This window comes from Phodopus roborovskii, unplaced genomic scaffold (genome assembly GCF_943737965.1).
Source record: "Phodopus roborovskii unplaced genomic scaffold, PHOROB, whole genome shotgun sequence".
Taxonomy (NCBI): Eukaryota; Metazoa; Chordata; class Mammalia; order Rodentia; family Cricetidae; genus Phodopus; species Phodopus roborovskii.
In genome coordinates, this window is record NW_026125675.1 from 1,371,191 (window position 1) to 1,512,165 (window position 140,975).

The following is a 140,975-nucleotide window of genomic DNA, read 5'->3' on the forward strand; positions in this document are numbered from 1 at the left end:
TGGGGGAAAACACGCATGTGCACACGCTTGTATTCACAGTGGGACTGCAGAGATAGGAACACCGGGGCTTGCTGACCAGCCAGTATAGCTGCATTTGCAAGCACTGAGTTTTGTTAAGGGATCGTGTCCAAAGAAACAACAACAACAAACAAAAAAAAACAAACAAAACTAATGTGAAGAAAGAGGAAGACACTTGGTGCCAGCTGCTTGTTTCCTCATTCAGGTGCTCACAAAAAATGAACATGCACTTATGTCAAAATTAAATAAATAAGTAAAAAAATGTACAGAATATTTTAAAATGGAACCAAATTCTCCCTCTGTGTAATGAGCTGTGTCTCTGTAAAGGCCATCAACAGAGTATAACTCAATCTTTCTTACTTTTAAAAACTAAAAAAATCACTGACACCTCCCTTCTTCCTATTTTGACTCCATCTAGAGTAGTAATTAATAATTCTGGTCTGTTAATGGGTTTTCCAAGAGAAGATCATGTCTAAGGCCATTGGGTTCTACATACCCAAGCGCCATGACAGTACAATAATCAGGGGCTGCATTCTAGGCATAGTCTTACCTGCATATTCATCTTCTCCTATGACTTTAACTGCCACTGCCCCTGTATATTGTGTCCTGCCAACAACAAAACCCTTTCTCCTCACCTTCCGTTCATGGGCCTATGTGTCCCAGCAGCACTTTTTTCCCTGCCTACAGCATCCTCTTCCAAACGTAGAAGTCCAATGACGAGCATATGTCTTTCCTTGAAGTCACTGACACTTAGGGTGTAGTTATGATAGGCAGGTGTCCTATGCCTCCCTGAATCTCCTGTTTTGATCTGTATCCTTGAGTTTTCTTGGGTTCATGGAACTGCATTTTTCTTCCTATAGGCTGCGAAGTTCTGGCCTGATCAGTTCACAAGTAAACTCTCCAAATGTTTTCTTATGATTCCCTCTGTATTGCCCATTTGTCCATGCCCTGTGTTCAATTCACTACACCTCCTCCCTGTTTATTGTATTGGGGTATATTGCACAACCGTGCTTCTTGCTATTTTCTGGGGGTCCTTTTTCCTATATACTCACATCTGACACATCATGCTTTCTTGCTGCCAATTTGTTTGGAAGTCATAAGCTTAGTACAGATCCTTGAGGCTTGAGAAGCATAAGAATGTATGTGATGCCTTCTGTTATTCATTTTTTTCTGTGTGTCTATCTGCTCTTTGTCCACTCCTGTGTGTGTGTGTGTGTGTGTGTGTGTGTGTTCACGCGCGCACGCGCGCACATGCGCGTGCACAGTGTGTATTAATGTGTGGTGTATATGTAGTGGTTTGTGTGCGCGAGAGAGTATAATGCAGACAGAGCACATGAGCAACAGACAGAATAGTGGAGGTGGTTGCAGGCAACCAGAGCTAGATACAATATCATAAATAAATGAAAATGTATAAAAAGTTTGACAATGAAATATATCAGTTTATAAATAAAATAATTAATCGAAAAAAGAGGAGTAGGGAGAAATACTAGAAAAAATTTCCCTGTGGAACTGTAACTAAACACACTGCATTATATGTTTCTTCCTTCCTCTATGACTCCCTTTCTCCAACCCTGTTCTATTCGGTTATGTCAAGTTAGGAGCTTCCTTTTGTTCAGTGGGCTAAAATGGAAAAAAATGTGATTTTTTTTTGAGTTCAAAGCACTTAAAAGATGAAGAAGATAACTGGTGCACAGTGCAAGATTTTCAGGACTGGCTCCAATATAGATTAATATTATTTTATTTGGGGAGAAATCACTTACACATGATGCAGATGACTGTCACAAGTCCCTGCTCCGAGGATCCATACTGGCTGCCCTTCTTGACCTGACTGAGAAAAAGAGAGAGCAAGCCAGTCCCTGACCCTATACTAAATACCACAAGCTCACTTATACACTGTTTGGGCATGGTCAGTGCCACACATGAAAATGGGTGGATTTCTCACTACAAAGAGGAGTTATGTCTTAGATATAAGGAGTCCTATATTCCAAATAAATATAGGTACAACTTGGAGCCTCCATAAGCCTGGGAACAAAGCTGAAAATGTTGAACAGAGGTCTGGATCGACCAGGGATGAGTATACTTCTAGGGAAAAATTAATAAGTCATATGATGATAAGGTACCGAGATAAAAGGCTATACCCATACCCTGAAATATGTACTTGAGTTCTCATAATGCTTGTGGTTTCTTTTTTCACCATACCTTTGACTATCTAAGCAAACAACATTATATGTAAACAAAATTTCTCTTGAGGATAAAATATTATTGAGGCCTGCTCCATATGGCTTCAGTGGAGCTCAGTGTTGGTTTGAGCATCTAATAAAGCACCAGTATCTAATAAAGGATAGATATTTTTCTTAAGAAACCTATGAAGAAACTGAAGGTGAAAGAAATCACATGCTGGTTCTCACTTAGATTACCAAAATCACACCTGGAAAGTGCACCTGCATTAATTCCACTTACCTCCTTTCTGCTTCTATTTAGTTTTCTAAATTTAGCCCGAAGACTGAGTCAACCAGTCATAACGTACTGTTGTGCCCTCAAGGAAATGACATTAAAATAGGCAGAAGAAAAAAGTAGTCAAAGCCAGAAACCTGATGAAATCAACATCATGCTTCCTTGGAAAAGCACTAGGACACTATTAGGAGATATTGAGAAGCAGTGGTCCAAAGAACTATATGTCCTGATTGCGTTTCCATAGTTCTACATTGGCGTGGGATGCCTCAGAACAAGATAAATTATGCAGGGTCTGGTTGGAACCCAGGACTATGCACATAGCAGGGAAGTGTTCTATTGGTAGGCTGCAGCCTAGCCCCTATAACCACCATAAAGAAACACTATGCTCTGAATGGGATTAAAGAAAAGTAGAAAAGAAACCCATTTTCTACATGCTATAAGCAGCATTCAGGAAATAATTTGCCCCGAGATTCTCAGTAGTCTGCAAGGTAATGCCTAGAGCCACTGTCCCTACTTGCTTTAAAAATAATGAACATATCTATATCTTCAAGGTGTCTGAGGGTCAATCCTAGTTGCAATCAGTGTATTTCCCTCTCTCTCTCTCTCTCTCTCTCTCTCTCTCTCTCTCTCTCTCTCTCTGTGTGTGTGTGTGTGTGTGTGTGTGTTTGTGTGTAGACTAGTGGAGGACACACAGTGTCTTTCACTAATCTTAAGTTTTTACACACAGTTTCTCACTGTTCTTTCTTTTCTGCATGTCCTACTTTCCTGCTTCTTCCTAGATAGGCCCTGGTATCTCTTTTTCTTTCTTCCTTGAGCCTAAATTCTTCCTCCTACCTACTCTCCCTGCCTGGAAAATTTTACCTATACCTTCTCTCTCACTATTAGCTGTTCAACTTAGACCAATTAGGTGCCTTAAGCAGGCAAGGTATAACAGCAACACATCTTTACATAGTTAAACAAATATTCTTTAACTTAAACAAATGCAAAAACACATCATTACATAAACAAATACAATCCATTTTGCATAGTTAAAAGTTTCTTTTTGTATAAATAAAAAAATTAGATTCAACACATTAAGACTATATATAATAAGAACAATTATGAAGTAAGATTTACATTTACAATATGTAGTCCATTGGCATCTGGAAACGTCAGAGAAAATATTACATTATCTGTCCTACTTTGGTGAGTCCAAAGTCGTGTACCTAATTTACTTTCTATCTTAACTTGTATAACCAACCCAAAACTATCTTTTTATATCTCAAAACATTTTCTTAGATAAACAATTTAAGTTTTTATGTCTTTCAACCTTATAAATTTTACATCTCTTTATGAATTTCTTTTTATTCTTTTATATATTTTCTTATTTTACATATCGATCCCAGTTCTCTCTCATGCTCCCATGACCCCCACAGAACCCACATCCCATCCACCAGTCACTCCCCAGAGAGGGTGAGGACTTCCATGAGGGATCATCAAAGTCTGTCAAGTCATTTAGGGTAGGGTCTAGGCCCTTCCCCATGTCTCTAAGGGTATATCCTTCCACAGGAAATTGCCTCTGAAAGTCTGTCCCTGCACTTAGGATACATCCTGGTTCCACTGTCAGAGGTACCATATAAGTCCCAGACCTCCTAACTAAGACCCACATTCAGGGGGTCTGGGTTGGTCCTATGCTGGTTTCACAGCTATCAATCTGGTATCCATGAGCTTCAACTTGTTCAGGTCAGCTGTCTCTGTGGGTTTCTCCAGCCTGGTATTAACCCCTTTGCTCATCACTCCTCCCTCTCTGCAACTGGATTCCAGGAGTTTGGCTCAGTGTTTAGCTGTGGGTGTCTGCTTCTGCTTCCATCAGCTACTGGATGAAGGCTCTAGGATGGCATATAAGGTAGTCATCAATCTCATTATAGGGGAAGAGCCTTTAAGGTAGCCTCTCCACTACTGCTTAGATTGTTAATTGGGGTCATCCTTGTAGGTCTCTGGACATTTCCCTAGTGCAAGATTTCTCTTTGAACCTATTATAATGGCTCCCTCTAATACGATATCTCTTTTCTTGTTCTCCTCTATTCCTTTCCCAATTAAACCTTCCTGCTCCCTCATGTTCTCCTCTCCCCTCCTCTTCTCCCCTTCTCTTACTCCTACCTCCCTCTCCCCGCCCTCCCTCCTCCACTCCCAATTTGCTCAGGAAATTTTGTTCCTTGTGTAATGGGCCATATATATTTCTCCTAGAGTCATCCTTGTTTCCTAGCTTCTCTGGCTGTGTGGATTGTAGGCTGGTGATCTTTTGCTCTATGGTATAGATATGGATATTTTGCTTTGGAATGGATTTTATTTATTGATACAATTTAAGGTAAATTTTGTGATGTGTACATTTCTCCTCTTGTTTAGGTATTGTGTTTATATAGATCATTTAGAAATATAATGTATAATTTAGTACAGATTACAGATAGTTACCTATGATAGCCAAAACTTAGAGTTAAGTTAGTTATATTTTCAAGTATACAAGCACATACAACAGAAAATGCCTACATTGATTGTGTGGTCCCAGCAGAGGAAGTGGCATCATCATCTGCTGCTTCAAAGGCACCAGAGTTCAAAATGAGAGAAAAGAATCATCAGTGCATGGATAAATGTAAGCCAAAATCAAAGGAGTAAATGAGAGGAAAGGCAAGGCAAGGTTTCCACCTGGTCCAAGGTTACATATGAACTACTCCATACCCAGATGTGCATGTGGAAGTGCTCCACACAACACTGTGGAGTTATGCAGTACAATAAGGCTACCACATGACTCTAAGGTACTGAACACTTGGCAAGTCTGTGTTGTTGGCATGTGCTATTCAGGCCATATACATACCAACTTCAAAGAGTTGATGCAAAAACTTAAACAACAAAAAAAGTATTTTTAGTAACATTTTGTGTTGATCATATATTGAAATAATACATTTGGATTTGTTGGGTAAAATAAAAAAAATTAAATTCGTTTTCTTAGTTTGTTTTGACTCAATAGAAAATCTAGTACATTTCAAAAGCACATATATGGCCTGCATTATGCTACTATTACACAACACAAACCCTACACCCTCACCCATGGTTGGTGGTCTCAGACACCACTGAGAGCATTAACAGAACCAGGCAGAATTAGACACTTTTTACTTTAAAAGAAAAATCCACTGGGGTGCCAAATCCAGTGTACCTACTATTGGGCTTTCCTTCCTCAAGTCTGAGAAAGGAGCTACTTCCCTCCTGGTCCACCCCAGCTTGAGAGTTGATTAGTTTTTGCGTGTTCTCTTAAGGTTTCCCTAAGTTCCCATCTGAGGAGTGGCCTTGCATCAAACCCTTGGACCAGTAATGTTCCTGCAGAGAGCTCTTTAGGGCTCAAGGATTGGAAATAGGGCTGGGGATTTAGCTCATTGGAAAAATGATTGCCAAGCAACTTTGAGGACCTCAGTTCAAATCCCTGAAACTCACAAAAAGCCAGAGGCAGGGCGAACAATGAATAGCTTCTGTCTCAGACAAGGTGAAAGGTGACCTCCACAGGAACTCCATTCCTGGTTCGTTTTCTTTGTCTCTGAACACACACACACACACACACACACACACACACACACACACACACACACACACACCACATGCCTCATCCTGCCTCATATTTAAACCTCCTGGCTTGGGAATCTAAATTTGTGAAGTTACCCTGAACTCTAAGAGGCAGTTCTGTAGAATGCCATGAATGCTCCCCATACCCTCCTCCATTTTCCATACATGACTAGAACACCAGCCAGTGGCTCAGTCTTTTGTACAGCTGGGGAAAAAATAAGAGGCTATCCAGAGATTCCTGGGAACAGTAGTCCACTGCTGAGGCACAGGCACTGTTGTACCCATGATATTTTTAATTCACACTTGTGGCCCTTGATGTGTCATGAATAGTAAAGGACACAGCGAGGATACAGGAGGTTAACTCCTGCCTCAGCTCTGGATGTGAAATTTCCAAAACAAGAAAGAGCATAGTTCTATATACTCTATTATGAGAGTATCAAGTTTTGACTCTCTCTCTCTCTCTCTCTCTCTCTCTCTCTCTCTCTCTCTCTCTCACACACACACACACACACACACACACACACACACACACACAAAATCCCATCACATTACTCATTGGTGGACACTTGGATTGTTTCCATGGGTTGGTAATTGTGAATACTGTACAAGTGCACATGGGAACATGACAATTTCAACATGGTGCTGATTTTATATGTTTTGCATGTAGACTCAACAGAAGATCACTGGGTCATATGATAGGTCTAATTTTAACTGTCTGAAGCATATTCATACTATTTTTGTGTAACATATGACATCATCATAAGCAGTGAAAAATACCTTGATTTTTCTCCACACCCACTCCAGCACTTGCTGTTTGCTGTGATTTTTTAAAAGTTTATTTTTTTAATTTTCATATATTGTGATCATATCCTTCCCCTTCCCCAACTCTTCCCTGCTTCATTCCCCCCACCTCTCTTTAAAAAAAATCAAAACCCAAACCCAAGCAAACAAACAAAAACAATAAAAAAGACCACAGAGTCTGTTTTGTATTGCCATTTACTCTTGAACATGGGGCCTGCCCTACAGTGGAATTGATATACCCACTGTTACTCCATTAATTAATGAAAACTTATTTTCCCTTTCCCAGCATGTATTGTTTGCAAATAGCTTCTTGGTTAGGAGGTGGGACTTTATACATTCTTTACTATCTCTGTCCTAAGTTTGCCTGGCTTGAATTTGTGCAGGTCTTGTGCATGCTGTCACAGTCCTTGTGAGTTTGTGTGTGCATCAGCTCTACTCTGTTGTGTTTTTAATAGTAGCTACCCAACTTATCTGGAGTAGTCTCACATTGTGCTTTTGGTTTGCATTTCATTAATTCGTGGTGGTAATGAGCACATTTTAATATACTTGTTGGCTGTGCTATCTACTGAGCGCTTTTGTCCAGTTTTAAATCAGATTATTTGGGAATTCTTGTTTGCTTGCCTACTTTTTGTTATTGAGCTCTACTAATTCATTGATATTTGAGATATTAAACCTCCCATGAAGTTTAAAGTTCACAAATGTTTTCCCCCAATCCAAAGATGTTGATTTTATTTCCTTTTTCTATGAATAACATTTATAGTTTGAGGAAATCTTGTATGTTTTTGCTGCCTAAAGGTTTGATGTGATAACTAAAAAATGCTCTCAGAACAATGTCTGGGTCAAAAATCCTTTCTTCAACATATACATGAGTCGTTTCCTGAGTACTATTTGCTGAAAAGACCATACGTTCCCCAACTGTGGTATTTTGGGGGCACCTTCCCCTATAAATCAGTTTTCTGTGGGTGTGTTTCTGTGGGGTAGTTTCTTGTCTCTTTTTCCCATCCCATTGATACCCACCTCGATGTCAATGCCATACTTGTGTTCATTGGTTTGTTTGTTTGAGATAGATTCTCTTTATGTAGCTCTGGCTGTACACCAGCCTTGCCTTGAAATCAGATATCTTCCTGCCTCTTACTCCCAGTGATCTAATTATAAGTGTTTGTCACCATTCCTGGCCACTGCATTCTTTTGATCATTATATCTGTGTAATATATGATGAAATCAGAAAGCCTAATGCCTTCAATTTTGGTTTTCTCCTTCAGGAGAACTGTGACAATTTACAGCCTTTTGTGGCTCCACTGACTTTTTTTTCTTTTTTTGATGTTTTAGTGAAAAAAAGAATGGCATTTGAGTTCTGTGGGAATGATTTCCTAACTGAAACATCTAGCAGTTAGACATATTGGGGCCAAGGGCCTTGATTGCTTCCCCATAGCCTCACTTGAGCACATAACTGATTCATCCCTATCTCCTGTTATTTTCCCCACTGAAAGGCAGATAAACACTGCCCCCCACACCAGTGTGGTGATATTTTATTTATGATCCAATAAAGCTTGCCTAAAGAACAGAAAGACAAAGTGGCCAGCCACTAGAGAGTTCTCACCTCTACCAAGGCTCAGATCAAAGCTGGGTGATCCTGTTCTGAGAGTGACTGCAGACTTCTATGCTCTCCACCAAACCTCAAACTGCACTACTCCTATCTCCTGCTTTATAGTCCACTCTAGTGCTCGGATTAGAGGCCTGTCATGCTATGATCAAAGGTGTGAGCTCTTTCTCTTTTGCACTGATTCACTCTCATGTAGCATAGGGTGGACTTGAACTCATGGAGATCCATCTGCCTCTTTCTCCCAGATGTGGCCACCACTGTCTGTCATCTATGTCTAACTAGTGGCTTAGCTCTGCACTCTGATCTTCAGGTAAGCTTTATTAAGTCATAAACAAAATAGCACCACATACGAGCCACTGGTCAGCCTGCTCTTATCAACCCAAGCCCCCACCCCTCTCACAGCCCTTCATGTTCCTGCCCTGCATATATGCCAACCTTGCTCCAGCCCAGCCCAAGCCCAGAAAGACAGGATGCAAGTATAACACCCATGAAATTTATTGAACAGACACATTTACTGAAGCCATTAAAAGCAAGGGGATGACAACACAGACATTCCCAGTAGCTGCTGGAGGCACAGGTACAACCTCATCCCATTGTGTGATTCATGGGGAAGGACCTCATCTGCTTGCCTCGCTGAGGTCTACATCCCTCAGCTTCCTTTCCAGGGACCCCTGATATGCCTCTTTCCAGATGGCATCTGACAATGTTCTCTCTTTTTAGGGGGACTCTAGAAGAATCACTCATTGCAGGGTGATCCTGAATTATTCTGGCATAATACAGTCACTGAACACTGGGAAGCACAGAAAGGAACATTTCACCAAAGTGAGGAACTAGTGTCACAAGTAACAACAAGAGTGGATCATTAAATCTTGGTTCTCAGATCCCACCCATCCTTAGTCCAGGTCTTCATGCCCACCCCAGGTTGAAATCAGCCACAAGATGAGCATCAGTCAGTCCCTGATTGTAATCATATATCCCTTTGGCTGGTTCCAAGGACTTGGCTTGGAATCTTTGTGGAGGACCTTTTCAGGTAAGAACACACCCATCTGCAGGGAACAAGCAGCAAGTGGCTGACCTGCAAGTATATCAAGAAAGCTGACCAGAAATACACAACATGAGTTAGGAGCAGAGCAAATGGGGCCTTGGCTGGCATGGAAGTTCACAGCACAAGCTGGGCTATAGTGATGACTAGCTAGGTGGGTTAGGGCTTCTGCCCATCTGGGTTTGGTACACTTTGCCTAGGGTGTTATGGATGGGAGAGCTAGTATGAAAGTGCATACTCAATAACTCGGTCACTGTGAACAGTATAGGTAAGGATGAGATTCCCAAGGCAGTGTCATAAACCTGTCTGGGTATGCTGACTGGTTAGAAGAGCAGGGCAATCAGAATCCTTATAATATAGACTCTTTCTCCCTAATATCTTCCAGGCCAGGGGGTATAGCAGATATCTGTAAGCCCTCTCCTCTACGCTGGGGCTGATCCTTCATTAATAGTTCTAGGCTGGTACAGGATGGGGCCTCTGCCTTATCTTCTCCTGCCTAGGCAAGGCTGCCCAGCACCCAGCCAGGTCCCCCTGGGCACTCTCTAGGAGAACTGCCCATCTGAGCTGGGGTGGGAGCCCCAGGGGACTCATCAGGTCCTGCATGTCTTGGCTCTACAGAGCCGTGTTCTGGGTTATGGTTTTCTATCTCTTCTTCAACCTCATCCTCTGCCTGTTCCACCACATCATCTTCCTCCTTTTCCACATTCTCATCTTCTGCCTTAGCAATGGCTCTGCCATCAGCCTGGTCAAGAGGCAGATCATCAACTTCATCCAACACCTGTGCTCCAATGTTGCTGGCTAGTCTTGCCTCCCATACCTCAGACTCCCGTATAAGCCCCAACAACTCGAGGAAAGTTGGAGATCTCCCAGTCATTGTCAGCCTCCTCAGAGCTTCAACCAGTGGCTCAGACAGTTTAGCCCTGGTGAGCACCTGCCTCAAGCGGACATCATCAGTGGAGGTTTTCTCCAGAGCCCCCTTCTGGACAGCTTTCTGCAGCAGCACTTCTAGCCTCAACACAAAGGCAGAGAGCTGCTCATCTGACTGCTGTTGAGCAGTCAGACACTTCATTCGGATGGTGGCCTGAGACTCTTTGTCTCCAAATACCTGGGTCAGGGCCCCTAGGCAGTCTTCTGCAGTCTTTTCTGGATTCTCTGCTAACAGCTCATGTACAAGGTACAGAGCAGTCCCTCGCAAGCCCTCCAGCAATCGTCTCCTCTTTTCCCTTTCTGGGACACTTCGCCATACCTGAAACATGTCAGTTGTGTGTTGTAGCCAGGCCTCAAAGTATTCTTCCCCAGGGGCTGGCTGAACCATCCCAGAAAACACACCCAAACGCTGGTACCGCAACGTCTCCACCCAGGGCTGAACTGCCTGACTAACTGACTGGAGCCTGCACATTCTGTCCAACTCCAGACCCAGGGCTCCAGGCACACTGTCCACCGTCAGCCCCTGTTGCTCCAAGAAGTGGAAAACATGGCCAAGAAGCTCTTCACTAGAGCAACGGGGCACAAAGACAACGTTCCAGGGACCCCCAGTGCCTAAGATTTCCCTTGGGACCAAAGCATAGTTGACTTCACGGTCAAGCTCAACCAGAGCTGCAGTGGCATTATCCTCCTCACGAAATACTTTACCCAGCACAGTAAAGTGGCCCATGGGCCTCAGGGCAGCCTCCAGGGACTGTTGGAATTCAGCTTCACTGCAGTCCTCCGGGATGCCCAAGATAAGTAGGCCCTTACGAGCACTGACACCCATCCACCTGCACCAATCCTGTAGCATCTCCACCGCCATAGCCTGAAATTTTTCCAAGGCTCACACGAGGGCCAGAAGCAGGTTAGATTGTGACAGGGCTCACTTAGGGAGATCAGCCTAGATCTCCACAGCCTGTAAACAAAAACAGGGAAAGAGGAGGTTAATGTCCACACACCCCCACCCCTGCCCCTTTTCATCCACTATCCCTAGAGCAAAGGTTCTCAATCTGTGGGTCTCAACCCTTCGGGGTCAAAAGACTTTTTACCGGGGTCTCCTAAAACTACTGGGAAACACAGATGGTTGCATTATGATTCATAACAGCAGTAAAATTACAGGTATGAAGTAGCAATGAAAATAATTTTATGGTCCAGGATCAATGTAGCATTAGGCATGTTGAGAACCACTGCCTTAGACAAGGGTTGTGCATCCCATCCCATGCCTCAGGCACAGGCTTTCCCCAGCCTAGTGCCTTCCTGCAGTCCAGCTCAGGCAGGCCTGCGGGTTGGGGCGGGGTTTGTCAGGGCTAGTAGTACCCGCCCAGGATTTGGTACCTCCTAGGAGCAGGATCCTTCTTTGTTCAGTCCCACAGCAAGGATTCCCGGGCTGTTCTCCGTTCTCTCGCCAGCCAGCTCCTTTGCTCTCTCTAGCCGTATCGCTGCTCTGTCAGGAAAAACAGTCCAGGCACACGCTTAAAGCTGCTCTCTCTGCAGTGCAGACTCCGGGTGGGCGGTGATGTGGTAGCCAAGGAGCACAGACCTCCTATGTTCTTTTCACGTAGAACAATGTCCAGGCACACGCTTAAGCTGCTCTGTCTGCAGTGCAGACTCCGGGCGGGCGGTGATGTGGTGGCCAAGGAGCACAGACCCCCCTATGTTCTCCAGGAGCTGGCCAGTTAAGTCATTGGCTCAGAATGGTCACGAGACAAGGCTGTTGCCTAGCTCTTGGCAACCTGAGGCCTCATGGGAGTCTCACTGGGCTGGCTTCTAGTGACATCACCTGATGATGATCCCTCCCCCACCACACATCTATGCCTCTGGCACAGGGGACACAGAGTGCTCAGGTGTCTCCACAGAAGGGCACCAGAAAGCTATGGTGCCCCCTCCAGCTCTGTCTCCTGATCAAGGCTAGGGAGCAGGTGCTCTGAGGATTTTAACCCTGATGAGTTCCTATGTGGACCTAGTCCAGTGACAGAGCTGGGCAAGCAGCCCCTGGGCTAGGTAGAGCCTCAGAAAAGGATGGATACTACATGAGCTCACAGACGCCTTTGCACCACTCCCTACAGAGCATGCACTATCTGGATGATGCCCACCCCAGGGGAAGGGGCTGCCCTTGGTGCCAGAGGCTAGTTTATAGGAGAATGGTCCAGGATCAGGCATGCTTTTCCTGCTGTATATACAGGTTCTTGAAAAGCTGCTTTTGAGATTGGAAGCCCAAACCCTTGGACTTGTATCTCACTGTCTTTGGGTCAGTCCCTACCCCTTCTAGTCACAGAAAACTTCAGAGTTTCTGGGAAATGTGCTTAAATTCATGTAGAAAGCACTGTGATGACAGTGAGATGCTCAATGTTTTCCTGTCAATGTCCTTCTAGGCTCTGGGTCATAACTTTCTTGGTGCTGAGTGGCACCAGAAGCCTCTCTATGTTTACCATCAGTTGTCTTCCATCAGTCAGCCCCCACCTAAGTTTCTGCTGCCTGGACTAGGCATCCCCTCAGAGCTGTACTACCCTGACTCAAAACAGAGTTTCAGGCCCTGCCAGTTTTATCACTTTCTCTCCAATCATCAAGAGTTCAGGGGCACATGCACAATATCTGTCTGCCAGTGAGAGGGCAAGCAGGTCCACAGAAGGTCATACCTCTCTTGGTCTCCCTTTTCTTTGTTTGGGCACCATACTTTTAGTATGGGTAAAACTTTCCCAGGATGGTATCCATTTCACTCATACTGATTTGGCTCATTGTTGGGGACTTTAATTAGGTTATTGTCATGTTGGACTGGACTGTCTTAGACAGTACTGCCTTCTGAATCCTACCTGCTTTCCTGAACCTCTGGCAGTGACTCTGGGGTATATACCAGAAAGTGGCCTTGCTGAAACTTGGGCTGAATCCAAGAAGGCATCCATTAATACATCATCTGCTATTAGTGGGACAACCAATGTTCTCTCCCATTAGCAGTGTGGTAGTGCTTGCCTGTGTCCTACAACCCAAGCAGCCTTTCAACCTTGTCCATCGGACATCCTAAGGGGCAAATTAACACCAGATGCATCAATATGTTCTTGGCATTTCCTTAATAGGTTATGATATACATTTTCTTACAATTTCATCTTCCACTCCTGGTCCATGTTCTGTGAATCTCTTTTGTCCCTTCCTCATGCCTAGCCCCATCCTACACACAGATCTTTGACCCATTTTCAGGAGAAAGTTTCTAGCCTCAAATCTGAAGGCACCCTCATTGTGTACACTATTGCCCTAAACTATTGCCCTAAACAGGTTACATTCAACTTGATCTCATACTTGGTGTTCAGCCTGTCATGTATGGTTCTCTTTCTTGTCCTTGTGATTCCTACTGTATATTAACTGCTTTGGGAAAAAAAGAGAATTGTAAGGCTTCTGTTACAACCCTAATTTCTCATTTGGCCTAAAGTACCTAATTCCTGCCTAACTCAGTCTCCAGGACCCAAACTGCCTGTTCTCCTGCAGGCCAGTTACTGCTGTTAATGTCTGATGTGAATTTCTGTGTACTGAAATTGTCTGTTTGACCTGTCATGGCTCATACAATAAATACCCTGTCTTCTTTTTTGGTTTGGGTGTAATTTTCCCAGGGTCTTTACTCAGAGAAGGCACTCCATTGAGAATATAAATATGCAGGATGATCTAGCATTACCAGCTGGCCAAGGTTTTAGACTTGCCTCTTCTGTCTCTCTTTCCCTCCCTTCCCTCTCTCCAAGTGCGTATTTTGCTTCTTTACAGGCCCACTTTCCGCCTTCTATACCAGGGCAAGGGTTGTGATACCTCAGCAGTATTTCCATTATCCCTTGTCTATATCCAGTGTATCTATCTCTCAGCAGTTGGTAGCTTTTCCTTTTGTAGCCTTTCCTTTCTTGGCTTCTGGAACCCCTCTTCCTGTATTTGAACTGAACTCCTGCCTTTCAGTTGAAATTATACTTCTACCTCTCCCACCTTCTTCTCCTCTTCCTATTCCTTTGTTAGAACTTGGACATGCTTTCCAAAGATGTTCTGTGGTGGTAATAATACCTTCTCCAGCTCTGACAATATGCATCACAGTGCATATTTGGATGCCCCTCAGACATTTAAAAATTCAGATATATCAACTAGGGTGCTTAAAGCACTTTTGCATGCCTATTCTTTCGCTGGGCTTACCTCTTTTTACAAAAGACTGACTACTATTAGATGACTTGAGCACAGGAGGCAGGAAACTTACTCCCTGTTGCTTTGTTTCTTACATCTAAATCCCTCCCACCACTAGAGGCAACCAGTTGAGGTCTGAGATTGCCATTCTTATCCATAAATCCTAGCCTGGTGTCCTGCTCTTCATGCCTGTAATCAGATAACTCTACATTTCATCATACTAATTAGTAGTATTATTTATATGTCATCAAAGATAAACCATGGGTCCCTGCTTTTGACTATTAAGGACTCTATCTTGGAAAGCCAGCAGGTGCCATTACCAAAAGGAGTCGTGTAGGATCAGGCTACATAGGAAGCTGATGGTATCTGTGTTCTGAGTTGTAACAACCAATAGTATACACACACACACACACACACACACACACACACACACACACACACAAGGAAACACATGTCACATGTTCACTCTCTCTCTCTCTAACACACACACATACAAAACACACACCCACACACATTCTGAGAGAGACAGAGAGACAGAGAGAAAGAGAGATTCCTTTGAAATCATGCTATCTCCAGGGTCAGAACGTTTCCAACCCTTTCTTTGGCTGCGAAGCACACATCTATCTGTTCCTCTCCTTCAGCATTGTGAGTGGGCAAAACACGAGGTAGTGGAGAAAGCAGTGTAGCTGGACCCCACCCATAGCACCCTAGAGAGGACAGGGAGTATGGGTGCAGGCGGAGACACAGTGTCATCAGGGACCTGGCGTGCTGTCTGGGTGCGTGGGGTCCATGCTTCGAGTGCAAGGCTGTGTGTGCATAGCTAGCTAATGCTCCAGCCCTGGCTGGTGACGGTCCAGAGAGGCACCGCCACGCCACGGGGCGTCTCTGGACTTGGGCACAGGCCAAAGAAGGCTAGGCCTGGCCCGAAACTAGCAGGAAGCGTCAAACCGGTGGAGACATCTGCACCGTCAGCCAAGCACTGACGTGAACATTTATTTGGGGGCGGGGAGGGGGAAGCAACGCAGTATGCCTGCCGTGAGGATCTTTCAAGCCCCACAGTCTCCCAGGTGGTCCTCTTTTGGAGGTGGAGCTGCAGGGGCGATGGCTGGAAGGACGAAGCTCCCTCTAAGGAATGGTTAAAGAGGGGTCCCTGGCAGCACCTATCCTGGCTGCTGACCTCTTCCGGGCCGCCTTTAGGATGGTCTTATCAAAGAGCTCTTTCTCACGATGGTGCACGGGTGGGCCACGCAGGTACTTCTCCTCCGCCTCCTTGTAGCTGAGCTCCTCCAGGGCAGCGATGGAGCAGATGATTGCTTCTGGAAGAAGGACCTCCATGGTGAATCGGACTTTGTCTCCTCTTGCCAACGCGAGCAGGGCCTCGTCTGCTTCCTTGGATATTTCTTGCAAGTGTCTGGCTACGAGATGCAGCTGGTCCTCATCCTCCAGGTAGGTCTCAATGCAGTAGACTTCCCTCTTGAATCGCCAAAGGTTGTCCAGCCACCTGGACGGTTTCCTGCCCTTTACGATGTCCAGCAGGTGCTGGTCTGCCCCCTTTCTCTTCACGATGAAGTCTACGAGCTTCTGGTTGGCTCTGTCCCAAGCGGCCCTCATGCGGTCTGGCAAGAGTTTCTTGCGGGGCCCCTTCCCACCCAGGGCGGTCTCCTCCTCCCAATCTTCCAAGTCGGCATAGCTCACCTTGGGGAAGTCAATGTGCAGGTCGCCCTCTTGGATGGCTCTCCTTAGCGGGTAACTGGCTCGGGCGGTGTAGTAGTCCATAAAGGAGCCCAGGAAGGAGCCACAGGCGAGGCCCTCTCTGTAGTGGTCGATCACTGAGAGGCACCAGTCGATGCCCTGGCCGTACACTCTGCTGGCTCTCCTCAGGAGCGCTGATTTCTCCCCCACAGTCCAGGTGCTTCAGCTTGCGTAGAGGGACTGGGACACCCCTGTGCTCCAACTGCATGTTGCCCTCGATCAACAGCACCCTCGCCATCTTGTCGTTTTTGCTGACGCTCTTGACCACCGCCGGCCAGAAAGGAAGGTCCTGGAATTTGAACCAGACCAGCATCCCACGTTCGATGGTATTTGGCCCCAGGGCAGAAGCCACGTTGGTGCCTTGGCAGACTTTCTGCACTCCGGCCACCCTCCTCTTGACCCTGGTGCTAGTCGCCTTTGAGCGCACTCTATTCTCCTGTTGTGGGAGCATGCAATGTGCGCACAGCACATGGAACTTCCTTTTCCTGCTAGCAATGCGGAGCGATCTTCGCAGCCTCGGGATGGGAGGCGTGCAGGCTGCCGATGCCCCCTTTGAGTCTGGCTTTGGGGTCTCGGAGCCGGGGTCCTGCTTGTTCTCTGGGAGGGAGGTCTTCCTCTGGGCTCCAATAGCCCCGATCTCCAGGCCGCCACACCGTACTTGTTGCTGGAGAGCTCTGGGCGAGGTAGAGGCCTGCCTCGGTGGTGGTGGTGGTGGTGGTGGTGGTGGTGGTGGTGGTGGTGGTGGTGGTGGTGGTGGTGGTGGTGGTGGTGGTGGCAGCAGCGGCCCAGAGGCAGCCTGCTGCTGTTTTTTAGCCCGGCCCCCCCTCCGAGAGGCTGGGGCCCTCAGAGACCTGAGCTTGGATGGGCTCAGCTTTCTCTTGCCCTGATTATCGCCAGCATTTCCTGCTGGTGGCTTGCAGGAACTTGGCCACACTCTAGTGCCTCTTAACAAGTTCCCTCGCATTTCAAAGTGAGGAGGCCCAACAGCAGTGTGCACCTGGGCTCTGCCCCCTTGCACTGCAAGCTCATTCTGTGAGCCCTTCAACACAGGCCCCAGGCGGCCCCGGCCCCGGCCCCGGCCCCGCTTCCTGGGACTCCTGAGGGAGAGCCCCTGGCCTTTCTGGTTGTGGTCTTGGAGGTGCAGGCGCTGGCCTGAGCTGGAGCTGGCCTGCTCTTTTGGAACCTTCAGAGTCGCTGTGCTGGTTCTTCGGCCACCTGCCCTTCTTCCTTGATGCAAGCCGGTTCCTCGCCCAGAACATCCAGAGCCGCCTTGAGGGCTCTTCTGTATGCCCTGGTCTGCCCTGGCGAGCCACTGCCCTGTGACTCCTTCCCGGCCAAGGAGGCGATGGTTACGACTTCAGACTTGCTTAGGGGCTTCACCTCTGTGCTCCTCACTCTTGTCTTCTCACCCACAGGCAGAATCTGGACCTCCAGGAAAGATGCCCCTCTCCTCCTACTGTGGGCTGTGGTCCTGGGTCTGGATAACACCCTTGCAGGCCACAGCTGGCCCTTCCAGCCACAGAGCACATACTCTGCAGAGTCCATGGTGAACGGGTCTCTGGAGCTGCGCTGATCAGGACAGGGTGGCTCCCTTGGTTGTGGTGGGGCACACTGTGACTGCTGGTCTTCTGTGGTCTGGTTACCCTGCCGGCAGTGCTACCCTCCCTCCGGAATCTGGTAGACAAGCTTGGACTGACGTCCTCGCTCAGGGCTCAGGGCGACGTGGACGTGGGCGTATCCTGTAGCGTGGGAGAGGGAAGCAGAGCTGCACCAGGAGGGAAGTAGCCTCCAGTGGACACAGAAGCAATAGCTCAATGAGGTGAGGAGAGAGAAAGCAAGGGAGTAACCAAGTCTGTTCTACAGAGGTGAGGATGCATGTGGGAGAAGACATGGAAGGATCCAGACAGAGCACGTGTGCAATAGACGGTTCCACCACCAGGAGGCTGGGGTGGTGAACTCACTTGCTCCTGGAGAGGCGAGTGGCTTTACAAGGCCCGTGTGCTTTCTTGCCCATCCTGTACCCCTGGGCTCCCTGGGATTATCTCGGGGAGTGGGGGAGCCTCATTGTTCTCTTTCCTAGGGAGCTAATCCCACCTTGCCCCACCCCAGGAAGCCTGTGGACACCTAGTGCGCCTGTGCCTTCCACACCAGGGAGACAGATGCCAGGCTGAGGAGCAAGTGTGTGGGGAAATCTTCATGGAGATACACACAGCATGGCTAGTAAGGATGGCGACTGCCACTGTCCTAGCTTCTGGCCTCACACCCCCACCCCCACCCCCACCCCCACCCCGACGCCGACCACAGACCCTCGTATTTGGGTTCAGGTCTCTTGTTCCAAACTCCATCCTGGCCCTCGCCGTGGGATCGGGAGTCTCCGTGGCACAAAGGAAAGCACCTCATTGTGGAGAAATGCTTCCTAACTGGCAGACTCAGGAGTGTCGGACAGAGAGGGACAGGAGAAGTGTCTCCGTTGGAACTGCCCATCCTCCTGCTGCAACCTCAAGTCCGCAGACCCTACACACCCATATCTGTGCGTGATGGTCACTGTTCTACCAACAGATCCCAGGCCACGGGACTCCCCTGCCCACAACCCCGGTGTCCCTAATGTTAACCCACAAAGTCTCAGACAGACAGGAAGTCAAAGCGGCTACTCGATGACCCGGATGCTCACTTGCCCATCGCCAAGCCCAGAAGCCATGCTTGGAATCGGAAGTGGTATCCGATCTCATCTGTAGCACAGCTCTCCTGTTCATGTTCCTCCTCCATGCTCTGCCTCTCCACATAGTTCCTTCCCCATTGTGCTCCTCACTGGAATCTCATCCCTTTCTGATCCTCACTGTGACTGGGCGTGCATCGGGGTCTGCTCCTTTCCTGGCTGCTCTCGCTCGCCTTGGGCCCATGGCTTCCTGTCCGCAGTGTGCATGCCATGCATGCATGCGGAAAGCGAAGCCCACACCTGTCTGACCCTCAAAAGAGGCCCACTGTGCTTGAGTGCCGAGAAGGACCACACACTTTGAAGGACCACAGCACAGAAGAACCATGCAGGCAGGGCTCGTGTGCCACAGATGTTCACCGTTCAGGCCGGGATGCAGGTGGTTCCTGTCACCACGGGGGGCCACCACCAGGCCCAGGGAGGCCGGACACTGCGGACTCTGGGCTCCTGGAGCAGCTTCCTGAGGACACTGCTCTCCTTGGGGACTCCCAAGAAGTTACCCCACATCCCTTCTTTGAGTGTGGGCACACCGAGCTCTCCCTCAGGAACTCCAGGCCTTATCCAAAGGAATTCCCAACTGTACAGAAATACGGGCGGCAAGTGATAGCCACATCCCCTTCCCACCTTCTGTATCTATAAACACCCGGTGGTACGTTCTAGCTCCCGATTCACTGTGCAAATGCTCACCGTCCCTTCTGCCGAATTCCCAGTCAGCTCTTGCTGACTTCAAATCTGATTCCACAGTGCATAAAGTGGCTATCTACATAAAGGACTCTAGGTCTGCTCCGGGCCACACCTGCTCGGTGATGCAATAGCAAATGTGTTCTGCGGAAGTCTGGGGCCCCATTTAGGGATCACCCGCAGAAACCCCTCCTCTGAGGAATCTGTGTGATCTTACAGGGTTGGCCTCCTCTGATCCAGCCCCCTTGGGGTCCTGGGCCACAGCTGTCTCCTGAGGACACGGAGGGAAACACTGGCGCCTCGGGCGCTTCAGGCAGCCTTCTGCTGGACCCTCTTAGCACATGCCCTCCAGCAAGGCTGAACGAGCACCTTCAAGCCCAACTATGCCCCCCACACCCAGGCTCCACGCCTCGGGCACGAGAGAACCCACCCCTCACCCGGTCCCGAGAAACCGCAGATGCCCGAGTTACACGTACAGAGTGCAAGCTTTCCACCCCAGGCAAGCCTTCACGAGCTTCTGATTGCCTCGAGCGTGATGTTCTCAGCCTCACACGCTTCCTGAGTTAGAATACATGCCTGGGAATACCAAGTATGTGTTCAAGCCCACAAGCCGAGGGCATCCACGCAGCACCTGTCACTCAGCCATGAAGAAAGGTGTCTGCGCTTATCATATCAGGCCACAGCCTGCCCAGAGTGCTTATTCCCAGGCCACGTTCTTCCCCAGTGTGTGTGTTCCATCTGTGCATGCCCTAATGCTCCAGGGTGTAGAAAAGTCATTACATTGTCTACAGCCTGCTCAGATTTTGTCAGTAATGCCACCTGCCTCTATCATTGCAGGCATCACCTCCGGTGCAGGAGCTTCAACCATTTACCTTTCCAGTGAAAACAGCACTATGCTCCCCAGAGGCGCATGGAGAAGTGTGCAAGATGGAACCCTGAAAGCTCTGTCTCAGCACATGCTTTGGCCCCGTGTGCGGAAGGCCTTCTGTCAAGGGCTTGCGTGCTTGACAATCCCCGTGTTCGAGGTCTATTCATTCATGTTTTCTGCAGGTTGGGAACTACCACATGGCTCCCCTCCATGTGGTGAATCAGACAGAGGCGGGGCGGGGGGGGCAGGCTGATGGGAGGGTACAAGAAGGGCACAAAGTCTATTGCTCACACACAGGGGCAGAGATATGCAGAGATCCAGATGATGTGCTTGCTGGTGGGTCAGAGAGAAACCCCAGCCGCTCATCCCGTAATGCCCCATCCCGTAATGCCCGGCCAGCTAGCTGATGCTTAACCCATCAGTGAATGGAGTAAAGACTCAGACCCCGACACAAACTAATAGCTGTCTGTCAAGGGAACAAGCTCTGCCCCTTCCTCAGACGTTCATCCCACACTGGTTTGACCTCAGCCTTCCCAGCTGCGATTGGTGACCAGTTTAGAGGCAGCGGTCTTTTTGGAGGCATGTCATGTCAGGTCTCCAGGCCAAGAGACTGGAGTCCTGGGCTTCATCCCTCCGAGGAACCTGGCAGTCGTCGCCCCCCCCCCCATTTACCTCCTCCTTAGATGCCTTCCGGCTCCTCTCTTTCACACAACACGAGCCACGGCTATCTTGGGTAAGGTGCTGTCACACGAACACGGTCTTTTCTGTCAGGAGCTCGCGTGAAAATCATGGGCAAACAGAGACGGGGCATCCATTTATGTGGGTAGGTGATCTACGCTTCAGGGCCTGAAACGACAGAGCTGTCACCAAAGAGGTGTCACCTGAGGACAAAGAGACAGGGCTGGCTGAGCAGCCAGTCCTTGGGGCTTCGCTTCAAACAGTAGTAGTGAGCACCTCTCCTGTCCCATGAAAGAGCAAGCCCGCTCCCGAGGCACACTCACAGGCTCAGCTCACACTCACTCAGGCTGTCTGCAGGCACCTACCTACGCACTTTGTGTGTCTGTCGAGTGGTTCCACCTCTCCAGCCTGAGTATCCTTCGCAAATGTATCTGTAACCAGGAAAGAATGGCTTGTCCCCGTTGTCATGGCAACCACTGTGTCATCAGAAAAAACGTTCTCTCCTAGTAGCCAGTTCTCTGCGGAAATCGGGAAGTACTAATCCACCCAGGAGGCCTACTGTTCACTTACATCTCAGGCACCTAGATCCCCCTCCCCTCCAATTCCCTGCAGCTGCGTGCATGAAAGAAAATGAGCATGCACAAACAGGGTACAGAAGTCGATGCTGCCATGCCAGGGCCCAGGGGACCTTGGCGCAGGGGCTTTGACCACAGAGGGTCTGGGACAAGGCAAGGCAAGGCAAGAGATGACAGGCTTTTGTCTCCCTTCTAATCAATAGAATGAGATAAGGCAGGGGTCAGAGGTGAGAAGGACACCTTTTCAGAATTCCGAAGGCAGGCAGGTTGTTTCTCCAGATGTAAGTAAGTGTTTTAGGTCACTTGGCAGACAACAGGGAAGGCCGTGGACCTGCAGGAATTCAGGTGGCAACAACATCCAGAAAGAGGAAGAAAGGAAGGAAGAAAGAGAGAGAAAGAAAAAAAGAAAGAGAAAGAAAAAGAAAGGTCGAATCTCAAGCAGGAAGGAAAGAGAGCAAACTTCAAATGGCTGGAGGCTTTGGTAACCACAAAACCAGCCCACAAAGGCATATTTCCTCTCTCAGTGCAACACCTCTCAACAAACCGAAACACTGCCATCTATTAGGAAACAAGTACACACACACACACACACACACACACACACACACACACACACACACGAGAGAGAGAGAGGGGGGGGGGGAGAGAGGGAGGGAGGAGGGAGACAAGAGGGGAGAACAGAGAGAGGAGAGGAGGTCATGTTCCTTTAAGCTGCCTCAAGGCATGCCTACTACTCCATGCACTCATCCCTGCATCTAGTAGGATGCTTTCTCATCGCATTGGATGACTCCATTTTGGAAAGTTCACCTCTTCAGGGTTTTTCTACTTTGCTCACAGCACATACATGGATCATTACAGAATATGCCTTTTGCCTGACCATTTTCACTTACAATACTCCCAGCATTCACGGAGGGGTGTGTGTGTGGGGGCACAGTGCATTCCTTCTCGGGGCCGGGTAGTATTGTGTTGTTCTGATTTGCCATGCTCAGTGTATCTCTTTATCATGAGGGGCTAATTTGAGACTTCCCCACTGTGACTAGGGCTGCCATGAGCTTTTGTGTGCCTACATTTGCTCAAATGCTTCTATTCAGGGGATTGGGCCATACCTAGGGGTGGAGTGTATGTGTAATGGGCTGATATGGCATTACCCATTTTGATGAACACAAAGGTGCTGCCCACAGTAGACATAGCATCGAGAACCCCACAGCAGCAAGGCTTTTTGGGAGTCTGCCTATGCTTAAGAGTCCTTCGTAACTTCCATCCTAAATAGTCAAGTAACTGTATGTGGGGTGTGTGTGTGTGTGTGTGTGTGTGTGTGTGTGTGTGTGTGTGAGTGGTGAGTGGTGTGTGTGTGTGGTGTGTGTGTGTTGTGTGTGTGTGTATGGTGTGTGTGTGTGTGAGTGGTGAGTGTTGTATGTGAGTGTATGATGTGTGTGTGTATGGTGTGTGTGTGTGTGTGTGTGTGTGTGTGTGTGTGTGTGTGGTGTGTATGTGTGTGTGAGTAGACTCAACTGCTGTCATTGTATGTCCCTTGCCTTCCCTAAACTCAGATATCATGGGACTTGTGTTCTGAGTCCCCATGCATCACGCATGCCCAGATGATATGGTGTCAAAGCATGGTCATCAGAGATCCAGAGTCCATGGGGGAGGACAGTGGGACCATGGAGTGTCAGAGCCCAAGCTGAACAATACAGTGACAGCCAGGAGTCTCAGTCACTCTTCAGATCAAAGCTCCTGAAGGCCATCAGAAACATGCTGGAAGGCTGCAAATGCGAGGCACGGGACTGTACCCCGGGCAGGGGACTAGAGACCTCCTGTTCCTGCCTCTTGTGTACTTTTGAGGTCGTCGTCACTGGACACCTGGGCCCTCCAGAGAAGCAGCCATGAGTGATATTTGACAGGAGGGGCTTACTGGGGCCCGATGCACATGCGCAGACACAGGCCCGAGTCAAGCCCCAAGTTACACCCGTATGGTTGCTGGGTGGGTGTCCTTTTAGGAGCACCTACCTATAGCTAGTCTCATGCATGCTTGCCTGCTTTTGTAGAGAGGCCATTGCCCTTAGTTTCCAGAAGTGAGGAGTAACCCTGGCAAAGGAGGGTCTCTGGTGACTCTCACGAAGCCTGTCTATAGGTGAGTGAGTGACTAGGTGTTAGGGCCCATGAGGTGATGTCATGGGCCTCGCTTTCACCCTGGAGTGGTCAAGTCCCGGAAGGGCTGCCTGGGCAAGCTTTGTGAAGGTGCCAGGGACCCCAAGGATTGGGCAGGACAGCGCGCGTGCTCCTGCAGAGACTAGGGACCTTCCACATGGCCCTTTCAGTCCCCTTCGGGTACTCCCCCGATTCTGCACAGATCTATACTTCTACAAGTTGGAGCATTTCCAACGGGGAGCACAGATGTTCCGGGCACTTTGAGCTCCTCCTAGGTGAGTTGGGAGCTTGTGCATGCACAGCCGAAAGCTCCAAGCCAAGTATGCGTGATTACTTACGGGGTGGGCCTCAAGGCCGCCAGGCTCACAAAGGCAGATGTGGTTTTCCACAGAGGTATGCAACACTTTGTGGAAGTGAGGCATCCCTGCCACGCCCCTCCGGGGGACCAAGAGGGGTCTCGGGATTGTGGTGAGCTGTGTCCCTGTAGGTGAGTGCCTAGGTATTAGGACCCAGGATAATACCTGAGGTGAAGTCGTCTGTCCCTCCGTCCGTCCGTCCCTCCCTCCCTCAGTCCCTCTGTCCATCCTCCCATCTGTCCCTTCCTCCTTCCGTCCGTCCCTCCCTCAGTCTGTCTGTCCATCCTCCCATCTGTCCCTCTGTCTGTCCCTCCCTCAGTCCCTCTGTCCATCCACCCATCTGTCCCTCCGTCCCTCCATCCCTCCCTCCCCTCCTTCTGTCCGTCCCTCCCTCAGTCTGTGTGTCCATCCTCACATCTGTCCCTCCATCCGTCCGTTCGTTCCCTCCCTCAGTCTGTCTGTCCATCCTCCCATCTGTCCCTCGGTCCCTCCGTCCTGCCTTCCGTCCATCCTTCTGTCCGTCCGTCCTTCCGTCCGCAGCCCGAGTTCCACAGTGGAGTGGGGAGGCCCGGAAGGGCCGCGTGGGAAAGCTTGCATAGGAAGCAGGGACGGAGAAGAGTGGGCAGGACAGCACGGCAAGTGTGCTCGCCGCAGGACTAGGCACCTGCCCCGTGGCGCTCTCTGAAGTCTTTGGGCACAGGAGACGTTTATCCGGGCCCACACGTGCACACTAGGACCAAGTAAAACAGGAGAGTGGGTGTTTCAGGTCCTCCCAGGCTTTGAAGTGCAACTTTCCCTCCGGGCGTGCGTGATCATCGCGGCTGGGCTTAGGCAAGGAAAGGGACCGCACAGGGGCTCGCGTGCGCCCCCGCTTCTCCGCGGCCCCTCCTATTTCCCGGAAGGAGGACCAACTAATGGGACCCCTGGAGGGGCAGCAGGCTTTGGGGCTGCGGTGCTGAGGCCTGTCCCTGTCCCTGTCCCTGTCCCTGTCCCTGTGGGAGAGTGACCAGGTATTAGGACCCAGGATATTCCCCGAGGTGATGGAGGTGATGGCTGGCTCCTAAGTTGCACACCGAGTGGCCCAGGAGCAAAGCCCACAAAGGCCTCGAGAGGGACTCGGGGACCGCGGCTGGCCCGCGCAGCATGTGGACTTGGGAAAGACTAGGGACCCCCACAGGGCCCCTTCCGTGGTCTTCGGGTGCTTCAGACGTCCCTCCCGGCCCCATGTGCACGGGTGGGCCTGTTTGAGAGAGGGGTATGGGGGCTCAGGCCCTCGCCAGCCTTAGTACAGTGGCTGCCCGGATGCGCATGCGCAACCCCCCCTGTCCAAAGCACGCTTGCGCCAGTGCCTCAGCAAGGAGGGGGCGTGGCCAGGGTCACACATGCGCAAAGTGGACTACTTCCGGAAGTGGGGTCTCAGCAGCCGTGACTGGTGACTGCGCCGAGGCTGAGAGGGGTTTGCGGTGCCGGTGAGGATGCGGTGAGGCGTCCCTCCCCCAGCTGAGCAACGAGGTATGTGCAGCCTCGGAAGTCCATGAGGGGACTTCCGGAGCCTGCGTTAGCTACCCACCGAATTGGGCAAGGCCGGGGGGGGGGGGGGAGAGGGGTGCAGTCTGGGAAGGTGTGTCCGGGCCACGGGGGCTGAGAGGGAGGCGAGCGCAGGACCGCCCGTGTGCTGGAGAGTGAAATCCAGTGTCTTCCAGGCCCTGTTAGGGCAGCTCCCAGCTGGGACTTACACAACAGCACGTCCACGTCATTGGCTGGGTCACATCCCTCAGCACCCTGGAGCAGGTGCATGCTGCTCCACCTAGTCCGAATGGTTCCATTCAGGGAGGGGGGCTACTCAGGTGGGACGACCGTCTGATGGGAAGAAGGCTCTCAGGGGACTGTGGTTGAAGCATGATCACCTGCCTAATCTGAGTGGGCCCCTGTTCTGAGGTTCTGGAGGTCACAAAATCAGAGTCGGCCTGGATCCACAGTGCTCGGTGGTGGCGCAGAATGGGATCACGGGGTGTCTGTCGGGGGCCTGCCTGGTTGAGGTTGAGGCGATTTCTGTAAACCTCCCTTCTGCAAGGGACTGGACAGAATCCCAGGCTCTGCGGGTATGAGAAGATAGATGTATGTGTTACAGAGTGAGGGATGGGGGAGAGCGTGGAAGGTGCCCATTGCCCCTGCATACTCTTTGGTCAACATTGGATGCATGTCCCCGCTTGTGATGTCTGCTGGGCGATTTCATGCATGGCAACTGCTGGGCCCGAGCCAGGCACGTGTGGCCCTTGGACCCATCTGTTGCAGGAGCATCTCCTAGCCCCACGTCATGGGTTTCCATGATACTCTCTCTCAGGCCACATCTCAGGCCACTCACCTGTGCCACATCGGCCTTGGCCGAGGGTGGATGCTTGGCTCGCCACAGGCAAGTGTGCCTGCTTTGCCAGCCTCCCGTAGTAAACTTACTGAGGGGGCCCTATACAGGAACAGAATGATGTGTATTCACCTGCTAGGTCCTCACATCTAGCCTGTATCACCTACCACCCGGCCAGACCAGGCCAGGAAGACACACACACACACACACACACACACACACACACACACACATACACACCAAACCCCCACCCCCCTACACACACATACACACACACACACACCACCACCACCACCACCACCACCACCTCATGTATGAGCAGCTCTACTCATGAGCCCACATGCTCAGGTCTTTCTCATGCATAAGTGCTGTCAGAAAGCATGCTTGTGGAGGCAGGCAGTGGCTGGGTGCTCCCTTCCTCTAAAGAGACTGAGGTTTCTGAGGGGAGGATCTCGGAATAGGATCGTCTTCGTGGCCGACTGGTTATTAGTGGGTGCTTCTATGAAGTCCGGTGTTAGGGAAACTGTTCCAGAACGTGTTCCCAGTACAAGAAGGAAAATCCACTTGAACAAGGCCTAGTTACTTACTGAGCAGGTGCTGGTTCAAAGTACTAGAGTCTGACCCTGGGGCAGTTTATGTTAGACACATTTAAGGACAGTACACTTTTGGAACAAAGTTTGCTGGTAACAGTTATCTCAGTCCCCTGCGCAGAATGAAGGTTGAGGCCTAAGTACATAGACACTCTCTGCAATGTACATGTGACCTGTCCCATGAAGGTGGGTTCTGTATCTTAGGGACCTCGGATCTGCTGTGGCTTCAGCCATGCGGATAGCAGAGACAGTACACCAGGCTGCCACGTACATGGGGCATCTCCACAAAGGATGGGCTCTGTTGACTGAGAAACCAAACTAACGAGGAAGGCCTAGGGTGGGAGAGTCTGGGAGAAACATGATAATCTGGGAGATCCGAGTGTGGCCTGGCCCTGTAGGCAGCATAGATCACCAGGCCGTTAACGACATCCACTCCCCGCCTTCTGGTTGGAAAAGAGATGCACGCCTGTGCTCAGTTGAAGAGACAAGCCTGTGTGCTTAACATTCCTGGGGCCCACCGTGCTTGTCTGTGAGCACAAAGACCTCGGGCGCTCATACAGACTGTGTGTCACCTTGTGTGAGTATATTGGGGAATCTCTGGATTTGCCTCCTGGGTGTATTCCTTGGGCCTTTCCTAGATGTCTGGGTCCCTGAGTTGTTTCTGAGAGCGGGTCGGGATTTCACTTGAGTGTGCAGCAGGTGTGCCCAGACATGGTTCCAGGGCCCACACTGGCTATCAGTGGGTTGGTGTTTGTGAGAAGATGCAGGTATTGTGGCACTTGGCCTGGGGCTAGACCAAGCTTGCCCTATCCTGGAGACAAGCAATCAGCAGAAAGGGCTGAGATTGGGGGCTACGGGGTTGCAGAGAGCTCTGCGTTCTGCGTTCCGGGGTGGGGAGGGGGTTGGGTGTAAAAAAATAGAAAAGAAAAGAAAAAAGGGACAGAATGTGATTGGATGTGGCATTATGTACCGGTGCCATCCTCCTCCTGCCACCTCTCTGCCCCAGCAGGGTAAGTGCCAGGGCACACGACCACAGGCTGTGGAGGCCTGGTCCCTGTTTCCATTGCTGTGGTGAAATTCTTCCCTGTGTCTTTACTGTACACACCAACATTCTAGGAGTCCGGCGGCCCAGCACAGTGAGGCCGCAAGCCATGTCAACCGAGGAACAGAAAGACATGAAGAGACGTGCCAAGCGCCCAAGGGTTGATCCGAATCTCTGTTCAGATGACTCCCAGAACCCAGATGCAATCGCACCTGGTAACAACGCACCTGATACGACGGGGCATATGTGGCTGGGCCTAACTGAGGGGACATTCTACTACTCTTTGGCAGGCGGTGCACATGGGTGGCGTGGTACTAACCAGTTCATTCCATGGGGTTACATGCATGGGTGGTGGGGGGCGGGTTTCTGGTGCTCAGATCTGATTCTCAAGCATGTTCTGGGTTTCTGTCCACACCTGATGTTCTCAGCCCGTGGCGGGAGTGCACGGCTCACAAGGGCCATTGGTCCTGGCCAGCAGGCCTCTGGAGAAGCCCATGGGTCACAGTGACTTTCCTTGGAAGGCTTTTACAAATATGTGTCCCCGCCGTCCCCAGACTCTGGCTGAGCTGAATTTCACCTGTGTTGTTTGGGTGTGGGTGTGGGTGTGGGCACCGGTTCCCAGAAGATGACTTTAAAACTGCTGTTGTTGGCCATGGGCTCACCCAAGCCCAGAGTGAAGCTGTTTCCCATGTGGGTTGATGAGAGCAGCACACTTCATCCACAAAGGATTCCCTTTCTTCTCAATGCAGCAAACAATCCAGCAGTTGATACCAGTGTGATGGCCAGCTGTTCCTCAGGATCAGATATGCAAGAGGCCAGGTGATGTCTTACAGGAACTTTGGCCTGCCCCAGGAGGTAGTTTCAGTGTGGTTTTATGCAGTCATACAGAGAAAAGGATGTCCTTTGCTGGAAAATGGATCCAAATGGAGAGTTTGGTGTTGAGTGAAATGAGCCAGCACCAAAGAGAATACCGTCACCTGTTTTCTCTCATTTGAGGGTCCTAGATTATAAAGTAGGTCCATGAAATGGCAAAACCCAAACTGAGAAGGGAGCCTGGGGAGAGGTGGGCAATGCCCAATAGAGGGGAAAGATTGGGGAGTGGAGTGGAGGCTGACTGTGGAGGTTGAGTGTGGTCAGAAGGCATGAAAGTAGAGGCCTCACTGCCGGGGTGATAGAGGAGGACTAGCAGGAGGGCACCGCGGAAGGATGAGTGTGAATGTGGCTGGAGTGCACGACAGATGGGTGAGAACCCTTTACAGAACGCATCTCTGCCGAACAGGGAACGGATTCCGCTAAACGTTTACTATAAAAACCCCTGTACTGCCAAAACATGACAGGAAGTCACTGCTTGAGGGTGGGAGACACTTCCACGGAGCTGCCTGCAGCTGGCAAGGGAATGCCTGGGATTCAGTTGTCATGACTCATTCATCCAACACCCAGCCTGAGGTTGGTTTCCTGGAGAGAAGGCTGACTGTGAGTCACCCATGCTCCAGCCAGTAACGCTTGCCCATGTGCCCGTATGCATCTGCAGTGAACTCACTGATTCACTGTGAAAATGGGCAGGAATGGGAAGGAATATTTACAGAATGGCACCTCCCATCAACCCCAAGAGAGGAAAACCAGACTCTGTCCCGCATAAGCACTAGTCCCTGCAAAACCGCATGCCTCACCTTCCTTCAGTGCACACTTTGGATGCTTGTCCTCACTTAAGGATTCTTGTGTGCATTTTCCACAGGCAACCTGTTCAGAAGAGGATACAGGATTTCAAAGGTGTGTTTGAGCAGATGTTGCTGGTACCAGAGCTTTTTTTCGGACCCCTCTGCAGTGCAGAGGAATTTCTTTCATTCACTCATTCACTCACTCGCTCACTCATTCATTCATTCATTTTTGGTGGAACAGTAAATTGCCATTTGCCCTTTACAGGTGGGCGGGTGTAGGTGGTGGTGGTGGTACCTTTAGCTTAACTTTTAGCTAGCTGATCTGAGCCGGGGACTGGAATAGCTGTCACTGAGGTGGTCAGGAGAGTTTCCCGATTCCTGCACTGGTTGCTGAAGAGTGTTACTAGAGATGATGGGCAAGCAGATAAACCTCTGCTTTTTGTCCTACCACACTGAGTGGTAAGTTACAATTCAACAGCTGTTTTTCACATCCTGAATTGAGTCATTTTTCTGGCTTTGCGACCTTGCTCTCCTCCAGGAGCCCCTACCAAAGAGGGCATGGGTAAGAGCCTGAAGGCTGTATGTAGATTGATGAGCCTGTCAGGGAATACCGAAGGCAGCCACAATGTGGACCGGGAAGAAAAGTGTGTGTGACGCATAGCATGCCACACGGGCTTGTTTTCTGTCATTCACGGTAACCAAGTCAGTGTGCCACAAGCCACCTCCCAAGCTGAGGCAGCTTTTGCTCACTTGTGTGGATGGCCCTAAAAGGACATTACTAGAGAGATATCGTCAATCCTTAGCCAGTGTATAGAGTCAATTCATGTAAGCCAGGGTGTCTGACATCTGAGAGCATTGCTCTTTCTGGTACAGAGGAACTACCGCTTGATCTCTAAGGTGTCCAGAAAATGTTTTGTCAGTGACGGTCACTCGTCAGAGCACGATGCCCCCACCCCTTCACCCCCCAGTGTGCCTGTATTCCTAACACTTAGGAGATTCGGGACCTGGAGGTCGCCCTCACTCGCCTCTCAGGTTTGAGAGCAGCCTGGGCTGCTCGGGACCCAGTCTCAGATTTTAAAATAAATAAAAGTTCAGCGAAGAGCAACATGGACACAGGATCTATAGGTACCCCTCCTACTGTGTAGGTGATGTGTCAGGGTTGAAGGAGCGCGGCTTCCTCTGGATATTCGATTTAATGTGATACCATTTCCTTTCTCAAATAGGTGGCATTACCCAGTCCCTTCTGGCAAAGAGGAAGCAGTTTGCAAAGGATATAAATGACTCTTTCAGAAGCCTGAACGAAAACCTCCAGAGCATTTTCAAAACCCAGCAGAAGTCAAGGTACAGTTGTGCATGACCATCTGTAAAATGAGACCTGTACAGCTTTTACTCTTCCTTCCAAAGTCACTCCTGCCTGCCTGCCCGCCATGGTGATCCTGCACAGAGTGGAATTGCTAATGCGACCTACCTAGCACTGCATTTTCTCTGTGAGGTAGTCCTGTTGTTCATTGCTGTGGCGGAACACCCCCCCTGCCTTTTATAGAGGTGAGATGTGTTAGCTGCAAGATGGGCAAGAGAATAGTTTCTCCTCTGTCAGATGACAAGACGGATAGCTTCCAATAAGGAAAGACAGTCTTCTCTGGTCTACCAGACCGTACCGGTTAAGAGGTAATAGGGGTGCCATCGGGGCTCCTCTTGGTCAGTCATCGTGGCCATGTGGGGAAAGGGTTCTGTGCGCTCTTCGTGTGTGTAAGTGCCATAGGACGAAGGGTATGTTGCCTTCACAACACGGACTTTGGCTCTTCGTGTGTGTGAGTGCCATAGGACGAAGGGTATGTTGCCTTCACAACACGGACTTTGGCTCTCAGAAGCTGTAGGTTAGTTACTCCATAAGGGGGAGCAAAGATGAGTCAGATTCTAAGCCAGGAATGCAGTCTTGGGAAAGGTGTGCCTCAGAGCATCCCAGGGAGAGGGAAGACGTGCAAAATGACATCCCCCTTAGGTAACCAATTAAAACAGCATTCTTCTGGGATTAGAGTGGGTCACATTTCTGCCTCTCAAGAGACAATTTAATTCATGCCCCCTTTTGTCGTTGGCTCCTGGCTCTTGTGTGACAACAATGAGTGTGTGGTGTCATTGCCTTGGCCTCACATAGTGTGAGGGTGCTCAGGAATCATTACTGTGTTTTACAGGCAGGAGCTTCACTCCATACACTCCCAGATGTTTGAGTCCCTGTATCAGAAGTGGCTGGGCGATGTGGTGAGAGCAAGGGAGCAAGAAGAACGCCTCAATGTGAGTGTTGCTCTTAGCTTGGAATAGGTCCTCTGAGTCCCTTTCCACAGTGGCAGGGCTTCAGTGCAGCAGGTCTCAAGGGAAAGGGACGGGACACAAGGAGGGTGATGGATATGGCCTGGAGAGACTAGCTGTCCTCTCTGGCTTGCTCCCTTTGTCTGTGCTGGGGTGGTGTGGTCATGGGTGAGGGGCCAGCATGGTGGGCGGGTGAGCAGGGACTGCGTGGACAGTGCAGGAGAAGGTATGGGCTTGTGTGCTCAGAGGTTGCCCTTGGTGATCCACACACAGTGCAGATGCCAAACAGTGCAGGAGGGGTGGGGGTGGGGAGTCCCAGTCTGCCTTCTGACACAGTGATCAGGGAGGCAAAGTGAGAGCAGCCAGTGTGGCTGGGACAGAGCAGAGCAGGGAGAGGCTTAGCGTTCATGGACACCGAGTAGTGCTGTCTTTGAGGGGTCTTTCATCCCGATGGAGGACAGAGCTGTACTCCCAAAGGCCCTGCTTTCCAAAGGCCCTGCCTTCCAAAGGCCCTGCCTTCCAAAGGCCCTGCCTTCCAAAGGCCCTGCCTTCCAAAGGCCCTGCCTTCCAAAGGTGGGGAAGCAGCACCTGGACTCAGATGCTGTCATAGTCCTGACACTGGCACCTTGGGAAAGCTCAGGAGAACAATTAACCCCCCTGCCTCAGTTTCCTAGGAGTCAAAGCAGACCTGTGAAGAATCCGTCCGTACCTTTCTAGATCTTGTGTATTGAGTGCTTGCGTTTTTGACATGTTGCTTCAGAATGTGTGGCCTCGTGAGATGATGTATGTTTGCCATTCATCTTCCCTGCCCTTCTCATTTGGTTGATAATGTAGTTGACAGAATGTCACAATCTGGGGCATGGCTGACTGATGAGGAAAGTTTGGTCAGAACCTCTCTCTCTCCCTCGTTTTCTCTAGTTCTCCCCCTCTCTGACTCTCTGTCTCTCTCTGTCTCTGTCTCTGTCTCTCTCTCTCTCTCTCTGTCTGTCTGTCCTGCTTTCTTGGAAAGGAGGGTTTCCTTGGAAGCTAATGTGTTCTCATCATATTAAAACATATTTTATGAAAACAAAGAAATGCTGGGAACGTAAAATTCTGGTGAGGTAGGAAGCCACAGATTAGGTGGGTCTTATTGATAATTTTAAAATGGTTATTTCATAGGATTTCTGCACAAGCGTGGCAAGACTGACACTGGTCAGATCGTGTTATGTTGCTTTTGGCATTGGAGGCCATGGCTTCAGACTTGTTCATCATGAATGTCAGAGAACAAAGCATGATGGGAAGGAATTCCTGTAAGCGGCAGGGTTCAGTGTTCAGTTTTACTGACATTTTTTCATTGGTTTCCTCTGTTTCAGCTTATAGCTCAGCAGCAGGTGAAGGTGTTGCAGAAAGCTGTAGAGGATCATGAAACCAAGATGGAGAACGCTAAAGATATGTGTGACACATTTTTGAAGGTCTGGTAGATTGCACTTGTTGACAGAACACACCCTTATGTCTTACCATGTGTCTGTTACGAGCAGAAGACAGATTGGCCCTTTCTCAATTTGAGGGAGAAAAAGAATTAGTTTTGAAAACTGTGATCACATTCTCTCTGGGATATTTTTCCCCACACACAGCAGAAATGCTGAGGTTTGCTTAGCCTGGGAAACTGATGACGGTGTTGTGGACCGTGTTCTAGCACGGCAGCTGGTGACTGGAAGTTTGCTTATAAAGGAGCACAGTGCATCACAGTGATGAGTTATTGACCTCTAGTGACATTTCGATGGAAATTAGCAAGTCTGGGGATCCTTCTGGTGTTCTTTGACTTGTTTTGATTGGACGGCTCAGGTCAGTGATGAGCAAAGGGCAAGGACAGTTTTTACTTTCTTCCATGTTGAGTGTTTTGCAGTCTTCAGACATTAGAATTACACTTGAGTATTGGCGGTCATGTATTTCACAGCTCTACAGCTGATGTGGGGACTGGAAGAGTTGGTAGAGGATTAACCCGCTTTGAATTGAGAGCATAGAACCGGCAACTGTACCTCGCTGAAGCTCCAGGCCCTAAGTGACGCCTGTACACCCAGGAGTTGAAGCAGCCCTTCAGCGGGAATTCCTTTTGATGCTCTCATTAAAATACCCTATGAAATACCTCTCCTCAGATCTGATTCAGATGCCTTATCTAAAGTGCTCAGTGTATCATAGTAAATTAAGTGTTTTCCGGGTGCCAGTGAGACGCTAGGTCTGTTTTTGCTGAGCAAGCATGCGTTCACCAGTTAATACCCAGGTGGCTACCCCTAGCAGCCACGTGCACTCCGGGCATGGCAAACTCTGCCTATAACCCCAGCGAGGTGAGGCTAGAGACACAAGGATCCCTGGGGCTTGTGTGACCACCAGTACAGGCAAATTGGAAAACCCTGTGTTTAGTGAGATACCCTGCCTCAAGGAGTAATGTGGTGAGCTGTTCAGGATGGTGCTGCCACACACTAGCACACGTGTGTGCATGCAAACACGTCCACGTGAAGGGAATCGCTTTGAGTTTTCTGTGACATCTGGTCTCCACACTGAAACAGACATACGTGCACACCCACCTGCACACACCAAGCACACAGAAAAGTAAAACTGAATTTTCAAGGCCTTCAGATCCACACACACATATGGAGCCCCAATGCAGCTGGATACTTCTTGGGAACTGGCTGGAAGAACCTGTCAGATAGGCTTGCATCTAACTGTGAGTGCTCAATGTGAGCAGCACCACATAGGAAGCCTTGTGACTGGATATCTCTGGCTTCCCAGATGATCCATGCCCTTCTGCCCAGACCCTTCTGCCCCTGCGTCTCTGTACACTGCTCTCTGCTCCTCCACCCAGGCTTCCCCTCCTGTCCCCGTCCTCCGCTCTGCCTCTGAGGGACTATTTTCGTCAAACATGGCGTTTTCTTTTCAAGATTTCCCAGTGGCCTTCCTTCTTAATGCTCTGTTTCCCGTGTCCTCTGCCCACCCACCCAACCACCCACCCATCACCTCCTCACACCCATCACCTACACACACACACACACACACACACACACACACACACACACACACTCACTGTCTTGAAAGCTTGCGCTGGCTGCTTGCTTCCTTCTGTCCCTCTTCCCTCCTCCCAGTGAAGCAGCTTCCCTTGAAGTGAGTCCCGTTCCTTGCCCTTGCTTTGCGTCTGCTCTTTGCCCACAAAGCTTCCTGTGCCTTGTCTTCCCCTAAGGACACCCTATGTGTTTACTGCTTGACGTCACCATTTGCGTCCTTTTCAGCGTCAAGCCCAGCAAGCTCCATTCACATACTTATTTTCAGCTGGTGTGCAGGGTGTCTGTTCCTAAGATGTCTGGGCCCTGGTAATAGGGCAGAGACTGGACAGGTGTTAAGAGCCGGTTTTCCCTGCCGGCCTGGTCCCACCGCCTCGCCAGCCCCAAATAACACACAGAGACGCTGTATTAGATATAATTCTGTTGGCCAGTTACTAGCGTTTCTTATCGGCTAGCACCGTCTTAAATACTATCCCATTTCTATTCACCTAAGCATTTCCACGTGGTCTCCTCTTACCGGACAGAGGCCCCGGCGTTCTGCTCTCTCCATCCTCCATCTTGAATCTCTTCCCTACTCCTTCCTCTCCCCTCCTGGTCTCCTAGACCCACCTATCTTGCTTTCCTATTGGCCAACAGGGCTTTATTCGTTAACCAAGACGAGCAACATATTTACAGAATGACGTCTCCCATCATCTCCTCTTTTCTGTCTGAAGTAAAAATAAGGGCTTTTAACCTTAACATAGCAAGATATATTATATAGCAAAACAGTTATCAAACAAGAACCATAGTTAGCAATATTAAGTTTGTTAACATCTAGCAAGATTTAAAGAAAATATTTCACCATCTACCCTATCTTTGTGAGTCTAAAGTCTTACATGTAACTTATCTTTAATCCTAACTATAACCTTAACTATCTGTCTTCAGTTCCATCAAAGACCACAGAAGGATAACATATAAACTCTAGAAATGACAGAGACAACTCACTGCCCGGTCAGGCACCCGAAGTGCTTCTGTAATGTTCCATCTTCAGCCTATAGACCATAGTGTGTCTAGCACACTCCTCAGCCAAGCAGGAAACTAAACTGTCTTTATCTTCTTCTGGCCACCAGCCTTTTATCTGGTAAACAACAACATTGCTAAAATGAAGGTCACGGCCCTATTAGCCGTGGTCTATCCAAGATGGCAGGGTACGTTTGCCGCCAGAACTGAGAGCTGTGCTCAGTGCCTTGGTCTACGCTGCCATCCACCAGCATGCTGCCGGCTTGGCGATGTGGCCACTGCCATTGCCGGCTCTCGTACACACCGTTAAGTTCTTTGGAGAGGTCTTTAAAAGACTTGTGGGGTTTGTTTGTTTATTTGTTTTGTTTTGTTTTTTTGTTTTTCCTTTATGCTGAGTCAGAAATCCTCCCTTAAAGGAGCAGTGAATACTTGTGCTTGTCTACAGCTAAACAGAGCCCAACTGAGAAAAATGTTGTTACCAAGAAGCCTTACTTGTTGGCTCTGTTTTTTTTTTTTTTTTTTTTTTTTTTTTTTTTATAGTTAGTTACTTTGTTTATTTCTAAAACCCATTATTAGGTTTTTGTTAAGTTTGAAGTGAAAGTTCTCATCCCCATGTTGGGTAACTTTAGTTTCGAGCAGGTTTTCCTGCTGGCCTGGTCCCGGTGGTGGGCGTGGGGGGAGTCCTACACATTATGGGGAGGGGCTGCATCTCCTTTTCCATATCTGCTCCCCGTGACTTTTTAACTGATCCTCCACCCATTTTCTGAGATGTGTGTCCTAGCTGTCCGTGTCCCACAATGATACCGCCTTAAAATGTGTCACTGGAAATTTTTGTGGGGTGGTCATTTAACGTGCTCAAATTCGCCACTGTTCTTAAGTTTAAATCATGACAAACATCCTTTGGATATGGAAAGTCGGTTCCTTTAAAATGAAATGGGGTAAGGTGTCAAGCCAGAGGGCTTCAGGCTCAAGTAGACTTTCTGTTTGTTTGTTGGTTTTTGTCGTTTTTTTTTTCTTTTTTTCAGAAAGCCAAGGACTTGAGTGAACAACGCAAAGCGTTTATTGGTGGTGAAAGAAGTGAAGTGAGGAAGGAAATCTTCAAGGCGCAGGACAGAGTTATCATGGAAAGGGTAAGTCGCATGTCTGTAATGCTTGCTGTGTGCCTCGGGGTGGCTTCCTGTGGGCAGAGATGGAATAGTGATTCTCCAACTCTCCATTTTCACACAGCAAGAGCAAGATGTGTCTGTTGTTGAAACGTACCTTCAATCCCTGGTCCTTGACTGCCCCGAAGAAACCATCTGAAGCTCACGCAAAGATGCACAGGGAGCATTGGCCTTGCTGACAGGATATTCCTAGTGGTCGATGCAGCTCCTTTCTCTTTACTTTGCTTGTTAGAAATAAGACTAGGGCTCTGTTCACCATGAACTGAACCCCCAACAGTTCTGTGAGTAGCAACAGTTAAGTGTGGATCCTTGGCCCCTGACAGCAAGGGAGGTACATTCTCCCACCAGTGGCAGTTACATTTTGGAAGCAAATAATGTCATTTGGTTTTACGATTGGCTTCTTTGGTTCCCCTTCACTTCCGCAAAGTCAGTGTTACTTTACTCATTTCGGGAAGAAATAAATAACGACGGGATCCATTAATCTGTGCATGCTTTTATTATTCATGATGTCACAGAGCCAAGGCCTTTGCAAATGGGCCTTTACTGGAAATCCAACCCAACATGTTCCCTCAGACTTAACTGCACACGACTCTGGTTTTCGCACTCAGATGTGCTAAACGGTTTACACGATTCCCACTGCAGAGCCAGATCTGAAAGCCTTGGGTTTGAGCTATGCGGTGGGGCTGTGGCATTTCCCAAAGACAGCCAGACTCGTTTCCAGGCTGTATTCAGCACTGGTGGAAAGGTACCTGCCCTTACCTTTGGTCAAAAACATTTATCAGTGAACATCTGTATAATAATAAGCATTTGCAGTTTCAGTATTTTACAATGGCTGTTGTTTTCCCGGAGCATTTTCTAGTATTCAGAGTTTAATTTTCATCAAGTAATTCTGCACGTATGTGTATGTTTGTCTAACTCCTGAGTCATTCTTTCGCTTTTTTCCTGTGATGTATTTTTTGTTTTCATGAATCCTTAGAATCTGTGTTCAGATTTGATGTTCATTTTCATGGGTGTGTACTTGATGAGTCTTTGTGAGCTTACTCCAAGTGTGTGTTGGTAGCCATGAAGGCTGGGAGAGGGGCTCAGTTCCAGTCTCCAGGTCCCATAACACCAGAACTCACTCCCAAGGTCTGTCCTCTGACCGATGTGTGCCCCCACCCTAGTGTGGTGATACAGTATTTGTGATTTATTAAAGCTTGGCTGAGGGTACAGAAAGCAAAGCCAGCCACAAGCCATAGAGCCAGGAAATGGTGCTATACACCTTTGATCTTGGCACTACGGATGTTGCAGGAGCATTTTATTCTCTAGCCAAGCTGAGGAGAGGCCAACCCTTGGGGTCTGAGGTAGAGATGAGAGCTAGTGGCAAGCTGCTTTCCTTTTCTGAGCTTCAGCTTGAAACTTGGACCCCAGTATCTGTCCCCGGGATTTTATCATTCACTCTGACCCATGTGAGCATATATACAGAAACACACACACACAGACACACACACACACACATACACACACACACACACACACACACACACACACAGGAGTGGGGCTTGGGTTACAGGTGGTTGTGAGCCACCCAATGTGGGTGTTGGCTATGTGAACTGGAGTCTTCTGGAACAACAGCAGGTGCTCTCAAGCGTTGAGCCATCTGTCCAGCCCTGTTTAGCACATGTGAGATTGCTTCACCTTTTACCTGGAGTTTGTGAGCTAAACCTACCCTTTGTGTAGACACAGAAATACATGCCGCATCACACAAGTACCTTGAAGGCCAAGCTGCGCCTGAATGGCACAATCACAGCAGCTGGGCCCACTGTTGGAATAGACCAATCTCAGTGTCTCACAAAGGAACCGACGAGCAAGCTGAAAGTAATTTGGCAAGCAATTTCTTTGTGTAAAAACGGAAGGGCGCAGCAGGCCAGAGAGTAGCAGGATATACGGCCTACGTGGCTGCTTTTATTCCTCACACAGGGAGGATCTGGGCTGCTCCTCATTAGCTGAGGTTTAGCTTTCCAGTCTGGGCCTAACTGAGAGAAGAGAAAGGAAAAAAAAAAGTGGAGAGCAGAGGGGAATGCAGAATTGACGAGGATTGGGTGATTAAGCTTTTCAGGGTTCCCAGGAAGCTTTCCTGAAAGCATGCTTATCTAACACAGGAATAAAAAACAAAGGGGACTCTGTGGAAGGAGGGGTCAGGAGGAAGCAGACAGGCAGCCATTAAATCTGATTGTCCGAAGGGAAAAGAGGGGAGTTCTCATACCACCCATGCTAGGCCTGATGGACCAGACAAGGGCCTACAGGGCCCACCATGCACACACACAAATGACAGGTCTGGGGCAAACACTTTTGCATGCTTTGCTGTGGGAGTTTCTGGAAAACAAAGTCACCCACCGAGCCCTTTTCAGTAGGGGAGAGGAAGGTTTATTTCACGCCCCCACCCACCCCGCCCCGTGGGTGGACAGCACCCCAGCATCAATCCCTAGTGGCACTGGCCCTCTTTCAGTCGCCTCTCATTTGGTGGGAGACCAGAGGCAAGCAAGCAGGAGATACAAGTATAGAAGCAGGCGGGTGACAGTAAAGGCAGGTTGCTGGGTTAAAATTCAGTCCAGTTACTCCACCTCCTCTGGGACCCGGGCTTTTGAGGGGTGGGGTTCGGTTCACAGGAGCTATGGCAGCCCTGTGGAATTCCGCTGTTTTTCACACCTGGTGGTTGGGGGAGGGTTTCCCGCCAGAGCTTCACCTGTGTGCTGGATTGTAGATGTGCCCCATAGTCTCAGGCATTTGAATACGTGGTCCTCCCTGGTTGTAGAAAAGCATGTCTCCCAAGACTGTCTCGCTGTCATTGCCCCACGGCTATGGGCCAGTCACCTCTGTGTGTTCCGGCTATGGCAGGCGGTTTCCCAAGATAGACGGCCTTGTTTGGGAAAACAATCCCAGGGAGAGGGGACCAGCAATTTCTCAAGAATATCTTAATCCGCGCGTGCCTCCCGAGAGCTGCATCAACTGCCGCTTCTCCAAGCCCCTTGCCCACTGCTGTAAGAGTCCCGACCAGCTGGCTCCCTCGCCCTGGTGGGCAACTTCCATCCAAGAAAGCTGCAGCTCCTCTCTGTGCTGATAAATGCAGGCGTAACTGCTGAGGTCGGAATTTGGTCTCCTTCCTGCCTTTTGTCTCTTTCCACTCTGAAATTGAACAGTGGCTGTTTGAAGAGGCTAAGGAGATGGGGCCTGGCTGAACGGAGGTAGTATGTGGTTAGGGGTGTGTAAGGAGTAAGGTTTTTTTCTCCCGCCGCCTGGTCCTGTCCTGTCGCCGCGCCAGTCCCAATTAACACACAGAGACTCTGTATTTGATATAATTCTGTTGGCCCGTTATTAGTTTTTTTTATCGGCTACTTTTGTCTTACTTATTAACCTATTTCTGTTGATCTATGTATTTCCACGTGGTCTCATCTTACCGAGAGCCGGAGTTCTGCTCCCTCCAGGCCCTCCATCTTCTCCTCCTTCCTCCTTTCTCTTTCCTCCTAGTCTCCTAGTCCCCCCCCCCATCTTGCTTTCCTATTGGCCATCAGTGCTTTATTCATTAACCAGTATGAGAAACATATTTACAGAATGACATCTCCCATCATCTCGTCTTTTCTGTCTAACTAAAAAGAGGGGTTTTAACCTTAACATAGCAAAATATATAACACAACAGTTATCACGTAAGACTCACAGTTAACAGTATTTAGTCCAATAACATTTAGTAAGATTAAAAGAAACTATTTTATCATCTAACCTATATTTGTGAATCTAAAGTCCTATATGTAACGTTTCTTTAAGCGTAACTGAGGAAAACTATAACCATAACTATTTGTCTTTAATTTCTTCACAGACCACAGAACTCTAGAAATACATAAACTCTAGAAATGACAGAGACATCTTGCCTGTCTGTCACCTGAAGTTCTTTTGTAATCTTCCATCTTTAGCCCATAGGCCATAGTGTGTCTGAAAGATTTTTCAGTAAAGCAGGAAACTTCAAACTGTCCACTTGTATTGGCAGTTTGTCAGTCACTTTTCTCTGTGTCCTGCAGACTGTCTGGCAGACCCTTTCATGAAGCAGGAACTCTGTAGCACTGTCCACCTTGAATCAGCAGTCACTTTTCTGTGGGTCCTGCATGTCCAGTTTATACAGCATAACATCAAACAGTCCAGGCAAGAGCAGTATCGTGTCCATATGGCTAGCCTTGCCACACTGGAGGTAAACTCCATATGTGTTTTTTCGATGTCCATCTTCCTTTCTGACTCAGGTGGTGCTGCCAGGAGCAGTTATGTCTCACTGTCAAGAAAAACCCTAAACCATTTTAAATGCCATATTGTGTAGGTCTTTGAAAGGTTTGAAGAAGAACGCCTCTCTGTCTCAGATACATCTCTGTGTATCTTGGAAAAACTTAACTAACTTAACTCTAAGCTGAGACTATCATAGGCAATTGTCTATAATCTGTACTACATTATATATTACATTTCTAAATGAGCTACAAAAACACAGTACCTAAACAAAAGGAGAAATATACATATCGCCAAATTGACCTTAAGTTCTATCAATAAGTGCAAATCCATTCCAAAACAAAGTAGTAATCAATAAATAAAACATGGGTGGCTCTAATTGGAGTCTCTGTCTCTTGCCTTCCCGTTTGCAGTTTGAGATGGGGACCCTGAGCTCCAGCTTCCAGCTGCGCTTGCCAGGTCTGCCACCTGCTTTCCCTGCTGTTATGGCGCCTTAACGCCCTGGAACCACAATCCCCGAATAAAACTCTTTCTTCTGTGTTGTTGCCTTGGCTGTGGTGTTGTATAAGAGCAACAGAATCCCTGACTAAGATAGTCTGATACGAGACCCGAAGGGTTTGCCTCCCGCATGGGTGCTCTTTCGGCAAACCTTAGTGTCTACTCAGGAAGGTGGCCTTTAAGGGGACACGAGCCTTGACACTCTTAAAGTAGAAGTGTCTTAAAGTAGGGTGCCCTGTTGCATCAGGGCGGTGGAGGTGTGTGTGTGACTGACTGACTGTTAAGGGACTCCATGGCGAGGCTCTGGCGGTGGCAATCACACATTGCCTTTTCACAGAGCCCTAGGGGCGGAGGGCGTGTATGGAGAGACGAGTCTAATGGCTTATCCATCAGGCATGCATTCTCACGTGCAGCGGCCACCTCGCTCACGTGTTCATGCGCGGCCTGAGGCACATGTGAGCACGCCCCTCCAGCAAAAATGCAGGGGCGGGGACATGTCCATGGGAAAGGCTGGGACTCATGAGCTGTGACTGCTCCCCGAAGGGAGGGGAGCTCTCGGTGGAAGGGCGGGTTCGGGTTCGGGTTCGGGTCAGCTAGGTGAGTAACTGCCTGACAGGGCATCCTCCGGTAAGCTACATTGGGAAGGGTAAGTTTAATGCTTGAACCCCAGCCCTTGCGGGAGCATGGTGGGGACCGCCCCCCCCCATGCCCAAGAGGGCCTGGGATGCAATGTGCCTGAGCCTGGCTTAGCCGCGGACTGGACCCGTCAGCCCTGCGGGCTCAGAGAAGAGGTCTGAGAAATACAGAGCCTGGGATGCCTGACCCGGACAGCGTGGATGGGCAGGACTGGCTGTGGCCGTGGCCCGATGACGTGAAGCCACGGGCCTGCCCTCACCAGGAAGGCAAGTGTGACCGGACGAGGGGCGATGGACCCCGTGACGGGGCGCGCCTTGCCGGTGCCCCCTGCGCATGCGCGTGCCCATGCGCAAGCGCTGTGACGCCAGCCAATCAGAGCGCGCCGTATTGGGAGGTGGGGCCAAACTAAGCCTGAGCGACCCGACCCGTGAGGGGAAGGAGGCTTTCTGGCCTGGCGGAGGCACGGGCCTCGGTGGGTGGCGGCCTTGTGTGCTTTTGTCTGCGTGTGCGCTGTGGGGCCGTTTCGGGGGTCGCGCTGCGGCTCCGGCGCGGTTTGGAGGCATCGGGGACGATGAAAGCTCTCGACTAGGACAGTGGGTCACACAGCGAGAGCGTGCAGGGTAGCACTTGCGGTGACGCGGGGCGCTGCACGTCAGGTCCACTTCGGGCGGGAAGAGGCTCCGGGACCAAGAACGGAACGCGCTGGTGAGGGCAGCAGGTTCCTAGAAGAGTGGGTGGGGCAGTCAGTGGACTGGGAGAGGCCTGCGGGCTTCCCGCATCTGCCCGTGTCCCTGTAGCCTTTGGGCCCTGACTGGACAACTGGGTCCTCCCGTGATCCCTCCCCTGGCAATACCTCGGCAGGCTGGCTACTCGGAGGGAAGGGGAAGGGGAAGCCCAGGCACTTTGCGCACGCACACGGGGCCGTCCAAGCCGGCAATGGGTGACTGATGGGTGGGCTTCACACCTGCCCTTCGGGAGTGCCCCTGCTCAGCCTCGGGCGTGCCTGCACAGTGGTGCTTCAGCTAGCACTAGATCATTCCAGGAGGCGGGCAAGGAGCCTCTCACAGGAACGTACTCAACTGTGGTCAGCTCGACCAGGCGACTGGCGGGTAACCAGCGGACTCAGTCACAAGCCCCGGATCAGCCCGGATCCGCAGCCCTTCGGCGAGGGGAACGGGGTCTCGAGGCACAAGTGTCAGGGTTAATCTCTGATGGGAGCTTTGGAAGCCTCACTCTCAGGCCTGGTCAAGAAATAGAACACGGAAGGCGGTGGCGGAAGGGGTCCCGAGGGTTGTGGGTCTGAAGAGAGCTGGCTGTGACAGTGAGGTGTGGAAGAGGCAGTAGTGACCATCCACGTATTTCTCTGTCCCTGTCCAATAGGAGTCCTCGGGTGGGGGTGTGTGACACCTGGGTCTCGCCTACATGCAGCCATGGGCCTCGCCTCGGCAGAAACGCCTATCTGAGGGCGCTGGGGCAGGGCCGGGCGCCTTCACCAACCCGCAGCTTCTGCATGCATCCAGATCTCACAAGGGCCGCTTTAAGCCACTTCACCTTGGGTGTGCATGAGAGTTGTGCGTTGGGAGGTGGGGCCTATATGGGTGTGACCACATGCCTAGGAGGAGGCTCCCAGGGAGGGAGAGTACCCTGGTGGACGATTGATTGCCTATTGGGGAACTCTCTTATGGGTCTCCCTAGTCGTGACAGGGATCAGGGAGGGGGAGCCTTCCTTATCTTCTGCGGTGCGATGGAGGGATTACAAAGGGGCATGACAAAGGCAGCAAGCCTGTGGGGTGATATGAGGAGCTTCACTTCCAAATGGGACTGGATAAAGGCCCCAGAGGGCAAGGCTAGGGAGGGGTCTTGAAGGCTACAGGGATCGGGAGGTCTGAGGGGACGCCTCATGAGCGGGGAGACTTGGACTTCTCGGTGACTGAGTAGGCCCCTCAGTGGGTTGGAGCTCCCAACCAGCCACCAGAATTAGGCGTCCTGTTTTGCAGGGCAGGGGAGGGACAGTGCCCAGGCTTTTCCTGGCCAAGGGTTCAGAAACGGCAGAGAGTTCCGATCTTGAGGGGTAGGGGGGTCTTGGAGTTCCATTTTCAGGTAGAGAAATGAGACAGGACAGAACACTGGTGACCTCCCTCACCGTCTCTTTGCTCTGCCGCAAGAGCAAGGGCACCTGGCCACACCCTGTGGACTCCCAGTCCCTGTTTCATTGCCCAGTCTCGTAATGCCTCCTGCTATCTGTAGTTCCCCGGAATCCTGTCTAGCCCAAGAAGATTCTAACCATGTCAAGCAGGGAATGGAAAGCCACGGGAAGTGCTGGCATGCACACAAGGCTGGATCCAAATCTCATACCAGACGACACCCAGAACCCAGATGCAGTCATCCCAGGTAAAAGAAGAAAAAAACAAAACAAAAAACAAACAAACAAACAACAAAAAAAAAAAAACTGGTGGGCTCCTGTAGGACTGTGTCCACCAAGGAGACGTCTGAAAATCTCTTGGCAGGTAGAACACTTGAGCGGGTGAGTTGGTTGCGTGGACTTTGCTTGGAACAGCTAATAACTTGCTCAAGCTGTTTTTTGTGGCATTACATTCCCCCCAGTTGAAATTTTCACCACACAGGAAACCTGCAAGGCTCAGCCAGGTGCCTCTCTGGGAGCACGTGGGTCACAGTGACTCTCTGGAAGGCCTTTACAGGTGTCCGCACCGACTGTTGCCAGCCTCAAGTCCGAAGAGTTTCATGACTGTCTGTGTGTGTGTTCGTGCCTGTGTGTGTGCGCGTGCGTGAGCATGCCTCACTGTGCATGAGTGTGAGGTGTGTGCATGCACATGCATGACTTCAGGGATGACTACTTTAAAAAGTACAAGTAACCGCGTTGCTGTCTATGGGTTCTAGAAACCCCCATAATGAAACTGTTTTCCACTGGGGGATAACGAGAACAGCAAATTTCACTTCAAAATAGTTTTCCTTTCTTTTTAATGCAGCTGACCAAGAAGTCATTGATATCACTGATGAGGACATTACTTCCTCTGGAACAGAAGGGCAACAGGCCAGGTGACATGGGTCATCGTTTACGCCCTCTCATAAATTTAGACGAGTCGGGCTGGGGGCGGGCTGGTTCGGGCTCAGCCGGGCTCAGCGCAAGAGTGCCTGGTGTAGGAACACAAGATGCTGAGTTCAGATCCAAGGCACCCACAGAAAAAGCCATGCATGGCCAGGCACGCCTTTCTAAGCCCAGAACTGAGGGGAGAGGCAGTCCATCAGAGGCAGGAGGATTGCGAGTGTTTGCTGACTGCCAGCTGAACAACAACAACAACAAAAAAAACTGAGGTCATTAGACAGACAGACAGACAGACAGACAGACCAAAAGCAAGGTGTGTGCACCGAATGAATGAATGTACTGGGTGCATCGAGCTTAAAGGCCTCAAAGCATTCACCCCGAAGTCAGTCAGTTGTTCAGTGTGATAAGAAATGAAAATCTCATGCCTCCAGCAAACTGCATACAGGTCCTGTCATAAAACCTGTCTGGCAGGAATAAGGTGGCCATGGAGAGAGCAGGACTCCGCACTTGTATCTCTGAGGTCGGCACAGGTGCACACGTGCCCTTCCTCTACACAGAAAGAAATCCAGGAAAAGTCAACACCTGCTCTGGAAATGTGAATTGCTTGTGGGCTCTGTGGCATGCTCCACTTCCTCCACTCACACCACAAAAAAATGGCCTTTTGTGTACCTTCAAGTAAAAAAAAATAATAATGTGATTTCTTTGCAGGAAGGAAATACAGGATTTATTTGAAGAATTTGAAGGTATGTTCTAGGAGACATTAGGAATGTGAGAAAATCGTTTGACTCAAAGAAGTGCAAGGCGAGGGAGTTGTCCCTTGGTAGATAAGAGAAGTGTGGTTACTAGTGCCTCGTTTTCCGACACTCAGTGTCAAAATAGTATTTATTAGATCACCGTCTCTCTACTTGACGTTAATCATCGATACGGAGAGCATGGCACCTGCAGTGTAGTTGCTCCTATTTACTGCTCGCTGTGAGAAGTTCTAAAATTTGATGACATTATCTGTCTTCCAGGCTTTGATTCACACGAGTGCCATGCCTACTGTTAATACCAAACTTCTTTTTTAACCCCACTCGTTCATTTCCTAGCCTAACTCTTTATTTCTGCAGGTGGGCGTTGAGGGTTAACCCCTCTGAAATAGCTACCTACTGTTGTTTAATGTGCAAAAACAGCATATGCAGTAGCAAGCTGAAGTCAGTCAGCACTGCTAGCCTGTGACCGCTGTATGGTCAGACAGAGTCCTGCTTTAAACGGCTGTGTGAGACGTTCGTCACACAATCTATAAAAGCAAAAGTGGCTGGGATGCCTGCAGAGAATTTTGACAGTGAGTCATATCTAGAAGCTATTCAGGAATCAGGATAGAGATGTAGCTGAGTGGGAGAGCACTTACCAAGTATGCTTAAGGCTCTGGGTTCCTTCCCCAGTACCGCACCCTTGGACAACTCAGTGTGGTTCTCAACACGCCCCCTCCCACACCCTCACCCTCACCTTGAAATTATTATTCAGGGTGGCTACCTTGTCAGATTTGTGTAAAACCTTCAATGCCTAAAGTAAATGGAGTATTTTCATCTCGCAGTGCGATAATCACTGGGTCTTTGGAGGTCTTTGTAAATCGTCTACATTTATGTTTTGCACAAAGTGGCCCAGCAGTACCTCTGAAAGGGTCCTTGAACTGGAGGGTATTTCGTACGTTCATTACATTTGTGCTTTACAGAAGAGGTCTCAGAGAATTTCCACAGTGACTCACAACCCTTCTTGTAAGTTTTGTTAAGACCCCATTCACTGTGTTTTGTATGTAATATGTGGACACTGACGTCCAGCTATCCAGTTTCACATCAGGCTTGTGAACCACTGAAATTCTTGCCTGAAAGGAAGGAGACAAATAATATTATCGTTGACAGATTACTTCCTTCTATTGATAACAAGTGTCTTTGAAGTTGAAAGCTGAGCGTGAGGGAACTTTACGGTAATGGTTCAAAGATTATATTTCAATACAGAGCCCATTAAGCACTTCCTTGAGGGGGAACAGAGAAAGATTCACAGCGATCATCGCTGCCTCTTTCGAAACCATGGAGCAGAAAGTTGAGGATGTTCTCAAAAGACAGTGTGAACAAAGGTATGGCTGTTGCTTCTTGGTGCCTTGATCCCAGGCCCTTTTGACAGTTGGTTAGTAAGCATGATGGCAAGAGGGTGGAGAATAGCCGTGACTCTCCAGTGGCCAGAACCTCACCTGGAAAAAGTAAGGAGTAGGTTTTTCCCCTGCCGCTGGTAAAAGTAAGGAGTAGGTTTTCCCCCCGCTGCCGGTCTCGTCCCACTGTGGTGCCAGCCCCAAATTACACACAGAGAGTCTGTGTTTGATATAAAGCTGTTGGCCAGGTACTAGTTTCTTATCGGCTAGCTCTGTCTCAAGCACTAACCCATTTCTGTTAATCTAAGTACTTCCACGTGGTCTCATCTTACCTGAGAGAGAGAGGACGCTGGCGTTCTGCTCTCCCTGTCTTCCATCTTGACTCCTCCTTACTCCTTCCTCTTTCCTTCCTCCGTGTATCTTGCTTTCCTATTGGCCAACAGTGCTTTATCCATTAACCAGTATGAGAAACATATTTACGGAATGACGTCTCCCATCAGGAAAATGTATTTGGCTTGCTGCTTTATCTGTACAGAATAGACGTCCTAGACTTCCTTTAGTCTTATTATACTCTCACATCACAACTGAAGTCAGCTGCGTTTGCTAGGTCTGATTTACAAAGACCGTGTTGAGGCATTGCAATTGATTAGGTGTAACAGTAACGAAAGTGTATGTATACATCGTATGATGAATGTGCTTGGCATGCTGAGCTGGAAATCCTCAAAGCGTTCCTCCTGCAGACAGCCAGTCATCTCTGCGATGTGATGGAAATGAAAAACCCCATGTCTTCAGTGTCCTGTAGCTTTCAGGAGCACTTTTTACTATGCTCCTGTACCGAAATCCTCCGCGGCACATGGAGAGGAGGAGTGGGTAGGCCTGCACAGAATTCTCTGATGGTAGTGGGGGTGCGTGCCCTTTGGATCTGCTCTTCAGATAGAGGATTCTAACCAGAAGTTGTGCTTGTCACACTGACGGATAAATACTTGTGGAATGTGCTGGAAACAACAGTTCCTCCTGAGTTTTCTGTCTCTAAGGGACGGGAAGGGACTGCCGTCTCAGTCAGGGAGGAACAAATCCTGTTAGTGTAGGAGAAAGTAACCCACATCAGCTTCTTGTTCCCTGTCAGAGTATTGTAGATGACATTTCCTCGTCATCCATCGACAGCCTTAGTGAAGGTAAGGCAGTCGTGCGGTCAACGCACTTCCTTCATATTGCGATGGAATATCACACTGTTCATTACTATCATTCACAGGCAGAACCTTTATCAGGACTATTCACTTCAGATTATGAATTTGAGTAGGAAGCTATCCAAGGATGCAGATCAAGTCAAGAAACATGCAGAAAAACTCACTGTGAGTGTGGGGCTCAGCTTTGAAGGAACCCATTGTGTCAGCATCAGAAATAGCAGGGCTTCCTACAGCAAGTCTGGAGGGAAGAAAGGGACAGGGCAAGAGCTTGGGGAGACAGGAAGGTGGTTCCATGTGGCCAGGAGGGACTGGCTATCCCACCTCCATCCCCCCTCTTCGCCGGCCACCGGCTTGCTCCTTTTCAGGCAGAGAGACGGCAAGGTCAGTGATGAGTTAGGAGGCAGAATGGTGGGCGGAGGGTGGGGGGGATGAGCGGGCACTGCCCAGAGAGTGCAGGAGAAGGTATGGGCCTGTAAGCCCAGAGGGAGCCCTTCCTGATCCACAGTGTGCAGACAGGCATCAGGGGCAAGGGCCCCAACAGAGCCTTCTGACACAGTGATCAGAGATACAGAGTGAGAGCAGTCACTGTGTCTGTGGCCGAGCAGGTGGAGGCTTGGCTCTCACTGCGTCCAGTTCAGACGAGCCCACTCCCCGAGGAGAGGGACGTGAAGGCCTCATGCCACGATGGACATGTGATGACTGACTCCCCTTTAACATGGGCATTTGAATGAGCTTTTGGGGACAAGTACTGGGCACGGGACAGTACCATCCTTGAGGGATCTTCCTTCCTGGTGGAGGATGGAGCTGCCCTCCTCCTGAAGACTCTGCCTTCCAAAGGTGGGGATGGGAGTGGGGGAGCAGAGGCTGGAATGCGGAGGGAGATGGAGACGCTGTCTAGTCCAGTGGTCAGGAGCATGGCCTCCCTCTGCAATCTCACCCGTTGGGAGGCAGCCACAGTTCAGTGGCTTGCTCAATCAGACCAACTCGGGAAAAGAATTTGCCTCTGTGCCTCAGATTCCTAGGAGTGAAAGGGGACATTCTTAAAAGTCCCTGTTTCATACAGTGGATAAAAGTATTCAGGTGTGTGTTCTTACACTGTTCCAGGACAGTATCTGAAGCAAGTGTGACAGAATCCTTCCCTGTTAACCATGATTCCTGGTGGCCGGGTGGAGGGGGGGCGGCCTGCTCATACTGGAAAGGACAAAACGGAGCCGGTTTCCGTGTAGGGGGTGACAGGTGATCAGGACATCTCAGGCTAATTTCTGTAGAAAATAGAGTTCGCCAGCTATGGAGGCCTCTCGTGGGTGAGTTTTCAAGTCCTCGGATACTAATGGGAATGTTTCTGAATACCGTTTAGTAGGAATACGTTCCACTAATTCAATGAGCTTCACATTACTTAGGTTATTTTGTAGTATTAGGTAACTCTTGTAAACGTGGTAATTGTTTTGGTTGAAAGGAAGACTACATTTATTTCATTCTCTCTGTTGTGTATAAAGAATACACAGAGTCACATTTCTGTAAGATGTCTTTTATTTTTTCCTGAATTATTGTTACTTCTTTTACTGTCTTTGTAGACTATGTTTAAGGAGCAACGGATATTCATTCAGCAGACTCTGATTCTTCAGAAGAGTAGAATGGAAGAATTTAAGTCACTGTGTGAACAGTACTTGGAGGTCCGTTGTACATCCTGGGGAAAGCAGCCTATGCCAGGGGGCATTGAACACTCTGGTATTATTTATGTTCTTTGGGTAACACCTTTGGAAAGTTACCCGTAAGCATCTTCCGGCATTTTCCTAATGGCATCACTGTAAAAAATGCGTTTTTACTTCTCGGATTCACTTGTGATTGGGAGAGTCACTCGAAGCAGGAGGAATTGCTGCCTTGGCCATTATTTCATCCACAGTGTTACAGGGCATTAATGCTTTTCAGATCATCTCTTCCTGTTTCATAGTGCGTTTTCCATCCTGTGTGTAGATAGGTGCACACAGGCACACACGGGTGTACTTGTCTTGTCTGTGGGTGTATTGGTGGAGGCCAGAAGTCAACTCTCCATCTTGTTTGTTTGTTTCCTTGTTTGTTTTTTTTTTACAGAGGATCGCTTTCCGAACCTGTTACTCGCTCATCACTGTGGCTAGACTGGTGGTTCCCCACGTCCCTGGGGTGGCCTGCCCTACCTTACCCCAGATCAATGTGTCAACGTGCCTGGCTTTTAACATGTGTTACGGAGAGCTGGAGTTGGTTGTGGAGCAAGCTCTTTGCCCACTGAGCCTTCTTCCCCGACCCCACGACCCACTTTTATACATAGTGACAAGAATATACCACACTTGACCTTGCTTTCCTTCCTCAGTCTATTTTCATTTCTTTCCATTGGGTGACTGAAACATGGTTTTGTAGGGCCAATCAGAGTTGTAAGACAGCTTCCAGATGTAGCACTCAGGGAAAAAAAATAAGTGGAAGACTGAGAGTATGTGACTTGTGAGTTACTGTCAGTAATGACCCCCCCCCCCGTCTTTGTAAACACTTCCTAGGGACATTGACCTACGTTATCTGCAGGTTTACGCCTACTTACAAAAGCATTAAGCACTCGTTGTTCTGGTTTTTGTTCAGACTTGATATGAGCTGGCTCATTCAAGTTGCTGTTAAAATATTGTTCATCCAGAGTAATTAAGAGGGCCCCAAACGACCAAGGTGTAAGACTTCATCCCGTGCTTTCTTATGCTAGTCCCCTACGACACCCCCCCACCACTGACAGGGTCTGTTCCTGCTGAAATGCCATGCTTCCTGCAGCCCAGTGTCCCAGAATCTTGGTTTCCCGTTGCAACGTTTAGGTCTCCGTGTTGTTCCCGTTTCTGTGTTTGTCACATCACCAGATCATAGAAGAGGTCCTGCCAAATTTTATAAACCCCCGCCCCCCGCCTCCACGGTATTTAACAAAACCATTTAGATGATGCCCGTGCTATTTCAATCAGTGATAAAGGGACTGTGGGGGTGCAAACCTTGAGTTTTAATTTCATGGTGTGCAGTGGTCATACATAGTACAGGGCAAGCTACCCCATCTCCAAGAGAAGCCTGTGAGTGGCAGTCAATGAGCTTCCGCATCACAGTCTCTGTGTTCGTTGGTGTTTGTTTGCTTTTCTTCATGCTGTTGGAGGAGAGGGATCCCCGGGGCTCAGATATGCTAGGCAAGCACACTTCCCCCTGAGCCACCCCCATTGCTAATGCCTCAGGATTAAACGTTCAGCAGTGGGTGGAGGAGTGGCAATGTCTGTGTCTCTTTGGTAGGTGTTCCGGTCTTCACACTGTACACAGTGTATGCTTGTTTTATTTTTTTTAAATAGTTAAACCATGACTTTTGCAACATTTAGTCCCTTTTAAATGTTGCTGTTCATATTTGTAAACCCAGATGACCAGGCCTGATTTCTGCACATGTCTTTTCACTTCAGAAATTTCAGATCCTGAGGGATTCCAGGGGAGACTCTGTGGCTGAAGAACTGAGACACCTAATTGCCACCTTGGAAATAAAACTCCTGATGGTGAACGTAAGTACTGAGTCTTTCGTGTGGAAAATGAGGATGGATGGGCACTGTCTACTTTCAACCCAGTTAATATGTCCTTGTACTTAACAGCACCAGCAAGAGAGTGCTGCTGCTCAACAGTCTCTCCTGGATCTGTTATTCTCATGATACTCGGAAGAAACAGAAGTTCATACAAGGGGAGCGGTTGTCTCTTGGAACTTCGCTGGGTGGAGCTGCTTGACGTTTGCAGCTTCTACAATGACATCTTCTTGTGTTCTCCTGTTCCTAAAGATACCCCTTTAAGTTAAAATGCAAAGGGACCCAAGGATTTGTGTGACCGCAGTCCAACGTTGGCTGTAAGAACCCCAGTCCGCGGGTAATAATGGCGAGTTTTCCTTGGTAGCATCGTAACTAACGGCTAGCAGTGCATTGATGTCGATACACTGGGGTCTTGTACCTCGGCATCACTTTCCCAAATTAGAAGGCACAAGAGTGGTTCATCCTTGTCATCGTCAGAGAAATACTTAAAGAATACACACCACTCTTGCCTTTACATTCTGGTGTTAAATTTGTCCAGTCCTGGAGCCTATGGCACAGAACTTCCCAAAGGGAATGTGCCCTGTGTACTATACACAGAGCTTCCCAAAGAGAATGTGCCCTGTCTACTTTAAAAGACTGTGCCTCAGAATTACTTAAACTGGTAGAATTCTTTGAACCTTCCGAGTTAGAACGATGTGAGTAACGTGCCATGAGTTTGTGAAATAGCACTTTCAGACAAAATTGACAAGGTCTTTCTTTCCATCAAATGTGGTCTGCTATCAAATGCCATCTGCCTGTCACAATTAGAGTTGATCCTTAGCATGTATACAGCTCAGTCCCTCATGGTATGGGCATTTCATCGTTCGTATGGATAGGAGTAACTGAGAATGCTTTTGTTTTTCAAATTTATTGTGCACGTAGTATGTGAACGTCAGTGATATAGGACATGTTCTGTACACTTAAAGCTCCTTCCCTGTGATTTCATGGATGTAGGTATAGCTCTACCTGACGTGGGAAGTCTTTACTTGGAAACATTTGATTTAATAAACGTGAAATTGTTTCAGAATTGCTGGGATGGGTCACTGAATTGCACCCTCCTGCTGACATCTCATGCCTTTTAAAACAGAAATGGTCCCATGCCTTTCCTCTCTCTCTCTCTCTCTCTCTCTCTCTCTCTCTCTCTCTCTCTCTCTCTCTCTCTCTCAGACCTCTTAAGAGAGGAACCAGACCTCTTAACTTCTGAGTCCTATTTCTAGCCCCCTCAAATTTTCTAAGCCCCTCTCTGTTCATTCCTGTTTCTCAATATAGTATCCTGGGAATTCCAAAATCTCTACGGCCAATTCTAGTCAACTAGACTTTGACTTGGCCCCATGATTCAAGGTGAACTGTATTACAACGGTTTCAGAGTGTGACCAGATATCCCACAACATTTCCTCCCTTTAAATAAAGAGGAAAGGTTTTGACCGTAACACAGCAAAACTATATACAATAAGAACAACTATCAGAAAAGGATTCCATTTATGATGTCCAGTCCATTTGTATTTGACAGAATTGGAGAAATTACTCTTCTATCTGTGTTTTAATAAAAAACAAAAACAAAACAGCTCGAGAGAGAAAGGTGCAATATGACAGAATTCAAGTGGAGGGATTCTTTATTAGGGATAGAGGCGTTGGCCTCTAGGGACAGGAGCAGCAGGAAAGACAGGCAGAGAGCGAGACAGAGACAGACAGGGAGGGAGAGACAGAGAGAGAGGGAGAGGGAGGGAGAAGGATGGGAGGTGGGCACGGACCTTTGAAAGGGGGAACATACTGAATAGGCCCAGGTGAGGGCATATCTAGTGAGAACTCCAAAGGCAGGCCAGTCAAATGCCTAAATACCAACAATCTATACTATCTTGATGAGCCCAAAGTTTTATATCTTAACCACTTTCTATCATAACTTGTAATACCAAACTGAAAATATCTTTTTAGACCTTAAAATATTTTCTTAGACAATAAGCTTGTGTTTATGTCTCTCAATCATGTGAGCGTTACATCTCTTCTGAAGTTTCTTTTCTTAATGTGGTCACAAAGAAAATGGTATAGGTATCTAGTCTGCTATTTTATCAGAGACTCGAGAAGGATAAAATATTGCCTGGTTGAACAGGGAAGTACAGAGAATACTTCTACCGAAACTACAGAAATGACAGACAGCTGGCTGCCTGGACAGTCACCCAAGGTTCCCCTGCATCATTGGGGCATCCATCTGTAGCCTACAGGCCTAGCATATCTGACAGACTTCTGTGTGAAGCAAGAATCTTGACGGTCTTCCCTTCCTTGTCATGGCAATGTTCGGCAGTCGCCTTCTTTTGTGTCTCGCTTGTGCAATTTGAACAGCACACTTTCAGCAGTTGAGGTAAGGGCTGTTTCTTGCCCAGTGCCTCACTTTACCACAGATGGAAGCAAACTCCATATTGTTACGAGAAGGTTTCTCCCGGCGGCCTGGTCCCACAGCCTCGCCAGCCGCAAATAGCACACAGAGAGTCTGTATTAGATATACAGCTGTTGACCTCTTACTATCGTTTCTTATTGCCTAGCTCCGTCTCCAGCCATTCAGAGGACTGTCCGGGGTAATGTCCCTGCCATTACTAGGTAAAGTTTCACCCTTCTGGGAACTTTGTTGGAGCTGAAGCCTAGGCAGTTACAATTATAGTTTTCCTTAGTTGTGATAAAAAGATAAATTAGGTGTAGAAATTTAGACTCTCCAAGATGAGATAGATAATAGTGTATTTTCTCTAATTTTGCCAAATGCAAATGGACTGGGTGTTGTAACTGTAATTCTTCCATAATGACTGTTTTGCCACATATAATGGTATCATGTCGAAGTCAGGACCTTCCTCTTTGAAATGACAAAAATAAAAGGGGGGAGGGGCATGCAGTGCAATAACCCTTTTGTACATCGCGGACATTTGTCCTTGCGATTGGTTTAATAAAGAAGCCGACTGGCCAGGCCAGTAACTGAACAGGGTAAAGTTAGGCGAGAGACCCAAACTGAGAATGCTGGGAAGGAGAAGCGTGGAGTCAGAAGTCACCACCCAGACGCAGAGGGAGCAGGAGGTGAACGTGCCACGCTAGTAAAGGTACTGCCACGTGGCAGAGCATGAAGCAGGAATATGGGTTATCTCAAAAGTGCTAGAGCTAGCTAGCTAGCAATAAGCCTGAGCTACTGGCCAAGCATTTGCAATTAATTAAGTCTCTGTGTGGTCATTTGGAAGCAGCTCCCCGGGACGGGGAAACCTCTGCCTACCCACACTCCCATTGTTTCATGAAGGTGCCAGAAGGTACACTGTATAGTCAGCCAGAGGCGGGACCTTCAGGGTCTGGTAATGTGAAAGTGTACCCCATAGGAAAGCCAGGCGGCCTCGGTCTCTCCCCCCATCCCCACTTCTTCTGCCATCACCGCCCTCTACCCCTTGGGGACACTGAATGTAAGAAAGCTACCAGCAGACCTTGTCTTGACCCGAAGCACAAACCATAACAAACCTGTTCTTTACAGTTAGTACCAACGGTGGTATTTATTGTCTCATCAGCAAAAGGAAACAGAGTCAGGCAGCACATGGGATTTATTGGTTTTGTACCACACACCCTACTGGCCAGTTATCAGGGGGCTTCATCGAATGGTGGTGTGACTCAGGCTTCAATAGGGTGACAACATGGGAAAACCACGTAGGGAATGGTGGAATGCTACCCTGCCGGATGCGCCCGGGCGTCCTAAACCAGTGTTCAAAATGACACCATCTTTCTGAAAGCAAAATGGGAGGACTGAGGAACCACAGAGAAGAGTGGAATTGGCCACTCACCATTTCACCTGATTCCGAGAAAGGAACCATTTCTTTGTGCGCCGGGTTACGTAGTTCGGTGACTCTAGTCTCCAAGGCAAGCATATTTAAGGGAGCACAAGGAATTAGATTTCTCAGGTCACGGAACTTTCATAAAGGCAGAGATAAGGGACTCTGGGTATTGGCTGGGAGGATAGATCTTGATTGCACGGGGGCAGTTGTGTTGTGTTTCACAACGAGAGCCATGCTAACCCCGGTTTGGAAACAGAGAACCTACCCCCAGAGACTTTGAGCAGTCTCTGTGCCCAAACCCCCGGATAATGCAAGCTTGCTGCAACCCGATAAAGGCAGGAGCACCAACAGGTCATCGTGTGTGTGTAGCTCAGAAGAAAGGCTTCCACCACCCAGTCAGGAAGGGCCCGTGCTAGCAGAGTGTGCAGAGAGTAAAAATGCGTCTGGAATGTACGAGATAGCATGACCATTCTGCTTACCAACTTAGTCCTCATGTTCAGGTACACAGACCGCATGACAATCATATTTCATGCCATCTGCTTTTTTCCTACTCCCTGCACTGTTGTGCTAATTTGTAAGGAAATCAAGGAACGATATATATTACGAGAGGGGTTATGACCAAATCGGAAAAATCCTCATAAGTTTCAAGGCAGAAACATTGCTCATCTCTTCTAAAAACTTCTCCGCGGTGCCAGACCCCGCCAGTTATGAAAGGAAAAAGGAAAGGAAAGGAAAGCAATATGCCAAAGCAACATCCGTCCTCCCGCGTTTATTGTCTCCACACTTCGAAGAGCCAGGAAAAGAAACCAAGGCAGCCAGCATCCAGCAACAGACCAACACATAAAGAAAGCAGATCGTTACACAGTGGAATCTCGTCCAGCCTTAAGGATGAAGTTACCTCGTGTGAGGCAGCTGGTTTGGACCGGGAGGGCACTAATTTATGCAATAAGCTAGGCACGCGCAGCTAAACTAGCTCGGTGTCCCTTTATGGAAACGAGAAAAGCAAAGGAAACAAACAAACGAGAAAAGGAAACCAAAACCCTAAACGAGGTCGCATCTTCCATCACCTGTCCCCAAAGATAAAACAAAGTGGCACCAGGAGGAAAGACTGTTTGGTTGGTTCAGGTGACTTATCAGACCCCCTGGCCCGAGGGAGAGAGGGTTTCCTGCAGAACGAGGTGAAGGAGGTGGTTCTGCTCAGCAGTCAGCAGCGGCCACATCTCCACCTGCAGCTTCTTGATGCCTTCCGTGTCCTTTTCGTGGGCAGCCATGACCAACGACTGCAAGAGCAAAAACAGTTCCTCAGGAAGCTGGCCGCTGCTATCCTGGCCCTGGCCGTGGCCGTCGAAAGCCTCCCAGGAGTACTTTTCCAGGGTCTGGGCATGCTCGGGTAGCAGCTTTGCGGGCGGCGGTTGCAGGAGCAGCAGCAGCAGCACGCGGGACACCTCGCACCTGACAAGGACGTCTGCGAAGGCACCGAGTGTGCCAGGAGAAGGGGCAGCAGAGCCTGGGGTGTGGTCCGGGAGCAGCGGGAGGGGCGGGGGGCGGGGGCGGGGTCGGGGTCGGGGCTGAGCCAGGTCGACTTGGCTGGGGTCCTGGCGGGGCTGGTTGGAGGCCAGGGGCAGGCGGCGAGGGCAGTGGCAGCTCGGGGTGCTGCACCGGGTGGCCTCCATGCTCCCGTGCCAGGCGCTGCATGCGTGTGAAGAGCGCCAGGGCGCCCGTGTAGTCGCGCGCCAGCAGCTGGCAGGAGGCCGCGTCGCCGAGCGCCTGCAGCGCAGCCAGTGGCATCAGGGGCAGGTGCAGCTGAGCGGCGCGCTGAAAGTGACCCGCGGCGGCGGCCGGCTGGCCCAGGGCGCGCAGCGCGGCGGCCAGCTCCAGGCACAGAGCGGCGGCGGCGGCCGGCTGGCCCAGCTCGAGGTGAAGCCGCACAGCCGCGCCCAGGGCGCTGGCGGCCGCCTGCAGAGGCTCGCCGTAGGCGGCCGGGCAGCCCAGGCGCTGGCGCGCGTCGCACTCCTGCCGCAGGAACAGTCGGGCGGCCTCGGTGAGGGCCAGCGTCTCCCCGGGCCCGTGGAAGAGTGCCTGCTGGCAGCGCGCCACAGCCAGCTGGCACCAGGCGGCGTAGGGCAGGCACTCCTGGGCGCGCAGCTCGCGGGCCAGCTGGGCGAACTGCTCCCCGGCTTCGGCCACGTTCGGCTTCCGCAGGAAGCGCTTCTTGAGCTTGTTGGACACCTGCCGGTAGCGGGCCAAGAAGTCCCCGGCCTCGGAGCCGGGCCACGCGGCGCCGCCCAGGGAGGACGCGGGGCCCGCCGCCATGATCGCCGGCCGGCCGCGCCTCCTGACTTCCGGCTGGGGTGCGCGGACCAAAGCAGCCGCGGCGGCCTCAAAGCCTGCCCGGCGCTTCCTCCCCACTGCGATCACGCCGCGTCATCCCGGCTTCCGCCTTAGGCGCCCCAGGGCTCCGGCGCCGCACCCGTTGCCACGGTGACGAGCAGGGCGGGGCTGGAGGCTGGAGGACCAGACGCCCGCCAAGCCTGTCAGAAGAGGAGGGCGGGGTCCCGGCAGGCCGCGGCGGCGGCAGGCCCCGTATGTAAATGAGGCTCTGGGGGCGGGGCCTGATGACGCGTCGAGAGGTGGGGGCGAGGCCGCCGAGTAGACGAGTCCGGCGGGGCGGGGCCAAGCGCCCAGACGCTGCTAATCACCTGCACCAACCCGAGGGAGAGCGGGCTTCTGCCCGGGGAGGGGGGGAGGAGGGCACAACTCACCCTGACTGGGCAGGAAGGAGCCTGAGCTCGCTGACAGCTCATGGATAACCACGGCCAGGGCTACCTCCTGGCGGACATATCATGCCCATCACCCAGGGATGAACAAGGAGCCGCAATCAATCCTCCACCACACTAGTCCCCACACGCCACGGTTCCTGCCACAACAGCAGGCCTCACCAAAAGGCCGCCTTGGCACGTGGGTCCCCTCTGGAAGGCCGGCATTCTGACGCAGTGCCCAGGCTGACCCACCGGCCTGGGGTCCAAGTCCTGTGCCCCTGGGCAGGTGCTCATTGTCTCCCCGCAGAGTGGCATTGCCTCCACCACCACCCCACCTCCTCCCCTCCACACCTGCACCCCCAAACACCACTGTGTGCCTGCAAGTAATACCACCTTGCTCTCCTCCTCCCGGGCCCTCCACGCCCGTCTCAAGGCCGAAGGAAGGAAAACCTAGGGGAACCACAATGTGGGACACCCGCACTGCACTGTACTTTTTCCGTCCCAAACATCGTGATCATCCGACCGGGCCCGCCTCAGCCTCTGCCTCCACACTGCCACACTCACACCCTAAACCGTCGCCGCCAAGGGGAAGCTTGGGAAACCAGCCTGTACGTCTAGCCACAGCAAACCAGTAGTCCCAGAGCCTGTGTTCCTGCAATGAGGCCATCCTCAGTGTCTGCCTCTGCTTCCAGACTCACACACAACCCACAACCAAAGGGACAGCTCGGAGGGCAGCCTGTGGGTCACCTGCAGCCCAGGACTAGAACTGCACCCTGTGTTGCCCCAATGAGGGCCCTCCTCAGCCTCAGCCTCAGCCTCAGCCTCAGCCTCAGCCTCTGCCTCCATAGCCACACTCACACCCCTCCCATGGCCACAGGAACAGCTCAGGAGGCCAGCCTGAGGGACATCGGTAAACCGGTAGTGGAAATGCACCCCGTGTTCCTCCAACGAGGGCCTCCTAAGTCTCAGCCTCAGCTAAAGGCTGGGCCTCCACAGACATCCGCCCACCATCCCCATGGCCACAGGAACAGCTCGGGAGGCCAGCCTGTGGGTCACATGTAGACCAGTGCTAGAACTGCACCCTGGGTTGATTCAAATATGCCCCCCATGCTCTCAGCCCCTGCCTCCAACGCCATCCTCACACCTAAACCATCGCCAAGGGAAAACAGCCTGTGGATCTAGCCCACTGACGGACCAGTCCCGAAGCCTGTGTTGCTGCAAGGAGGCGCTCCCCAGTGTCTACCTCGGCTTCCACACTTCCACACTTCCACTCAACCCACACCACAGGAACAGCTGGGAGGCCAGCCCGTGGGTGATTTGCACCACAGTAGTCAAAGTGCACCCTGTGTTCCTCCAACAAGGCCCTCCTCTGCCTCTGCCTCTGCCTCTGCCTTCAGAGCCACCCTCACACCTAGGCCATGAACGCAGAAACAGCTTGGGGGGGCTAGCCTGTGGGTTACCTCCAATCAGTACTAGGACTGCACCCTGTATTCCTCCAATGAGTCACTCATCAGCCACAGCCTCTGCCTCCACAGCCACACTCACCCCCCACCCCCATGGCCACAGGAAGACCTTGGGAGGCCAGACTGGGAAACCTGCAGCCCAGGACTAGAACTGCACCCTGTGTACCTCCAACGGGGCCCACTTCACCAAAGCCTCTGCCACCCCAGCCACACTCACACCCACCCCATGGCCACAGGAACAGATAGGGAGGCCAGCCTCTGGGTCACCCGCCCCCCAAGCACTGTACCACCAGCTGTATTTTTTTCAACTAGGGCCCTTGAGCCTCTACCTCCATAAACAGGCTCATATGCACCCCATGGCCTCAGGAACAGTGTGGGAGGCCAGCCTGTGGGTCACCTGGAGACCAGTACTAGAACTGAACGCTGTGTTGGTTCAAATATGGCCTCCCCGGCCTCAGGCTCTGCTTCCAATGCCATCCTCACACCTAACCCGTCCCCAAGGGGAAAGCTTGGGAAACCAGCCTGTGGATGTTTTCCACTGACAGACCAGTCCCGAAGCCTGTGTCCCTGCAAGGAGGACCTCAACAGTGTGTGCCTCTGCTTCCAGAATCATACACCAACCACATGCAAAGGTACAGCTTGGAAAGCCAGCCCATGGTGCTCCTACAGCTTCTGCATCCACAACCAACCTCACACACCCCATGGCCACAGGAAGAGATAGGGAGGCCAGCCTGTGGGTCACCTGCACCCGAACAACTCTCCTGCCAGCTGTATTTTTCCAATTAGGGCCTCATGAGCCTGTATCTCCATGGGCACGCTCACATCAACCCCATGACCCCAGGAACAGCTGGGGAGGACAGCCTGTTGGTCACATGCAGACCAGTAGTAGAATTGCACCCTGTGTTGTTTTATTGAGGGCCTCCTCAGCTTCAGTCTCAGCCTGTGACACCCCAGCCACACTCACACCCACCCCATGGCCACAGGAACAGTTGGCAGGCCAGCCTGTGGCTCACCTGCACCCCTACAATGTTTCCACCAGCTGTGTTTTTCCAACTAGGGCCTCCTCAGGACCTCTACATTTATAGCCACACTCACACCCAACCCATGGCCTCAGGAACAGCTTGGGAGGCCAGCCCATGGGTCACCTGCATCCCAGTACTAGAACTGTAACCTGTGTTCCTCCAAGGAGGTCTTCCTCAGGCTCAGCTTCAGCCTGTTCCACCTGAGCCACCCTGAAAACCCACCCCGTGGCCACAGAAAGAGCTTGGGAGCCCCGATTGTGGGTCACCTGCAGCCCAGTACTAGAACTGCAACCTGGGTTCCTACAATGGTGACCACCTCAGCCTCTTACTCCACATCCACCCTCACACCCACCCCATGGCCACAGACACAGCTTGGGAGGCCAGCCCGTGGATCACCTGCAGCCCAGTACTGAAATTGCACCCTCTGTTCCTCCAACACTACACTCCTCAGCCCTACCCTGTGCCTTCACAGCCACACTTACACCCACCCAATGGCCAAAGGAAAAAGTTGGGAGGCCAGCCTGTGGGTCACCTGCAGACCAGGTTTAGAACTGCATCCTGTGTTGCTCCAAGGAGGCCTCCCTCAGGCTCAGCTTCTGCATCTACAACCAACCTCACACACAAGTTATAGCCACAGAAATAGCTTGGGAGACCAGCCTGTGGGTCACCTGCAACCGAACAACTCTCCCTACCAGCGGTATTTTTCCAACTAGGGCCTCGTGAGCCTATATCTCCATGGGCACCCTCACATCAACCCCATGACCCCAGGAACAGCCGGGGAGGACAGCCTGTGGGCCACATGCAGACCAGTAGTAGAATTGTAACCCTGTGTTCTTTATTGAGGGCCACAGCCTCATCCTCAGCCTCAGCCTGTTCCTCCAAAGCCACCCTCACACCCACCCCATGGCCACAGCAACAGAATTGGAGGCCAGCCCGTGGATCACCTGAATCCCAACACCACTCACAATAACTGCATTTTTCCAATGAGGGCCTCCTCAGGCTTGCCTCTGCCTCCACAGCCACCCTCACAATGTCCTCCCCATGGACACAGCAAGAGCCTGGGATGCCAGCCTGTGGGTCACCTGCGCCCAACAACTCTCCCACCAGCTGTATTTCTCCAACTAGGGCCTCGTGAGCCTATATCTCCATGGGCACGCTCACATCAACCCCATGACCCCAGGAACAGCCGGGGAGGACAGCCTGTGCGCCACCTGCACCCCAAAACGGCTCAACCAGCTGGGTTTTTCCAGTTAGGGCCTCCTCAGCCTCTACATCCATAGTGACACTCACACCCAACCCATGGACCCAGGAACAGCTTGGGAGGCCAGCTTGTGGGTCACCTCCACCCAATTACTAGAACTGCACCCTGTGTTCCTCCAAGGAGGGCCTCCACAGGCTCAGCTACTGCCTCCACAACTAACCTGACACCAACCTCACTGAACAGAAACAGCATTGGAGGCCAGCCTGTTGGTCAAATGCACCCCAGTACCAGAAGTGCACCCTGTGTTCTGCTACCGCGGCACACCTCAGCCTCTGCCTCTGCCTCCACAGCCACCCTTACATCCATCCCATGGCCACAGACACAGCTTGGCAGGCCAGCCCGTGGATCATCTGCAGCCCAGTACTCGAATTGCACCCTCTGTTCCTCCAACACTACCCTCCTCATTCTCACCCTCTGCCTGTGCAGCCAACATCACACCCACGTCATGGCCTCAGGAACAGCTTGGGAGGCCAGCCCCTGGATCACCTGCATCCCAACACGGCTCACAAGTGTGTTTTTCCAATGAGGCCATCCTCAGGCTTGCCTCTGCCTACACAGCCACACTCACACTGCCCCCATGGACAAAGCAAGACCCTGGGATGCCAGTCCTGTGGGTCACCTGCACCCCAACAACTCTCCCACCAGATGTATTTTTCCAACTTGTGCCTCGTGAGCCTCTACCTCCATAAGCACACTCACACCTAACCCATGACCCCAGGAACAGCGTGGGAGGCCAGCCTGTGGGTCACCTGCAGCCCAGTACTAGAACCGCACCCATTGTTCCTCCAATGAGGGGCTTCTCAACATCTGCCCCCACAGGCACCCTCACACACACACATCCCACAAGCCCAGGAAGATCTTGGCAGTTCAGCCTGTGTGTCAACTGCACCCAAGTACCAGAATTGCATCCTGTGTTCCGCTATTGCAGCGCTTCTCAGCCTCAGCCTCAGCCTCTGCCTCCGCAGCCTCCCATACACCAACCCCATGGCCACAGGAACAGCTTGGGGAGCCCAGCCTGTGGGTCACCTGAACCCCAACACTGCTCCCACCAGCTGTGTTTTTCCAACTAGGGCCTCCTCATCCTCTGCCTCTGTAACCACACTCACACCCACCCCATGGCCACAGGAACCACTTGGGAGTCCAGCCTGTGGGTCACCTGCACCTCAGTTCTGGAACTTAAACCTGTGTTTCTCCAACGAGGCCCTCCTCGGCCTCATCCTCAGTTCCTGCCTCTACAGCCACCCCCACAACCCGTCATGGCCACAGGAAGAGCTTGGGAACCCAGCCTGTGGGTCACCTGCAGCCCAGGACCAGTCCCACCCCCTGTGTTCCTCCAACTAGGCCCACCTGATCTTCTGTCTGCCTCTGCCTCCACCGCACGCGCACACCCACCCGCATCCCCTACCCAGAGGAAAAGCCAGGGAAGCAAAGCTATGGGATTCTGGAACTAAAGCTTTAATAAGAACACAGCCGGGAGCAGGAAGGGACGAGGCTGGCGAGCCATGCAGGGCTGCCTGTCTCTGAGAAGGTTTGGGCGGGATGGACTGATGATGCGGGATGGATCGATGGATGGGTTGCATAGGCCAGCCAGCAACCCAGAGCCAGGCAACAGCAGCAGCAGCAGCAGCAGCAGCAGCAGCAGGAGCGGCAGCAGGAGCAGGAGCGGCAGCGGCAGCAGCAGCAGGAGCGGCGGCAGCAGCAGGAGCAGGAGCAGCGGCGGCAGAGGCAGCACGGACGGCGGCTGCAGGTGGCAGCTAGCGTTGACGTCGACGACTACGACGAGGACGAACTTCTGGGGCCACCTGGGAGATGGTGGTGGACTGGAACAGCTCGCTGAGAAGCCTGTTGTTGTAGATGGTCAAGTCCAGCAGTTCCGGGGTGATGAGCCTCTGGGCGCCTCGCCGTTGGGCCTCATTGCTTGCCAGCTCCAGCAGCCTGCGCGTCAGGAACTCCAGGATGGCGGTCAGCAAGATGGGCACGGTCTGGCTCAGCCGCCGGGCATGGCCGCTCTCACGAAGAAGGCGCTCCACCAGGCTCACAGAGAAGGTCAGCTCGGCTCTGTCGGTGCGGGAGCGGCGGGACGACGGCCCTCGACGGCTGCTCTGCCTGGTCCTGGGCATGCTGGCCTCGGAGTGCAGTGCGGGGTGCGACCCCACAGGCTGGCTGGGCGCTGGCCCTCTGGGCTCTGGGCCTCCCTCGCGGATCCCAACGGTCCGGTCCCCGCTGTGCCTGGCAGCAGATGGATCCTGGCGACCCCTCGCGCGCGCACGCAGCCCCGCCCTCGGGCGCTCCGTTCCCGCTCTCACTGATGACGTGTGAGGGGTGATGCTCCCCAAGCCGCCCTCGCTAGGGGCGCTGTGCTCACCTTCACACCTTGCCTTCTAGAAGGGGCCCTCTAGGAAAGAGCAAGGTCGTGAGGAGGAGCAACTCGGCGGTGCCGTCCACAACCAAGCCGTTCACAACCCTCGGCTCCAGAGGTACTTGCACCCACGAGCCTGCCCACTGAGCACGAGCTCCTCGTCCCTCCACCCCCAGCACCCCAGGCACCACGCACGGTAAAGCTGAGAGGTTCTCCCCTCTCATTTCCGGGGCCTCAAACTCAGAGTCCCAAGCGTCCCGAGCAAACCCAGGGCTACAGCTTTCCCAGTCCCTGGGGCCCCTTAGCCACTGCTCTGCTTTCTGCCCCATCAGCTCACGTCGGAGTTGAGCAGCTCCTGTAGGCGGACTCATCCGGCAAACTGTGGCCTCCGGAGTGCGCCTGTGTCTGCCTGTTAGCATCACTTCGCATCCTGGATTCATGATGCCTTCGCACACAGTACACCCGTCCCTCGTGTCTCACCCTCACCTACATAGCGGCTTGAAGCAGTGCCCCTCCGCTCCTTTCTGTAAACCTTACAGCCCCCGGTGGCAAAGTATTCTGGCACTGCGAGCCACAGAACACTAAGTGTTACAGCTCCGATGGGAAAGAAGTCTGGCACTCGGGAGCCAAGCAACACCACAGCGCAACAGCTTACAGCCCTGCTCCAGGGAAAGGCTTCCCCAATGTCAGAGCTCTGCGCAGGCAGGGGTGGGCTTCCCCAGCAAAGGGGTGGCAATTCGCCTCCCAGTCCCCCAGACCCTAACGCCTCCGGTTCGCTAGGGGAAGGTTTCACCGGTGAAAGTGTCACACAGCCCTGCTCCGCTCTGCCCAGGCTCCCTCTCTGCTCCGGTGAAGAGAGGTCGTCACCCAAACCTCATTCAGGAGATTTTTTTGGGGGGTAGAGAGGAATCCAGGAGAGTGGTTGCCTCCGCCAGGGTGGAACAACACAGGCAGCCGCGAACTGAACAGGCACAGGGCTTCTTACATAGGGCTTCTTAGGGGCAGAGTTGTTCCAGGGAGGAGATTTCCAGGATGGGGATGGGTCACGTTTCAGTCCCTGAACTCACACTGGCTAGGTCTGTCTCCTGCTCAGGGATGGGTTGGTTTTCTGCTCAGGGCCAGGGGCAGATTTGGCTCTGGTTTCAGGGCCAAAGTGTGTGTTCCTCTCACTGGTCCCTTTTAGCATTTTGGCTCTCATTTTTAGGCCCAGGGCATATTTCTTTCCCTGGCTCTGATTCGAGGGACAAAGTGTGTTTCCTTGGCGCTGGTTTCAGGGTCCGGCTGTGTTTCCTTGGCTGACCCCTTGCCCCTACACTACACTCACCACACCCAAGCAGTAGGCCACTGTATATGCACAGGTGAGTAATTAATTTACTTATTCCCTCATCTGCTGATTGGCACTTGGGTGGCCTCCACTTTTTGAAAACAACAGGAAGATTTCACATTCTTCTTAGGTGGAATCAGAGCTCGATATCTACCAAGCTGTCAAAAGAGTATTTTCCAAAGAAAGCATTCCGTTAGGAAAAGAAAGTGGGAGGGGGGTTGTCCAGTAGAGGGCAAGCAAAAGAAAGCATGGGCGCCTGGTCAGGTCCCTGCGAGGCCCGGCCTGCCACCTTGCTTCTTGCCGTGATGATGATGATGATGAAGATGATGATGATGACGATGACGATGATGATGATGAGAGGCTAAACCTTTTAAACTGTAAGCCAGTCCCCAACTAAATGTTTTCTCTTATGAGAGCTGTCCCCAGAGGCCAGTCTGTGGTGACATCTTGCTTGTACAGACAAATCCTGCCTGCCCTGGGAAGGACAAAAGGCAGTTGGGTGTCTACAAGACACCAGACACGCAGTCAGGCATAGGTCAACAAAGAACTGAACGTCCAAACTAAGAGCTGAAGACATTAATTAGAAAGTAGGTGTTTATGGCTTTATTATGCGTTATTGTGGCTGTGTATGCTTTATTAAATAAAGGAGAGCAGCCATGAAGATAAACGTAAAAGCGCTTCTTCAGATTTGCCAGGCACACAACTTCTTTGATATTTTGTTGTTGTTAGCTTTGTTTAATTCAAAGCATTTCCCATGTATTCTGTTTGGTTACGGGGATCCAATGTGGAGCATATACAATAACAAATCAGAGGAACGCTGAGTTAGAAATAGTGGGAGTGGGTGAATAGGGAAAGTACCAGCTTTGTTAGGTAATCATATAAGGTACACATCCTTTCAAGAACCTCGAGAATTAAACTCTATTGTTTCCTTAATTTTGCAGGAATCATAACAGGGACTTATAAAAGGCTTACAGGCACAAGCATAAAAGATAGAGTGTAGACCAACATGGATGGGGACTAAAATATTAAAGACCCCCAAACGGGAAGAGGGTCCAGGGGTGGTGGCGGGGGGGGGGGCACTGTAACACGTACCCTTTAGTGTTTTGGGCTTCCTCTAATACTTTATCCTGTTACTTACACTGATTAACATGGCCTCAAGGAAGTGAATATTTGGGACCAGAAACAAACAAACAAACAAACAAACAGCAAAACCAAAATCCAAAAACAAAAAACAAAACAAACAAACAAAAATCTCTCCCTGTGGGCTAATGAATTAATTGCTAATTTCAGGATTACTATTAAGGCTAAGGGACCTCAGACAGTGGAACCAGATGTATTCCTGGTGCACAAAGGACCTTGGGGACACATCCCCCATGGAGGGATAACTGCCTTAACCTAGAGACAGGAGAGAAGTCCTAGTCCCTACTTCACATGACCTGTCAGATCTACATGACCCCAACTGGATGACATTCCCCTACATATGGAATTGGGGTGGGGGGATGGGAGGGGAGGGTGGTCAGGGTGCATGTGAGGGGGCAGAGCAGGTAAAAGGGAGGGAAGGAGGGAGGGAGGGAGGGCGAACTGGGATCGACATGTACAATAATAAATAAATACATGAATACTAAATAAAAAGATTACTATTAAGGAAGGTGTTAAATTCTGTGAATCAGAAACATACCACAAGTAAATGGAGTTAATTATTATTTTCATTTCATCATGCCTTTGCGTGATGAAGGATAATAATTTCTCCACTTCAGTAATGCTGATGCTTAAAATGCTTAATTAAAGTCAGACCTACTTTGGTTCCTAGGGAAAACAGACTTTGTGTTTTAAACAATAAAATATAATACGGTAAAAACAGAAAGCTGACACAGCCGTATCGGACAACACAAACAGAAGGAAAAGAGCCCAAGAAGTGGCCACAGGCATCGGGAACCCACTTGTTTGAACATTCGGGACTCTCACAAAGACACCGAACTGGAAGCCATACACGGAGGGCCTGGTGCAGACCCTTGCAGGCCCTGTGTATCCTGCCTCCGTCTCTATGAGTTCAGATAAGATCTGAACGTCCTTCATTTGGAGGGTCTCGTTTTCTTGGGGTCCTCCATCCCCACTTGCTTAAACTCTTGCTGCCTCCTCTTTCACAGAGTTCCCTGAGTCCCGAGGGGTGGGATTTGATGGATGCATCCCATTTTAGCGCTGCGTGCTCCGTGGTCTCTGGCTCCCTGCATAATGTCTGTCTGTGGGTCTCTGTACTTGTTCCCATCTGCTGCCGAAGGAGGCTTCCGCGATGAGGGTCGAGCAAGGCACACATCTGTGAGTAGAGCAGAATGTCATTAGGAGACATTTTATTGCTACGTACTTGGCTTTGTGGGAATTTTTGTTTTGTTTTGATTGTTTGTTTTAGAGCAGTAGCACTGTGCTCCCAAGTCTCAGGCTCTTGGTCACCCAAGCAGTGCCAGGTCTCAATCTCGATGACTGGGCCTTAAATCAGGTATTGTTTTGTAACTCCCACAGGCTTTGTGTGGACTTTGCCCTAGCATGTCTCGCAGGCAGGACAGCATTAGAGATCAAAGCGTTTGTGGCTGGCTTGGTGTGCAGAGTACCTACCTTCCTGTACCAAAGGCACCAGAACCTTGGAGTGGAGGCTCGGTGTCGGTACCAGCTCAGCTCGACTTCTCCATGTTCAATGAGTTGTGTAGGTATTTTCCTAAGCAGTGGGGGCTTGCCCTCAGTTTGTGGAGAGCAACCTCTTTCGACCCTTGGCAACAGCCTGGGTTGTTTGGGGGAAATCCACGGGAACCTTTTGGGCAAAACCACACTTAGATGTAACCCAATCCTCGTGCTGCAACCTTCATTTGGTGACAAGAGATGGCCAGTTGGGTCTCGTCTCCCACATTATTCTGGTGATTTCATTTAGATTGTCTTCATGTATGTATGTGTTTTTGGAAGCTTCGACTCTCTTAGGTTTCCATACTACCCCTCAAATGGTCCTTAATCTTAGCTCTCTCCCCCATATCACCCCCACTCCCCCCCACACACTTAATCCTCCCATTCCAGTCCCCCGAATCCTTCCATAACCATCTATTCTATTTGCCTTTCCTAAGGAGGTATGTCTGCCCCAACCCCGGTCCCTTACTCTCTACCTCAGATCTGTGGTTCTGTGGGTTATAGCTTGGCTTTTCATTGACTTATTATATAGCATCAATCCACATATAACTGAATACATACCATATATCTCCCCTCTCAGCCTGGGATACCTCACTCAGGATTTCTTTTTTCTTCCTTCCTTCCTTCCTTCCTTTCTCTCTTTTCCTTTCTTTTCCTTCCTTTCTTTCTTTTTCTTTTTCCTAGCTCCATGAATTTACCCATGATTTTCATGCTGTGGTGTTTTAAGAGGCCGAGTCGTATCGTACTCCATTGTGCAAATGTACTACATTTTCTTTATCCGTCATCATTTGGTTGAGTGACATCTAGGTTGTTTCTGATTTCTGGCTATCGTGAATAGAGCAGCAACAAACGTGGTTGAGCAAGTGTCTCTGTGGGAGGACAAAACGTCTTTTGGGTCTATGCGCAAGGTGGTATAGCTGGATCTTGAAGTAAATCAATTCCCATCTCCCCTGGGAACTGGCACACAGATTTCCATAGTGGCTGTACAAGTTTGCGCTCCACCAGCAGTGGAGGAGTGTTCCCCTTGCTCCACGTCCCCTCCAGCATGGGCTGTCACTTGTGTTTTTCACCTTAGTCGTTGGGACAGGTGGAATGTCAGAGTCGTTTTGATTTGCATTTCCCTGACGGCCAAGGGTGTTGAACATTTCTTCAAGTGTTTCTCTGCCGTTTGAGATTCCTCTTTTGAGAATTCTCTGTTTAGAACTGTGCCACCGGGTAATTTGTTTGCTTGGTGGCTAGTTTCTATGCGTTCTTTATTTCTACATTTAGACTATTAGCCCTGTATTGGATGGGCACACAGACTTCTAAAACTGAAGGTGGGTCAATCCATCCACATCACTGCGATTTTAACATAAAGGGAGAACAAGTGAGCAGCAACCATAAAAGAATAAACAATTCAAACGTTATTAGTGGCTGGACAATGGACTGTAAATAGACTGTAAGGAGCTACCATTCTGCAAATCTGAGAGTGACGGCTTTAACATATGCTACTGCGTGATGTATTGGTGAGTATATGTAACAAGGGGAATCCCACCTGCTGTCATAGAATAATTGAGGCGTTTCTGAATATTAAAGTCTGATTTGCTTGCCTATGAATGACCCGTCAACTCTACTTGTTTATGTGCTGTAAACCGTTTGTCATATGAGCCAGGTGACAAGATTATTGGTGCTGTCATTACCCAGGGGGGCTGGAACCAGAAAGTAAGTGGGAAATCTACAGACACGAAACGGAATACTCTGAGGAGTTCCAACGGTGAGGTGATACAGGCTAGCAGAAGGAACATGTGAACCTTATCAAACTGTCCAGAGGCCGGTTCGGATGCAAGGTTGAACGTATGCAGGGGTTGGGGGTACAAAGTAGGTGTTACATAAAAATATTAATGCTGCTGCTGGGAAAGTTAGGGATCAGGGGAAGAAGAGGGTGCAGAATAGATGCAACCCCATACACAGAATCGGGCGAGCCTGTTTCCCACAAGTAACCAGTGCCTTTCCTTTCTTTATTAAAAAAAAATTCATTAATAAATAAATAAAACTAAAAAAGTATTTATTTTTTTCATGCGTATGTATGTGTGCCTGGGCTTATGTGTGTGCACCAGATGCTCATATGTATGAAGGGAGCTTCGGAGGTCAGAAGAGCCACGAATCCCCTGCTACTGGAGTCCAGGGATTGTGAGCCCTCGTGTGGGTGCCGGGAACTGAACCCCCCCCGAGCTATGTAGGAGCTGCAAGTGCTCTTAACTACTGGGTCATCTCTCCACGTAGGAACGGAATATTTAAAGACAGGAGGACTAAGGGGAAAGCCATTCCTCCGCTGGGAAGTGTGGATTGAGGGAGGACGTAAGAGACAAGTACTGCCGGCCCACTTATCGGTGCTGAAGGAAGTTTGGGCCTTGCGCTAGTCTCGTTCTCCCTCGTCCCTGGATCATTGGCTAAGCCGAGGCTCAGTGAAGACGCCTTGGGGAGAGAGGCTGCTGGCAGCCAGCACTCAAGGCTACAGCAGTAATTCCCATAGCCTCCACGGGCCAGAGGGTTTGAGCAGGCGGGGTTAAACCGGGCGCACGAGCATGCGCACTGCCCCGGCCAATCAGCGAGGCCCGTGACCAGCCTCCCGGCCAATCAGAGAGGCCCGTGCCCCGGAAGGCGGGGCCTGAGCCAGTAGCGCCTATTTTAGCGGGAGGAACGCACCCGGGAGGCTCTGAGCTCTGAGGAGGCAGAGTGAGGCTGTGTCAGCAGGTGGTGACTCCCAAGTCCCCAGACCCGTGGTAAAGGACTCTGTGGTAAAGCTCCAGCGGTGGCGAAGCGAGGCTGAGGTTTCCTGAATGCTGCCGAGGGAGGAGATTGGGGACTGGGAGGAGGGGGAACCAGGTTGACTCGTGAGGCGATATTCTGGAGTTGTCTCCCTGGGACCTGGCCCAGGACAAGACCCCTGGCGGTGGTTGAGGGAGGGGACCTGAGGGCTGAGGTCCCGGGAGGGCCAGGCAGGACAGTGTGCAGGGTGGCGGGTGAAGTGAGTACTGTTGGCAGCCCTGCGCTGTCACTAGCTGTCATGGCTGTCTCGGTGTCGCGGGGTGTCCCATGGCTGCCTCGGTGTCCCGGGTTGTCCCATAGCTGTCTCGGTGTACCGGGGCGTCCCATGGCTGCCTCGGTGTCGCGGGGGTGTCCCTTGTCTGTCTCAGTGATGGGAGATGTCATTATGTAAGTATGTTTCTCATGCTGGTTACTGAATAAAGCACTGTTGGTCAATAGGAAAGGAAGATAGGTGTTCCCCGGGTGTCCCATGGCTGTCTCGGTGTCCCGGGGTTTCCCATGGCTGTCTCGGTGTCCCGGGGTGTCCCATGGCTGCCTCGGTGTCCCGGGGTGTCCCATGGCTGCCTCGGTGTCCCGGGGTGTCCCATGGCTGTCTCGGTGTCCCGGGGCGTCCCATGGCTGCCTCGGTGTCCCCGGGGTGCTCCTAGAGAGTCTGTTCGGTGAATGAATGGGACTCTCACTCAGAAGTGCTGCCTAGAGACAGAAACAGTTCTGCATGCGGAAGCGCTGGGTGAACTAGTCTTTCTGACCAGAAGCCAGCACCAGATACAGGATGAGGACAGGGTGGGGTGGGACTCTCCTGAGCAGTGGGGAGCAGACAAGACTTTAGTTTGGGGGTGAATGGCGGGGTAACACCCCATTTTATCCTGGACATAGAAAGGATTGGGACTGAGGGGTGTGTGACAGGCCACAGAGCCATTTCCTTTGTGGATGTTGCTTGGTTGGTTGGTTGCTTGCTTGCTTGCTTGGTTAGTTTTTCCTAGAGTCCCTTCCTGCACTGGGACAAGTGGAAGCTACCCATTTTATGTTGGATACAGGAAGAATGAGACTCGGAGGTGTGTGTGTGTGTGTGTGTGTGTGTGTGTGTGTGTGTGTGTGTGTGTAGGGGCGGTAGTTAAAACAGGCACCAGCCATCTTCTTTCTGCTGGTCCCTTCCTAGTCCTCTAGCACATGTGGAAAGGACACCAGGCCCAACTCCGTGGAAACCTGATACCTGTCCTTGCGGCTTTCATTTAACTCTTCCTTTAATGTGCCTTTAAACACACAATGTTCAGGACTCCTGTGTATCACAGGGAGGCTGCAGTCATGGCACCCAAGATCAAGAGAAAACCTCCTAAGCAATCGAAGGTGACTCCTGATCCACCATCTGATGATTCACAGGAGCTACGTGAAAATAATCCACCTGAAAATAACCCAGGTGAAATGGGACTGGGGAGGGGCTGAGAATGTAGTTCAGTTGGTAAAGTGTTTGTTGGCCTAGTGTACAAGAAACTCCAGGTTCAGATCCCAGAACTTCGTAAGACCAGCTGTGGTGGCCCAAGCCTCCAATACTAGCACCCAGAAGGTGGAATCAAGAAGATCAGAAGCTCAGGGTCATTTTCAGCTACATAGCAAGTTCCAGGCCAGACTAGACTGCATGAGATCTTGTCTCTCAAAAGACACACACACACACACACACACACACACACACACACACACACACACAAAATATCAGGATGCCTACATTGCAATTCCTACCCTGTCTCCCCCCAACCCCCCCCAAGGATAGTCTGATGCATATAGGTGGAGCACAGGGCAGTTCTTGGGTATCGCATGACATCTCAAACATAAAATCCGTTTTCAGAGTGTGTTTGTGGATCTTATGATCTCCATTTGGAGATATGGTTCCTACCATATCACCACATGGCTGCAAAGGCCATACAGCCTCTTGTCCTGGCCCGTGCAGTTGACATACCCAGTGGGTGTCATACAAAGGACATGGTTTACGATGATTTGAACCTGGAGGCCCTTGTACATAAATGTCCCCAGGGTCTCACTGTGTGTTTCATCTACACAGACATGATTCAATTGATGTCTGTCCTAAAGGCTTTCGATGCCATACATTCAGAGAAGACCCCTACTGCAGGTATTTCTTCATGTAAGATGATCAAAGTGGCATACATAACTGGAAAATTACCTCTTCCTCTTCTTCTTCTTCCTTTTTTTAAATTCAATGTAGGAAACAGCCAAGCCCTTGAAACTGGTGGGGAACACAGTTCTTCCCATAAAGCAGCTGGATCAAAGCCAGGTGATATGCTAAAGGAATTATTGCTGTTGATAGTATATTTTCAGAAAAGTCAACTTCTGCTCTTCTGACACATATTCCGTGTAAACCTTGGGACAGAGGACGGTCCTACCCAAGTTAAACATAGTGTTTTACCTATGTTGAATTTAAAGCCAGGGAGATCTCCTCGAGGGTGAAAATACTGAAGAAGATGTGTGGGGGGGAAGGGGGAGGGAAGGAGAGATCCTGGTCTATCTTTAGGAGCCATCAGTAGCTTTAGAAAATTGTTTGAAAGTGCTTCAGTGCCAGGAAGTATTTATTCATCAGCAGGAAATGGAAATATATGTCACGCCTTATTCTCATACACTGGACATCACACTAGACATTTTGACTGTGGATGTTTTGAAGTGAGGAGTATTGGGCCTACAGATGGTGGTTTTAGTTGTTTTGCTTTGCTTTTCTTTTCTTTGCTTTGCTTTGTTTTGTTTTGTTTTTTGAGACCAAGTGTCACCATGTGGCCCTGGCTGGCTTGTTACTCAGTATGTAGATGAGGCTGCCCTCTGATTCACAGAGATCCATCTGCCCCTGCCCCGAAAGTGCTGGTTTAAATTAATTAAAGGCATGTATCACCATAACAAAAAACGGTATTATTTTTAAATTTTTTTGGAAGAGAAAAACATGCTGCATTTTTATTATTATCTTGAAAATGAATATAGGAGAGACAAGTCAATAAAGGCAGATGCACTTGACACTGACAGCTGAGAGATGCTGGTGCTCACTGAAAGAGGCAGAGAGTGGGTTTTCTCAGCCTTGTGGGTGATATACCCTGCTAACAGCTCGTTCAGGGTTCTATTGCTGGAACGACAATTTCATATTACTTTAGATGATCTCATTTGTGGCAATCTGTTACAGGAGCCACAAGAAATGAATGTAATCGGCTACTCAAACTTTCCGACCCTTGAGCCAATGTGAGATAGATTAAGGTCACAAACAAGGCTGGGAACAGGTGTCACTCAAACCATGAGGTGTCCGCAGCCACCATGGACTGGTGCTCACTTGAGGAAATACTAATAAAATTACATAAATTTTGCATTTCTTGTTGCCGTTAGCTTCAAAAGTCAGCATTTTACACTCTCTCAACATTTGTTCACCTTTCATAGGACTGTAAACATTACTCGAGTGTGTGAAAGTGTACGTACAGAGCCATTGAAAGTCTGTAACAGTTCCATGTGACACACTATGTGTCCATCGGGTTCTTGTTCCATCCTTGATACAAAGCCAGAGCGATGGACTTCCCCCCCCACTTAAAAAATTATATACTGCGAACTCTTAGAAAAGTGGATGAAATTATCTGTATTCCAGATTTTGTTACAGACAAGTGGTATGTCTGCTTTTTTAGTTTTGGATTATGCTTTTCCATTTCAGTCATCATGAGTGCTTGTCTCATGTCTTTTTTCTGTGGTGGGACAGTGAGGGCCAACAACTCAACAGGTCTGCTCTGAAACAGCTCACTCACTGTTGTTCACATTGATTACGTAGCACACACAATGGAGAGTTAGTCAAAGTCAGCATGTGAGCTCTGTAGAACCACAACGAGTCTGGCTCTGAACTGCAATGTCGGACATTAGCCAGACGATCTGTGTTAAAGGTCAAACACAGAACAACTTTAGAGCTTTTGATCTGATAGACCTCTTATTTAGAAATTGTCCAGGAATGGTGGTAGGGTTTTAGCTGAGTGAGAAAGCACTTGCCTAGTATGCTCAGGGCTCTGGGTTCCATCCTCAGTACTGCAATAGAATTGCCCACAAGCCACTTAATTTTGTTCCTTAAACTATTCAAAAATGTCTATGTTCCTTTTCTATTTGTCTAAATCCGCCCACCCCACCCCACCCCCACCGCACCAACGACTACATTAAATGCACTATTTTCATCTCACCATGGAGTAATCTCTGGACCTTTGGAGACTTTATAAATGGAATGCTCTTACACTTTGCGTAAAGCAGCCCGACAGGTCCTCTTAATGTGTCCTTGAACTGAGGACACTTTGTATATTGATGAAATTGAGACTGTAAATGTCTTCTTAAAGAGAAATTAAACAATACTTTTGAAAATCTTTTTGTAAGTTTTGGTAAATCCCTTTAGCTGTGTTTTACATCTAAAGTACAAGTCTCAATTTTCAAATTAAGGTGTTAGCTGCTATAAATTCCCAGTGACAGGAAGGCGTGGGATACTCTTGACTTTTAGAAAGATGGCTGTATGTTGGTAGCCAGGATCTTTCTAACAGTAGTGCAGTAGTGCTTACCTTATTAACTTAACAATAGATGTTTATGAGGATTTCCAATGCAGGGCCTAGTAAGAAATCTCTTCAAGGCAGGAGAAAAAGGAATGTGCTGAATGTCAGTACTACTGTCTACAACATCGAGCAGAGAATTAACCACTTCCTGAAGCTCCAGCATGAGCGACGGTGAGACTCTTGGCTTTTCCTGTTTTGACACTACAACCTATTCACATTTCTTGGTACTCATGAATAAACCATTTGCTAGGGACACGCTGGCATTTTTATGTTTGTGGAACTTCTAAGGAAACCTTCACATGGCTTAGGTTTGCTATGGAAAACTACACCTTTCAGCCTATAACCTCACATTGTAACCAGAGCCAGCTTTATTGCTAAGCTGTCAGTAAAGATGACCTTTCTGTCTTGTCAATTTAATGCATTTGAATCCGTTCACCATAAAGAATTTGCATGCATCCCATGAATGCGATAGGTGGATTAATGCTGAATATCTCAAAATGCTTTCCATGTAGCAGATACTCAATCATGCGGGAAAGAGATAAATCTTATAGGAGAATAATCTATAAATTATGGAGCAGGATAAATTACAAACATATGCGTGTTCCCCGGCACATGGAGAGGAGGAGTGGGTAGGCCTGCACAGAATTCTCTGATGGTAGTGGGGGTGCGTGCCCTTTGGATCTGCTCTTCAGATAGAGGATTCTAACCAGAAGTTGTGCTTGTCACACTGACGGATAAATACTTGAGGAATGTGCTGGAAACAACAGTTCCTCCTGAGTTTTCTGTCTCTAAGGGACGGGAAGGGACTGCTGTCTCAGTCAGGGAGGAACAAATCCCGTTAGTGTAGGAGAAAGTAACCCACATCAGCTTCCTGTTCCCTGTCAGAGTATTGCAGATGACATTTCCTCGTCATCCATCGACAGCGTTAGTGAGGGCAAGGCAGTCGTGCTCTGAATATATTTATTGTAATGGAATATCACAGTGTTCCCTGTTATCTTTTACAGGAAGGAGATTTATCAGGAATATTCTCATCAGTTTTTGACTTTGGTCGTGATGTGGAACATAGATGTACACCAAATCAAGAAACAGACAGAAAAACTCTCTGTGAGTATGGGGCTTAGCTTTGAAGGAACCCATTGTATCAGCATCGGATGCAGCAGGGCTTCCTATAGCAAGTCTGGAGGGAAGAAAGGGACAGGGCAAGAGCTTGGGGAGACAGGAAGGTGGTTCCATGTGGCCAGGAGGGACTGGCTATCCCACCTCCATCCCCCCCTCTTCGCCGGCCACCGGCTTGCTCCTTTTCAGGCAGAGAGACGGCAAGGTCAGTGATGAGTTAGGAGCCAGAATGGTGGGCGGAGGGTGGCAGGAATGAGTGGGCACTGCCCAGAGAGTGCAGGAGAAGGTATGGGCCTGTAAGCCCAGAGGGGAGCCCTTCCTGATCCACAGTGTGCAGACAGGCATCAGGGGCAGGGGCCCCAACAGAGCCTTCTGACACAGTGATCAGAGGTACAGAGTGAGAGCAGTCACTGTGTCTGTGGCCGAGCAGGTGGAGGCTTGGCTCTCACTGCGTCCAGTTCAGACCAGCCCACTCCCCGAGGAGAGGGACGTAAGGCCTCATGCCACGATGGACATGTGATGACTGACTCCCCTTTAACATGGGCATTTGAATGAGCTTTTGGGGACAAGTACTGGGCACGGGACAGTACCATCCTTGAGGGATCTTCCTTCCTGGTGGAGGATGGAGCTGCCCTCCTCATGAAGACTCTGCCTTCCAAAGGTGGGGATGGGAGTGGGGGAGCAGAGGCTGGAATGCGGAGGGAGATGGAGACGCTGTCTAGTCCAGTGGTCAGGAGCATGGCCTCCCTCTGCAATCTCACCCGTTGGGAGGCAGCCACAGTTCAGTCGCTTGCTCAATCAGACCAACTCGGGAAAAGAATTTGCCTCTGTGCCTCAGATTCCTAGGAGTGAAAGGGGACATTCTTAAAAGTCCCTGTTTCATACAGTGGATAAAAGTATTCAGGTGTGTGTTCTTACACTGTTCCAGGACAGTATCTGAAGCAAGTGTGACAGAATCCTTCCCTGTTAACCATGATTCCGGGTGGCCGGGTGGAGGGGGGGCGGCCTGCTCATACTGGAAAGGACAAAACGGAGTCAGTTTCCGTGTAGGGGGTGACAGGTGATCAGGACATCTCAGGCTAATTTCTGTAGAAAACAGAGTTCGCCAGCTATGGAGGCCTCTCGTGGGTGAGTTTTCAAGTCGTCGGAAACTAATGGGAATGTTTTTGAATACTATGAAGACAGTGTTCCTATTAAGTCAATGAAATGTCCAAAGTACTTGTTTTAAATTATAGCATTTAAATGAAATATTGAAGTATTTTTGGCAAGCTCTTCATTTTTCATGGAATGTTGTTATGTCTGTTTATATTTATAGAATATACTTGATGAGCAACAAAAGCTTTATGAGCAATTCCAAGTTATCCACAAGCAGAAAATAGAAGAATTTAAGGAGTTATGTAGTCAACACTTGAAGGTCTGTTGGACATTCCTACAAAATATCCCATTCATAGTGGAGGTCAAAGTACTGGCTTTCTTTCCTTACTGGGGTTCGAAATCCGGGGCTTACACCTGTAAACTTCACTCATTTGCTCACAGTGCTACCATGTCAGATAAATCTAACTACTAAATAAGCTTCTCCTTTCAGGGTTATTATTCATTCAACGCCTTCTGTTAGTATTCAGGCATCTGTAGTGGCCTGTCCTTGGGCTTCTGACAGGGTACGCGCTCCGCTGCAGCCACTAAGAGCACCACCAGTGCACATCACTATGTTCCCTTCTAAAGGGGCCCTGGCCCCTCATCCTATCCTCCTCCTCCTCCTCTCTCTCTCTTTTCCTCTCCTTGTCTCTGTTCTGTGCTCTCTCTCTCTCCCTCCCTCCCTCTCTCTCTCCCTCCCTCCCTCTCCCTCTTTTTCCCCCTCATTCCTCCCTCTCTGCCTCCTTCCTCTCTCTTCTCTCTTGCTGCTCCTGTCTCAGGAGGCCAATCTCCCCATCCCGTTTTTATGACCCCCTCCTCTAATTAAAATCCCCTGTGCTGGAATCCTGTCTCCTGGCATCTTTCTCAAGCGCTGCTTTTCTTAAATTACAACACCTTCAAAACAGCAGTTGGTGCATTGGTAACTTTACCCAGAGTCATACGTATTGTTAGGGGCAAGTGCTGCTTTTTATATCATGGCTTGCTCCCACAATCGGCATTCCCCTTGAACAGTGACATATTCGGTGTAGGCTGTCTACACATCCTTTGTTTCTTGGGCCCCTTTGTTTTCTGGCATTATTGAACTGTGTGTGCATTGCTGTATGTGGACACTTAGAATGGTAAGACAAAGCCCATAGCATGATGGAGCAAAACAATAAGTGGAGATGAACACTTAGCGAATTGAGAACTATCGACTGTTTTAAGTGCACCTTATCAAATTCTTGTCCTCCAGCACATTGAGCTTGGACATGGGTATGTATATAGTTACTCCTGAATTAATTAGTTGTTGTTCACTCAAATTCTCTTTTCCGAGTTGATGATGTTAAATGCCTCGTGTTCGTATTAAATTTCCTTCATCCAGGCTAATTGATATAATCCCAATCAACCGAGTTAAAAAGAATTCTTTTCATGTTTTGTCGTACTTGGCACACACTGGGACACATGTGTGCAGGCCTGCTAATTTGAAGTGCTTTTGAGTAGTGGCTGTCAAGCTGCAGTCCTCAGGGGGAGGCCTTCGGAACTCATCCTGCAGGTTTGAGGTAGCTGTTAGTCTCACCCTCATCTCAGGACTGCATTTCCGGGGTGCCCTTCGTCATCTGCACCGTACATACCACACGCTGCCTCCTCTTCCTTTTCCTCCTCGTCCTCCCCTCCTTACCCTCTCCCTCTTCCACCCCCTCCCTCTCCTCCACCATCGTGGTCTTTGTCTTCATCTTCTTTGTCTCCTCCTCCTCCTCTGTTTTCCTCTCTACCCACCTCCACCACCCCGCTCCCCACCGCCCACAGCCACCTCTTCTATTCTGCCTTTGAGGACAGACATTCACGGTTTGTGCTATTATATTCAGTTTGCTTACTGTAACGTTTCCCCTATAGTCATGCCGCTCCTGTCTCTTCTTGCTTTCCTCCCGGAATATTAATCTTTCTGTGAACCTGTAGTCAGTCATTAACCTTCATTTTTACCTGCATATGTCAAAAAGTTGCCCATCCATCCTGATGCTAAAGTGTTGTGTAATTTCTGGTTCCGTATTCACTTCCGTCACTGAAATATAGAAGAGATCATCTAATAGTTTTGCAATTCTTCTATATGTCACCACAGTGTGTTTATAAATAGACAGAATCTCTCTGTGTAGCCCCAGCTGGCCTGGAACTCACTATGTAGTGGCTGTTCTTCTACTTGTGGTGATCCTCCTGCCTCTAGCGTTGGAGTGATGGAATTACAGGCATGCATTACCAGGCCTCTCTGCAGGTCTTAATGCAACAGATTTGATGTGGTATATCCTGATTCATTCATTGTTGAACATTCAGTCCTGATCATAGCCATCCTAATCACACAAAGTTGTGCGTCTCCACTTGTAGCTGTATTATGCTCGGCTTCACGTTTCCACATTCCTTTAATGGGTATTTTGATTTTCATATACTATACAGTATACGTTTACTTTGGGATAGTTAATGGCCATACCTTGTACTGTAATACATACCGCTTTTGAAGTGCAATTGTCCACAGTGTTGAACTGAGATGACCATCAGCGACTTCTAATTAGCCACGTCTTTTGGTTTTAGAATCTACGGGCTATTAAGAGTTGTCGCCGAAAAGCTATTATCGAGGAAGCCAGAAAACAAATGGACATCTTGGAAAGGAAACTTACTACAGAAACTGTGAGTAGAACGTTATTTTTTTTTAAAATGAGGGTGGGTGGGATTATATAAGCATTAAATATTTTCTTTCCTAAAGTATATGTTATATCAACACAAACATTAATCAGATGTTTAATACCCTTGTTCAGGTAAAGCTGCAGGAAGAAAAACCTGATGCTAGATCATCTCTTCTATCCCTGCTATTCTCATAACACCTTGAAGAAAGAAGCTCTCCCTGCTATTCTCATAACACCTTGAAGAAAGAAGCTCAACCACCATCATACGATTTCATCAAACTATTATCTGTGTGAATCTATGGCGCCACGGAGACTGCAATTGAAATGAATGTAACTGCCGCGTCCACAGCTGTGAGGTGCCAGAAAACCTTTACTGAGAATGCTTTGTTTTTCAAATTTATTGTGCACGTAGTATGTGCACGTCAGTGATATACGGCATGTTCTGTACACTTAAAGCTCCTGCCCTGTGATTTCATAGATACGGGTATAGCTCTACCTGCCGTGGGAAGTCTTTACTTGGAAACTTTTGATTGAATAAACGTGAAATTGTTTCAGACTTGCTGGGATGAGTCACTGAATTGCACCCTCCTCCTGACATCTCACGCCTTTTAAAACAGAGGTGTGCTGTCACCGGCGTTTCTGCATGGGTCCAGTTGTAGCCCCGGCCACTTTGTCTCATTGTGTCCTGTTGTGTAGAAGCATTGGAAACAGACCGCGTTCAGCATCTCCCATCTTCCACAAGTGGAACTCGTTCCTCCACAGTCAATGAGGGCTTCCCCTCTGGGATCACTTTACTTCATAAACTGAATTATCCGGGGTGGGGTGGGGTGGAGTGGGGTGGGGTGGGATGGGATGGGATGGGATGGGATGGGATGGGAGGTAATTCCCACTTTGTGCAAAGTATGTGTAGGCATATGGACCTTTACTACTCTTTCCAACTTTGAATATCTCCTACTTGAGATGTTCTGACTATCAATACCAAATGATAAATACATTACCAAAGTATTGAATCATGTGTTACTCAAGTGTGTGTGTGTGTATTTTTGTATGTGTTACATATGTATATGTGTTCATATGTATAGGTACACTTGTGTGGGAATACGTGTGTTTGTGTGTGACTGTGTGTGTAAATCTTTGGCATGTGGAACATGTGTATGTGTGTAGGCACATCTATGTGAATACGTGTGTGTGTGTGTGTGTGTGTGTGTTTTGGTGTGTGTAAATATTTGGGTAAGTCTTACATGTGTAATGGTATTCATGTGTGTAGCATGTGTGTACATATGTGTGTGTGCTTGTTTGTATGTGTGTCTGTAAATCCTTTGGTATGTGGTACATTTTAGGCAAGCACAACTGGATCCTTTTTGAGTTCCTCAAAACTACATTACAACCCCACAGGTAGGTAACCCCTATCATTTCCAGTGTGTGTGCCTAAAAACAGAATTGCCATGATGGAAGACATCATGTAGGTCAGAGGGGTACCCTGAATGTGGGAGGTAACGGACACTGGGAAAGATAAGTCATTGGTAAGATATTCAGGCCTCTCTTTGGTGATTTTCACATCTTCCAGAATGAATAAGTGTGGTTTTATTTTTTCTAATTTAAATGTTTATTGATTCTTTGGGGGTTTGACGTCATGCATCTCAATCCCATTCATCTCCCTGTCTATTCATATCTGTCCTCTGCCTTTGCATCCTTCCCCTCAAGCTAAAATAAAAAAAAAATTTAAAGAGAATAACAAGGCGCGAGCCAGAATCAGGCAGATCTCGGTGAGTCTGTGGCCACCCTGGTCTGCAGAGCAAGTTCCAGGACAGTTTCCAAAGCTACACAGAGAATTCCTGTCTTGGAAAAAAAGTACAAAGGAAAGAAAAATCATACCATGAAAGCTGTAGTATGCATAGTGCAGCCAAGTGAGTCACACAGGATACCCTTTAGTCCATTTATCTTTACTTGCATGTGTCCACTGAAGCAGCCTGTGGTTTCTACTGCACCATCGATGCTGGGCCCTCACTGGGACTCCTCTTGGGTATCATGTGTCATGGAGATTCTGTAGCTTTGGGTCTGCAGGACTGTCCCCTTCACGTGCTCCAGCAGCTCATAGGTGGGGTGGATGTTGGGGTGAGCCAACTCATAACCCTGGATGGTTGCTGGGTTTGTCAGCGTGCCAGCTTTCCCTCATTCTCACTATCAGGGTGTCCTCACCAGCCCCACCCCAGCTAGCTCACCCTGTCCAGTAAGCAGCAAGGGGCAGGGCTGGTCCTCAAGCTCTCTGTGTCCTCATTGCTAGCTTACCTACACACACCTACACTATCAGGCCCAGCTCTACTTACCGTGCTTGGCAGGTGAGGTGTAGGGACCACTCTCCTGAAGTACCACAGTTGGTGAGACTGGGCCAGCTGTCTTTCTCTTGTGATCTCAAGGCCATCACTCTTACTTGCGATAAGTGGTATGGGTGGGTGGGCCTTCTCTCCATTGTCTTCACCACCCTTTGGCAGAAGAGGGTCAGGACCAGATCTCACATGCTCTAGCTTGCAGGACCAGCTCACCCACTCTCCTGTCAACAGGGTCAGCTCCCCTGTGCTTCCCAGGGTCTGCTCTCCGGAGTGCTGCAGGTGGTGAGGGGCTGGGTCAGCTCTCCTGCCTGCCACTGGTAGTGAGGTTTGATGGGAGAGCTTTTTTCCCCTCACCCTAGATACCACATGACAGACAAGAGAGTTATCCCACTCTCATACCCTCAGGGCCAGTTCACTCACACCCCTGCCAACTGGGGCTGCTCTACTGTGTTGTCCTGGGGAGGTGTAGGACCCACTCTCTGTAGTGCTGCAGCCAGTAAGGGGCAGGACCAGTTCTCCTTAGTGCTGTAGCTAGTGAGTGGCAGGGTCAGTTCTGTGCAGCCCTTTCCTCTTGGCCTTGAGTGGCATCAGGCATCACAGACTGATATCAACACAGACCACTGCTTCTGCAGGGCCGTGGGTCCAGACATGGCTCTTGGCAGCAGCCAGCCAAGGCCTGTACATTACTTTGCCACTGGGTAGCAAGACCACCCACCTCAGCCTGATCCTCACTGCCTTCCCCTCTTCAGATCTGCTGTCTCCACAGGACATGAACCATTCTGTCTTTCTCTTCCATACCACACCATATATTTGCTCACCACTGGCCAGTGTCACAAGGATCCCCGGTGTTTTCTCCTCACAATCCTGTTTATTTGTTTTAAAATGAGTGTAGAAATTTTATACTTCGACTGTGCCCTTTGTCTTACAGATGCTTCTCAGCTTCAGGATATCCCATTTATTAATTGTCGATCTCAGAGTCTGTGCTGCTGGAGTTATGTTCAGGAAGCGGTCTCCTATTGCAGTTAAATAAGGATCAGGATAAACAAATATGGTCAGTGCCACAGAAGGACTATGTCACTACAGTCTCCTGTACCAATTTGTTCAAGGGTACCTCCCACTTTCTCTTCTAAGAGGTTCAGTGTGGCTGGATTTATGTTGAGGTCTTTGAATAATGGGAAGAGTAGAAACTCTTTTTTTCTCAAGCCATCTCTCATGTCAGTTTATTTAGGTGGTTGTGGAATGATCGTCTCTTGTTCATCTGTACCCACACTCATCACTAGCATTTCTTGGAAGATGCTCTTACCATATCATTTCTCAGACCACACTGCTGCCACCGAACACCCTAAATGTGTTTTTAATACTGGTGAAAAGATTTTTCTATTAAGTGACAGGATCCAAAATAACAGTAGAATATGAGCAGTATTGATAGAATGCAAGGATTTAAACCTGGTCAGTCACACTGTTTGTTTGTTAGGTACATTTTAATATTCATTTCTTTGTTGTCTGTGTTTGTGTGTAGATGTCTGCATGTGCATTTCGGTCATGTCAAGAGCACAGGATGGCATTGAAGTACCTATATAATAATAAGTTCTTATAATAATAACTTATAATAAGAACTTATTATTATATAGGTCTTTCACTTGTAAGCATTATACCAAGATACTTTATGTTTTTTGTGGCTATTGTAAAGGGTGCTGTTTCTCCGATTTCTTTCTCAGCCTGTTTGTCGTCTGTAAATAGTAGGGCTTCTGATTTTTGACCTAGGGAAAGGGCCCAGCAATTAAGAATGCTTACAGTGTGATGGGAGATGTCATTCTGTAAATATGTTTCTCATACTGGCTAATGGATAAAGCACTGTTGGCTAATAGGAAAGGTTGATAGGAAGGACTAGGAGACAAGGAGGAAAGAGGAAGGAGTAAGGAGGAGTCAAGATGGAGAGTCTGGAGAGAGCAGGAAGCCAGCCGGCTCTCTGGTAAGATAGATCACGTGCAAGTACTTAGATTAACAGAAATGGGTTAATACTTAAAACAGAGCTAGCCAATAAGAAACAAGTAACTGACCAACAGAATTATATCAAATACAGAGTCTCTGTGTGTTATTTGTGGTTGGCACGGCAGCGGGACAAGACTGGCGGTGGGAGGAAAAACCTTACTCCTTACAACAGTGCTTTCAGGGATCCTGAGTTCAGTTCCCTGAACCACACTTCATAATGGGTCACAATTACCTTTAACTACAATACCAGGGTACTTCAAAATAGGGCAGAAACCTGGAAACATGAGCTAAAGCAGAGGCCATGGAGGGGTGCTGCTTACTATTAGGAACTAGCAGCCAGCTGACCCCCACCCCAGACGATGGGCGGGATGCTCATGGCCATGTGATTGCTACTTCAGCCTTACCTGGCAGCTCAAGCTTTACCTGGCTGCCAGAGGACTCAGTTACGCATGCACAAGCCCCCCTTTTAAAGCAAGGAAGCCAAGCACACCCCTCTCTATTGCTCTCTCTTGCTCTCTCTCTCTCTCTCTCTCTCTCTCTCTCTCTCTCTCTCTCTGTCTCTCCTGCTTTCAGTTGGCCACCAGCTTCCCCCCCCCCTTTTCGCTCCCTTCTCTCAATAAACTCCACGTGGGCGCTGAGTCTCGTGTTTGTGTCTTATAGGCATTAGCTGCCGCAAAAGAACAACACTTGCTGTTTGGCTTCTGTGGCTTGTTCAGTTTGATTTCTTATAGAACCCAGCACCACCAGCCCAGGGATAACACCACCAACAATGGCTTGGGCCCTCCTCCATTGATCACTAATTAAGAGAACAACCTACAGACAGATTTTATGGAGGCATTCTCTTAACTAAGGTTCCCTTCTCTCAGATGAATTTAGCTTGTTGTCAAGTTGACATAAAATAAGCCAGGACAACTCTTTAACTGCAACACTGGGATCCAGGATGCAATTCCTGAATTCTGTAGTGAAAAAACTGTAACTAAATTCTTGTTTTATTAATTGGACAATATTTATTAAATGACTATCATGTGCAGGGCCTTTCTTTCTAAGCTCATTAGGTGTATTGGCTTGATTGTAGTTCTCACAATTGCTCTTCTTTTTTAAAGATGATTTTTTTTTTGCTTATATTTTATGTATGAGTGTTCTGCATGTTTACCTGCAGGCCAGAAGAGGGCATCAAATCCTATAGATGGTTGTGAGCCACCATGTGGTTACTGGAAATTGAACTCAGGACCCCTGGATGTGCTCTTAACTGCTGAGCCATCTCCCCAGCCCTCGTAATTGTTCTTGAGGTGGGTTATGTTAGCAAGCTCATTGTAGACAGATGGAACAGATGAGGTCCTGGGGCCTTAGGTAACAGTGCACAGCAAAGCAGCAGCAGTGGAAACAGGCACCAAAGCTCAACATTTCACTGCTACCCCTAACAATGCCTCTCGCAGGATTGAATATCTGCTTTGTCAGGCATCTACATTCTTTCTTGTAGGAGGGCTGTTTGGGGGTTTTGTTTAATGAGAAAGGGTTTCCTAATGTAGTTCAGGTTGGCCTCAAAGTGCTTTGCATCCAAAGCTAGCCTTGGAATCTTAATCCTCCTGCCTCTACCTCTTTAGTGTTGGCATTCCAGCATCATGACAGCCAGCTTAGCTAGATTCCTTCAGAAAGCATTTATCTTAAACTGCAAATTGCATCAAAACAGCAAGCTTAATACCAAGGTCACACTAAGACTCTATCAACCAGTTGTAACGAGTACGGTTTTTCCGCCCACCACCGCTGGTCTTGTCCTGCTCTTGTTCCGCCGCCACGCCAACCCCAAATAATACACAGCGACTCTGTATTTGATACAATGCTGTTGGCCCGGTTACTTGTTTCTTATCGGCTAGCTCTGCCTTTAATTATTAACCCATTTCTGCTGATCTATGTATTTCTCTTACCGGGGAGCCGGTGGCATACTGCTTTCCCCGGGCTCTCCATCTTGACTCCTCTTTCTCCTTCCTATTTCCTCCTTGTCTCCTAGTCCCTCCTATCTTCCTTTCCTATTGGCCAACAGAGCTTTATTCATTAACCAGTATGAGAAACATATACAGAATGACATCTCCCATCAACCTGTCTTGGCTTTCATCTTTCCCAAGCTTTTTGTGATCACTGATCTGCGTTTTGAACTTATTTGTATGAGGGTTGATCAGTGTTTTCCCATATCAACCATATCACCTGAAGAGATATGTCACCCATACATACCTATCTATACTCAGACTACATGTTGAATGAAAGGCAAGACTCGTGGATATCGCCAGAAAAGGCAAATGTCAGTATCCAAGGGAAAGAGTTCTCTACCAACAGTTCCAGGTTCGAGTTTTGTTTCTTTGCTGGTAGGTACTGTGTATACTTCTGGCAGAGCAATTCCAGAAGCAGGGCAAGTACTTCAGGAAGAGAAGGATATGTGTTATGCCAAAGAATCAATAAACATTTAAATTTGAAAAAAATAAAACCACACTTATTCATTCTGGAAGATGTGAAAATCACCAAAGAGAGGCCTGAATATCTTACCAATGACTTATCTTTCCCAGTGTCCGTTACCTCCCACATTCAGGGTACCCCTCTGACCTACATGATGTCTTCCATCATGGCAATTCTGTTTTTAGGCACACACACTGGAAATGATAGGGGTTACCTACCTGTGGGGTTGTAATGTAGTTTTGAGGAACTCAAAAAGGATCCAGTTGTGCTTGCCTAAAATGTACCACATACCAAAGGATTTACAGACACACATACAAACAAGCACACACACATATGTACACACATGCTACACACATGAATACCATTACACATGTAAGACTTACCCAAATATTTACACACACCAAAACACACACACACACACACACACACGTATTCACATAGATGTGCCTACACACATACACATGTTCCACATGCCAAAGATTTACACACACAGTCACACACAAACACACGTATTCCCACACAAGTGTACCTATACATATGAACACATATACATATGTAACACATACAAAAATACACACACACACACTTGAGTAACACATGATTCAATACTTTGGTAATGTATTTATCATTTGGTATTGATAGTCAGAACATCTCAAGTAGGAGATATTCAAAGTTGGAAAGAGTAGTAAAGGTCCATATGCCTACACATACTTTGCACAAAGTGGGAATTACCTCCCATCCCATCCCATCCCACCCCACCCCACTCCACCCCACCCCACCCCGGATAATTCAGTTTATGAAGTAAAGTGATCCCAGAGGGGAAGCCCTCATTGACTGTGGAGGAACGAGTTCCACTTGTGGAAGATGGGAGATGCTGAACGCGGTCTGTTTCCAATGCTTCTACACAACAGGACACAATGAGACAAAGTGGCCGGGGCTACAACTGGACCCATGCAGAAACGCCGGTGACAGCACACCTCTGTTTTAAAAGGCGTGAGATGTCAGGAGGAGGGTGCAATTCAGTGACTCATCCCAGCAAGTCTGAAACAATTTCACGTTTATTCAATCAAAAGTTTCCAAGTAAAGACTTCCCACGGCAGGTAGAGCTATACCCGTATCTATGAAATCACAGGGCAGGAGCTTTAAGTGTACAGAACATGCCGTATATCACTGACGTGCACATACTACGTGCACAATAAATTTGAAAAACAAAGCATTCTCAGTAAAGGTTTTCTGGCACCTCACAGCTGTGGACGCGGCAGTTACATTCATTTCAATTGCAGTCTCCGTGGCGCCATAGATTCACACAGATAATAGTTTGATGAAATCGTATGATGGTGGTTGAGCTTCTTTCTTCAAGGTGTTATGAGAATAGCAGGGAGAGCTTCTTTCTTCAAGGTGTTATGAGAATAGCAGGGATAGAAGAGATGATCTAGCATCAGGTTTTTCTTCCTGCAGCTTTACCTGAACAAGGGTATTAAACATCTGATTAATGTTTGTGTTGATATAACATATACTTTAGGAAAGAAAATATTTAATGCTTATATAATCCCACCCACCCTCATTTTAAAAAAAAATAACGTTCTACTCACAGTTTCTGTAGTAAGTTTCCTTTCCAAGATGTCCATTTGTTTTCTGGCTTCCTCGATAATAGCTTTTCGGCGACAACTCTTAATAGCCCGTAGATTCTAAAACCAAAAGACGTGGCTAATTAGAAGTCGCTGATGGTCATCTCAGTTCAACACTGTGGACAATTGCACTTCAAAAGCGGTATGTATTACAGTACAAGGTATGGCCATTAACTATCCCAAAGTAAACGTATACTGTATAGTATATGAAAATCAAAATACCCATTAAAGGAATGTGGAAACGTGAAGCCGAGCATAATACAGCTACAAGTGGAGACGCACAACTTTGTGTGATTAGGATGGCTATGATCAGGACTGAATGTTCAACAATGAATGAATCAGGATATACCACATCAAATCTGTTGCATTAAGACCTGCAGAGAGGCCTGGTAATGCATGCCTGTAATTCCATCACTCCAACGCTAGAGGCAGGAGGATCACCACAAGTAGAAGAACAGCCACTACATAGTGAGTTCCAGGCCAGCTGGGGCTACACAGAGAGATTCTGTCTATTTATAAACACACTGTGGTGACATATAGAAGAATTGCAAAACTATTAGATGATCTCTTCTATATTTCAGTGACGGAAGTGAATACGGAACCAGAAATTACACAACACTTTAGCATCAGGATGGATGGGCAACTTTTTGACATATGCAGGTAAAAATGAAGGTTAATGACTGACTACAGGTTCACAGAAAGATTAATATTCCGGGAGGAAAGCAAGAAGAGACAGGAGCGGCATGACTATAGGGGAAACGTTACAGTAAGCAAACTGAATATAATAGCACAAACCGTGAATGTCTGTCCTCAAAGGCAGAATAGAAGAGGTGGCTGTGGGCGGTGGGGAGCGGGGTGGTGGAGGTGGGTAGAGAGGAAAACAGAGGAGGAGGAGGAGACAAAGAAGATGAAGACAAAGACCACGATGGTGGAGGAGAGGGAGGGGGTGGAAGAGGGAGAGGGTAAGGAGGGGAGGACGAGGAGGAAAAGGAAGAGGAGGCAGCGTGTGGTATGTACGGTGCAGATGACGAAGGGCACCCCGGAAATGCAGTCCTGAGATGAGGGTGAGACTAACAGCTACCTCAAACCTGCAGGATGAGTTCCGAAGGCCTCCCCTGAGGACTGCAGCTTGACAGCCACTACTCAAAAGCACTTCAAATTAGCAGGCCTGCACACATGTGTCCCAGTGTGTGCCAAGTACGACAAAACATGAAAAGAATTCTTTTTAACTCGGTTGATTGGGATTATATCAATTAGCCTGGATGAAGGAAATTTAATACGAACACGAGGCATTTAACATCATCAACTCGGAAAAGAGAATTTGAGTGAACAACAACTAATTAATTCAGGAGTAACTATATACATACCCATGTCCAAGCTCAATGTGCTGGAGGACAAGAATTTGATAAGGTGCACTTAAAACAGTCGATAGTTCTCAATTCGCTAAGTGTTCATCTCCACTTATTGTTTTGCTCCATCATGCTATGGGCTTTGTCTTACCATTCTAAGTGTCCACATACAGCAATGCACACACAGTTCAATAATGCCAGAAAACAAAGGGGCCCAAGAAACAAAGGATGTGTAGACAGCCTACACCGAATATGTCACTGTTCAAGGGGAATGCCGATTGTGGGAGCAAGCCATGATATAAAAAGCAGCACTTGCCCCTAACAATACGTATGACTCTGGGTAAAGTTACCAATGCACCAACTGCTGTTTTGAAGGTGTTGTAATTTAAGAAAAGCAGCGCTTGAGAAAGATGCCAGGAGACAGGATTCCAGCACAGGGGATTTTAATTAGAGGAGGGGGGTCATAAAAACGGGATGGGGAGATTGGCCTCCTGAGACAGGAGCAGCAAGAGAGAAGAGAGAGGAAGGAGGCAGAGAGGGAGGAATGAGGGGGAAAAAGAGGGAGAGGGAGGGAGGGAGAGAGAGAGGGAGGGAGGGAGAGAGAGAGAGCACAGAACAGAGACAAGGAGAGGAAAAGAGAGAGAGAGGAGGAGGAGGAGGATAGGATGAGGGGCCAGGGCCCCTTTAGAAGGGAACATAGTGATGTGCACTGGTGGTGCTCTTAGTGGCTGCAGCGGAGCGCGTACCCTGTCAGAAGCCCAAGGACAGGCCACTACAGATGCCTGAATACTAACAGAAGGCGTTGAATGAATAATAACCCTGAAAGGAGAAGCTTATTTAGTAGTTAGATTTATCTGACATGGTAGCACTGTGAGCAAATGAGTGAAGTTTACAGGTGTAAGCCCCGGATTTCGAACCCCAGTAAGGAAAGAAAGCCAGTACTTTGACCTCCACTATGAATGGGATATTTTGTAGGAATGTCCAACAGACCTTCAAGTGTTGACTACATAACTCCTTAAATTCTTCTATTTTCTGCTTGTGGATAACTTGGAATTGCTCATAAAGCTTTTGTTGCTCATCAAGTATATTCTATAAATATAAACAGACATAACAACATTCCATGAAAAATGAAGAGCTTGCCAAAAATACTTCAATATTTCATTTAAATGCTATAATTTAAAACAAGTACTTTGGACATTTCATTGACTTAATAGGAACACTGTCTTCATAGTATTCAAAAAACATTCCCATTAGTTTCCGACGACTTGAAAACTCACCCACGAGAGGCCTCCATAGCTGGCGAACTCTGTTTTCTACAGAAATTAGCCTGAGATGTCCTGATCACCTGTCACCCCCTACACGGAAATTGACTCCGTTTTGTCCTTTCCAGTATGAGCAGGCCGCCCCCCCTCCACCCGGCCACCCGGAATCATGGTTAACAGGGAAGGATTCTGTCACACTTGCTTCAGATACTGTCCTGGAACAGTGTAAGAACACACACCTGAATACTTTTATCCACTGTATGAAACAGGGACTTTTAAGAATGTCCCCTTTCACTCCTAGGAATCTGAGGCACAGAGGCAAATTCTTTTCCCGAGTTGGTCTGATTGAGCAAGCGACTGAACTGTGGCTGCCTCCCAACGGGTGAGATTGCAGAGGGAGGCCATGCTCCTGACCACTGGACTAGACAGCGTCTCCATCTCCCTCCGCATTCCAGCCTCTGCTCCCCCACTCCCATCCCCACCTTTGGAAGGCAGAGTCTTCATGAGGAGGGCAGCTCCATCCTCCACCAGGAAGGAAGATCCCTCAAGGATGGTACTGTCCCGTGCCCAGTACTTGTCCCCAAAAGCTCATTCAAATGCCCATGTTAAAGGGGAGTCAGTCATCACATGTCCATCGTGGCATGAGGCCTTACGTCCCTCTCCTCGGGGAGTGGGCTGGTCTGAACTGGACGCAGTGAGAGCCAAGCCTCCACCTGCTAGGCCACAGACACAGTGACTGCTCTCACTCTGTATCTCTGATCACTGTGTCAGAAGGCTCTGTTGGGGCCCCTGCCCCTGATGCCTGTCTGCACACTGTGGATCAGGAAGGGCTCCCTCTGGGCTTACAGGCCCATACCTTCTCCTGCACTCTCTGGGCAGTGCCCACTCATTCCTGCCACCCTCCGCCCACCATTCTGGCTCCTAACTCATCACTGACCTTGCCGTCTCTCTGCCTGAAAAGGAGCAAGCCGGTGGCCGGCGAAGAGGGGGGATGGAGGTGGGATAGCCAGTCCCCTCCTGGCCACATGGAACCACCTTCCTGTCTCCCCAAGCTCTTGCCCTGTCCCTTTCTTCCCTCCAGACTTGCTATAGGAAGCCCTGCTGCATCCGATGCTGATACAATGGGTTCCTTCAAAGCTAAGCCCCATACTCACAGAGAGTTTTTCTGTCTGTTTCTTGATTTGGTGTACATCTATGTTCCACATCACGACCAAAGTCAAAAACTGATGAGAATATTCCTGATAAATCTCCTTCCTGTAAAAGATAACAGGGAACACTGTGATATTCCATTACAATAAATATATTCAGAGCACGACTGCCTTGCCCTCACTAACGCTGTCGATGGATGACGAGGAAATGTCATCTGCAATACTCTGACAGGGAACAGGAAGCTGATGTGGGTTACTTTCTCCTACACTAACGGGATTTGTTCCTCCCTGACTGAGACAGCAGTCCCTTCCCGTCCCTTAGAGACAGAAAACTCAGGAGGAACTGTTGTTTCCAGCACATTCCTCAAGTATTTATCCGTCAGTGTGACAAGCACAACTTCTGGTTAGAATCCTCTATCTGAAGAGCAGATCCAAAGGGCACGCACCCCCACTACCATCAGAGAATTCTGTGCAGGCCTACCCACTCCTCCTCTCCATGTGCCGGGGAACACGCATATGTTTGTAATTTATCCTGCTCCATAATTTATAGATTATTCTCCTATAAGATTTATCTCTTTCCCCGCATGATTGAGTATCTGCTACATGGAAAGCATTTTGAGATATTCAGCATTAATCCACCTATCGCATTCATGGGATGCATGCAAATTCTTTATGGTGAACGGATTCAAATGCATTAAATTGACAAGACAGAAAGGTCATCTTTACTGACAGCTTAGCAATAAAGCTGGCTCTGGTTACAATGTGAGGTTATAGGCTGAAAGGTGTAGTTTTCCATAGCAAACCTAAGCCATGTGAAGGTTTCCTTAGAAGTTCCACAAACATAAAAATGCCAGCGTGTCCCTAGCAAATGGTTTATTCATGAGTACCAAGAAATGTGAATAGGTTGTAGTGTCAAAACAGGAAAAGCCAAGAGTCTCACCGTCGCTCATGCTGGAGCTTCAGGAAGTGGTTAATTCTCTGCTCGATGTTGTAGACAGTAGTACTGACATTCAGCACATTCCTTTTTCTCCTGCCTTGAAGAGATTTCTTACTAGGCCCTGCATTGGAAATCCTCATAAACATCTATTGTTAAGTTAATAAGGTAAGCACTACTGCACTACTGTTAGAAAGATCCTGGCTACCAACATACAGCCATCTTTCTAAAAGTCAAGAGTATCCCACGCCTTCCTGTCACTGGGAATTTATAGCAGCTAACACCTTAATTTGAAAATTGAGACTTGTACTTTAGATGTAAAACACAGCTAAAGGGATTTACCAAAACTTACAAAAAGATTTTCAAAAGTATTGTTTAATTTCTCTTTAAGAAGACATTTACAGTCTCAATTTCATCAATATACAAAGTGTCCTCAGTTCAAGGACACATTAAGAGGACCTGTCGGGCTGCTTTACGCAAAGTGTAAGAGCATTCCATTTATAAAGTCTCCAAAGGTCCAGAGATTACTCCATGGTGAGATGAAAATAGTGCATTTAATGTAGTCGTTGGTGCGGTGGGGGTGGGGTGGGGTGGGCGGATTTAGACAAATAGAAAAGGAACATAGACATTTTTGAATAGTTTAAGGAACAAAATTAAGTGGCTTGTGGGCAATTCTATTGCAGTACTGAGGATGGAACCCAGAGCCCTGAGCATACTAGGCAAGTGCTTTCTCACTCAGCTAAAACCCTACCACCATTCCTGGACAATTTCTAAATAAGAGGTCTATCAGATCAAAAGCTCTAAAGTTGTTCTGTGTTTGACCTTTAACACAGATCGTCTGGCTAATGTCCGACATTGCAGTTCAGAGCCAGACTCGTTGTGGTTCTACAGAGCTCACATGCTGACTTTGACTAACTCTCCATTGTGTGTGCTACGTAATCAATGTGAACAACAGTGAGTGAGCTGTTTCAGAGCAGACCTGTTGAGTTGTTGGCCCTCACTGTCCCACCACAGAAAAAAGACATGAGACAAGCACTCATGATGACTGAAATGGAAAAGCATAATCCAAAACTAAAAAAGCAGACATACCATTTGTCTGTAACAAAATCTGGAATACAGATAATTTCATCCACTTTTCTAAGAGTTCGCAGTATATAATTTTTTAAGTGGGGGGGGGAAGTCCATCGCTCTGGCTTTGTATCAAGGATGGAACAAGAACCCGATGGACACATAGTGTGTCACATGGAACTGTTACAGACTTTCAATGGCTCTGTACGTACACTTTCACACACTCGAGTAATGTTTACAGTCCTATGAAAGGTGAACAAATGTTGAGAGAGTGTAAAATGCTGACTTTTGAAGCTAACGGCAACAAGAAATGCAAAATTTATGTAATTTTATTAGTATTTCCTCAAGTGAGCACCAGTCCATGGTGGCTGCGGACACCTCATGGTTTGAGTGACACCTGTTCCCAGCCTTGTTTGTGACCTTAATCTATCTCACATTGGCTCAAGGGTCGGAAAGTTTGAGTAGCCGATTACATTCATTTCTTGTGGCTCCTGTAACAGATTGCCACAAATGAGATCATCTAAAGTAATATGAAATTGTCGTTCCAGCAATAGAACCCTGAACGAGCTGTTAGCAGGGTATATCACCCACAAGGCTGAGAAAACCCACTCTCTGCCTCTTTCAGTGAGCACCAGCATCTCTCAGCTGTCAGTGTCAAGTGCATCTGCCTTTATTGACTTGTCTCTCCTATATTCATTTTCAAGATAATAATAAAAATGCAGCATGTTTTTCTCTTCCAAAAAATTTAAAAAAAATACCGTTTTTTGTTATGGTGATACATGCCTTTAATTAATTTAAACCAGCACTTTCGGGGCAGGGGCAGATGGATCTCTGTGAATCAGAGGGCAGCCTCATCTACATACTGAGTAACAAGCCAGCCAGGGCCACATGGTGACACTTGTTCTCAAAAAACAAAACAAAACAAAGCAAAGCAAAGAAAAGAAAAGCAAAGCAAAACAACTAAAACCACCATCTGTAGGCCCAATACTCCTCACTTCAAAACATCCACAGTCAAAATGTCTAGTGTGATGTCCAGTGTATGAGAATAAGGCGTGACATATATTTCCATTTCCTGCTGATGAATAAATACTTCCTGGCACTGAAGCACTTTCAAACAATTTTCTAAAGCTACTGATGGCTCCTAAAGATAGACCAGGATCTCTCCTTCCCTCCCCCTTCCCCCCCACACATCTTCTTCAGTATTTTCACCCTCGAGGAGATCTCCCTGGCTTTAAATTCAACATAGGTAAAACACTATGTTTAACTTGGGTAGGACCGTCCTCTGTCCCAAGGTTTACACGGAATATGTGTCAGAAGAGCAGAAGTTGACTTTTCTGAAAATATACTATCAACAGCAATAATTCCTTTAGCATATCACCTGGCTTTGATCCAGCTGCTTTATGGGAAGAACTGTGTTCCCCACCAGTTTCAAGGGCTTGGCTGTTTCCTACATTGAATTTAAAAAAGGAAGAAGAAGAAGAGGAAGAGGTAATTTTCCAGTTATGTATGCCACTTTGATCATCTTACATGAAGAAATACCTGCAGTAGGGGTCTTCTCTGAATGTATGGCATCGAAAGCCTTTAGGACAGACATCAATTGAATCATGTCTGTGTAGATGAAACACACAGTGAGACCCTGGGGACATTTATGTACAAGGGCCTCCAGGTTCAAATCATCGTAAACCATGTCCTTTGTATGACACCCACTGGGTATGTCAACTGCACGGGCCAGGACAAGAGGCTGTATGGCCTTTGCAGCCATGTGGTGATATGGTAGGAACCATATCTCCAAATGGAGATCATAAGATCCACAAACACACTCTGAAAACGGATTTTATGTTTGAGATGTCATGCGATACCCAAGAACTGCCCTGTGCTCCACCTATATGCATCAGACTATCCTTGGGGGGGGTTGGGGGGAGACAGGGTAGGAATTGCAATGTAGGCATCCTGATATTTTGTGTGTGTGTGTGTGTGTGTGTGTGTGTGTGTGTGTGTGTGTGTGTGTGTGTCTTTTGAGAGACAAGATCTCATGCAGTCTAGTCTGGCCTGGAACTTGCTATGTAGCTGAAAATGACCCTGAGCTTCTGATCTTCTTGATTCCACCTTCTGGGTGCTAGTATTGGAGGCTTGGGCCACCACAGCTGGTCTTACGAAGTTCTGGGATCTGAACCTGGAGTTTCTTGTACACTAGGCCAACAAACACTTTACCAACTGAACTACATTCTCAGCCCTCCCCAGTCCCATTTCACCTGGGTTATTTTCAGGTGGATTATTTTCACGTAGCTCCTGTGAATCATCAGATGGTGGATCAGGAGTCACCTTCGATTGCTTAGGAGGTTTTCTCTTGATCTTGGGTGCCATGACTGCAGCCTCCCTGTGATACACAGGAGTCCTGAACATTGTGTGTTTAAAGGCACATTAAAGGAAGAGTTAAATGAAAGCCGCAAGGACAGGTATCAGGTTTCCACGGAGTTGGGCCTGGTGTCCTTTCCACATGTGCTAGAGGACTAGGAAGGGACCAGCAGAAAGAAGATGGCTGGTGCCTGTTTTAACTACCCCCCCCTACACACACACACACACACACACACACACACACACACACACACACACACTCCGAGTCTCATTCTTCCTGTATCCAACATAAAATGGGTAGCTTCCACTTGTCCCAGTGCAGGAAGGGACTCTAGGAAAAACTAACCAAGCAAGCAAGCAAGCAACCAACCAACCAAGCAACATCCACAAAGGAAATGGCTCTGTGGCCTGTCACACACCCCTCAGTCCCAATCCTTTCTATGTCCAGGATAAAATGGGGTGTTACCCCGCCATTCACCCCCAAACTAAAGTCTTGTCTGCTCCCCACTGCTCAGGAGAGTCCCACCCCACCCTGTCCTCATCCTGTATCTGGTGCTGGCTTCTGGTCAGAAAGACTAGTTCACCCAGCGCTTCCGCATGCAGAACTGTTTCTGTCTCTAGGCAGCACTTCTGAGTGAGAGTCCCATTCATTCACCGAACAGACTCTCTAGGAGCACCCCGGGACACCGAGGCAGCCATGGGACGCCCCGGGACACCGAGACAGCCATGGGACACCCCGGGACACCGAGGCAGCCATGGGACACCCCGGGACACCGAGGCAGCCATGGGACACCCCGGGACACCGAGACAGCCATGGGAAACCCCGGGACACCGAGACAGCCATGGGACACCCGGGAACACCTATCTTCCTTTCCTATTGACCAACAGTGCTTTATTCAGTAACCAGCATGAGAAACATACTTACATAATGACATCTCCCATCACTGAGACAGACAAGGGACACCCCGCGACACCGAGGCAGCCATGGGACGCCCCGGTACACCGAGACAGCTATGGGACAACCCGGGACACCGAGGCAGCCATGGGACACCCCGCGACACCGAGACAGCCATGACAGCTAGTGACAGCGCAGGGCTGCCAACAGTACTCACTTCACCCGCCACCCTGCACACTGTCCTGCCTGGCCCTCCCGGGACCTCAGCCCTCAGGTCCCCTCCCTCAACCACCGCCAGGGGTCTTGTCCTGGGCCAGGTCCCAGGGAGACAACTCCAGAATATCGCCTCACGAGTCAACCTGGTTCCCCCTCCTCCCAGTCCCCAATCTCCTCCCTCGGCAGCATTCAGGAAACCTCAGCCTCGCTTCGCCACCGCTGGAGCTTTACCACAGAGTCCTTTACCACGGGTCTGGGGACTTGGGAGTCACCACCTGCTGACACAGCCTCACTCTGCCTCCTCAGAGCTCAGAGCCTCCCGGGTGCGTTCCTCCCGCTAAAATAGGCGCTACTGGCTCAGGCCCCGCCTTCCGGGGCACGGGCCTCTCTGATTGGCCGGGAGGCTGGTCACGGGCCTCGCTGATTGGCCGGGGCAGTGCGCATGCTCGTGCGCCCGGTTTAACCCCGCCTGCTCAAACCCTCTGGCCCGTGGAGGCTATGGGAATTACTGCTGTAGCCTTGAGTGCTGGCTGCCAGCAGCCTCTCTCCCCAAGGCGTCTTCACTGAGCCTCGGCTTAGCCAATGATCCAGGGACGAGGGAGAACGAGACTAGCGCAAGGCCCAAACTTCCTTCAGCACCGATAAGTGGGCCGGCAGTACTTGTCTCTTACGTCCTCCCTCAATCCACACTTCCCAGCGGAGGAATGGCTTTCCCCTTAGTCCTCCTGTCTTTAAATATTCCGTTCCTACGTGGAGAGATGACCCAGTAGTTAAGAGCACTTGCAGCTCCTACATAGCTCGGGGGGGTTCAGTTCCCGGCACCCACACGAGGGCTCACAATCCCTGGACTCCAGTAGCAGGGGATTCGTGGCTCTTCTGACCTCCGAAGCTCCCTTCATACATATGAGCATCTGGTGCACACACATAAGCCCAGGCACACATACATACGCATGAAAAAAATAAATACTTTTTTAGTTTTATTTATTTATTAATGAATTTTTTTTTAATAAAGAAAGGAAAGGCACTGGTTACTTGTGGGAAACAGGCTCGCCCGATTCTGTGTATGGGGTTGCATCTATTCTGCACCCTCTTCTTCCCCTGATCCCTAACTTTCCCAGCAGCAGCATTAATATTTTTATGTAACACCTACTTTGTACCCCCCAACCCCTGCATACGTTCAACCTTGCATCCGAACCGGCCTCTGGACAGTTTGATAAGGTTCACATGTTCCTTCTGCTAGCCTGTATCACCTCACCGTTGGAACTCCTCAGAGTATTCCGTTTCGTGTCTGTAGATTTCCCACTTACTTTCTGGTTCCAGCCCCCCTGGGTAATGACAGCACCAATAATCTTGTCACCTGGCTCATATGACAAACGGTTTACAGCACATAAACAAGTAGAGTTGACGGGTCATTCATAGGCAAGCAAATCAGACTTTAATATTCAGAAACGCCTCAATTATTCTATGACAGCAGGTGGGATTCCCCTTGTTACATATACTCACCAATACATCACGCAGTAGCATATGTTAAAGCCGTCACTCTCAGATTTGCAGAATGGTAGCTCCTTACAGTCTATTTACAGTCCATTGTCCAGCCACTAATAACGTTTGAATTGTTTATTCTTTTATGGTTGCTGCTCACTTGTTCTCCCTTTATGTTAAAATCGCAGTGATGTGGATGGATTGACCCACCTTCAGTTTTAGAAGTCTGTGTGCCCATCCAATACAGGGCTAATAGTCTAAATGTAGAAATAAAGAACGCATAGAAACTAGCCACCAAGCAAACAAATTACCCGGTGGCACAGTTCTAAACAGAGAATTCTCAAAAGAGGAATCTCAAACGGCAGAGAAACACTTGAAGAAATGTTCAACACCCTTGGCCGTCAGGGAAATGCAAATCAAAACGACTCTGACATTCCACCTGTCCCAACGACTAAGGTGAAAAACACAAGTGACAGCCCATGCTGGAGGGGACGTGGAGCAAGGGGAACACTCCTCCACTGCTGGTGGAGCGCAAACTTGTACAGCCACTATGGAAATCTGTGTGCCAGTTCCCAGGGGAGATGGGAATTGATTTACTTCAAGATCCAGCTATACCACCTTGCGCATAGACCCAAAAGACGTTTTGTCCTCCCACAGAGACACTTGCTCAACCACGTTTGTTGCTGCTCTATTCACGATAGCCAGAAATCAGAAACAACCTAGATGTCACTCAACCAAATGATGACGGATAAAGAAAATGTAGTACATTTGCACAATGGAGTACGATACGACTCGGCCTCTTAAAACACCACAGCATGAAAATCATGGGTAAATTCATGGAGCTAGGAAAAAGAAAAAGAAAGAAAGGAAGGAAAAGAAAGGAAAAGAGAGAAAGGAAGGAAGGAAGGAAGGAAGAAAAAAGAAATCCTGAGTGAGGTATCCCAGGCTGAGAGGGAGATATATGGTATGTATTCAGTTATATGTGGATTGATGCTATATAATAAGTCAATGAAAAGCCAAGCTATAACCCACAGAACCACAGATCTGAGGTAGAGAGTAAGGGACCGGGGTTGGGGCAGACATACCTCCTTAGGAAAGGCAAATAGAATAGATGGTTATGGAAGGATTCGGGGACTGGAATGGGAGGATTAAGTGTGTGTGGGGGGGAGTGGGGTGATATGGGGGGAGAGAGCTAAGATTAAGGACCATTTGAGGGGTAGTATGGAAACCTAAGAGAGTCGAAGCTTCCAAAAACACATACATACATGAAGACAATCTAAATGAAATCACCAGAATAATGTGGGAGACGAGACCCAACTGGCCATCTCTTGTCACCAAATGAAGGTTGCAGCACGAGGATTGGGTTACATCTAAGTGTGGTTTTGCCCAAAAGGTTCCCGTGGATTTCCCCCAAACAACCCAGGCTGTTGCCAAGGGTCGAAAGAGGTTGCTCTCCACAAACTGAGGGCAAGCCCCCACTGCTTAGGAAAATACCTACACAACTCATTGAACATGGAGAAGTCGAGCTGAGCTGGTACCGACACCGAGCCTCCACTCCAAGGTTCTGGTGCCTTTGGTACAGGAAGGTAGGTACTCTGCACACCAAGCCAGCCACAAACGCTTTGATCTCTAATGCTGTCCTGCCTGCGAGACATGCTAGGGCAAAGTCCACACAAAGCCTGTGGGAGTTACAAAACAATACCTGATTTAAGGCCCAGTCATCGAGATTGAGACCTGGCACTGCTTGGGTGACCAAGAGCCTGAGACTTGGGAGCACAGTGCTACTGCTCTAAAACAAACAATCAAAACAAAACAAAAATTCCCACAAAGCCAAGTACGTAGCAATAAAATGTCTCCTAATGACATTCTGCTCTACTCACAGATGTGTGCCTTGCTCGACCCTCATCGCGGAAGCCTCCTTCGGCAGCAGATGGGAACAAGTACAGAGACCCACAGACAGACATTATGCAGGGAGCCAGAGACCACGGAGCACGCAGCGCTAAAATGGGATGCATCCATCAAATCCCACCCCCTCGGGACTCAGGGAACTCTGTGAAAGAGGAGGCAGCAAGAGTTTAAGCAAGTGGGGATGGAGGACCCCAAGAAAACGAGACCCTCCAAATGAAGGACGTTCAGATCTTATCTGAACTCATAGAGACGGAGGCAGGATACACAGGGCCTGCAAGGGTCTGCACCAGGCCCTCCGTGTATGGCTTCCAGTTCGGTGTCTTTGTGAGAGTCCCGAATGTTCAAACAAGTGGGTTCCCGATGCCTGTGGCCACTTCTTGGGCTCTTTTCCTTCTGTTTGTGTTGTCCGATACGGCTGTGTCAGCTTTCTGTTTTTACCGTATTATATTTTATTGTTTAAAACACAAAGTCTGTTTTCCCTAGGAACCAAAGTAGGTCTGACTTTAATTAAGCATTTTAAGCATCAGCATTACTGAAGTGGAGAAATTATTATCCTTCATCACGCAAAGGCATGATGAAATGAAAATAATAATTAACTCCATTTACTTGTGGTATGTTTCTGATTCACAGAATTTAACACCTTCCTTAATAGTAATCTTTTTATTTAGTATTCATGTATTTATTTATTATTGTACATGTCGATCCCAGTTCGCCCTCCCTCCCTCCCCTCCTTCCCTCCCTTTTACCTGCTCTGCCCCCTCACATGCACCCTGACCACTCCTCCCCTCCCATCCCCCCACCCCAATTCCATATGTAGGGGAATGTCATCCAGTTGGGGTCATGTAGATCTGACAGGTCATGTGAAGTAGGGACTAGGACTTCTCTCCTGTCTCTAGGTTAAGGCAGTTATCCCTCCATGGGGGATGTGTCCCCAAGGTCCTTTGTGCACCAGGAATACATCTGGTTCCACTGTCTGAGGTCCCTTAGCCTTAATAGTAATCCTGAAATTAGCAATTAATTCATTAGCCCACAGGGAGAGATTTTTGTTTGTTTGTTTTGTTTTTTGTTTTTGGATTTTGGTTTTGCTGTTTGTTTGTTTGTTTGTTTGTTTCTGGTCCCAAATATTCACTTCCTTGAGGCCATGTTAATCAGTGTAAGTAACAGGATAAAGTATTAGAGGAAGCCCAAAACACTAAAGGGTACGTGTTACAGTGCCCCCCCCCCGCCACCACCCCTGGACCCTCTTCCCGTTTGGGGGTCTTTAATATTTTAGTCCCCATCCATGTTGGTCTACACTCTATCTTTTATGCTTGTGCCTGTAAGCCTTTTATAAGTCCCTGTTATGATTCCTGCAAAATTAAGGAAACAATAGAGTTTAATTCTCGAGGTTCTTGAAAGGATGTGTACCTTATATGATTACCTAACAAAGCTGGTACTTTCCTATTCACCCACTCCCACTATTTCTAACTCAGCGTTCCTCTGATTTGTTATTGTATATGCTCCACATTGGATCCCCGTAACCAAACAGAATACATGGGAAATGCTTTGAATTAAACAAAGCTAACAACAACAAAATATCAAAGAAGTTGTGTGCCTGGCAAATCTGAAGAAGCGCTTTTTACGTTTATCTTCATGGCTGCTCTCCTTTATTTAATAAAGCATACACAGCCACAATAACGCATAATAAAGCCATAAACACCTACTTTCTAATTAATGTCTTCAGCTCTTAGTTTGGATGTTCAGTTCTTTGTTGACCTATGCCTGACTGCGTGTCTGGTGTCTTGTAGACACCCAACTGCCTTTTGTCCTTCCCAGGGCAGGCAGGATTTGTCTGTACAAGCAAGATGTCACCACAGACTGGCCTCTGGGGACAGCTCTCATAAGAGAAAACATTTAGTTGGGGACTGGCTTACAGTTTAAAAGGTTTAGCCTCTCATCATCATCATCGTCATCGTCATCATCATCATCTTCATCATCATCATCATCACGGCAAGAAGCAAGGTGGCAGGCCGGGCCTCGCAGGGACCTGACCAGGCGCCCATGCTTTCTTTTGCTTGCCCTCTACTGGACAACCCCCCTCCCACTTTCTTTTCCTAACGGAATGCTTTCTTTGGAAAATACTCTTTTGACAGCTTGGTAGATATCGAGCTCTGATTCCACCTAAGAAGAATGTGAAATCTTCCTGTTGTTTTCAAAAAGTGGAGGCCACCCAAGTGCCAATCAGCAGATGAGGGAATAAGTAAATTAATTACTCACCTGTGCATATACAGTGGCCTACTGCTTGGGTGTGGTGAGTGTAGTGTAGGGGCAAGGGGTCAGCCAAGGAAACACAGCCGGACCCTGAAACCAGCGCCAAGGAAACACACTTTGTCCCTCGAATCAGAGCCAGGGAAAGAAATATGCCCTGGGCCTAAAAATGAGAGCCAAAATGCTAAAAGGGACCAGTGAGAGGAACACACACTTTGGCCCTGAAACCAGAGCCAAATCTGCCCCTGGCCCTGAGCAGAAAACCAACCCATCCCTGAGCAGGAGACAGACCTAGCCAGTGTGAGTTCAGGGACTGAAACGTGACCCATCCCCATCCTGGAAATCTCCTCCCTGGAACAACTCTGCCCCTAAGAAGCCCTATGTAAGAAGCCCTGTGCCTGTTCAGTTCGCGGCTGCCTGTGTTGTTCCACCCTGGCGGAGGCAACCACTCTCCTGGATTCCTCCCTCCCCCCCCAAAAAAATCTCCTGAATGAGGTTTGGGTGACGACCTCTCTTCACCGGAGCAGAGAGGGAGCCTGGGCAGAGCGGAGCAGGGCTGTGTGACACTTTCACCGGTGAAACCTTCCCCTAGCGAACCGGAGGCGTTAGGGTCTGGGGGACTGGAGGCGAATTGCCACCCCTTTGCTGGGGAAGCCCACCCCTGCCTGCGCAGAGCTCTGACATTGGGGAAGCCTTTCCCTGGAGCAGGGCTGTAAGCTGTTGCGCTGTGGTGTTGCTTGGCTCCCGAGTGCCAGACTTCTTTCCCATCGGAGCTGTAACACTTAGTGTTCTGTGGCTCGCGAGTGCCAGAATACTTTGCCACCGGGGGGCTGTAAGGTTTACAGAAAGGAGCGGAGGGGCACTGCTTCAAGCCGCTATGTAGGTGAGGTGAGACACGAGGGACGGGTGTACTGTGTGCGAGGCATCATGAATCCAGGATGCGAAGTGATGCTAACAGGCAGACACAGGCGCACTCCGGAGGCCACAGTTTGCCGGATGAGTCCGCCTACAGGAGCTGCTCAACTCCGACGTGAGCTGATGGGGCAGAAAGCAGAGCAGTGGCTAAGGGGCCCCAGGGACTGGGAAAGCTGTAGCCCTGGGTTTGCTCGGGACGCTTGGGACTCTGAGTTTGAGGCCCCGGAAATGAGAGGGGAGAACCTCTCAGCTTTACCGTGCGTGGTGCCTGGGGTGCTGGGGGTGGAGGGACGAGGAGCTCGTGCTCAGTGGGCAGGCTCGTGGGTGCAAGTACCTCTGGAGCCGAGGGTTGTGAACGGCTTGGTTGTGGACGGCACCGCCGAGTTGCTCCTCCTCACGACCTTGCTCTTTCCTAGAGGGCCCCTTCTAGAAGGCAAGGTGTGAAGGTGAGCACAGCGCCCCTAGCGAGGGCGGCTTGGGAGCATCACCCCTCACACGTCATCAGTGAGAGCGGGAACGGAGCGCCCGAGGGCGGGCTGCGTGCGCGCGCGAGGGGTCGCCAGGATCCATCTGCTGCCAGGCACAGCGGGGACCGGACCGTTGGGATCCGCGAGGAGGCCCAGAGCCCAGAGGGCCAGCGCCCAGCCAGCCTGTGGGGTCGCACCCCGCACTGCACTCCGAGGCCAGCATGCCCAGGACCAGGCAGAGCAGCCGTCGAGGGCCGTCGTCCCGCCGCTCCCGCACCGACAGAGCCGAGCTGACCTTCTCTGTGAGCCTGGTGGAGCGCCTTCTTCGTGAGAGCGGCCATGCCCGGCGGCTGAGCCAGACCGTGCCCATCTTGCTGACCGCCATCCTGGAGTTCCTGACGCGCAGGCTGCTGGAGCTGGCAAGCAATGAGGCCCAACGGCGAGGCGCCCAGAGGCTCATCACCCCGGAACTGCTGGACTTGACCATCTACAACAACAGGCTTCTCAGCGAGCTGTTCCAGTCCACCACCATCTCCCAGGTGGCCCCAGAAGTTCGTCCTCGTCGTAGTCGTCGACGTCCAACGCTAGCTGCCACCTGCAGCCGCCGTCCGTGCTGCCTCTGCCGCCGCTGCTCCTGCTCCTGCTGCTGCCGCCGCTCCTGCTGCTGCTGCCGCTGCCGCTCCTGCTCCTGCTGCCGCTCCTGCTGCTGCTGCTGCTGCTGCTGCTGCTGCTGTTGCCTGGCTCTGGGTTGCTGGCTGGCCTATGCAACCCATCCATCGATCCATCCCGCATCATCAGTCCATCCCGCCCAAACCTTCTCAGAGACAGGCAGCCCTGCATGGCTCGCCAGCCTCGTCCCTTCCTGCTCCCGGCTGTGTTCTTATTAAAGCTTTAGTTCCAGAATCCCATAGCTTTGCTTCCCTGGCTTTTCCTCTGGGTAGGGGATGCGGGTGGGTGTGCGCGTGCGGTGGAGGCAGAGGCAGACAGAAGATCAGGTGGGCCTAGTTGGAGGAACACAGGGGGTGGGACTGGTCCTGGGCTGCAGGTGACCCACAGGCTGGGTTCCCAAGCTCTTCCTGTGGCCATGACGGGTTGTGGGGGTGGCTGTAGAGGCAGGAACTGAGGATGAGGCCGAGGAGGGCCTCGTTGGAGAAACACAGGTTTAAGTTCCAGAACTGAGGTGCAGGTGACCCACAGGCTGGACTCCCAAGTGGTTCCTGTGGCCATGGGGTGGGTGTGAGTGTGGTTACAGAGGCAGAGGATGAGGAGGCCCTAGTTGGAAAAACACAGCTGGTGGGAGCAGTGTTGGGGTTCAGGTGACCCACAGGCTGGGCTCCCAAGCTGTTCCTGTGGCCATGGGGTTGGTGTATGGGAGGCTGCGGAGGCAGAGGCTGAGGCTGAGGCTGAGAAGCGCTGCAATAGCGGAACACAGGATGCAATTCTGGTACTTGGGTGCAGTTGACACACAGGCTGAACTGCCAAGATCTTCCTGGGCTTGTGGGATGTGTGTGTGTGAGGGTGCCTGTGGGGGCAGATGTTGAGAAGCCCCTCATTGGAGGAACAATGGGTGCGGTTCTAGTACTGGGCTGCAGGTGACCCACAGGCTGGCCTCCCACGCTGTTCCTGGGGTCATGGGTTAGGTGTGAGTGTGCTTATGGAGGTAGAGGCTCACGAGGCACAAGTTGGAAAAATACATCTGGTGGGAGAGTTGTTGGGGTGCAGGTGACCCACAGGACTGGCATCCCAGGGTCTTGCTTTGTCCATGGGGGCAGTGTGAGTGTGGCTGTGTAGGCAGAGGCAAGCCTGAGGATGGCCTCATTGGAAAAACACACTTGTGAGCCGTGTTGGGATGCAGGTGATCCAGGGGCTGGCCTCCCAAGCTGTTCCTGAGGCCATGACGTGGGTGTGATGTTGGCTGCACAGGCAGAGGGTGAGAATGAGGAGGGTAGTGTTGGAGGAACAGAGGGTGCAATTCGAGTACTGGGCTGCAGATGATCCACGGGCTGGCCTGCCAAGCTGTGTCTGTGGCCATGGGATGGATGTAAGGGTGGCTGTGGAGGCAGAGGCAGAGGCTGAGGTGTGCCGCGGTAGCAGAACACAGGGTGCACTTCTGGTACTGGGGTGCATTTGACCAACAGGCTGGCCTCCAATGCTGTTTCTGTTCAGTGAGGTTGGTGTCAGGTTAGTTGTGGAGGCAGTAGCTGAGCCTGTGGAGGCCCTCCTTGGAGGAACACAGGGTGCAGTTCTAGTAATTGGGTGGAGGTGACCCACAAGCTGGCCTCCCAAGCTGTTCCTGGGTCCATGGGTTGGGTGTGAGTGTCACTATGGATGTAGAGGCTGAGGAGGCCCTAACTGGAAAAACCCAGCTGGTTGAGCCGTTTTGGGGTGCAGGTGACGCACAGGCTGTCCTCCCCGGCTGTTCCTGGGGTCATGGGGTTGATGTGAGCGTGCCCATGGAGATATAGGCTCACGAGGCCCTAGTTGGAGAAATACAGCTGGTGGGAGAGTTGTTGGGGCGCAGGTGACCCACAGGCTGGCATCCCAGGCTCTTGCTGTGTCCATGGGGAGGACATTGTGAGGGTGGCTGTGGAGGCAGAGGCAAGCCTGAGGAGGCCCTCATTGGAAAAATGCAGTTATTGTGAGTGGTGTTGGGATTCAGGTGATCCACGGGCTGGCCTCCAATTCTGTTGCTGTGGCCATGGGGTGGGTGTGAGGGTGGCTTTGGAGGAACAGGCTGAGGCTGAGGATGAGGCTGTGGCCCTCAATAAAGAACACAGGGTTACAATTCTACTACTGGTCTGCATGTGGCCCACAGGCTGTCCTCCCCGGCTGTTCCTGGGGTCATGGGGTTGATGTGAGGGTGCCCATGGAGATATAGGCTCACGAGGCCCTAGTTGGAAAAATACCGCTGGTAGGAGAGTTGTTCGGTTGCAGGTGACCCACAGGCTGGTCTCCCAAGCTATTTCTGTGGCTATAACTTGTGTGTGAGGTTGGTTGTAGATGCAGAAGCTGAGCCTGAGGGAGGCCTCCTTGGAGCAACACAGGATGCAGTTCTAAACCTGGTCTGCAGGTGACCCACAGGCTGGCCTCCCAACTTTTTCCTTTGGCCATTGGGTGGGTGTAAGTGTGGCTGTGAAGGCACAGGGTAGGGCTGAGGAGTGTAGTGTTGGAGGAACAGAGGGTGCAATTTCAGTACTGGGCTGCAGGTGATCCACGGGCTGGCCTCCCAAGCTGTGTCTGTGGCCATGGGGTGGGTGTGAGGGTGGATGTGGAGTAAGAGGCTGAGGTGGTCACCATTGTAGGAACCCAGGTTGCAGTTCTAGTACTGGGCTGCAGGTGACCCACAATCGGGGCTCCCAAGCTCTTTCTGTGGCCACGGGGTGGGTTTTCAGGGTGGCTCAGGTGGAACAGGCTGAAGCTGAGCCTGAGGAAGACCTCCTTGGAGGAACACAGGTTACAGTTCTAGTACTGGGATGCAGGTGACCCATGGGCTGGCCTCCCAAGCTGTTCCTGAGGCCATGGGTTGGGTGTGAGTGTGGCTATAAATGTAGAGGTCCTGAGGAGGCCCTAGTTGGAAAAACACAGCTGGTGGAAACATTGTAGGGGTGCAGGTGAGCCACAGGCTGGCCTGCCAACTGTTCCTGTGGCCATGGGGTGGGTGTGAGTGTGGCTGGGGTGTCACAGGCTGAGACTGAAGCTGAGGAGGCCCTCAATAAAACAACACAGGGTGCAATTCTACTACTGGTCTGCATGTGACCAACAGGCTGTCCTCCCCAGCTGTTCCTGGGGTCATGGGGTTGATGTGAGCGTGCCCATGGAGATACAGGCTCATGAGGCCCTAATTGGAAAAATACAGCTGGCAGGAGAGTTGTTCGGGTGCAGGTGACCCACAGGCTGGCCTCCCTATCTCTTCCTGTGGCCATGGGGTGTGTGAGGTTGGTTGTGGATGCAGAAGCTGTAGGAGCACCATGGGCTGGCTTTCCAAGCTGTACCTTTGCATGTGGTTGGTGTATGATTCTGGAAGCAGAGGCACACACTGTTGAGGTCCTCCTTGCAGGGACACAGGCTTCGGGACTGGTCTGTCAGTGGAAAACATCCACAGGCTGGTTTCCCAAGCTTTCCCCCTTGGGGACGGGTTAGGTGTGAGGATGGCATTGGAAGCAGAGCCTGAGGCCGGGGAGGCCATATTTGAACCAACACAGCGTTCAGTTCTAGTACTGGTCTCCAGGTGACCCACAGGCTGGCCTCCCACACTGTTCCTGAGGCCATGGGGTGCATATGAGCCTGTTTATGGAGGTAGAGGCTCAAGGGCCCTAGTTGAAAAAAATACAGCTGGTGGTACAGTGCTTGGGGGGCGGGTGACCCAGAGGCTGGCCTCCCTATCTGTTCCTGTGGCCATGGGGTGGGTGTGAGTGTGGCTGGGGTGGCAGAGGCTTTGGTGAAGTGGGCCCCGTTGGAGGTACACAGGGTGCAGTTCTAGTCCTGGGCTGCAGGTTTCCCAGTCTGGCCTCCCAAGGTCTTCCTGTGGCCATGGGGGTGGGGGGTGAGTGTGGCTGTGGAGGCAGAGGCTGTGGCTGATGAGTGACTCATTGGAGGAATACAGGGTGCAGTCCTAGTACTGATTGGAGGTAACCCACAGGCTAGCCCCCCCCCAAGCTGTTTCTGCGTTCATGGCCTAGGTGTGAGGGTGGCTCTGAAGGCAGAGGCAGAGGCAGAGGCAGAGGAGGGCCTTGTTGGAGGAACACAGGGTGCACTTTGACTACTGTGGTGCAAATCACCCACGGGCTGGCCTCCCAGCTGTTCCTGTGGTGTGGGTTGAGTGGAAGTGTGGAAGTGTGGAAGCCGAGGTAGACACTGGGGAGCGCCTCCTTGCAGCAACACAGGCTTCGGGACTGGTCCGTCAGTGGGCTAGATCCACAGGCTGTTTTCCCTTGGCGATGGTTTAGGTGTGAGGATGGCGTTGGAGGCAGGGGCTGAGAGCATGGGGGGCATATTTGAATCAACCCAGGGTGCAGTTCTAGCACTGGTCTACATGTGACCCACAGGCTGGCCTCCCGAGCTGTTCCTGTGGCCATGGGGATGGTGGGCGGATGTCTGTGGAGGCCCAGCCTTTAGCTGAGGCTGAGACTTAGGAGGCCCTCGTTGGAGGAACACGGGGTGCATTTCCACTACCGGTTTACCGATGTCCCTCAGGCTGGCCTCCTGAGCTGTTCCTGTGGCCATGGGAGGGGTGTGAGTGTGGCTATGGAGGCAGAGGCTGAGGCTGAGGCTGAGGCTGAGGCTGAGGCTGAGGAGGGCCTCATTGGGGCAACACAGGGTGCAGTTCTAGTCCTGGGCTGCAGGTGACCCACAGGCTGCCCTCCGAGCTGTCCCTTTGGTTGTGGGTTGTGTGTGAGTCTGGAAGCAGAGGCAGACACTGAGGATGGCCTCATTGCAGGAACACAGGCTCTGGGACTACTGGTTTGCTGTGGCTAGACGTACAGGCTGGTTTCCCAAGCTTCCCCCTTGGCGGCGACGGTTTAGGTGTGAGTGTGGCAGTGTGGAGGCAGAGGCTGAGGCGGGCCCGGTCGGATGATCACGATGTTTGGGACGGAAAAAGTACAGTGCAGTGCGGGTGTCCCACATTGTGGTTCCCCCTAGGTTTTCCTTCCTTCGGCCTTGAGACGGGCGTGGAGGGCCCGGGAGGAGGAGAGCAAGGTGGTATTACTTGCAGGCACACAGTGGTGTTTGGGGGTGCAGGTGTGGAGGGGAGGAGGTGGGGTGGTGGTGGAGGCAATGCCACTCTGCGGGGAGACAATGAGCACCTGCCCAGGGGCACAGGACTTGGACCCCAGGCCGGTGGGTCAGCCTGGGCACTGCGTCAGAATGCCGGCCTTCCAGAGGGGACCCACGTGCCAAGGCGGCCTTTTGGTGAGGCCTGCTGTTGTGGCAGGAACCGTGGCGTGTGGGGACTAGTGTGGTGGAGGATTGATTGCGGCTCCTTGTTCATCCCTGGGTGATGGGCATGATATGTCCGCCAGGAGGTAGCCCTGGCCGTGGTTATCCATGAGCTGTCAGCGAGCTCAGGCTCCTTCCTGCCCAGTCAGGGTGAGTTGTGCCCTCCTCCCCCCCCCCTCCCCGGGCAGAAGCCCGCTCTCCCTCGGGTTGGTGCAGGTGATTAGCAGCGTCTGGGCGCTTGGCCCCGCCCCGCCGGACTCGTCTACTCGGCGGCCTCGCCCCCACCTCTCGACGCGTCATCAGGCCCCGCCCCCAGAGCCTCATTTACATACGGGGCCTGCCGCCGCCGCGGCCTGCCGGGACCCCGCCCTCCTCTTCTGACAGGCTTGGCGGGCGTCTGGTCCTCCAGCCTCCAGCCCCGCCCTGCTCGTCACCGTGGCAACGGGTGCGGCGCCGGGAGCCCTGGGGCGCCTAAGGCGGAAGCCGGGATGACGCGGCGTGATCGCAGTGGGGAGGAAGCGCCGGGCAGGCTTTGAGGCCGCCGCGGCTGCTTTGGTCCGCGCACCCCAGCCGGAAGTCAGGAGGCGCGGCCGGCCGGCGATCATGGCGGCGGGCCCCGCGTCCTCCCTGGGCGGCGCCGCGTGGCCCGGCTCCGAGGCCGGGGACTTCTTGGCCCGCTACCGGCAGGTGTCCAACAAGCTCAAGAAGCGCTTCCTGCGGAAGCCGAACGTGGCCGAAGCCGGGGAGCAGTTCGCCCAGCTGGCCCGCGAGCTGCGCGCCCAGGAGTGCCTGCCCTACGCCGCCTGGTGCCAGCTGGCTGTGGCGCGCTGCCAGCAGGCACTCTTCCACGGGCCCGGGGAGACGCTGGCCCTCACCGAGGCCGCCCGACTGTTCCTGCGGCAGGAGTGCGACGCGCGCCAGCGCCTGGGCTGCCCGGCCGCCTACGGCGAGCCTCTGCAGGCGGCCGCCAGCGCCCTGGGCGCGGCTGTGCGGCTTCACCTCGAGCTGGGCCAGCCGGCCGCCGCCGCCGCTCTGTGCCTGGAGCTGGCCGCCGCGCTGCGCGCCCTGGGCCAGCCGGCCGCCGCCGCGGGTCACTTTCAGCGCGCCGCTCAGCTGCACCTGCCCCTGATGCCACTGGCTGCGCTGCAGGCGCTCGGCGACGCGGCCTCCTGCCAGCTGCTGGCGCGCGACTACACGGGCGCCCTGGCGCTCTTCACACGCATGCAGCGCCTGGCACGGGAGCATGGAGGCCACCCGGTGCAGCACCCCGAGCTGCCACTGCCCTCGCCGCCTGCCCCTGGCCTCCAACCAGCCCCGCCAGGACCCCAGCCAAGTCGACCTGGCTCAGCCCCGACCCCGACCCCGCCCCCGCCCCCGCCCCTCCCGCTGCTCCCGGACCACACCCCAGGCTCTGCTGCCCCTTCTCCTGGCACACTCGGTGCCTTCGCAGACGTCCTTGTCAGGTGCGAGGTGTCCCGCGTGCTGCTGCTGCTGCTCCTGCAACCGCCGCCCGCAAAGCTGCTACCCGAGCATGCCCAGACCCTGGAAAAGTACTCCTGGGAGGCTTTCGACGGCCACGGCCAGGGCCAGGATAGCAGCGGCCAGCTTCCTGAGGAACTGTTTTTGCTCTTGCAGTCGTTGGTCATGGCTGCCCACGAAAAGGACACGGAAGGCATCAAGAAGCTGCAGGTGGAGATGTGGCCGCTGCTGACTGCTGAGCAGAACCACCTCCTTCACCTCGTTCTGCAGGAAACCCTCTCTCCCTCGGGCCAGGGGGTCTGATAAGTCACCTGAACCAACCAAACAGTCTTTCCTCCTGGTGCCACTTTGTTTTATCTTTGGGGACAGGTGATGGAAGATGCGACCTCGTTTAGGGTTTTGGTTTCCTTTTCTCGTTTGTTTGTTTCCTTTGCTTTTCTCGTTTCCATAAAGGGACACCGAGCTAGTTTAGCTGCGCGTGCCTAGCTTATTGCATAAATTAGTGCCCTCCCGGTCCAAACCAGCTGCCTCACACGAGGTAACTTCATCCTTAAGGCTGGACGAGATTCCACTGTGTAACGATCTGCTTTCTTTATGTGTTGGTCTGTTGCTGGATGCTGGCTGCCTTGGTTTCTTTTCCTGGCTCTTCGAAGTGTGGAGACAATAAACGCGGGAGGACGGATGTTGCTTTGGCATATTGCTTTCCTTTCCTTTCCTTTTTCCTTTCATAACTGGCGGGGTCTGGCACCGCGGAGAAGTTTTTAGAAGAGATGAGCAATGTTTCTGCCTTGAAACTTATGAGGATTTTTCCGATTTGGTCATAACCCCTCTCGTAATATATATCGTTCCTTGATTTCCTTACAAATTAGCACAACAGTGCAGGGAGTAGGAAAAAAGCAGATGGCATGAAATATGATTGTCATGCGGTCTGTGTACCTGAACATGAGGACTAAGTTGGTAAGCAGAATGGTCATGCTATCTCGTACATTCCAGACGCATTTTTACTCTCTGCACACTCTGCTAGCACGGGCCCTTCCTGACTGGGTGGTGGAAGCCTTTCTTCTGAGCTACACACACACGATGACCTGTTGGTGCTCCTGCCTTTATCGGGTTGCAGCAAGCTTGCATTATCCGGGGGTTTGGGCACAGAGACTGCTCAAAGTCTCTGGGGGTAGGTTCTCTGTTTCCAAACCGGGGTTAGCATGGCTCTCGTTGTGAAACACAACACAACTGCCCCCGTGCAATCAAGATCTATCCTCCCAGCCAATACCCAGAGTCCCTTATCTCTGCCTTTATGAAAGTTCCGTGACCTGAGAAATCTAATTCCTTGTGCTCCCTTAAATATGCTTGCCTTGGAGACTAGAGTCACCGAACTACGTAACCCGGCGCACAAAGAAATGGTTCCTTTCTCGGAATCAGGTGAAATGGTGAGTGGCCAATTCCACTCTTCTCTGTGGTTCCTCAGTCCTCCCATTTTGCTTTCAGAAAGATGGTGTCATTTTGAACACTGGTTTAGGACGCCCGGGCGCATCCGGCAGGGTAGCATTCCACCATTCCCTACGTGGTTTTCCCATGTTGTCACCCTATTGAAGCCTGAGTCACACCACCATTCGATGAAGCCCCCTGATAACTGGCCAGTAGGGTGTGTGGTACAAAACCAATAAATCCCATGTGCTGCCTGACTCTGTTTCCTTTTGCTGATGAGACAATAAATACCACCGTTGGTACTAACTGTAAAGAACAGGTTTGTTATGGTTTGTGCTTCGGGTCAAGACAAGGTCTGCTGGTAGCTTTCTTACATTCAGTGTCCCCAAGGGGTAGAGGGCGGTGATGGCAGAAGAAGTGGGGATGGGGGGAGAGACCGAGGCCGCCTGGCTTTCCTATGGGGTACACTTTCACATTACCAGACCCTGAAGGTCCCGCCTCTGGCTGACTATACAGTGTACCTTCTGGCACCTTCATGAAACAATGGGAGTGTGGGTAGGCAGAGGTTTCCCCGTCCCGGGAGCTGCTTCCAAATGACCACACAGAGACTTAATTAATTGCAAATGCTTGGCCAGTAGCTCAGGCTTATTGCTAGCTAGCTAGCTCTAGCACTTTTGAGATAACCCATATTCCTGCTTCATGCTCTGCCACGTGGCAGTACCTTTACTAGCGTGGCACGTTCACCTCCTGCTCCCTCTGCGTCTGGGTGGTGACTTCTGACTCCACGCTTCTCCTTCCCAGCATTCTCAGTTTGGGTCTCTCGCCTAACTTTACCCTGTTCAGTTACTGGCCTGGCCAGTCGGCTTCTTTATTAAACCAATCGCAAGGACAAATGTCCGCGATGTACAAAAGGGTTATTGCACTGCATGCCCCTCCCCCCTTTTATTTTTGTCATTTCAAAGAGGAAGGTCCTGACTTCGACATGATACCATTATATGTGGCAAAACAGTCATTATGGAAGAATTACAGTTACAACACCCAGTCCATTTGCATTTGGCAAAATTAGAGAAAATACACTATTATCTATCTCATCTTGGAGAGTCTAAATTTCTACACCTAATTTATCTTTTTATCACAACTAAGGAAAACTATAATTGTAACTGCCTAGGCTTCAGCTCCAACAAAGTTCCCAGAAGGGTGAAACTTTACCTAGTAATGGCAGGGACATTACCCCGGACAGTCCTCTGAATGGCTGGAGACGGAGCTAGGCAATAAGAAACGATAGTAAGAGGTCAACAGCTGTATATCTAATACAGACTCTCTGTGTGCTATTTGCGGCTGGCGAGGCTGTGGGACCAGGCCGCCGGGAGAAACCTTCTCGTAACAATATGGAGTTTGCTTCCATCTGTGGTAAAGTGAGGCACTGGGCAAGAAACAGCCCTTACCTCAACTGCTGAAAGTGTGCTGTTCAAATTGCACAAGCGAGACACAAAAGAAGGCGACTGCCGAACATTGCCATGACAAGGAAGGGAAGACCGTCAAGATTCTTGCTTCACACAGAAGTCTGTCAGATATGCTAGGCCTGTAGGCTACAGATGGATGCCCCAATGATGCAGGGGAACCTTGGGTGACTGTCCAGGCAGCCAGCTGTCTGTCATTTCTGTAGTTTCGGTAGAAGTATTCTCTGTACTTCCTGTTCAACCAGGCAATATTTTATCCTTCTCGAGTCTCTGATAAAATAGCAGACTAGATACCTATACCATTTTCTTTGTGACCACATTAAGAAAAGAAACTTCAGAAGAGATGTAACGCTCACATGATTGAGAGACATAAACACAAGCTTATTGTCTAAGAAAATATTTTAAGGTCTAAAAAGATATTTTCAGTTTGGTATTACAAGTTATGATAGAAAGTGGTTAAGATATAAAACTTTGGGCTCATCAAGATAGTATAGATTGTTGGTATTTAGGCATTTGACTGGCCTGCCTTTGGAGTTCTCACTAGATATGCCCTCACCTGGGCCTATTCAGTATGTTCCCCTTTCAAAGGTCCGTGCCCACCTCCCATCCTTCTCCCTCCCTCTCCCTCTCTCTCTGTCTCTCCCTCCCTGTCTGTCTCTGTCTCGCTCTCTGCCTGTCTTTCCTGCTGCTCCTGTCCCTAGAGGCCAACGCCTCTATCCCTAATAAAGAATCCCTCCACTTGAATTCTGTCATATTGCACCTTTCTCTCTCGAGCTGTTTTGTTTTTGTTTTTTATTAAAACACAGATAGAAGAGTAATTTCTCCAATTCTGTCAAATACAAATGGACTGGACATCATAAATGGAATCCTTTTCTGATAGTTGTTCTTATTGTATATAGTTTTGCTGTGTTACGGTCAAAACCTTTCCTCTTTATTTAAAGGGAGGAAATGTTGTGGGATATCTGGTCACACTCTGAAACCGTTGTAATACAGTTCACCTTGAATCATGGGGCCAAGTCAAAGTCTAGTTGACTAGAATTGGCCGTAGAGATTTTGGAATTCCCAGGATACTATATTGAGAAACAGGAATGAACAGAGAGGGGCTTAGAAAATTTGAGGGGGCTAGAAATAGGACTCAGAAGTTAAGAGGTCTGGTTCCTCTCTTAAGAGGTCTGAGAGAGAGAGAGAGAGAGAGAGAGAGAGAGAGAGAGAGAGAGAGAGAGAGAGAGAGAGGAAAGGCATGGGACCATTTCTGTTTTAAAAGGCATGAGATGTCAGCAGGAGGGTGCAATTCAGTGACCCATCCCAGCAATTCTGAAACAATTTCACGTTTATTAAATCAAATGTTTCCAAGTAAAGACTTCCCACGTCAGGTAGAGCTATACCTACATCCATGAAATCACAGGGAAGGAGCTTTAAGTGTACAGAACATGTCCTATATCACTGACGTTCACATACTACGTGCACAATAAATTTGAAAAACAAAGCATTCTCAGTTACTCCTATCCATACGAACGATGAAATGCCCATACCATGAGGGACTGAGCTGTATACATGCTAAGGATCAACTCTAATTGTGACAGGCAGATGGCATTTGATAGCAGACCACATTTGATGGAAAGAAAGACCTTGTCAATTTTGTCTGAAAGTGCTATTTCACAAACTCATGGCACGTTACTCACATCGTTCTAACTCGGAAGGTTCAAAGAATTCTACCAGTTTAAGTAATTCTGAGGCACAGTCTTTTAAAGTAGACAGGGCACATTCTCTTTGGGAAGCTCTGTGTATAGTACACAGGGCACATTCCCTTTGGGAAGTTCTGTGCCATAGGCTCCAGGACTGGACAAATTTAACACCAGAATGTAAAGGCAAGAGTGGTGTGTATTCTTTAAGTATTTCTCTGACGATGACAAGGATGAACCACTCTTGTGCCTTCTAATTTGGGAAAGTGATGCCGAGGTACAAGACCCCAGTGTATCGACATCAATGCACTGCTAGCCGTTAGTTACGATGCTACCAAGGAAAACTCGCCATTATTACCCGCGGACTGGGGTTCTTACAGCCAACGTTGGACTGCGGTCACACAAATCCTTGGGTCCCTTTGCATTTTAACTTAAAGGGGTATCTTTAGGAACAGGAGAACACAAGAAGATGTCATTGTAGAAGCTGCAAACGTCAAGCAGCTCCACCCAGCGAAGTTCCAAGAGACAACCGCTCCCCTTGTATGAACTTCTGTTTCTTCCGAGTATCATGAGAATAACAGATCCAGGAGAGACTGTTGAGCAGCAGCACTCTCTTGCTGGTGCTGTTAAGTACAAGGACATATTAACTGGGTTGAAAGTAGACAGTGCCCATCCATCCTCATTTTCCACACGAAAGACTCAGTACTTACGTTCACCATCAGGAGTTTTATTTCCAAGGTGGCAATTAGGTGTCTCAGTTCTTCAGCCACAGAGTCTCCCCTGGAATCCCTCAGGATCTGAAATTTCTGAAGTGAAAAGACATGTGCAGAAATCAGGCCTGGTCATCTGGGTTTACAAATATGAACAGCAACATTTAAAAGGGACTAAATGTTGCAAAAGTCATGGTTTAACTATTTAAAAAAAATAAAACAAGCATACACTGTGTACAGTGTGAAGACCGGAACACCTACCAAAGAGACACAGACATTGCCACTCCTCCACCCACTGCTGAACGTTTAATCCTGAGGCATTAGCAATGGGGGTGGCTCAGGGGGGAAGTGTGCTTGCCTAGCATATCTGAGCCCCGGGGATCCCTCTCCTCCAACAGCATGAAGAAAAGCAAACAAACACCAACGAACACAGAGACTGTGATGCGGAAGCTCATTGACTGCCACTCACAGGCTTCTCTTGGAGATGGGGTAGCTTGCCCTGTACTATGTATGACCACTGCACACCATGAAATTAAAACTCAAGGTTTGCACCCCCACAGTCCCTTTATCACTGATTGAAATAGCACGGGCATCATCTAAATGGTTTTGTTAAATACCGTGGAGGCGGGGGCGGGGGGGTTTATAAAATTTGGCAGGACCTCTTCTATGATCTGGTGATGTGACAAACACAGAAACGGGAACAACACGGAGACCTAAACGTTGCAACGGGAAACCAAGATTCTGGGACACTGGGCTGCAGGAAGCATGGCATTTCAGCAGGAACAGACCCTGTCAGTGGTGGGGGGTGTCGTAGGGGACTAGCATAAGAAAGCACGGGATGAAGTCTTACACCTTGGTCGTTTGGGGCCCTCTTAATTACTCTGGATGAACAATATTTTAACAGCAACTTGAATGAGCCAGCTCATATCAAGTCTGAACAAAAACCAGAACAACGAGTGCTTAATGCTTTTGTAAGTAGGCGTAAACCTGCAGATAACGTAGGTCAATGTCCCTAGGAAGTGTTTACAAAGACGGGGGGGGGGGGGGTCATTACTGACAGTAACTCACAAGTCACATACTCTCAGTCTTCCACTTATTTTTTTCCCTGAGTGCTACATCTGGAAGCTGTCTTACAACTCTGATTGGCCCTACAAAACCATGTTTCAGTCACCCAATGGAAAGAAATGAAAATAGACTGAGGAAGGAAAGCAAGGTCAAGTGTGGTATATTCTTGTCACTATGTATAAAAGTGGGTCGTGGGGGTCGGGGAAGAAGGCTCAGTGGGCAAAGAGCTTGCTCCACAACCAACTCCAGCTCTCCGTAACACATGTTAAAAGCCAGGCACGTTGACACATTGATCTGGGGTAAGGTAGGGCAGGCCACCCCAGGGACGTGGGGAACCACCAGTCTAGCCACAGTGATGAGCGAGTAACAGGTTCGGAAAGCGATCCTCTGTAAAAAAAAACAAACAAGGAAACAAACAAACAAGATGGAGAGTTGACTTCTGGCCTCCACCAATACACCCACAGACAAGACAAGTACACCCGTGTGTGCCTGTGTGCACCTATCTACACACAGGATGGAAAACGCACTATGAAACAGGAAGAGATGATCTGAAAAGCATTAATGCCCTGTAACACTGTGGATGAAATAATGGCCAAGGCAGCAATTCCTCCTGCTTCGAGTGACTCTCCCAATCACAAGTGAATCCGAGAAGTAAAAACGCATTTTTTACAGTGATGCCATTAGGAAAATGCCGGAAGATGCTTACGGGTAACTTTCCAAAGGTGTTACCCAAAGAACATAAATAATACCAGAGTGTTCAATGCCCCCTGGCATAGGCTGCTTTCCCAGGATGTACAACGGACCTCCAAGTACTGTTCACACAGTGACTTAAATTCTTCCATTCTACTCTTCTGAAGAATCAGAGTCTGCTGAATGAATATCCGTTGCTCCTTAAACATAGTCTACAAAGACAGTAAAAGAAGTAACAATAATTCAGGAAAAAAATAAAAGACATCTTACAGAAATGTGACTCTGTGTATTCTTTATACACAACAGAGAGAATGAAATAAATGTAGTCTTCCTTTCAACCAAAACAATTACCACGTTTACAAGAGTTACCTAATACTACAAAATAACCTAAGTAATGTGAAGCTCATTGAATTAGTGGAACGTATTCCTACTAAACGGTATTCAGAAACATTCCCATTAGTATCCGAGGACTTGAAAACTCACCCACGAGAGGCCTCCATAGCTGGCGAACTCTATTTTCTACAGAAATTAGCCTGAGATGTCCTGATCACCTGTCACCCCCTACACGGAAACCGGCTCCGTTTTGTCCTTTCCAGTATGAGCAGGCCGCCCCCCCTCCACCCGGCCACCAGGAATCATGGTTAACAGGGAAGGATTCTGTCACACTTGCTTCAGATACTGTCCTGGAACAGTGTAAGAACACACACCTGAATACTTTTATCCACTGTATGAAACAGGGACTTTTAAGAATGTCCCCTTTCACTCCTAGGAATCTGAGGCACAGAGGCAAATTCTTTTCCCGAGTTGGTCTGATTGAGCAAGCCACTGAACTGTGGCTGCCTCCCAACGGGTGAGATTGCAGAGGGAGGCCATGCTCCTGACCACTGGACTAGACAGCGTCTCCATCTCCCTCCGCATTCCAGCCTCTGCTCCCCCACTCCCATCCCCACCTTTGGAAGGCAGAGTCTTCAGGAGGAGGGCAGCTCCATCCTCCACCAGGAAGGAAGATCCCTCAAGGATGGTACTGTCCCGTGCCCAGTACTTGTCCCCAAAAGCTCATTCAAATGCCCATGTTAAAGGGGAGTCAGTCATCACATGTCCATCGTGGCATGAGGCCTTACGTCCCTCTCCTCGGGGAGTGGGCTCGTCTGAACTGGACGCAGTGAGAGCCAAGCCTCCACCTGCTCGGCCACAGACACAGTGACTGCTCTCACTCTGTATCTCTGATCACTGTGTCAGAAGGCTCTGTTGGGGCCCTTGCCCCTGATGCCTGTCTGCACACTGTGGATCAGGAAGGGCTCCCTCTGGGCTTACAGGCCCATACCTTCTCCTGCACTCTCTGGGCAGTGCCCGCTCATCCCCCCCACCCTCCGCCCACCATTCTGCCTCCTAACTCATCACTGACCTTGCCGTCTCTCTGCCTGAAAAGGAGCAAGCCGGTGGCCGGCGAAGAGGGGGGGATGGAGGTGGGATAGCCAGTCCCTCCTGGCCACATGGAACCACCTTCCTGTCTCCCCAAGCTCTTGCCCTGTCCCTTTCTTCCCTCCAGACTTGCTGTAGGAAGCCCTGCTATTTCTGATGCTGACACAATGGGTTCCTTCAAAGCTGAGCCCCACACTCACAGTGAGTTTTTCTGCATGTTTCTTGACTTGATCTGCATCCTTGGATAGCTTCCTACTCAAATTCATAATCTGAAGTGAATAGTCCTGATAAAGGTTCTGCCTGTGAATGATAGTAATGAACAGTGTGATATTCCATCGCAATATGAAGGAAGTGCGTTGACCGCACGACTGCCTTACCTTCACTAAGGCTGTCGATGGATGACGAGGAAATGTCATCTACAATACTCTGACAGGGAACAAGAAGCTGATGTGGGTTACTTTCTCCTACACTAACAGGATTTGTTCCTCCCTGACTGAGACGGCAGTCCCTTCCCGTCCCTTAGAGACAGAAAACTCAGGAGGAACTGTTGTTTCCAGCACATTCCACAAGTATTTATCCGTCAGTGTGACAAGCACAACTTCTGGTTAGAATCCTCTATCTGAAGAGCAGATCCAAAGGGCACGCACCCCCACTACCATCAGAGAATTCTGTGCAGGCCTACCCACTCCTCCTCTCCATGTGCCGCGGAGGATTTCGGTACAGGAGCATAGTAAAAAGTGCTCCTGAAAGCTACAGGACACTGAAGACATGGGGTTTTTCATTTCCATCACATCGCAGAGATGACTGGCTGTCTGCAGGAGGAACGCTTTGAGGATTTCCAGCTCAGCATGCCAAGCACATTCATCATACGATGTATACATACACTTTCGTTACTGTTACACCTAATCAATTGCAATGCCTCAACACGGTCTTTGTAAATCAGACCTAGCAAACGCAGCTGACTTCAGTTGTGATGTGAGAGTATAATAAGACTAAAGGAAGTCTAGGACGTCTATTCTGTACAGATAAAGCAGCAAGCCAAATACATTTTCCTGATGGGAGACGTCATTCCGTAAATATGTTTCTCATACTGGTTAATGGATAAAGCACTGTTGGCCAATAGGAAAGCAAGATACACGGAGGAAGGAAAGAGGAAGGAGTAAGGAGGAGTCAAGATGGAAGACAGGGAGAGCAGAACGCCAGCGGCCTCTCTCTCTCAGGTAAGATGAGACCACGTGGAAGTACTTAGATTAACAGAAATGGGTTAGTGCTTGAGACAGAGCTAGCCGATAAGAAACTAGTACCTGGCCAACAGCTTTATATCAAACACAGACTCTCTGTGTGTAATTTGGGGCTGGCACCACAGTGGGACGAGACCGGCAGCGGGGGGAAAACCTACTCCTTACTTTTACCAGCGGCAGGGGAAAAACCTACTCCTTACTTTTTCCAGGTGAGGTTCTGGCCACTGGAGAGTCACGGCTATTCTCCACCCTCTTGCCATCATGCTTACTAACCAACTGTCAAAAGGGCCTGGGATCAAGGCACCAAGAAGCAACAGCCATACCTTTGTTCACACTGTCTTTTGAGAACATCCTCAACTTTCTGCTCCATGGTTTCGAAAGAGGCAGCGATGATCGCTGTGAATCTTTCTCTGTTCCCCTCAAGGAAGTGCTTAATGGGCTCTGTATTGAAATATAATCTTTGAACCATTACCGTAAAGTTCCCTCACGCTCAGCTTTCAACTTCAAAGACACTTGTTATCAATAGAAGGAAGTAATCTGTCAACGATAATATTATTTGTCTCCTTCCTTTCAGGCAAGAATTTCAGTGGTTCACAAGCCTGATGTGAAACTGGATAGCTGGACGTCAGTGTCCACATATTACATACAAAACACAGTGAATGGGGTCTTAACAAAACTTACAAGAAGGGTTGTGAGTCACTGTGGAAATTCTCTGAGACCTCTTCTGTAAAGCACAAATGTAATGAACGTACGGAAATACCCTCCAGTTCAAGGACCCTTTCAGAGGTACTGCTGGGCCACTTTGTGCAAAACATAAATGTAGACGATTTACAAAGACCTCCAAAGACCCAGTGATTATCGCACTGCGAGATGAAAATACTCCATTTACTTTAGGCATTGAAGGTTTTACACAAATCTGACAAGGTAGCCACCCTGAATAATAATTTCAAGGTGAGGGTGAGGGTGTGGGAGGGGGGCGTGTTGAGAACCACACTGAGTTGTCCAAGGGTGCGGTACTGGGGAAGGAACCCAGAGCCTTAAGCATACTTGGTAAGTGCTCTCCCACTCAGCTACATCTCTATCCTGATTCCTGAATAGCTTCTAGATATGACTCACTGTCAAAATTCTCTGCAGGCATCCCAGCCACTTTTGCTTTTATAGATTGTGTGACGAACGTCTCACACAGCCGTTTAAAGCAGGACTCTGTCTGACCATACAGCGGTCACAGGCTAGCAGTGCTGACTGACTTCAGCTTGCTACTGCATATGCTGTTTTTGCACATTAAACAACAGTAGGTAGCTATTTCAGAGGGGTTAACCCTCAACGCCCACCTGCAGAAATAAAGAGTTAGGCTAGGAAATGAACGAGTGGGGTTAAAAAAGAAGTTTGGTATTAACAGTAGGCATGGCACTCGTGTGAATCAAAGCCTGGAAGACAGATAATGTCATCAAATTTTAGAACTTCTCACAGCGAGCAGTAAATAGGAGCAACTACACTGCAGGTGCCATGCTCTCCGTATCGATGATTAACGTCAAGTAGAGAGACGGTGATCTAATAAATACTATTTTGACACTGAGTGTCGGAAAACGAGGCACTAGTAACCACACTTCTCTTATCTACCAAGGGACAACTCCCTCGCCTTGCACTTCTTTGAGTCAAACGATTTTCTCACATTCCTAATGTCTCCTAGAACATACCTTCAAATTCTTCAAATAAATCCTGTATTTCCTTCCTGCAAAGAAATCACATTATTATTTTTTTTTTTACTTGAAGGTACACAAAAGGCCATTTTTTTGTGGTGTGAGTGGAGGAAGTGGAGCATGCCACAGAGCCCACAAGCAATTCACATTTCCAGAGCAGGTGTTGACTTTTCCTGGATTTCTTTCTGTGTAGAGGAAGGGCACGTGTGCACCTGTGCCGACCTCAGAGATACAAGTGCGGAGTCCTGCTCTCTCCATGGCCACCTTATTCCTGCCAGACAGGTTTTATGACAGGACCTGTATGCAGTTTGCTGGAGGCATGAGATTTTCATTTCTTATCACACTGAACAACTGACTGACTTCGGGGTGAATGCTTTGAGGCCTTTAAGCTCGATGCACCCAGTACATTCATTCATTCGGTGCACACACCTTGCTTTTGGTCTGTCTGTCTGTCTGTCTGTCTGTCTAATGACCTCAGTTTTTTTTGTTGTTGTTGTTGTTCAGCTGGCAGTCAGCAAACACTCGCAATCCTCCTGCCTCTGATGGACTGCCTCTCCCCTCAGTTCTGGGCTTAGAAAGGCGTGCCTGGCCATGCATGGCTTTTTCTGTGGGTGCCTTGGATCTGAACTCAGCATCTTGTGTTCCTACACCAGGCACTCTTGCGCTGAGCCCGGCTGAGCCCGAACCAGCCCGCCCCAGCCCGACTCGTCTAAATTTATGAGAGGGCGTAAACGATGACCCATGTCACCTGGCCTGTTGCCCTTCTGTTCCAGAGGAAGTAATGTCCTCATCAGTGATATCAATGACTTCTTGGTCAGCTGCATTAAAAAGAAAGGAAAACTATTTTGAAGTGAAATTTGCTGTTCTCGTTATCCCCCAGTGGAAAACAGTTTCATTATGGGGGTTTCTAGAACCCATAGACAGCAACGCGGTTACTTGTACTTTTTAAAGTAGTCATCCCTGAAGTCATGCATGTGCATGCACACACCTCACACTCATGCACAGTGAGGCATGCTCACGCACGCGCACACACACAGGCACGAACACACACACAGACAGTCATGAAACTCTTCGGACTTGAGGCTGGCAACAGTCGGTGCGGACACCTGTAAAGGCCTTCCAGAGAGTCACTGTGACCCACGTGCTCCCAGAGAGGCACCTGGCTGAGCCTTGCAGGTTTCCTGTGTGGTGAAAATTTCAACTGGGGGAATGTAATGCCACAAAAAACAGCTTGAGCAAGTTATTAGCTGTTCCAAGCAAAGTCCACGCAACCAACTCACCCGCTCAAGTGTTCTACCTGCCAAGAGATTTTCAGACGTCTCCTTGGTGGACACAGTCCTACAGGAGCCCACCAGTTTTTTTTTTTTTTGTTGTTTGTTTGTTTGTTTTTTGTTTTGTTTTTTTCTTCTTTTACCTGGGATGACTGCATCTGGGTTCTGGGTGTCGTCTGGTATGAGATTTGGATCCAGCCTTGTGTGCATGCCAGCACTTCCCGTGGCTTTCCATTCCCTGCTTGACATGGTTAGAATCTTCTTGGGCTAGACAGGATTCCGGGAACTACAGATAGCAGGAGGCATTACGAGACTGGGCAATGAAACAGGGACTGGGAGTCCACAGGGTGTGGCCAGGTGCCCTTGCTCTTGCGGCAGAGCAAAGAGACGGTGAGGGGAGGTCACCAGTGTTCTGTCCTGTCTCATTTCTCTACCTGAAAATGGAACTCCAAGACCCCCCTACCCCTCAAGATCGGAACTCTCTGCCGTTTCTGAACCCTTGGCCAGGAAAAGCCTGGGCACTGTCCCTCCCCTGCCCTGCAAAACAGGACGCCTAATTCTGGTGGCTGGTTGGGAGCTCCAACCCACTGAGGGGCCTACTCAGTCACCGAGAAGTCCAAGTCTCCCCGCTCATGAGGCGTCCCCTCAGACCTCCCGATCCCTGTAGCCTTCAAGACCCCTCCCTAGCCTTGCCCTCTGGGGCCTTTATCCAGTCCCATTTGGAAGTGAAGCTCCTCATATCACCCCACAGGCTTGCTGCCTTTGTCATGCCCCTTTGTAATCCCTCCATCGCACCGCAGAAGATAAGGAAGGCTCCCCCTCCCTGATCCCTGTCACGACTAGGGAGACCCATAAGAGAGTTCCCCAATAGGCAATCAATCGTCCACCAGGGTACTCTCCCTCCCTGGGAGCCTCCTCCTAGGCATGTGGTCACACCCATATAGGCCCCACCTCCCAACGCACAACTCTCATGCACACCCAAGGTGAAGTGGCTTAAAGCGGCCCTTGTGAGATCTGGATGCATGCAGAAGCTGCGGGTTGGTGAAGGCGCCCGGCCCTGCCCCAGCGCCCTCAGATAGGCGTTTCTGCCGAGGCGAGGCCCATGGCTGCATGTAGGCGAGACCCAGGTGTCACACACCCCCACCCGAGGACTCCTATTGGACAGGGACAGAGAAATACGTGGATGGTCACTACTGCCTCTTCCACACCTCACTGTCACAGCCAGCTCTCTTCAGACCCACAACCCTCGGGACCCCTTCCGCCACCGCCTTCCGTGTTCTATTTCTTGACCAGGCCTGAGAGCGAGGCTTCCAAAGCTCCCATCAGAGATTAACCCTGACACTTGTGCCTCGAGACCCCGTTCCCCTCGCCGAAGGGCTGCGGATCCGGGCTGATCCGGGGCTTGTGACTGAGTCCGCTGGTTACCCGCCAGTCGCCTGGTCGAGCTGACCACAGTTGAGTACGTTCCTGTGAGAGGCTCCTTGCCCGCCTCCTGGAATGATCTAGTGCTAGCTGAAGCACCACTGTGCAGGCACGCCCGAGGCTGAGCAGGGGCACTCCCGAAGGGCAGGTGTGAAGCCCACCCATCAGTCACCCATTGCCGGCTTGGACGGCCCCGTGTGCGTGCGCAAAGTGCCTGGGCTTCCCCTTCCCCTTCCCTCCGAGTAGCCAGCCTGCCGAGGTATTGCCAGGGGAGGGATCACGGGAGGACCCAGTTGTCCAGTCAGGGCCCAAAGGCTACAGGGACACGGGCAGATGCGGGAAGCCCGCAGGCCTCTCCCAGTCCACTGACTGCCCCACCCACTCTTCTAGGAACCTGCTGCCCTCACCAGCGCGTTCCGTTCTTGGTCCCGGAGCCTCTTCCCGCCCGAAGTGGACCTGACGTGCAGCGCCCGCGTCACCGCAAGTGCTACCCTGCACGCTCTCGCTGTGTGACCCACTGTCCTAGTCGAGAGCTTTCATCGTCCCCGATGCCTCCAAACCGCGCCCGGAGCCGCAGCGCGACCCCCCGAAACGGCCCCACAGCGCACACGCAGACAAAAGCACACAAGGCCGCCACCCACCGAGGCCCGTGCCTCCGCCAGGCCAGAAAGCCTCCTTCCCCTCACGGGTCGGGTCGCTCAGGCTTAGTTTGGCCCCACCTCCCAATACGGCGCGCTCTGATTGGCTGGCGTCACAGCGCTTGCGCATGGGCACGCGCATGCGCAGGGGCACCGGCAAGGCGCGCCCCGTCACGGGGTCCATCGCCCCTCGTCCGGTCACACTTGCCTTCCTGGTGAGGGCAGGCCCGTGGCTTCACGTCATCGGGCCACGGCCACAGCCAGTCCTGCCCATCCACGCTGTCCGGGTCAGGCATCCCAGGCTCTGTATTTCTCAGACCTCTTCTCTGAGCCCGCAGGGCTGACGGGTCCAGTCCGCGGCTAAGCCAGGCTCAGGCACATTGCATCCCAGGCCCTCTTGGGCATGGGGGGCGGTCCCCACCATGCTCCCGCAAGGGCTGGGGTTCAAGCATTAAACTTACCCTTCCCAATGTAGCTTACCGGAGGATGCCCTGTCAGGCAGTTACTCACCTAGCTGACCCGAACCCGAACCCGAACCCGCCCTTCCACCGAGAGCTCCCCTCCCTTCGGGGGAGCAGTCACAGCTCATGAGTCCCAGCCTTTCCCATGGACATGTCCCCGCCCCTGCATTTTTGCTGGAGGGGCGTGCTCACATGTGCCTCAGGCCGCGCATGAACACGTGAGCGAGGTGGCCGCTGCACGTGAGAATGCATGCCTGATGGATAAGCCATTAGACTCGTCTCTCCATACACGCCCTCCGCCCCTAGGGCTCTGTGAAAAGGCAATGTGTGATTGCCACCGCCAGAGCCTCGCCATGGAGTCCCTTAACAGTCAGTCAGTCACACACACACCTCCACCGCCCTGATGCAACAGGGCACCCTACTTTAAGACACTTCTACTTTAAGAGTGTCAAGGCTCGTGTCCCCTTAAAGGCCACCTTCCTGAGTAGACACTAAGGTTTGCCGAAAGAGCACCCATGCGGGAGGCAAACCCTTCGGGTCTCGTATCAGACTATCTTAGTCAGGGATTCTGTTGCTCTTATACAACACCACAGCCAAGGCAACAACACAGAAGAAAGAGTTTTATTCGGGGATTGTGGTTCCAGGGCGTTAAGGCGCCATAACAGCAGGGAAAGCAGGTGGCAGACCTGGCAAGCGCAGCTGGAAGCTGGAGCTCAGGGTCCCCATCTCAAACTGCAAACGGGAAGGCAAGAGACAGAGACTCCAATTAGAGCCACCCATGTTTTATTTATTGATTACTACTTTGTTTTGGAATGGATTTGCACTTATTGATAGAACTTAAGGTCAATTTGGCGATATGTATATTTCTCCTTTTGTTTAGGTACTGTGTTTTTGTAGCTCATTTAGAAATGTAATATATAATGTAGTACAGATTATAGACAATTGCCTATGATAGTCTCAGCTTAGAGTTAAGTTAGTTAAGTTTTTTCAAGATACACAGAGATGTATCTGAGACAGAGAGGCGTTCTTCTTCAAACCTTTCAAAGACCTACACAATATGGCATTTAAAATGGTTTAGGGTTTTTCTTGACAGTGAGACATAACTGCTCCTGGCAGCACCACCTGAGTCAGAAAGGAAGATGGACATCGAAAAAACACATATGGAGTTTACCTCCAGTGTGGCAAGGCTAGCCATATGGACACGATACTGCTCTTGCCTGGACTGTTTGATGTTATGCTGTATAAACTGGACATGCAGGACCCACAGAAAAGTGACTGCTGATTCAAGGTGGACAGTGCTACAGAGTTCCTGCTTCATGAAAGGGTCTGCCAGACAGTCTGCAGGACACAGAGAAAAGTGACTGACAAACTGCCAATACAAGTGGACAGTTTGAAGTTTCCTGCTTTACTGAAAAATCTTTCAGACACACTATGGCCTATGGGCTAAAGATGGAAGATTACAAAAGAACTTCAGGTGACAGACAGGCAAGATGTCTCTGTCATTTCTAGAGTTTATGTATTTCTAGAGTTCTGTGGTCTGTGAAGAAATTAAAGACAAATAGTTATGGTTATAGTTTTCCTCAGTTACGCTTAAAGAAACGTTACATATAGGACTTTAGATTCACAAATATAGGTTAGATGATAAAATAGTTTCTTTTAATCTTACTAAATGTTACTGGACTAAATACTGTTAACTGTGAGTCTTACGTGATAACTGTTGTGTTATATATTTTGCTATGTTAAGGTTAAAACCCCTCTTTTTAGTTAGACAGAAAAGACGAGATGATGGGAGATGTCATTCTGTAAATATGTTTCTCATACTGGTTAATGAATAAAGCACTGATGGCCAATAGGAAAGCAAGATGGGGGGGGGGGGGGACTAGGAGACTAGGAGGAAAGAGAAAGGAGGAAGGAGGAGAAGATGGAGGGCCTGGAGGGAGCAGAACTCCGGCTCTCGGTAAGATGAGACCACGTGGAAATACATAGATCAACAGAAATAGGTTAATAAGTAAGACAAAAGTAGCCGATAAAAAAAACTAATAACGGGCCAACAGAATTATATCAAATACAGAGTCTCTGTGTGTTAATTGGGACTGGCGCGGCGACAGGACAGGACCAGGCGGCGGGAGAAAAAAACCTTACTCCTTACACACCCCTAACCACATACTACCTCCGTTCAGCCAGGCCCCATCTCCTTAGCCTCTTCAAACAGCCACTGTTCAATTTCAGAGTGGAAAGAGACAAAAGGCAGGAAGGAGACCAAATTCCGACCTCAGCAGTTATGCCTGCATTTATCAGCACAGAGAGCTGGATGGAAGTTGCCCACCAGGGCGAGGGAGCCAGCTGGTCGGGACTCTTACAGCAGTGGGCAAGGGGCTTGGAGAAGCGGCAGTTGATGCAGCTCTCGGGAGGCACGTGCGGATTAAGATATTCTTGAGAAATTGCTGGTCCCCTCTCCCTGGGATTGTTTTCCCAAACAAGGCCGTCTATCTTGGGAAACCGCCTGCCATAGCCGGAACACACAGAGGTGACTGGCCCATAGCCGTGGGGCAATGACAGCGAGACAGTCTTGGGAGACATGCTTTTCTACAACCAGGGAGGACCACGTATTCAAATGCCTGAGACTATGGGGCACATCTACAATCCAGCACACAGGTGAAGCTCTGGCGGGAAACCCTCCCCCAACCACCAGGTGTGAAAAACAGCGGAATTCCACAGGGCTGCCATAGCTCCTGTGAACCAAACCCACCCCTCAAAAGCCCGGGTCCCAGAGGAGGTGGAGTAACTGGACTGAATTTTAACCCAGCAACCTGCCTTTACTGTCACCCGCCTGCTTCTATACTTGTATCTCCTGCTTGCTTGCCTCTGGTCTCCCACCAAATGAGAGGCGACTGAAAGAGGGCCAGTGCCACTAGGGATTGATGCTGGGGTGCTGTCCACCCACGGGGGCGGGGTGGGTGGGGGCGTGAAATAAACCTTCCTCTCCCCTACTGAAAAGGGCTCGGTGGGTGACTTTGTTTTCCAGAAACTCCCACAGCAAATCATGCAAAAGTGTTTGCCCCAGACCTGTCATTTGTGTGTGTGCATGGTGGGCCCTGTAGGCCCTTGTCTGGTCCATCAGGCCTAGCATGGGTGGTATGAGAACTCCCCCTCTTTTCCCTTCGGACAATCAGATTTAATGGCTGCCTGTCTGCTTCCTCCTGACCCCTCCTTCCACAGAGTCCCCTTTGTTTTTTATTCCTGTGTTAGATAAGCATGCTTTCAGGAAAGCTTCCTGGGAACCCTGAAAAGCTTAATCACCCAATCCTCGTCAATTCTGCATTCCCCTCTGCTCTCCACTTTTTTTTTTTCCTTTCCCTTCTCTCAGTTAGGCCCAGACTGGAAAGCTAAACCTCAGCTAATGAGGAGCAGCCCAGATCCTCCCTGTGTGAGGAATAAAAGCAGCCACGTAGGCCGTATATCCTGCTACTCTCTGGCCTGCTGCGCCCTTCCGTTTTTACACAAAGAAATTGCTTGCCAAATTACTTTCAGCTTGCTCGTCGGTTCCTTTGTGAGACACTGAGATTGGTCTATTCCAACAGTGGGCCCAGCTGCTGTGATTGTGCCATTCAGGCGCAGCTTGGCCTTCAAGGTGCTTGTGTGATGCGGCATGTATTTCTGTGTCTACACAAAGGGTAGGTTTAGCTCACAAACTCCAGGTAAAAGGTGAAGCAATCTCACATGTGCTAAACAGGGCTGGACAGATGGCTCAACGCTTGAGAGCACCTGCTGTTGTTCCAGAAGACTCCAGTTCACATAGCCAACACCCACATTGGGTGGCTCACAACCACCTGTAACCCAAGCCCCACTCCTGTGTGTGTGTGTGTGTGTGTGTGTCTGTCTGTCTCTGTCTGTGTGTGTGTGTTTCTGTGTACATGCTCACATGGGACAGAGTGAATAATAAAATCCCGGGGACAGATACTGGGGTCCAAGTTTCAAGCTGAAGCTCAGAAAAGGAAAGCAGCTTGCCACTAGCTCTCATCTCTATCTCAGACCCCAAGGGCTGGCCTCTCCTCAGCTTGGCTAGAGAATAAAATGCTCCTGCAACATCCGTAGTGCCAAGATCAAAGGTGTATAGCACCATTTCCTGGCTCTATGGCTTGTGGCTGGCTTTGCTTTCTGTACCCTCAGCCAAGCTTTAATAAATCACAAATACTGTATCACCACACTAGGGTGGGGGCACACATCGGTCAGAGGACAGACCTTGGGAGTGAGTTCTGGTGTTATGGGACCTGGAGACTGGAACTGAGCCCCTCTCCCAGCCTTCATGGCTACCAACACACACTTGGAGTAAGCTCACAAAGACTCATCAAGTACACACCCATGAAAATGAACATCAAATCTGAACACAGATTCTAAGGATTCATGAAAACAAAAAATACATCACAGGAAAAAAGCGAAAGAATGACTCAGGAGTTAGACAAACATACACATACGTGCAGAATTACTTGATGAAAATTAAACTCTGAATACTAGAAAATGCTCCGGGAAAACAACAGCCATTGTAAAATACTGAAACTGCAAATGCTTATTATTATACAGATGTTCACTGATAAATGTTTTTGACCAAAGGTAAGGGCAGGTACCTTTCCACCAGTGCTGAATACAGCCTGGAAACGAGTCTGGCTGTCTTTGGGAAAAGCCACAGCCCCACCGCAAGCTCAAACCCAAGGCTTTCAGATCTGGCTCTGCAGTGGGAATCGTGTAAACCGTTTAGCACATCTGAGTGCGAAAACCAGAGTCGTGTGCAGTTAAGTCTGAGGGAACATGTTGGGTTGGATTTCCAGTAAAGGCCCATTTGCAAAGGCCTTGGCTCTGTGACATCATGAATAATAAAAGCATGCACAGATTAAGGGATCCCGTCGTTATTTATTTCTTCCCGAAATGAGTAAAGTAACACTGACTTTGCGGAAGTGAAGGGGAACCAAAGAAGCCAATCGTAAAACCAAATGACATTATTTGCTTCCAAAATGTAACTGCCACTGGTGGGAGAATGTACCTCCCTTGCTGTCAGGGGCCAAGGATCCACACTTAACTGTTGCTACTCACAGAACTGTTGGGGGTTCAGTTCATGGTGAACAGAGCCCCAGTCTTATTTCTAACAAGCAAAGTAAAGAGAAAGGAGCTGCATCGACCACTAGGAATATCCTGTCAGCAAGGCCAATGCTCCCTGTGCATCTTTGCGTGAGCTTCAGATGGTTTCTTCGGGGCAGTCAAGGACCAGGGATTGAAGGTACGTTTCAACAACAGACACATCTTGCTCTTGCTGTGTGAAAATGGAGAGTTGGGGAATCACTATTCCATCTCTGCCCACAGGAAGCCACCCCGAGGCACACAGCAAGCATTACAGACATGCGACTTACCCTTTCCATGATAACTCTGTCCTGCGCCTTGAAGATTTCCTTCCTCACTTCACTTCTTTCACCACCAATAAACGCTTTGCGTTGTTCACTCAAGTCCTTGGCTTTCTGAAAAAAAGAAAAAAAAACGACAAAAACCAACAAACAAACAGAAAGTCTACTTGAGCCTGAAGCCCTCTGGCTTGACACCTTACCCCATTTCATTTTAAAGGAACCGACTTTCCATATCCAAAGGATGTTTGTCATGATTTAAACTTAAGAACAGTGGCGAATTTGAGCACGTTAAATGACCACCCCACAAAAATTTCCAGTGACACATTTTAAGGCGGTATCATTGTGGGACACGGACAGCTAGGACACACATCTCAGAAAATGGGTGGAGGATCAGTTAAAAAGTCACGGGGAGCAGATATGGAAAAGGAGATGCAGCCCCCTCCCCATAATGTGTAGGACTCCCCCCACGCCCCACCACCGGGACCAGGCCAGCAGGAAAACCTGCTCGAAACTAAAGTTACCCAACATGGGGATGAGAACTTTCACTTCAAACTTAACAAAAACCTAATAATGGGTTTTACAAATAAACAAAGTAACTAACTATAAAAAAAAAAAAAAAAAAAAAAAAAAACAGAGCCAACAAGTAAGGCTTCTTGGTAACAACATTTTTCTCAGTTGGGCTCTGTTTAGCTGTAGACAAGCACAAGTATTCACTGCTCCTTTAAGGGAGGATTTCTGACTCAGCATAAAGGAAAAACAAAAAAACAAAACAAAACAAATAAACAAACAAACCCCACAAGTCTTTTAAAGACCTCTCCAAAGAACTTAACGGTGTGTACGAGGGCCGGCAATGGCAGTGGCCACATCGCCAAGCCGGCAGCATGCTGGTGGATGGCAGCGTAGACCAAGGCACTGAGCACAGCTCTCAGTTCTGGCGGCAAACGTACCCTGCCATCTTGGATAGACCACGGCTAATAGGGCCGTGACCTTCATTTTAGCAATGTTGTTGTTTACCAGATAAAAGGCTGGTGGCCAGAAGAAGATAAAGACAGTTTAGTTTCCTGCTTGGCTGAGGAGTGTGCTAGACACACTATGGCCTATAGGCTGAAGATGGAACATTACAGAAGCACTTCGGGTGCCTGACCGGGCAGTGAGTTGTCTCTGTCATTTCTAGAGTTTATATGTTATCCTTCTGTGGTCTTTGATGGAACTGAAGACAGATAGTTAAGGTTATAGTTAGGATTAAAGATAAGTTACATGTAAGACTTTAGACTCACAAAGATAGGGTAGATGGTGAAATATTTTCTTTAAATCTTGCTAGATGTTAACAAACTTAATATTGCTAACTATGGTTCTTGTTTGATAACTGTTTTGCTATATAATATATCTTGCTATGTTAAGGTTAAAAGCCCTTTTTTTACTTCAGACAGAAAAGAGGAGATGATGGGAGACGTCATTCTGTAAATATGTTGCTCGTCTTGGTTAACGAATAAAGCCCTGTTGGCCAATAGGAAAGCAAGATAGGTGGGTCTAGGAGACCAGGAGGGGAGAGGAAGGAGTAGGGAAGAGATTCAAGATGGAGGATGGAGAGAGCAGAACGCCGGGGCCTCTGTCCGGTAAGAGGAGACCACGTGGAAATGCTTAGGTGAATAGAAATGGGATAGTATTTAAGACAGTGCTAGCCGATAAGAAATGCTAGTAACTGGCCAACAGAATTATATCTAATACAGCGTCTCTGTGTGTTATTTGGGGCTGGCGAGGCGGTGGGACCAGGCCGGCAGGGAAAACCGGCTCTTAACACCTGTCCAGTCTCTGCCCTATTACCAGGGCCCAGACATCTTAGGAACAGACACCCTGCACACCAGCTGAAAATAAGTATGTGAATGGAGCTTGCTGGGCTTGACGCTGAAAAGGACGCAAATGGTGACGTCAAGCAGTAAACACATAGGGTGTCCTTAGGGGAAGACAAGGCACAGGAAGCTTTGTGGGCAAAGAGCAGACGCAAAGCAAGGGCAAGGAACAGGACTCACTTCAAGGGAAGCTGCTTCACTGGGAGGAGGGAAGAGGGACAGAAGGAAGCAAGCAGCCAGCACAAGCTTTCAAGACAGTGAGTGTGTGTGTGTGTGTGTGTGTGTGTGTGTGTGTGTGTGTGTGTAGGTGATGGGTGTGAGGAGGTGATGGGTGGGTGGTTGGGTGGGTGGGCAGAGGACACGGGAAACAGAGCATTAAGAAGGAAGGCCACTGGGAAATCTTGAAAAGAAAACGCCATGTTTGACGAAAATAGTCCCTCAGAGGCAGAGCGGAGGACGGGGACAGGAGGGAAGCCTGGGTGGAGGAGCAGAGAGCAGTGTACAGAGACGCAGGGGCAGAAGGGTCTGGGCAGAAGGGCATGGATCATCTGGGGAAGCCAGAGATATCCAGTCACAAGGCTTCCTATGTGGTGCTGCTCACATTGAGCACTCACAGTTAGATGCAAGCCTATCTGACAGGTTCTTCCAGCCAGTTCCCAAGAAGTATCCAGCTGCATTGGGGCTCCATATGTGTGTGTGGATCTGAAGGCCTTGAAAATTCAGTTTTACTTTTCTGTGTGCTTGGTGTGTGCAGGTGGGTGTGCACGTATGTCTGTTTCAGTGTGGAGACCAGATGTCACAGAAAACTCAAAGCGATTCCCTTCACGTGGACGTGTTTGCATGCACACACGTGTGCTAGTGTGTGGCAGCACCATCCTGAACAGCTCACCACATTACTCCTTGAGGCAGGGTATCTCACTAAACACAGGGTTTTCCAATTTGCCTGTACTGGTGGTCACACAAGCCCCAGGGATCCTTGTGTCTCTAGCCTCACCTCGCTGGGGTTATAGGCAGAGTTTGCCATGCCCGGAGTGCACGTGGCTGCTAGGGGTAGCCACCTGGGTATTAACTGGTGAACGCATGCTTGCTCAGCAAAAACAGACCTAGCTTCTCGCTGGCACCCGGAAAACACTTAATTTACTATGATACACTGAGCACTTTAGATAAGGCATCTGAATCAGATCTGAGGAGAGGTATTTCATAGGGTATTTTAATGAGAGCATCAAAAGGAATTCCCGCTGAAGGGCTGCTTCAACTCCTGGGTGTACAGGCGTCACTTAGGGCCTGGAGCTTCAGCGAGGTACAGTTGCCGGTTCTATGCTCTCAATTCAAAGCGGGTTAATCCTCTACCAACTCTTCCAGTCCCCACATCAGCTGTAGAGCTGTGAAATACATGACCGCCAATACTCAAGTGTAATTCTAATGTCTGAAGACTGCAAAACACTCAACATGGAAGAAAGTAAAAACTGTCCTTGCCCTTTGCTCATCACTGACCCGAGCCGTCCAATCAAAACAAGTCAAAGAACACCAGAAGGATCCCCAGACTTGCTAATTTCCATCGAAATGTCACTAGAGGTCAATAACTCATCACTGTGATGCACTGTGCTCCTTTATAAGCAAACTTCCAGTCACCAGCAGCCGTGCTAGAACATGGTCCACAACACTGTCGTCAGTTTCCCAGGCTAAGCAAACCTCAGCATTTCTGCTGTGTGTGGGGAAAATATCCCAGAGAGAATGTGATCACAGTTTTCAAAACTAATTCTTTTTCTCCCTCAAATTGAGAAAGGGCCAATCTGTCTTCTGCTCGTAACAGACACATGGTAAGACATAAGGGTGTGTTCTGTCAACAAGTGCAATCTACCAGACCTTCAAAAATGTGTCACACATATCTTTAGCGTTCTCCATCTTGGTTTCATGATCCTCTACAGCTTTCTGCAACACCTTCACCTGCTGCTGAGCTATAAGCTGAAACAGAGGAAACCAATGAAAAAATGTCAGTAAAACTGAACACTGAACCCTGCCGCTTACAGGAATTCCTTCCCATCATGCTTTGTTCTCTGACATTCATGATGAACAAGTCTGAAGCCATGGCCTCCAATGCCAAAAGCAACATAACACGATCTGACCAGTGTCAGTCTTGCCACGCTTGTGCAGAAATCCTATGAAATAACCATTTTAAAATTATCAATAAGACCCACCTAATCTGTGGCTTCCTACCTCACCAGAATTTTACGTTCCCAGCATTTCTTTGTTTTCATAAAATATGTTTTAATATGATGAGAACACATTAGCTTCCAAGGAAACCCTCCTTTCCAAGAAAGCAGGACAGACAGACAGAGAGAGAGAGAGAGACAGAGACAGAGACAGAGAGAGACAGAGAGTCAGAGAGGGGGAGAACTAGAGAAAACGAGGGAGAGAGAGAGAGTTCTGACCAAACTTTCCTCATCAGTCAGCCATGCCCCAGATTGTGACATTCTGTCAACTACATTATCAACCAAATAAGAAGGGCAGGGAAGATGAATGGCAAACATACATCATCTCACGAGGCCACACATTCTGAAGCAACATGTCAAAAATGCAAGCACTCAATACACAAGATCTAGAAAGGTACGGACGGATTCTTCACAGGTCTGCTTTGACTCCTAGGAAACTGAGGCAGGGGGGTTAATTGTTCTCCTGAGCTTTCCCAAGGTGCCAGTGTCAGGACTATGACAGCATCTGAGTCCAGGTGCTGCTTCCCCACCTTTGGAAGGCAGGGCCTTTGGAAGGCAGGGCCTTTGGAAGGCAGGGCCTTTGGAAGGCAGGGCCTTTGGAAGGCAGGGCCTTTGGAAAGCAGGGCCTTTGGGAGTACAGCTCTGTCCTCCATCGGGATGAAAGACCCCTCAAAGACAGCACTACTCGGTGTCCATGAACGCTAAGCCTCTCCCTGCTCTGCTCTGTCCCAGCCACACTGGCTGCTCTCACTTTGCCTCCATGATCACTGTGTCAGAAGGCAGACTGGGACTCCCCACCCCCACCCCTCCTGCACTGTTTGGCATCTGCACTGTGTGTGGATCACCAAGGGCAACCTCTGAGCACACAAGCCCATACCTTCTCCTGCACTGACCATGCAGTCCCTGCTCACCCGCCCACCATGCTGGCCCCTCACCCATGACTACACCACCCCAGCACAGACAAAGGGAGCAAGCCAGAGAGGACAGCTAGTCTCTCCAGGCCATATCCATCACCCTCCTTGTGTCCCGTCCCTTTCCCTTGAGACCTGCTGCACTGAAGCCCTGCCACTGTGGAAAGGGACTCAGAGGACCTATTCCAAGCTAAGAGCAACACTCACATTGAGGCGTTCTTCTTGCTCCCTTGCTCTCACCACATCGCCCAGCCACTTCTGATACAGGGACTCAAACATCTGGGAGTGTATGGAGTGAAGCTCCTGCCTGTAAAACACAGTAATGATTCCTGAGCACCCTCACACTATGTGAGGCCAAGGCAATGACACCACACACTCATCGTTGTCACACAAGAGCCAGGAGCCAACGACAAAAGGGGGCATGAATTAAATTGTCTCTTGAGAGGCAGAAATGTGACCCACTCTAATCCCAGAAGAATGCTGTTTTAATTGGTTACCTAAGGGGGGATGTCATTTTGCACGTCTTCCCTCTCCCTGGGATGCTCTGAAGCACACCTTTCCCAAGACTGCATTCCTGGCTTAGAATCTGACTCATCTTTGCTCCCCCTTATGGAGTAACTAACCTACAGCTTCTGAGAGCCAAAGTCCGTGTTGTGAAGGCAACATACCCTTCGTCCTATGGCACTCACACACACGAAGAGCCAAAGTCCGTGTTGTGAAGGCAACATACCCTTCGTCCTATGGCACTTACACACACGAAGAGCGCACAGAACCCTTTCCCCACATGGCCACGATGACTGACCAAGAGGAGCCCAGATGGCACCTATTACCTCTTAACGGGTACGGTCTGGTAGACCAGAGAAGACTGTCTTTCCTTATTGGAAGCTATCCGTCTTGTCATCTGACAGAGGAGAAACTCTTCTCTTGCCCATCTTGCAGCTAACACATCTCACCTCTATAAAAGGCGGGGGGGGGGGGGTTTCTGCCACAGCAATGAACAACAGGACTACCTCACAGAGAAAATGCAGTGCTAGGTAGGTCGCATTAGCAATTCCACTCTGTGCAGGATCACCATGGCGGGCAGGCAGGCAGGAGTGACTTTGGAAGGAAGAGTAAAAGCTGTACAGGTCTCATTTTACAGAGGGTCACGCACAACTGTACCTTGACTTCTGCTGGGTTTTGAAAATGCTCTGGAGGTTTTCGTTCAGGCTTCTGAAAGAGTCATTTATATCCTTTGCAAACTGCTTCCTCTTTGCCAGAAGGGACTGGGTAATGCCACCTATTTGAGAAAGGAAATGGTATCACATTAAATCGAATATCCAGAGGAAGCCGCGCTCCTTCAACCCTGACACATCACCTACACAGTAGGAGGGGTACCTATAGATCCTGTGTCCATGTTGCTCTTCGCTGAACTTTTATTTATTTTAAAATCTGAGACTGGGTCCCGAGCAGCCCAGGCTGCTCTCAAACCTGAGAGGCGAGTGAGGGCGACCTCCAGGTCCCGAATCTCCTAAGTGTTAGGAATACAGGCACACTGGGGGGTGAAGG

General features: G+C 49.7%; 8 protein-coding genes, 3 long non-coding RNA genes and 1 pseudogene across 11 annotated transcripts in view; 4 read left to right on the forward strand and 8 right to left on the reverse strand.

Moving 5' to 3' along the window:
- Window positions 1–9,000: 9,000 nt before the first annotated feature.
- On the reverse strand, window positions 9,001–11,362 carry Pnma6a (PNMA family member 6A). Its single transcript, XM_051178260.1, has one exon. It carries the CDS (start codon window positions 11,296–11,298, stop codon window positions 10,006–10,008), a length of 1,293 nt encoding a protein of 430 aa, XP_051034217.1. The 5' UTR covers window positions 11,299–11,362; the 3' UTR covers window positions 9,001–10,005.
- A 4,322-nt stretch (window positions 11,363–15,684) lies between these two features.
- Window positions 15,685–18,071, reverse strand: LOC127217324 (PWWP domain-containing DNA repair factor 3B-like). The gene is given in 4 exon segments (XM_051178274.1): window positions 15,685–16,520; window positions 16,522–17,068; window positions 17,150–17,621; window positions 17,624–18,071. Coding segments are annotated over 4 exon segments (2,088 nt in total). The 5' UTR covers window positions 17,919–18,071; the 3' UTR covers window positions 15,685–15,746.
- A 10,237-nt stretch (window positions 18,072–28,308) lies between these two features.
- Window positions 28,309–37,743, forward strand: LOC127217381 (X-linked lymphocyte-regulated protein 5C). Its single transcript, XM_051178370.1, has 10 exons — window positions 28,309–28,354; window positions 28,461–28,601; window positions 29,136–29,205; window positions 30,122–30,158; window positions 30,614–30,623; window positions 31,268–31,385; window positions 32,237–32,336; window positions 33,704–33,802; window positions 37,411–37,515; window positions 37,613–37,743. The coding sequence occupies exons 1-10, from the start codon at window positions 28,309–28,311 to the stop codon at window positions 37,685–37,687; spliced, it is 801 nt and encodes a 266-aa protein (XP_051034327.1). The 3' UTR covers window positions 37,688–37,743.
- Window positions 37,744–45,212: 7,469 nt separating this feature from the next.
- LOC127217318 (X-linked lymphocyte-regulated protein 3A-like) lies at window positions 45,213–53,003 on the forward strand (annotated as a pseudogene).
- A 4,718-nt stretch (window positions 53,004–57,721) lies between these two features.
- LOC127217316 (40-kDa huntingtin-associated protein-like) lies at window positions 57,722–59,013 on the reverse strand. Its single transcript, XM_051178263.1, is given in 2 exon segments — window positions 57,722–58,231; window positions 58,233–59,013. Coding segments are annotated over 2 exon segments (1,179 nt in total). The 5' UTR covers window positions 59,004–59,013; the 3' UTR covers window positions 57,722–57,823.
- A 5,936-nt stretch (window positions 59,014–64,949) lies between these two features.
- LOC127217382 (histone H2A-Bbd type 2/3-like) lies at window positions 64,950–65,325 on the reverse strand. Its single transcript, XM_051178371.1, has one exon. It carries the CDS (start codon window positions 65,313–65,315, stop codon window positions 64,950–64,952), a length of 366 nt encoding a protein of 121 aa, XP_051034328.1. The 5' UTR covers window positions 65,316–65,325.
- Window positions 65,326–79,341: 14,016 nt separating this feature from the next.
- On the forward strand, window positions 79,342–82,110 carry LOC127217329 (uncharacterized). The gene is made up of 3 exons (XR_007834086.1): window positions 79,342–79,442; window positions 81,722–81,817; window positions 81,946–82,110. It is a non-coding gene; the product is annotated as an uncharacterized LOC127217329 (long non-coding RNA).
- Window positions 82,111–89,882: 7,772 nt separating this feature from the next.
- On the reverse strand, window positions 89,883–92,651 carry LOC127217328 (uncharacterized). The gene is made up of 3 exons (XR_007834085.1): window positions 92,551–92,651; window positions 90,176–90,271; window positions 89,883–90,047 (listed from the first exon to the last, which is right to left on the reverse strand). It is a non-coding gene; the product is annotated as an uncharacterized LOC127217328 (long non-coding RNA).
- Window positions 92,652–112,987: 20,336 nt separating this feature from the next.
- LOC127217315 (40-kDa huntingtin-associated protein) lies at window positions 112,988–114,287 on the forward strand. The gene has a single exon (XM_051178262.1). The coding sequence runs from the start codon at window positions 112,998–113,000 to the stop codon at window positions 114,174–114,176; it is 1,179 nt and encodes a 392-aa protein (XP_051034219.1). The 5' UTR covers window positions 112,988–112,997; the 3' UTR covers window positions 114,177–114,287.
- A 4,705-nt stretch (window positions 114,288–118,992) lies between these two features.
- LOC127217322 (X-linked lymphocyte-regulated protein 3C-like) lies at window positions 118,993–122,608 on the reverse strand. The gene is made up of 4 exons (XM_051178272.1): window positions 122,528–122,608; window positions 121,019–121,117; window positions 119,151–119,246; window positions 118,993–119,063 (listed from the first exon to the last, which is right to left on the reverse strand). Exons 1-4 carry the CDS (start codon window positions 122,591–122,593, stop codon window positions 119,007–119,009), a joined length of 318 nt encoding a protein of 105 aa, XP_051034229.1. The 5' UTR covers window positions 122,594–122,608; the 3' UTR covers window positions 118,993–119,006.
- A 1,282-nt stretch (window positions 122,609–123,890) lies between these two features.
- LOC127217330 (uncharacterized) lies at window positions 123,891–126,060 on the reverse strand. Its single transcript, XR_007834087.1, has 3 exons — window positions 126,017–126,060; window positions 125,266–125,300; window positions 123,891–124,009 (listed from the first exon to the last, which is right to left on the reverse strand). It is a non-coding gene; the product is annotated as an uncharacterized LOC127217330 (long non-coding RNA).
- A 12,100-nt stretch (window positions 126,061–138,160) lies between these two features.
- Window positions 138,161–140,975, reverse strand: part of LOC127217383 (X-linked lymphocyte-regulated protein 5C-like) — a 5,321-nt gene continuing 2,506 nt past the window's right edge. Inside the window, exons 4-6 of the mRNA XM_051178372.1 lie at window positions 140,589–140,706; window positions 139,635–139,734; window positions 138,161–138,268 (exon numbers count right to left, since the gene is read on the reverse strand). Of these exons, the coding sequence (XP_051034329.1) occupies window positions 138,161–138,268; window positions 139,635–139,734; window positions 140,589–140,706 (326 nt within the window). The remainder of the gene's footprint in view (window positions 138,269–139,634; window positions 139,735–140,588; window positions 140,707–140,975) is intronic.

Coding starts and splice junctions, on each gene's coding strand:
- Pnma6a (XM_051178260.1), bottom strand. CDS start 11,298: ATGGCGGTGGAGATGCTACAGGATTGGTGCAGGTGGATGGGTGTCAGT.
- LOC127217315 (XM_051178262.1), top strand. CDS start 112,998: ATGGCGGCGGGCCCCGCGTCCTCCCTGGGCGGCGCCGCGTGGCCCGGC.
- LOC127217322 (XM_051178272.1), bottom strand. CDS start 122,593: ATGAATTTGAGTAGGAAGCTATCCAAGGATGCAGATCAAGTCAAGAAA. Junction 121,118..122,527: donor AACATGCAGAAAAACTCACT/GTGAGTGTGGGG, acceptor CTGTCTTTGTAG/ACTATGTTTAAGGAGCAACG. Junction 119,064..119,150: donor TAAAACTCCTGATGGTGAAC/GTAAGTACTGAG, acceptor TGTACTTAACAG/CACCAGCAAGAGAGTGCTGC.
- LOC127217381 (XM_051178370.1), top strand. CDS start 28,309: ATGTACCGGTGCCATCCTCCTCCTGCCACCTCTCTGCCCCAGCAGG. Junction 28,355..28,460: donor CACCTCTCTGCCCCAGCAGG/GTAAGTGCCAGG, acceptor CCAACATTCTAG/GAGTCCGGCGGCCCAGCACA. Junction 31,386..32,236: donor AAAACCCAGCAGAAGTCAAG/GTACAGTTGTGC, acceptor TGTGTTTTACAG/GCAGGAGCTTCACTCCATAC.
- LOC127217382 (XM_051178371.1), bottom strand. CDS start 65,315: ATGCCCAGGACCAGGCAGAGCAGCCGTCGAGGGCCGTCGTCCCGCCGC.